This window comes from Mauremys mutica, unplaced genomic scaffold (assembly GCF_020497125.1).
Source record: "Mauremys mutica isolate MM-2020 ecotype Southern unplaced genomic scaffold, ASM2049712v1 Super-Scaffold_100093, whole genome shotgun sequence".
NCBI classification, from domain to species: domain Eukaryota; kingdom Metazoa; phylum Chordata; order Testudines; family Geoemydidae; genus Mauremys; species Mauremys mutica.
This window is the reverse complement of record NW_025423263.1, coordinates 377736-521259: the sequence shown is the minus strand read 5'-3', so window position 1 is coordinate 521259 and position 143524 is coordinate 377736. Positions and strand designations below refer to the sequence as shown.

Below are 143524 nucleotides of genomic sequence, written 5' to 3'. Positions count from 1 at the left end.
GCACCAGGCAGAGGCAGGACCTGGCTTTTCCTCTCCTGCCCCTCCCCTCTCCCAGGCAAGTCAGTCTGCCCCGGGGGGGCTGCAGGGCAAGGCTGGGTGCCCGGCACCTCCCTCCCCATTGATTGCTCCAGCTGCCCCTTCCAGGCTCTCCCCTCCCCCTCCTACATGAGGAGCCGCTCACTGTCCTGCATTCCCGCGGGCGTTTCCTCCCCAGTAGCTACAGCCCCTGCTAACGGGGGGGAGCCTGGGGGCGCTGGGGCAGCAGCTCTGCGCCGCGCAGACACTCAGGGGCAGAGCAGGAGCCATTGCTGCAGAGTCACTTTCCAGCCTGGCCCCAGCACTTTCCCCGGATCTCTCTCATCACCTGCAGCCTCTGGCTCAGGAGCTGATGCCAGCACAGCCCAGGGCTGCCCCAGGGGGATAGTTCCAGACCCAGGAGAAAGTCCCCCCTTGGCTGGGCACAGCTGCTCTGGGATCACAGTGATGGTCTGTCCCAGCGCAGACCCCACTCGGCAGCAGCACCTGCTCAGCCCAGGCCCCCAGATCCCAGCAGAGGCAGCAGCATCTGCCCCAGGAAGCCCAGCGAGCTCCAGGGCTCCAGTATCCTGAGCTCAGAGAGAGACGGACACCGGCTCCTCGGCCTGAGCAATGCCCAGAGCCTCTGCTGGGGGCAGCTAACGACCGAACCTCCCTGCGCTGCCCCCGCAGCCCCCAGGGACAGTCAGGCCGATGCTGATCTCATTTCCCCTCTGGACCCATAGCGGAACCGGAGCCCCAGTTCAACCTGGGATTTCGTACATAAACCAGAACCGAATCTCACCCCTGCATTTGTGTTACCGCGTGAACCAGAACTGAACCAAAAAAAGTGTGGGTGGGTGGGGGGTTGTTACCAGTTAAAATAAAGATTCAACATTTTTAAAGCAGACAGGGCTGGAGCCACTCCGGCGCGGCTCTGTCCGGGATCCTGCCTGCCCACCGGCGTGGGGCTGCCCCACCCCCCCCAGCCCCCTTCGGCCGGGGCTCCTCCGGCCCAGGGGGGCTGGCTGGCCGGCGGGGTTAACTGGCAAGGTCTGGTGAACCGGTTAACAAACCAGTAAACCCAGTACTTCCCCGTTCTACCCCCTCCCATATCCCCCTTCCCCCTCCTACCCCCTTCCACAACCCTGGTCACCCCCCTCCTGCCCCCTCCAGCATCCCTGTTCCCCAGTTCCTGCCCCCTCCTGCCCCTGCATCAATGTTCCCCAATTCCTGCCCCCTCCCATATCCCTGTTCCCCAATTCTTGCCCCTTCCCACATCCCTGGTCACTCCCCAGTGCCCTCTACCTCAGAGCCCCCTGCCTCTCTTCAACCCCCTTCCGACTTCCCCCCCCCCCCGGCCGACTCCCCACATGTCGCTGCCCACCCCACCCCTCCCACTCCCTGCAAACCCTGGGAGCTGCAGCAGCTTCCCTCTGCCCGGGGAGAGTTTGCAATATCTTGTCAATTAGTTTATTAAGACCAGAACAACAGTACATAAGAACCCAAAAATCAGAGGGAGAGAACATAGGCTACTGCCTATAACAGAGAGGCACAACTCACTGGGTACATTCTGATTGACTGCTGCTAAGTCCCAAGTTTGTTCTGCCTTACTGACCCCAAGTCTTTTTCAGAGTTGGTGGTTCCCAGGTTTGAATCCTCTATCTTGTACACAGAGCCTATATTTTGTCTTACTTTCTACACAGGTGATGACTTCTTTCGACAAAATCTAAACACAGAAATGAAAAAAACTCACAAAGTATCTCCTCCCCACCAATCCTCTTGGTCCTCACAGAGAGACAGCAAAGATGGAGGCTTGCTGCAGCAAGGCTACAGGGGTCTCCGAGCTTCCCCCGCCCCATCCCTGTCCTGCCTGGCTGTTGTCAAGGGAGCTCTGTGAGGTCACATCTGCCTCATCGTCTTTGCCCAATAGGCTGAATTCCTGCCAAAGGCCTTTGTGAAGTCACTGCCACACCCACCTTTCCCTTGCAGGCCTGATGTCTGCCCCTGGCCAGCCCGGATGGATGTTTCAGTTGCACCCCAAGATCTCCCCACTTGGTCATTATTGATTCTGGGGAGCAAGCAGGCTACCCAGTAAAACAACAGAGTCTGTTCCTCACCCCACAATGAGTTTTCCATAGAGGTGTCAGTTGTGAAACAATTTGATGGCCTAATCCGGCCTCTATTTCTCAGGCTATGAAATTTCACACACTTAGCACCATATTAAGCCCAATCGCTTGTAGTAATTCACTAAAAGGCACCTTCCAGAAAGACAACAAGTTGTGATGTGAGGACAGCTGGAAACAGAGAATCCACCTTTCCCCTGGTAATTTGTTCCAGTGGCTAGTGTCTCTCACTGTAAAAAATTTGTGCCTTACATTTCATTTGAATTTCTAGGGCTTCAGCTGACAGCCATTGGTTCTTGTTGTGCCTTCTTGGCTAGATCGAATTAGCCCTGCCCCATGAAATCCGATCTCCCTGTCCTGCTGGGAGCCCCCTAGCTGTTTGTCTTCTGGATTTGGGACAGGACTTCCCCTGTATGGCTGCTCTCCGTGGGGATATCAGATGCACCTCCAGAGGCAGTGCAGAAGCAAGTGCACTGCATCAGCCTGTCATTGGGCTCAGGGCTTTGGCCATGGCAGCTTCTGCTTCAGCCACATCTCTGGGTGCCCAGGCTCAGGGCTTCTGACCCCTGCGGCTACAGCTGGAGCCACCTCCACATTTGGGAATGTCTTGTAGTTTCAGAAAGGTTGGTGGCTGCTTCCCTCCAAGCCCAGGTCTGAAGGCAGGATGGCAGTGAGGGCGGCAATGCTGTGACTCTCCTACAACAACCTTTGAACTCTCCCACTCTTCCATTTTGGTCGGGAAGCCCACCAAACAACATCTCATTGAGATGGATGTCTTCCCAGGGAATGTCTCAATTACAAGGAATCAACATTTCCCAGCTGAAATAAATGTTCTGCTGGAAAACTTACTTTTTTTTTTCTTTCGAAAGGACTTAGACGAAGGTTTCTAACCATCAGAGGAGTGCAATTCTGGAACAGCCTACCGAGGGAAACAGTGGGGGCAAAGGACCTCCATGACTTTAAGATTAAGCTGGATAAGTTTATGGAGGGGATGGTATGATAAGATAACGGGTTTAGTCAATAGGTCAATAACGTGCCACACTGGTAATTAGTACAAAGGGTCAATGTTGGGATATTGTTAGCCTTTTCCAGAGGGTCTGGCTGGAGAGTCTTGCCCACATGCTCGGGGTTCAGCTGATCGCCATATTTGGGGTCGGGAAGGAATTTTCCTCCAGGGTAGATTGGCAGTGGCCCTGGAGGTTTTTCGCCTTCCTCCGAAGCATGGGGCAGGGGTCGCTTGCTGGTAAATGATCTGCTACTTGAAGTCTTTAAATCATGATTTGGAGCATTCAACAGCAGAGTCAAGGGAGAGAATTAGTTCAGGAGTGGGTGGATCGGCTTATGTGGCCTGCATCTTGCAGGAGGTCAGAGTAGATGATCATAATGGTCCCTTCTGATCTTGAATTCTATGATTCTATGATTCTATGTATCATCTGCAAACTTTGCCACCTCACTGTTCATCCCTTTCTCCAGATCATTTATGAATAAATTGAATAGGATTGGTCCTAGGACCGACCCTTGGGGAACACCACTAGTTACCCCTCTCCATTCTGAGAATTTACCATTAATTCCTACCCTTTGTTCCCTGTCCTTTAACCAGTTCTCAATCCATGAAAGGACCTTCCCTTTTATCCCATGACAGCTTAATTTACGTAAGAGCCTTTGGTGAGGGACCTTGTCAAAGGCTTTCTGGAAATCTAAGTACACTATGTCCACCGGATCCCCCTTGTCCACATGTTTGTTGACCCCTTCAAAGAACTCTAATAGATTAGTAGTTGTGACAAAGTTCCTCTTCTACCTTGGTGGGTCCTGCGCTTCTTGGCGGATTTGCTCACCTCAGTGATCTGGGTCAACTACTCCTGTGTCTGATCAGGAGTTGGGAGGTTTGGACACCAGAAGTGGACACAATTTTCCAGGAGTGGTTGCACCAGTGCTCAGTACACAAATATGGAACCTCTCTAATTCTACTTGATATTCTCCTATGTATGGCTCCAAGAGTCACATTTGCCCCTTTGGCCACTGGGAACTCATGGGGAGCTGATTATCCCCCATGACCCCAAGTCTTTTTCAGAGTTGCTGCTTCCCAGGAGAGAATCCTCTATCTTGTACACAGAGCCTATATTTTGTCTTACTTTCTACACAGATGATGACTTCTTTCGACAAAATCTAAACACAGAAATGAAAAAAACTCACAAAGTATCTCCTCCCCACCAATCCTCTTGGTCCTCACAGAGAGACAGCAAAGATGGAGGCTTGCTGCAGCAAGGCTACAGGGGTCTCCGAGCTTCCCCCTGCCCCATCCCTGTCCTGCCCGGCTGTTGTCAAGGGAGCTCTGTGAGGTCACATCCGCCTCATCGTCTTTGCCCAATAGGCTGAATTCCTGCCAAAGGCCTTTGTGAAGTCACTGCCACACCCACCTTTCCCTGGCAGGCCTGATGTCTGCCCCTGGCCAGCCCGGCTCGATGTTTGAGTTGCACCCCAAGATCTCCCTGTTGTGTATTTGGTTGTCATGGTTTTTGTTCCTATGGCAACTGAGTTAGATTATTAGGGGATAGCCCAGCCGGTTTCGGCCGGTTGGGTGAGCTCTGTGTCTGTAAATAAAATGGTAGTTTTGTTAGCTGTCTGCTGTCTGGCCTCAAGTGATTTCTTCCTAAACTGGCTGCCCCCAAGGATATAACAGGGAAGCCCACCAAACAACATCTCATTGAGATGGATGTGTTCCCAGGGAATGTCTCAATTACAAGGAATCAACTTTTCCCAGCTGAAATAAATGTTCTGCTGGAAAACTTTCTTTTTTTTTTTCTTTCAGAAGGACTTTTGGCGTCAGATTTTTTTTTTTTTTTTTTAGACTGTGGCCTTTATGTTTTGTGGCACACAAGCAGACAAGTTAGAGAAAACATAAAATACTCTTGCTGAAAGTTTGCAATATCTTGTCAATTTGTTTATTAAGACCAGAACAACAGTACATAAGAACCCAAAAATCAGAGGGAGAGAACATAGGCTACTGCCTATAACAGAGAGGCACAACTCACTGGGTACATTCTGATTGACTGCTACTAAGTACCAATTTTGTTCTGCCTTACTGAGCTGCCTAGCATGCAAGCACGTACAGAAAGTCACAGTATTCAATTTTAACACAACTGCAAATACACCAGAGCATCAACATTTTCTGTTTTACAAGGTCTCGCCTTTTTTGGAACCCTTGTTTCTAAAAAAGCCATGCGGGACTTGAATCAAATTTCAGTGACTAATTATCATGTGTGTGGAATCATCATTAATGTGTATTCTATGTAGTTAGGTTGTTGTCTTCTTTAGGAAATTTGGGGAAACAGGAGCCCTGGGAAACCCTGTTCCCCTCCTCCCCTCATACACACTGCACATTTGCTGCCATCTGGTGCTGGCTGAGCAGTAGCATTGTGACATCAGAGATGATCCACCACTCAGCACCCCGTCCCTCCAGTTCATTTGCATACTTGGGGAGAATGACTAGCAACCTGGCTACCATGGCAAGAGCTACCTTTGACAACTGATTGCCCCCTCATTACCAGAACATCATTACAGAAAGGAAGCTTGTAATGAAACAGGGCCAGATGTGGATAGCCGGGATAGCCTCCTGCTGTGCTCATTTGGGTTTCTACTGTAGTACGGTGCAGTGTTTCTTTACAAAGGGCAATTGTTTGCTACTTTCCTTAGTAAGGACTAGGTGAAAATAAGATGAAAAATTCCAGCTCTTTTTCTTGTATATTGCTTATCTGCTCCTTGCACATTCAGGGTTATAGCTTAGAACTTTCACTGAAACTGAAGTTGCATAAAATGAGTTTTGTTTTAATACAGTTTAATTTAATTACTTTCAATTCCCTGATAAACACAGCATTGAGTGGTGAAAAAGGGACCTTCACAAAGATAAGAATGGCAATAAAATATATACTGAAAACAACAGATGAGTAAGAGCTTCATTGTTTAAACAGTACATAGAAAGAAAAAACTATTATATATTAAAAAAAATTAGGAAATTAACAAACCAAAAAACCCTTCATTTAATGTTACATAAGTTTGCTTTCATCAATAAAATAAACCATAAAATAATTAGGAAATACAAAGTCAAGATTTTCAAAAACGATTAAAAGGTTATGAAATTTTACGTTCTCTTGTTAGCAAATGTCGAAAAAAGTGATGCCCTGGGCACCCTTAATTCAGTCTTCTTGTGCATTTCCATGATGATGCAGACTTTCATTACCTGATCCCAGGAAGAAGATCAGCAGGAAGAAATGGAATAAGAGAAAAGAGAAGACGAGACAAGAGGAGAGGAGGAAGAGGGAAGCCCAAAGGGACAAATTTCAAACACCCGCAGCGAGTCACAGATTCATAAATTCCAAGGCCAAAAGAAACCACTCTGGTCTGACTTCCTAACCCTAACCCTAGCTCCAAGTGCCCTACCCATAGGAACCCTAACCCTAGCTCCAAGTGCCCTACTCATAGGAATTCTAACCCTAGGGAGGGAAGCCCTACACATACGAACCCTAACCCTAGGAAGGGAAGCCCGACACATAGGAATCCAAACCCTAGCTCCAAGTGCCCTACCCATAGGAACTCTAACCCTAGCTTCAAGTCCCCTATCCACAGAAACCCTAATCCTACGGCGGGAAGACCTACACATAGGAACCTTAACCCTAGCTACAAGTGCCCTACCCATAGGAACCCGAACCCTAGGGCGGGAAACCCTACCCATAGGAACCTTAACCCTAGGGGGGCAAGCCCTACATATAGGAACCCTAACCCCAGTTGCAAGTTACCTTCCAATAGGAACCCTATTAATAGGGAGGGAAGCCCTACCCATAGGAACCCTAACCCTAGGGAGGGAAGACCTACCCATAGGAACTCTAACCCAAGCTCTGAGTGCCCTACCCATAGGATCCTTAGCCCTAGGGCGGGAAGACCTACCCATAGGAACCCTAACCCTAGCAAGGGAAGCCCTACCCATAGGAAGCCTAACCATAGATCCAAGTACCCTCACCATAGGAACCCTAACAGTAGCTCCAACTGCCCTACCCATATGAAACCTAACCCTACGGAGGGAAACCCTCACCATAGGAAGCCTAACCCTAGGGCGGGAAGCCCTACCCATAGGAACCCTAACACTCATTCTAAGTGCCCTACTCATAGTACCCCTAAACCTAGCTCCATGTGCCCTACTCACAGTAACAATAACCCGAGCACCTAGTGCCCTACACATAGGAACCCTAACCCTTATTCTAAGTGCCCTTCTCATAGGAACGCTAACTTTGGGGAGGGAAGCCTTACCCATCGGAACTCTAACCCTAGCTTCAAGAGAACTACCTTTAGGAACCCTAACTCTAGGACAAGAAGGCCTACGCATAGGAACTCAAACCCTACTTCAAGCGTCCTACCCATAGGAAACCAAACCCTAGCTCCAAGTGCCCTACCCATAGGAACCCTAACCCTAGCTGCAAGTACCCTACCCATAGGAACCCTAACCTTAGCTCCAAGTGCCCTAATCATAGGAACCCTAACTCTAGGGCGGGAAGCCCTACCCATAGGAACTATAACGCTAGGGCGGGAAGTCCTACTCATAGGAACACAAACCCTAGCTCCAAGTCCCCTACCCATAGGAACCCGAACTCTAGGATGGAAAGCCCTACCCATAGGAACTCTAACCCTAGGGCGGGTAGCCCTACCCATAGGATCCCTTATCCTAGGGCAGGAAGCCCTACCTATAGGAACCCTAACCCCAGCTCCACGTTCCCTTCCATAGGAACTCTAACCCTAGGGAGGGTAGCCCTACCCATAGGATCCCTAACCCTAGGGAGGGAAGCCCTACCCATAGGATCCCTAACCCTAGATCCAGGTGCCCTACCCATAGGAACCCTAACCCTAGGGCGGGAAGCCCTACACATAGAAACCCTAACCTAGCTCCCAGTGCCCTACCCATAGGAACCCTAATCCTAGGGCGGGAAGCCCTACCCGTAGGAACCCTAACCCTAGCTCCAAGTGCCCTACCCATAGGAATCCTACACCTAGGGCGGGAAGCCCTACCTATAGAAACCCTAACCCTAGCTGCAAGATCCCTACCCATAGGAACCATAACCCTAGGACTTGAAGCCCTACCCATAGAAACCCTAACCCTAGGGCGGGAAGCCCTACCCATAGGAACCTTAGCCCTAGGGAGGGAAGCCCTACTCATAGGAACCCTAACCCTAGCTCCAAGTGCCCTACCCATAGGAACCCTAACCCCAGCTCAAAGTGCTCTACCCATAGGAACCCTAACCCGAGGGCGGAAAACCCTACCCATAGGAACCCTAAACCTAGGGTAGGAAGCCATACTCATAGTAACCCTAACCCTACCACCAAGTGTCCCACCCATAGGAATCCTAACCCTAGGTCGGGAAGCCCGACCCATAGGAACCCTTACCCTACCTTCAAGTGCCCTACCCATAGGAACCCTAACTCTAGGGTAGGAAGCCCTACCCGGGGAACCCTAACATAGGGCGGGAAGCCCTACCCATAGGAACCCTAACCCTAGCTACAAGTGCCCTACCCATAGGTACCCTAACACTAGATCCAAGCGGCCTAAACATAGGAACCCTAACCCTAGGTCGGGAAGCCCTACCCATAGAAACACTAACCCTACTGTGTGAAGCCCTACCCATAGGAACCCTAACCCTAGCTCCCAGTGCCCTACCGATAGGAATCCTAACCCTAGGGCGGGAAGCCGTACCCATAGGAAGCCTAACCCTAGGGCGGGAAGCCCTAACTATAGTAACCCTAACCCTAGCTCCAAGTGCCCTACCCATAGGAACCCTAACACTAGATCCAAGCGGTCTACACATAGGAACCCTAACTCTAGGCCGGGAAGCCCTACCCATAGAAACACTAACCCTACTGTGTGAAGCCCTACCCATAGGAACCCTAACTCTAGCTCCCAGTGCCCTACCCATAGTAACCGTAACACTAGCTCCAAGTGCCCTACCCATAGGAACACTAACCCTTGTTCCAAGTGCCCTACCCATAGGAACCCTAACGAAGGGCGGGAAGCCCTACCCATAGGAACCCTAACCCTAGCTCCAAGTGTCCTACCCATAGTAACCGTAACCCTAGCTCCAAGTGCCCTACCCATAGGAACACTAACCCTTGTTCCAAGTGCCCTACCCATAGGAACCCTAACCATAGAGCGGGAAGCCATATCCACAGGAAACCTAATCTTAGGAAGGGAAGCCCTACCCATAGGAACCCTAACCCTATCTCCAAGTGCCCTACCCATAAGAACCCTAACTCTAGTTCAAAATGCCCTACCCATAGGAACCCTACCCCTCGGGCGGGAAGCCCTACCCAGAGGAACCCTAAACCAAGCTGCAAATGCCCTACCCATAGGAATCCTAACCCTAGGGCAGGAAGCCCTACCTATAGTAACCATAACCCTAGCTGCAAGTGCCCTACCCATAGGAACCCTAACACTAGGGCAGGAAGACCCACCCATGGGAACCCTAATCTAGCTCCAAGAGCCCTACCCATAGGAACCCTAACCCTAGGGCTGGAAGCCATACCCATAGGAATCTTAACCCTAGCTCCAAGTGCCCTACCCATAGGAATCCTGACCCTTGCTCCAAGTGCCATACCCATAGGAACCCTAACCCTACGGCGAGAAGCCCTACACCTAGGAACCCTAATCCTAGCTCCAAATCCGCTTCTCATAGAAACAAGCTCTAAGTGCTCTACTCATAGGATCAATAAGCCTAGGGCGGGAAGCCCTACCCATAGGAACTCTAACCCAAGCTTCAAGTGCCCTTCTTATAGGAACGCTAACCCTACCATAGGAACCCTTACCCTAGCTCCAGGTGCCCTATGCATAGGAACGCTAATCCAAGCTCAAAGTGTCCTACCCATAGGAAACATAACTCCAGGAGGGAAGCCCTACCCACAGGAACTCTTACCCTAGCTCCAAGTGCCCTACCCATAGGAACCCTAACCCTAGCTCCAAGTGCCCTACCCAAAGGAACCCTAACCCTAGGGAGGGAAGCCCTACACATACGAACCCTAACCCTAGGAAGGGAAGCCCGACACATAGGAACCCAAACCCTAGCTCCAAGTGCCCTACCCATAGGAACTCTAACCCTAGCTTCAAGTCCCCTATCCATACAAACCCTAATCCTACGGCGGGAAGACCTACACATAAGAACCTTAACCCTAGCTACAAGTGCCCTACCCATAGGAACCCTATCTCTAGGGCGGAAAGGCCTACCCATAGGAACCGTAACCATAGCTGCAAGTGCCCTACCCATAGGAACCCGAACCCTAGGGCGGGAAGCCCTACCCATAGGAACCCTAACCCTAGGGGGGCAAGCCCTACATATAGGAACCCTAATCCCAGTTGCAAGTTACCTTCCCATAGGAACCCTATTACTAGGGAGGGAAGCCCCACCCATAGGAACCCTAACCCTAGGGTGGGAAGCCCTAGCCATAAGAATCCTAAACCTAGGGTGGGAAGCCCTACCCATAGGAACCCTAAAGGAAGCTCCAAGTGCCCCACCCATAGGAACCCTAACCCTAGCTCCAAGTGCACTACCCATAGGAACCCTAACCCTAGGGTGGGAATCCATACCCTTAGGAACCCTAATCCTGGCACCAAGTGCCTTACCCATAGGAACCCTAACTGTAGCTCCAAGTGCCCTACCCATAGAAACCCTAAGCCTAGGGCGGGAAGCCCTACCCATAGGAAGCCTAACCATAGATCCAAGTACCCTCACCATAGGAACCCTAACAGTAGCTCCAACTGCCCTACCCATATGAAACCTAAAACTACGGAGGGAAGCCCTCACCATAGGAACCCTAACCTTAGGGCGGGAAGCCCTGCCTATAGTAACCCTAACTTTAGGGCGGGAAGCCCTACCCACAGAAACTCTAACCCTAGCTCCAAGTGCCCTACCCATAGAAACCCTAACCCTAGGGAGGGAAGCCCTATGCATAGGATCCCTAACCCTAGGGCGGGAAGCCCTACCCATAGGAACCCTAACCCTAGCTGCAAGTACCCTACCCATAGGAACCCTAAACCTAGCTTCAAGGACAGATAGAAGGTGGATAGAAAACTGGCTAGATGGTCGGGCTCAACGGGTAGTGATCAATGGTTCCATGTCTAGTTGGCAGCCGGTATCAAGTGGAGTGCCCCAAGGGTCGGTGCTGGGGCCGGTTTTATTCAATATCTTCATTAACGATCTGGAGGATGGTGTGGACTGCACCCTTAGCAAGTTTGCAGATGACACTAAACTGGGAGGAGTGGTTGATATGCTGGAGGGTAGGGATAGGATACAGAGGGACCTAGACAAATTAGAGGATTGGGCCAAAAGAAATATGATGAGGTTCAACAAGGACAAGTGCAGAGTCCTGCACTTAGGATGGAAGAATCCCATGCACTGTTACAGACTAGGGACCGAATGGCTGGGCAGCAGCTCTGCAGAAAAGGACCTAGGGGTTACGGTGGACGAAAAGCTGAATATGAGTCAACAGTGTGCCCTTGTTGCCAAGCATTTTGGGTTGTATAAGTAGGGGCATTTCCAGCAGATCGAGGGATGTGATCATTCCCCTCTACTCAGCACTGGTGAGGCCTCATTTGGAAGCCGTACCCATAGGAAGCCTAACCCTAGGGTGGGAAGCCCTACCTGTAGTAACCCTAACCCTGGCTCCCAGTGCCCTACCCATAGTAACCGTAACCCTAGCTCCAAGTGCCCTACCCATAGGAACACTAACCCTTGTTCCAAGTGCCCTACCCATGGGAACCCTAACCTTAGGTCGGGAAGCCCTACACAAAGAAACTCTAACCTTAGTTCCAAGTGCCCTACCCATAGAAACCCTAACCATAGAGCAGGAAGCCATACCCACAGGAACCCTAATATTAGGAAGGGAAGCCCTACCCATAGGAACCCTAAACCTATCTCCAAGTGCCCTAACCATAAGAACCCTAACCCTAGGGCGGGAAGCCCTACCCATGGGAACCCTAACCCTAGTTCGAAATGCCCTACCCATAGGAACCCTAACCCTCGGGCGGGAAGCCCTACCCATAGGAACCCTAAACCAAGCTGCAAATGCCCTACCCATAGGAACCCTAACCCTCGGGCGGGAAGCCCTACCCATAGGAACCCTAATCCTAGCTCCAAGTACCCTACCAATAGTAACCCTAACCCGAGGGCGGAAAGACCTACCAGTAGGAGCCCTAACTCTAGCTCCAACTGCCCAACCCAAAGGAATCCTAACCCTAGGGCGGGACGCCCTACCCATAGGAACCCTCACCTTAGCTCAGAGTGCCCTACCCATAGGAACCCTAACCATAGGTTGGGAAGCCCGACTCACAGGAACCCTAACCCTAGCTCAAAGTGCCCTATCCATAGGAACCCTAACTCTAGGGCAGGAAGCCCTACCCTTGGGAACCCTAACCCTAGCTCCAAATGCCCTACCCATAGGAACCCTCAACTTAGCTAAAAGTGCTCTACCCATAGGATCCCTAACCCTAGGTTGGGAAGCCCGACCCACAGGAACCCTAACCCTAGCTCTAAGTGCCCTACCCATAGGAACCCTAACCCTTTTTCCAAGTGTCCTACCCATAGGAACTCTAATCCTACGGCGGCAAGCCCTACTCATCAGAACCATAAACCTAGCTCCAAGTACCCTACCGATAGGAACCCTAACACTAGGGTGGGGAGAACTACCCATAGGAACCCTAACCCTAGCTCCAAGTGCCCTACCCATAAGAACGCTAACCCTAGGGCGGAAAGCCCTACCCAAGGGAATCCTAACCCTAGTTCCAAATGTCCTACCCATAGGAATGCTAACCCTAGGGAGGGAAGCCCTACCCATTGGAACCCTGAACCTAGTTGCAAGTGCCCTACCCATAGGAATCCTAACCGTCGGGCGGGAGGCCCTACCCATAGGAACCCTAACCCTAGTTCCAAATGCTCTACCCATAGAAACCCTAACCATAGGGCGGAAGCCATACCCATAGAAACCCTAATCCTAGGGAGGGAAACCCTACCCATAGGAACCCTAATCCTAGCTCAAAGTGCCATACCCATAAGAACCCTAACCCTAGGGCAGAAAGCCCTACCCAAGGGAACCCTATCCCTAGCTCCAAATGCCCTACCTATAGGAATGCTAACTCTAGGGGGGGAAGTCCTACCCATAGGAACCCTAAACCTAGTTGCAAGTGCTCTACCCATAAGAACCCTAACCCTAGCTCCAGGTGCCCTACCCATAAGAACCCTAGCCCTAGGGAAGGAAGACCCACCAATGGGAACCCTAACCCTAGCTCCAAATGCCCTACCCATAGGAACCTTAACTCTAGGGCAGGAAGCCCTACCCTTGGGAACCCTAACCCTAGCTCCAAATGCCGTACCCATAGGAACCTTAACCCTTAGGCGGGAAGCCCTACATATAGGGACCCTAACCCTAACCCCAAGTGCCATACCCATAGGCACCCTATCCCTTGCTCCCAGTATCGTACCCATAGGAACCTTAACCCTAGCTCCAAGTGCCCTAACCATACAAACCCTAACCCTAGGGAGGAAAGCCCTACCCATAGGAATCCTAACCCTAGCTCCAACTGCCCAACCCAAAGGAATCCTAACCCTAGGGCGGGATGCCCTAACCATAGGAACCCTCACCTTAGCTCAAAGTGCCCTACAAATAGGAACCCTAACCATAGGTTGGGAAGCCCGACCCACAGGAACCCTAATGCTAGCTCAAAGTGCCCTATCTATAGGAACCCTAACTCTAGGGCAGGAAGCCCTACCCTTGGGAACCCTAACCCTAGCTCCAAATGCCCTACCCATAGGAACCTTAACCCTTAGGCGGGAAGCCCTACATATAGGGACCCTAACCCTAGCTCCAAGTGCCATACCCATGGGAATATTAACCCTAGCTCCAAGTGCCCTAAACATAGGTACCCTAACCCTTGGGAGGGAAGCCCTACCCATAGGAACCCTAACCCTAGTTCCAAGTGGCCTACCCATAGGAACCCTAACCCCAGGGCGGGAAGCCCTATCCATAGGAACCCTAACCCTAGGGTGGGAAACCCTACACATAGGAACCCTAAAACTAGGGCAGGAAGCCCTACCCATAGGAACCCTAAACCTAGCTGCAAGTGCCCTACCCATAGGAACCCTGATCCTAGCTACAAGTGCCCTATCCATAGGAACCTTAACCCTTAGGCGGGAATCCCTACCCATGGGAACCCTAACCCTAGCTCCAAATGCCCGACCCATAGGAACCTTAACCCTTAGGCGGGAAGCCCTACCTATAGGGACCCTAACCCTAGTTCCAAGTGCCCTAACCATAGGTACCCTAACCCTAGGGAGGGAAGCCCTACCCATAGGAACCCTAACCCTAGCTCCAAGTGCCCTACCCATAGGAACCTTAACACTAGGGCAGGAAGCCCTACCGATAGGAACCCTAACCCTAGCTCCAAGTGCCCTACCCACAGGAATCCTAACCCTATGGCGGGAAGCCCTACCCATAGGAACCCTAAACCTAGGGAGGGAAGCCCTACCTATAGTAACCCTAACCCTAGCTCCAAGTGCCCTACCCACAGGAATCCTAACCCTATGGCGGGAAGCCCTACCCATAGGAACCCTAAACCTAGGGAGGGAAGCCCTACCTATAGTAACCCTAACCCTAGCTCCAAGTGCCCTACCCATAGGAACCCTAACCCTAGGGAGGGAGGCCCTACCCATAGAAACCCTAACCCTCACCCTACCCCTACCGCTAACCCTAACCCTCATCTCACCCCGACCCTATCCGTAACCCAGACCCTGAGTCTAACCCTACCCCTACCCGTCACCCTGACAATGACCCTACCCCTACCCGTCACCCTGACAATGGCCCTACCCCTAACCTAACCCTAACCCCCACCCTAACCCTAAAACCCTAACCCCAACCCTATCCCTAACCCAACCTAACTCTAACCTGACCCTAACCCTAACTCCCACCCTGACCCTTCCCCTACCCCTGACCCCTAGCCATAGGAATCCTAATCCTAGGGCGGGAAGCCCTACGCATAGGAACCCTAAAGGAAGCTCCAAGTGCCCTACCCATAGAAACCCTAACCCTAGCTCCAAGTGCACTACCCATAGGAACTCTAACCCTAGGGTGGGAATCCATACCCTTAGGAACCCTAACCCTGGCACCAAGTGCCTTACCCATAGGAATCATAGAATCATAGAATCTCAGGGTTGGAAGGGACCTCAGGAGGTCATCTAGTCCAACCCCCTGCTCAAAGCAGGACCAAACCCAACTAAATCATCCCAGCCAGGGCTTTGTCAAGCCTGACCTTAAAAACCTCTAAGGAAGGAGATTCCACTACCTCCCTAGGTAACCCATTCCAGTGCTTCACCACCCTATTAGTGAAAAAGTTTTTCCTAATATCCAACCTAAACCTCCCCCTCTGCAACTTGAGACCATTACTCCTTGTTCTGTCATCTTCTACCACTGAGAACAGTCTAGATCCATCCTCTTTGGAACCCCCTTTCAGGTAGTTGAAAGCAGCTATCAAATCCCCCCTCATTCTTCTCTTCTGCAGACTAAACAATCCCAGTTCCCTCAGCCTCTCCTCATAAGTCATGTGCTCCAGCCCCCTAATCATTTTTGTTGCCCTCCGCTGGACTCTCTCCAATTTATCCACATCCTTCTTGTAGTGTGGGGCCCAAAACTGGACACAGTACTCCAAATGAGGCCTCACCAGTGCTGAGTAGAGGGGAATGATCACATCCCTTGATCTGCTGGAAATGCCCCTACTTATACAACCCAAAATGCCATTAGCCTTCTTGGCAACAAGGGCACACTGTTGACTCATATTCAGCTTTTCGTCCACTGTAACCCCTAGGTCCTTTTCTGTAGAACTGCTGCCCAGCCATTCGGTCCCTAGTCTGTAGCAGTGCATGGGATTCTTCCGTCCTAAGTGCAGGACTTTGCACTTGTCCTTGTTGAACCTCATCATATTTCTTTTGGCCCAATCCTCTAATTTGTCTAGGTCCCTCTGTATCCTATCCCTACCCTCCAGCGTATCAATCACTCCTCCCAGTTTAGTGTCATCTGCAAACTTGCTAAGGGTGCAGTCCACACCATCCTCCAGATCGTTAATGAAGATATTGAACAAAACTGGCCCCAGCACCGACCCTTGGGGCACTCCACTTGATACCGGCTGCCAACTAGACATGGAAACATTGATCACTACCCGTTGAGCCCGACCATCTAGCCAGTTTTCTATCCACCTTACCGTCCATTCATCCAGCCCAGACTTCTTTAACTTGCTGACAAGAATACTGTGGGAGACTGTATCAAAAGCTTTGCTAAAATCCAGAAATAGTACATCCACTGCTTTCCCCTCATCCACAGAGCCGGTTATCTCGTCATAGAAGGCAATTAGGTTAGTCAGGCATGACTTGCCCTTGGTGAATCCATGCTGACTGTTCCTGATCACTCTCCCCTCCTTTAAGTGGTTCAAAATTGATTCCTTGAGGACCTGTTCCATGATTTTTCCAGGGACTGAGGTGAGACTGACTGGCCTGTAGTTCCCTGGATCTTCCTTCTTCCCTTTTTTAAAGATGGGCACTACATTAGCTTTTTTCCAGTCATCCGGGACCTCCCCCGATCGCCATGATTTTTCAAAGATAATGGCCAATGGCTCTGCAATCTCATCGGCCAACTCCTTTAGCACCCTCGGATGCAGCGCACCCGGCCCCATGGACTTGTGCTCGTCCAGCTTTCCTAAATAGCCCCGAACTACTTCTTTCTCCACAGAGAGCTGGTCACCTCCTCCCCATACTGTGCTGCAGAGTGCAGCTGTCTGGGAGCTGACCTTGTCTGTGAAGACAGAGGCAAAAAAAGCATTGAGTACACTAGCTTTCTCCACATCCTCCGTCACTAGGTTCCCTCCCTCATTCAGCAAGGGGCCCACACTTTCCTTGACTTTCTTCCTGTTGCTAACATACCTAAAGAAACCCTTCTTGTTACTCCTAACATCTCCGGCTAGCTGCAACTCCAAGTGTGATTTGGCCTTCCTGATTTCACACCTGCATGCCTGAGCAATACTTTTATACTCCTCCCTGGTTATTTGTCCAATCTTCCACTTCTTGTAAGCTGTTCTTTTGTGTTTAAGACGAGCAAGGATTTCACTGTTAAGCCAAGCTGGTCACCTGCCATATTTACTTTTCTTCCTACACCGTACCTAACCCTAACCGTAGCTCCAAGTGCCCTACCCATAGAAACCCTAACCCTAACCCTAACGCCAACCCTAATCCCCAACCCTAACCCAACCCTAACCCTCCCCTACCCCTACACCTCACCCTCACCGTATCCCTAAACCCTAACCCTGACCCTACTCCTCACCCTGACTCTAACCCTAACCCCGAGCCCAGACCCTGACCCTAACCCTACCCCTAACCCCATCCCCAATCCCCAACCCCTAACCCTAAACCTGACCCTAATCCTAACCCCACCCCAACCTAGCGCTGACCCTGACACCGACCCTCACCCTAACCCCAACCCCAACCCCTAACCCTGGCCCCTGACCCTAACCACAACCCCAACCCCTACCCTAACCCTCACCTTAACCCTCACCCTATCCCTAAACCCTATCCCTGACCCTACCCCTCACCCAGACCTGACCCTAACCCTACCCCTCACCCCAACCCTCACACTCACCCTCACCCTCACTAACCCTAACCCCCTAAACCCCTAACTGCAACCCGTCACCCTAAACCGACCCCAACCCCAACCCTAACCTAAACTAACCCTAACCCCAACCCCAACCCCTAGCCCTACCCCTACCGCTACCCCAATCCCTACCCCTATCCCAACCCCAACCCTAATCCAACCCTCACCCTCACCCTAACCACAAACCCTCACCCTAACCCTTACCCTAACCTAAGCCAACGCTCACCCTCACCCCGACCCCAAGCCCCACCCCGACCCCTGACCCTACCCCTAACCTAACTCTGACCCTGACCCTAAGCCTAACCCTACTTTGACCCTACCCCTACCCCAACCCTAACCTAACCCAAACCTAACACTTCCCCTCACACTCACCCTACCCCGACCCTAACCCTAACCTCACCCTCACCCTCAGCCTCACCCTAAACCCCAACTCCAACCCTCACACTCACCCTACCCCTCACCCTCACCTTAACCCAACTCTTATCCTGACCCTCACCCCAACCCCTAACCCAACCCTCACCCTGACCCTACCCCTGATCCTAACCCAACCCTAACCCCCACCCCCACCCTCACTCTGACCCCAACCCTAACCATAACCCTAACCTAACCCTACCCCCAACCCTAACCCTACCCCTAATCCCAACTCCAACTCTAACCCTAACCCTACCCCTAACACTAACCCTAACCCTTCCCCTCCCCCTCCACCTGACCCTGACCCAACCCTAACCCTGACCCAACCTGACCCTGACCCGACCCCGACCCGAACCCCAACCACTACCCTCACCCGACCCTAAACCCTAACCTAACCCTAACCCCAACCCTCACCTCCACCCCCACCCCAACCCTAATAACCCTAACCCCTAACCCCGAACACCTAACCCTCAACCTCACCCCTAACCCTCACCCCTAACCCCGACTCCTAACCCTAACCCCTAACCCTCACCCTACCCTAATCCTACCCCTAACCCACCAACCCTACCCCTACCCCTGCCCCTAACTCCTAACCCCAACCCCTAACCCTAAGCCCTACCCCTAACCCCCTGACCCTGACACTAACCCTTACCATTACCTCAACCCCTAACCCCTAACCCTACCCCAACCCTAACCCTGACCCCCTAACCCTTAACCCCGATCCAACACTAACCCCTACCCCTACCCCTGACCCTACCCCTTAACCCCTACCCCTAACCCACTAACCCTACCCCTACCCCTGCCCCAAACTCCTAAACCCAACCCTAAACCCTAACCCCTATCCCTAACCCCTAACTCCCTGACCCTAACCCTTACCATTACCCCAACCCCTACCCCTAACCCCTAACCCTGACCCCTAAACCTAAACCCTAACCCAAACCCCATAACCCTTAACCCTAACCCCTAACCCCGACCCAACCCTAAACCCTACCCCTACCCCCAACCCCTACCCCTTAACCCCTAACCCCTAAAATCCCTGACCCCTAACCCCTAACCGCATACCCCACCCCAACCCTAACCCTAACCCCCTAACAACCTAACCCTAACCCCCGAACCCTAACCCTTACCCTAAACCCTAACCCCCTAACTCCTGAACCTAACCCAAACCCCAACCCCCACCCTACCCTGACCCCGACCCCACCCCTGACCCTAACCCCTAACCCTAAACCCTAACCCCACCCCTACCCCTGACCTCTAACCCTAACCCTGACCCTAACCCCAACCCTAACCCCAACCCCGACCCCTAAAACGCTAAAACCCCTGACCCCTAACGCTAACCCCTAACCCCAATCCCCGAACCCCAACCCTTACCCTAGACCCTCACCCCCACCCCTACCCTCACCCAAACCCCTACCCCTAAACCCAACCCCCAACCCTAAACCCAACCCCTAACCCAACCCTAACCTACCCCTAACCCCTAACCCTTAACCCTGACCCAACCCCACCCCTGACCACACCCCTGACCCTGACCCCTAAACCCTAACCCCTAACCCTAAACCCTCACCCCCTAACCCCTAACCCTTAACCCCTGACCCCTAAAACGCTAAAACCCCTGACCCCTAAGGCTAACCCCTAACCCCAATACCCAAACCCCAACCCATACCCTAGACCCTCACCCCTACCCTCACCCCTAACCCCTACCCCTAAACCCAACCCCAACCCTAAACCCTACCCCTAACCCTAAACCTAACCCCTAACCCTGACCCCTAACCCGACCCCACCCTGACCCGACCCCTGACCCCTAAACCCTAACCCCCTAACCCTCACCCTCCCCCCTAACCCCTAACCCTACCCCTAAACCCTAACCCCTGACCCCTAACCCCTACCCCAACCGTTACCCTACCCCTAACCCTACCCCTGACCCTAAGCCCCTAACCCTGACCCTAACCCCTAACCCAACCTAACCCCTAACCCCCTGACCCCTGACTCCTAACCCCTGACCCTAAACCTTACCCTAACCCAAACCCTACCCCTGACCCTCACCCCATCCCCTACCCTCACCCTAACCCCGAATCCTTAGCCCTAACCCTAGACCCTCAGCCCCACCCTCACCCCATCCCCTATCCCCGACCCCCACCCTAACCCCTAACCCCTCACCCCGACCCCTAACCCCTACCCTCCCCCTAACCCCAACCCTTAACCCCTAAAACCTAACCCTAAACCCCACCCTAAACCCTAATCCTAATGCCTAAACCCTCACCCTGACTCCGACCCTAACCCCAACCCCTAACCTAACCCTAAACCTAAACCCTACCCCTACCCCTAAACCCTAACCATAACCCTAACCCAACCCCCCAACCCTAACCCCTAACCCTGACCCCAACCCCAACAACCCGACGCTAACCCCTAATGCATAACCCCAAACCCCACCCCCACCCCAATCCTAATCCCAACCCCTACCCTCACCCTAAACCCTAACCCCTGAACCCTAACCCTGACCCTAGACCCTATCCCCCACCCTCACCCCTATCCCCCACCCTAACCCCAACCCCTACCCCTTAACCCTAACCCCTAAACACCTAACCCTAAACCCCACCCTCACCCTAAACCCTACCCCCAACCCCAACCCCTGACCTAACCCTACCCCTAAGCCTAACCCTAGCCCTAAACCCTAAAGCAACCCTAATCCTACCCTAACCCTAAACCTCAACCCCAACCGTAACCCTAAACTCTAAACCCCTAACCCCCTAACCCCAACCCTAACCCATGACCCCAAACCTAACCCCTAACCCTAAACCCTTACCCCTAACACCTGAACCTAGACCCTCACCCTCACCCCTACCCCGAACCCTGACCCTAGACCCTCACCCCTATCCCCTACCCCCACCCTTCCCTTCCCCCTAACCCTAATCCCCAACCCCAACCCCACCCCAACCCTAAACCCCTAACCCTCACCCTTTACCCCTAACCCTTACCCTCACCCCGACCCTCACCCCACCCTCCCCCTTAACCCTAACCCCCACCCTAAACCTCACCCTCACCCTGACCCCAACCCTAACCCCAACCCAACCCTAACCCCTACCCCCTAACCATAACCGTAACCCTAACCCCTAACCCCCCAACCTTAACTCCTGACCCCAAACCTAAACCCTAACCCTAGACCTGACCCTAACCCTAAACCCTAACCCTAACCCAACAACCCTAACCCCGACCCAACAATCCAAACCCTAACCCTCACCCCTACCGTCACCCTAAACCCTAACCCTGACCCTAACCAACCCTAACCTCTACCCTCACCCTAACACCAAACCCTCATCCTATCCCTAACCCTACCTTAACCCTAAACCCTAAACCCTAACCCTAACCCAACAACCCTAACCCCGACCCAACAACCCTAACCCTCACCCTAACCCCTAATGTCACCCTAATCCCTAAACCCTTACCCCTAACCCCTGACCCTAGACCCTAACCCCTATCCCCTACTCTCACCCTAACCCCTACCCCAAACCCTGACCCTAGACCCTCACCCCACCCCCCTTCCCCCAACCCTAACCCCTAACCCCACCCCTAACCCCTAACCCAACCCCCACCCTCACCCTAACCCCTAACCCTCACCCCGACCCCTAACCCCTACCCTAAACCTAACCCTCACCCCTATCCCCCACCCTCACCCCAACCCCTACCCCTTAACCCTAACCCCCACCCTAAACCTCACCCTCACCCCAACCCTAACTCCTAACCCTAACCCCAACCTAACCCTAACCCTAAACCCCTAACCCTAACCGTAACCCTAACCCTTAACCCCCAACCCTAACCCCTGACCCCAAACCTAAACCCTAACCCTAGACCTGACCCTAACCCCTACCCCTGACCCAACAACCCTAACCCTGACCCAACAACCCAAACCCTCACCCTAATCCCTACCGTCACCCTAAACCCGACCCAACAACCCTAAACCTCACCCTAACCCCTACCATCACCCTAATCCCTAAACCCAACCCCGACCCTAACCCTAACACTAACCCCTACCCTCACCCTAACCTAACCCTAACACCCTGACCCCAAACTCTAATCCCAACCCCTCACCCTATCCCTAACCCTACCTTTACCCTAAACCCTACCCTAATCCTAAACCCTAACCCCTGACCCTAACCCCTAACCCTCACTCTGACCCTAACCCCTAATCCTATGTTGACATATATCCTAATGTGTACATTGCCACTCGTATTCTACTGACAATTCCTGTAACAGCAGCATGAGGAGAACGGAGTTTCTGAAAACTAAAGCTCATAAAAACCATCTCCATTCTACAATGAGTCAGGAATGCTTGACTGGTCTTGCTATTCTTGCAATTGAACAAGACATCACTTTGTCTTTGTCATACGATGACATTATCACTGATTTTGCAGCCAAAAAAGCCAGAAAGATTGCTTTTAATTAAAAACAAATCCTTATTTCAATACCTCTTCATATAAATTTCCAATAAAATGTCGACAAATTTAAAAAAATATATTTGCACCATTCTGTCAAATCAAAATTTTTTCTATAGTGCTACTTCTTTAGTGCTAGTCCATCAGCATTACAGTGTGCTTAATTAAGTTAAACTGTTTTTAATAATGTGCATGTGGCAAGTTTTCCAATATTGTAAGCATATGTTTCTGTTGCTAAGAGCAAGTCAGGCACAGGGGCATCAGTTTAATAATCCCGCCTAGGACACCATAAATCCTAAAGACCGCCCTGCTGAGGGTCAGACACAGCGCCAGGTCAATATTAGGTTGGATCTTACCCAAAATGCCATGCTGCCAGGCAATCCTTTAATGTCTAAAACTAAAGGTTTATTGTAAGGAAAAAAGAAAGAAGAGAGTTAAATGATAAAACACTCAGATACATACAGAACAGCAGAGAGGCAAACAGAAGGAGTTTGCCTGGGATCCCTCTGAGCAGAGGTACGCTAAGTGCTGCAGTAGGGGGACTGCGCTGGTGAGTATCTGAGTGTCTGTTGGAGGGGCAGTTTGGCAGTTTGACTGTGTGCTTGATTGTTTGATTGCTTGTTTGACCAGTTTGATTTGGGAGTGCTTTGTTCCAGCTGGGCCTGACTGTTATAAAAAGGCAGTCAGCTGCGAACCAGCTGAGCAGCGAACAGCAGAGAGGCAAACAGAAGGAGTTTGCCTGGAGAGAGCTCTTAGAAGGCAGAGACCATGGATGCTGAGCAATCCGCCGTTGTGACCTGCACAGGATGCGCCATGTTCGTCTTCCTTCCACAGGATAGAAGCGACTTTGTCTGTACAAAGTGCAAGCTGATCTCCATCTTGGAAGAGAAGATTCAAGGTCTGGAGAAACGGATATCAACCCTGCGTTCCATAAAAGAAAATGAGGATTTCCTGGATAGACGTCAGGATCAGCTTCAGCGGGCACAATGTTCTGAAGACTCAGAGCAGGCTACACAGCGGGGACAGAAGGCCAGTGAGCATAACTGGCAGCATGTGACTTCCAGAAGAGGCAAGAGTACCAGAAACGTCCATGTACCAGAAACACAGATACAGGTGAGCAACCGTTTTCATGTTCTCTCCACAGGTACTAGTGCAGAGAGTGGAGTGGATGATGCACCTGAGGGAACAGAGCAGAAGGAGACTCCACTGATTGGAAGGCATGAGATGCGCCGTCCTAGGGATGGGGGTTCCACGACCACCACTCCCAAGTGGAGGAGGAGGAGGGTGGTGGTGGTCGGGGACTCTCTCCTCAGGGGGACTGAGTCATCTATCTGCCGCCCTGACCGGGAAAACCGAGAGGTGTGCTGCTTGCCAGGGGCTAGGATTCACGATGTGACGGAGAGACTACCGAGACTCATCAAGCCCTCGGATCGCTACCCCTTCCTGCTTCTCCACGTGGGCACCAATGATACTGCCAAGAATGACCTTGAGCGTATCACTGCAGACTACGTGGCTCTGGGAAGAAGGATAAAGGAGTTTGAGGCGCAAGTGGTGTTCTCGTCTATCCTCCCTGTGGCAGGAAAAGGCCAGGGTAGAGACCGTCGAATCGTGGAAATCAACGAATGGCTACGCAGATGGTGTCGGAGAGAAGGGTTTGGATTCTTTGACAATGGGATGGTCTTCCAAGAAGAAGGATTGCTAGGCAGAGACAGGCTCCACCTCACGAAGAGAGGGAAGAGCATCTTTGCAAGCAGGCTGGCTAACCTAGTGAGGAGGGCTTTAAACTAGATTCACCGGGGGAAGGAGACCAAAGCCCAGAGGTAAGTGGGGAAGTGGGATATCGGGAGGAAGCACAAGCAGGAGACTGCAAGAGGGGAGGACTCCTGTCTCAGACTGAGAAAGCGGGACAATCAGCGTGTTATCTTAAGTGCCTATACACAAATGCAAGAAGCCTGGGGAACAAGCAGGGAGAACTAGAAGTCCTGGCACAGTCAGGGAATTATGATGTGATTGGAATAACAGAGACTTGGTGGGATAACTCACATGATTGGAGTACTGTCATGGATGGATATAAACTGTTCAGGAAGGACAGGCAGGGCAGAAAAGGTGGGTGAGTTGTGTTGTATGTAAGAGAGCAGTATGACTGCTCAGAGCTCCAGTATGAAACTGCAGAAAAACCTGAGAGTCTCTGCATTAAATTTAGAAGTATGAACAACAAGGGTAATGTCGTGGTGGGAGTCTGCTACAGACCACCAGACCAGGGCGATGAGGTGGACGAGGCTTTCTTCCAGCAACTAACAGAAGTTGCTAGATCACAGGCCCTGGTTCTCATGGGTGACTTTAATCACCCTGATATCTGCTGGGAGAGCAATACAGCGGTGCACAGACAATCCAGGAAGTTTCTGGAAAGTATAGGGGACAATTTCCTGGTGCAAGTGCTGGAGGAACCAACTAGGGGAAAAGCTCTTCTTGACCTGCTGCTCACGAACAGGGAAGAAATAGTAGAGGAAGCAATAGTGGATGGGAACCTGGGAGGCAGTGACCATGAGATGGTCGAGTTCAGGATCCTGACACAAGGAAAAAAGGAAAGCAGTAGAACAGAGCCCCTGGACTTCAGAAAAGCAGACTTTGACTCCCTCAGGGAACTGATGGGCAAGGTCCCCTGGGAGAATAACATGACGGGGAAAGGAGTCGAGGAAAGCTGGCTGTATTTTAAAGAAACCTTATTGAGGTTGCAGGGAACAAACCATCCCGATGTGTAGGAAGAAAAGTAAATATGGCAGGCGACCAGCTTGGCTTAACAGTGAAATCCTTGCTCGTCTTAAACACAAAAGAACAGCTTACAAGAAGTGGAAGATTGGACAAATAACCAGGGAGGAGTATAAAAGTATTGTTCAGGCATGCAGGAGTGAAATTAGGAAGGCCAAATCACACTTGGAGTTGCAGCTAGCCGGAGATGTTGGGAGTAACAAGAAGGGTTTCTTTAGGTATGTTAGCAACAAGAAGAAAGTCAAGGAAAGTGTGGGCCCCTTGCTGAATGAGGGAGGGAACCTAGTGACGGAGGATGTGGAGAAAGCTAGTGTACTCAATGCTTTTTTTGCCTCTGTCTTCACAGACAAGGTCAGCTCCCAGACAGCTGCACTCTGCAGCACTGTATGGGGAGGAGGTGACCAGCTCTCTGTGGAGAAAGAAGTAGTTCGGGACTATTTAGGAAAGCTGGACGAGCATAAGTCCATGGGGCCGGATGCGCTGCATCCGAGGGTGCTAAAGGAGTTGGCCGTGAGATTGCAGAGCCATTGGCCATTATCTTTGAAAAATCATGGCGATTGGGGGAGGTCCCGGACGACTGGAAAAAAGCTAATGCAGTGCCCATCTTTAAAAAAGGGAAGAAGGAAGATCCAGGGAACTACAGGCCAGTCAGTCTCACCTCAGTCCCTGGAAAAATCATGGAACAGGTCCTCAAGGAATCAATCCTGAACCACTTAAAGGAGGGGAAAGTGATCAGGAACAGTCAGCATGGATTCACCAAGGGCAAGTCATGCCTGACTAACCTAATTGCCTTCTATGATGAGATAACCGGCTCTGTGGATGAGGGGAAAGCAGTGGATGTGCTATTTCTGGACTTTAGCAAAGCTTTTGATACAGTCTCCCACAGTATTCTTGCCAGCAAGTTAAAGAAGTCTGGGCTGGATGAATGGACGGTAAGGTGGATAGAAAACTGGCTAGATGGTCGGGCTCAACGGGTAGTGATCAATGGTTCCATGTCTAGTTGGCAGCCGGTATCAAGTGGAGTGCCCCAAGGGTCGGTGCTGGGGCCGGTTTTATTCAATATCTTCATTAACGATCTGGAGGATGGTGTGGACTGCACCCTTAGCAAGTTTGCAGATGACACTAAACTGGGAGGAGTGGTTGATACGCTGGAGGGTAGGGATAGGATACAGAGGGACCTAGACAAATTAGAGGATTGGGCCAAAAGAAATATGATGAGGTTCAACAAGGACAAGTGCAGAGTCCTGCACTTAGGACGGAAGAATCCCATGCACTGCTACAGACTAGGGACCGAATGGCTCGGCAGCAGTTCTACAGAAAAGGACCTAGGGGTTACGGTGGACGAAAAGCTGAATATGAGTCAACAGTGTGCCCTTGTTGCCAAGAAGGCTAATGGCATTTTGGGTTGTATAAGTAGGGGCATTTCCAGCAGATCGAGGGATGTGATCATTCCCCTCTATTCAGCACTGGTGAAGCCTCATTTGGAGTACTGTGTCCAGTTTTGGGCCCCACACTACAAGAAGGATGTGGATAAATTGGAGAGAGTCCAGCGGAGGGCAACAAAAATGATTAGGGGGCTGGAGCACATGACTTATGAGGAGAGGCTGAGGGAACTGGGATTGTTTAGTCTGCAGAAGAGAAGAATGAGGGGGGATTTGATAGCTGCTTTCAACTACCTGAAAGGGGGTTCCACAGAGGATGGATCTAGACTGTTCTCAGTGGTAGAAGATGACAGAACAAGGAGTAATGGTCTCAAGTTGCAGAGGGGGAGGTTTAGGTTGGACATTAGGAAAAACTTTTTCACTAGTAGGGTGGTGAGGCACTGGAATGGGTTACCTAGGGAGGTAGTGGAATCTCCTTCCTTAGAGGTTTTTAAGGTCAGGCTTAACAAAGCCCTGGCTGGGATGATTTAGTTGGGTTTGGTCCTGCTTTGAGCAGGGGGTTGGACTAGATACCTCCTGAGGTCCCTTCCAACCCTGAGATTCTATGATTCTATGAAACTTCAAGGTCCATATATTAAGTTCTTAGCAGTAGTGGTGAGTTTGCTGGCTTGAAAGTCCCTCTGGAACATCCACAGCTTGGATGGGTCATTCAGTCCTTTGTTCAGAGCTTCAGCTTGTAGAAAAGTCACTCCAGAGACAAGGAGCAGGAATGACAGCAAAATGGAGATGATGCAGCTGCTCTTTCTATTTCTTTTCCAGGTGGCTTGTACTTCCTGTGTCCCAAACACAAACTTACAGCACATGGACATGGAAAAGCCTTAGGGCTTGTCTACACTGCCAAATGAATGACAAAACTTTTCTTGTTCACAGGTGCTTAAACCCTCCCCTCCCCGTGAAAGACTAAAGTTTTGTTGTGGCAAGCAGCAGTGTGAACGCCACATTATCAGCAGGAGCCCACTCCTGTCAAACAATGCGAACCCCGTTCGTAGGGGGTGGAAATTTTATGTCTGCAAAAATGCCAACAAAAAAAGTTCACAGTGCCAAAATTTTAGTGACAGGGCCGTGTCGCTAAAAGCTAGGGAGTGTAGACAAAGCTTTAGAGTCCCCTGTGCATAGATATGCCCATACAAGTCCTGAGTCATAAGGTGTAGCCTCTGGTCTTTCAGTGGGTTCATTGTACAGCTGATGATCCTCAATGGGCCACTGAACAGGCCAGACTGTGCTGATGCCATTCTGTGGGGGGGTGTCACCCAGAAACACAGCACAAGTTTGGAAACACAGATATACTCAACATGTCTCTAACTCACACTACAAACATATAAATAAGATCATCATACGTGGCAAATCTTAACATTTTCACAGATACCTCACATGGCATATCTAGCACAATTCATCGCAATTTTATAATACTGGTATCGACAATATAGTAAAGTGTCTCACATTCCACAGCATCTCCGTGCCCCACCCACCCACCAGGCTAGCCCGAAAAGAGGTAATCTCCTTACAGGCTTTGATGGACAGGCCTGGGTTCTTCTGGGTCCTGCCTCCAGCTCTAACTTCCTTATTTTCTTCCCATATGAATTTATTTGGCGGTGCCTCCACACCCCGTGCCCCTTCCTGGCAGGATCATCAGGGCAGCTTAGGAGGGAAATTCTAACACCAGTGTAACCCCCACTTACCTGCCAGATATTTGGAGGCTCCCAAGAAATAAGACACACACACACACACACACACTTCAACACAGTAATTATATTAAACAGGAGGTAAATATAATGTAACCGGTTAAAACACTATTCTAAGGGTCATCGGTGCCCATGCTGATAATACAGATGAATTTCCTCAGGCACCTGACCTGATAAAGCAAATATAAAATGCGGGTCCTGTTGGCACACGTACTTTGTAGGGGCCCTTGATGACCTGTGACCACGATGTCGTCTGTTCAGCTGTTAGCAAGATGGCTGACTGGGCTCAGTGCTGCCCAAGTGACTCACATGTGGGATAGGGTGGTAAGTCCCTCCGCAGATTTATAGGCAGCAGCAGGTAATAAAATCCGCAACCCCCTGACCCCCTGTCTTGAGGACACCGTTCAGGGAGCAGGGGGGTCTCCCAAACAAACACTCTCCCTGACTAGCTAACTAAAGGATAAAGGATGGTGACACAGTAGGTTTAGAGAAGGCTCTGGATGCCTCAGTCACTGCAGAGGGGCTGATGATCGCTGCTGGCTGGGATCCTCTTCACGCAGGAGTCAGGCTGCTTCTGCCCCTAGGATTTCCCCTCACCCAAAGGGGTGCAGGGCTCTGGGTGCAGGTTACAATAACTCTACTAAATGCCCAACGTTTGTCTCCCACTCCAGCATTCAGACACGCTCCCAGCCAGCAGCTACCCTGCCCCAGCAGCCAGAGCAATGGGGCCACGTGGTGACTGATCTCAGCTGGGGGGCGGGGGGCTAACTCAGCCGGGCTGGATGGGGAATTTTTGCAACAAAACTCTAAACTGGGCATCACCCTGGAGGGGGAAAGGGCCAGGCTGATGGGTGTTGCTGTTCTAAGAGGGATCCTGAATTCCGGCCTGGGCCTCACCAGCCCCCACAGCCAACCCTGCCCTTGCTGTGGTCAGCTCCAGACCCCTCCAAAATGGCTTCTCAGGCGAGAGGCACCTCACTCCCTATGGGTCAGGTTAGTTCTTCTTCCTGGGCTGTCCTTTGTCAATCATTTGATTCTGCCCCCTCCTCCAAGCAGGCATCTGCCACACTCCCCGATGCCAATGGGGCCCCTGACATGCCCTGGGGAAGGGGTCACACAGGAAGGCACTGACTGAGGGACTGGCACCGGGTCCTGGGTTTGTACCAGCTGCCCTGCCACCATGACAGGGAGAAGCACTACCCCCCAGCCGCAGGTACTGCCTCAGTGCTCCCAACTGTACCCCCTGCTCCCCCTCCAGTTCCCCAACTGTACCCTCCACCTTCACCACAGGCCCCCTTCCAGTTCCCCAACTACACCCCAACTGTACCCCCAGCTCCACTGTACCCTCCAGAACCCCCAACTGTGCCTCCCCCACTTCCCCATCTCCTCTTTTTGGGAACCTGAAATACAGTAGCCCTAAGCCCCCTTCCTCTCCTCATGTTCCCATTCTCTTTCCCCTGCCCTATCCCATCCACCTTCTTCCCCACAGCCTCCCCCCCTTCACCCTACCCCCTTCTCCCCTCCCCATTGTATAGGGAAAGGATGTGAACATGCAGGGCACCTAGCACACTAGAAGGCAATGAAAACAGGCACCAGGATCTGGGAGGTGGCATCCAGCTGCAGAGTTGTGGGAGGGGCAGTGCAGCGTGAGGACAGAGTCCCCCTCCCCAGTGCTTGCAGAAATGGGGAGTGGGGCAGTGGCATGTGGCTCCTTGTGCCCCCAACCCCTCATCTCCCTTTGGGGAGTAATGGCTCCCTGCCCCCCCAAACTGTGCCCATGGCTAGGTCAGCTCCGTGGGGGTTACAGTGTTATCACTCCCCACAAAGAGGGTGCAGCCTGGGTGGCCTAATTCATAAAGTGCTTGGAGAGCCTTCATGACACACAAATTACTGAGCTCCATACAGGCATCGCTGGAAGTTCTCAGGCCTGCGTTCAGCAGGAGCTCAGAGTAGATGAGATAATGGTGTCAGGGTGCTGGGCATGGATGGTGAGTGAACGGCTGGCCTGGCCACAGCACCACCCCTTCCAGCCAAGGCCCCGCCCCTTCCATGCCACCAGGCGCGCAGCCCTAATTGTGGCTACTGGCCTCTGTCCTGTGCCCCCAGGTCCCTGCCTGCATTATGGCCACTGGCACCTGCCCAAGGTTAGTGCCTCCCCCCGTAGTGCCAGATAGCCACGTGGCCCCAGCTCCCCACAACCCTGTCCCCGGAGTGCCAGGCAACCCCAGCTAGCTTCCCCCTGGTCCTCTCCAGCCACGCTGTAGCCCCAACTCCCCAGCCTTCCCAAAACAGAGCCTCTGCCTGGCTTCTCTGGTAGGTGACTGAGTGGGGCTGAGTGGCTGCTCTGGCTTGCTCTGGGGGCTGGAGTGGGGCTGGGGAAGGATCTGTGACTGCCCAGCTGCTCTGGGGGCTAGGGGCAGGGGGAGATGGGGCTGCCAAGCTGCTCTGGGGGCCTAGGGCAGAGATGGGGTTGCCAGGTGCTCTGGGGGCCGGGGGGGCAGGAAGATGGATATGCCCAGGTGCTCGGGGGGGGGGGAGATGGGGTTGCCCAGTGCTCTGGGGGTCAGGGGGGAGAAGATGGGGCTGCCTGGGGCTCTGGGAGGGATGCGTTACCCTCCCAGATGGAGGGGACTGGGAGTGCAGGGCAGGGGCCAGCGGCCACAATGGGGGCTGGCCTCCGGAGTCCGGTGGGCATGAAAGGGGCAGGGCCTTGGGTGAAAGGGGCGGGTCTGGGGCTTGCCTCCCCAACCCAAGCCTTCACCCACTGCCCATGGTGGGACTCCTGTCTCCACCTCTCTGCTGCAGGCCCTTTACTCCTAAAGGAATTTAAAATTGCTGATACCTCCACCTGGCTGGGCCCCTGTACACACACACTCCAGAAATAAACCTATTCTAACAATAATCTGTGGCGCTGGTCTAACTCAAAAATACCAATTATAAATCATATACATCCAATGTACTTAAATTAGATTTAACACACCTTTAATTAATTTAAAGAAATGGAATAACAGACTAAGATTAAATGTCACTACTAATTTAAATCCACAGGAGGCAATTGAATAAAATCAATTCACAAATACAGGCTACAGCAATAAATGAAATGTATAACTGGCATGTACACTGCCCCCATTTACCCCACCCCGGAGCGCACACTCCTCTGGATTTCAGAGTTCTAGGCACTTGCATGGGAGCGCTTGGAGAGCTGCAGCTGGAGCCAGCACCCTGCAGGTTCTGTGTATCTGTCCAGCCAAGGCAGCAAGCTGCACACCCCTCTGCCAACAGGAATTGGCCCCACCAAATGTCAGCAGCTCTGGGTCCCGGTTCAATGGAGGGATGCGTTTCCCTCCATTTGGCTGCTGGATCCCCCTCCCCCCCACGCCCAAGGCTAACGCATCCCTCCCAGAGCCCCTGATGCCTCTCCTCAGGCTCAGGCTCTGCTGTGCCCCTTCCCTTGCCAGCACTTTCCCAAGCCAGAAGGGGGGTTACTCACCCTTCCTCCCCTGCAGGCTCCAAGCACAGCAACCGTCTCTGCTCTGACTCCAGTGAAGCCACCAACAGCCCTTGAGGAACACCGCTCCTCCCTGCAGCTCAAAGCCCCAGCAGGCTCCAGCAGCTTCCTAGCAGCAGCTGGCCTGACCAGATGGGAAGTGTGAAAAATTGGGACATCGGGTGGGGGGTAATAGGTGCCTATATTAGACAAAGCCCCAAATATCGGGACTGTCCCTATATAATCAGGACATCTGGTCACTCTAACACAGGGGGTCTCAAAGTGGGGGTTGGGACTCCTTAGGGGGTCACGAGGTTATTACATGGGGGGTTGTGAGCTGTCAGCCTCCACCCCAAACCTCCCTTTGCCTCCAGCATTTATAATGGTGTTAAATAGACAAAAACATGTTTTTAATTTATAAAGGGAGTGCGGATGTGGCACCAGGGTGTTTGCCGCCCTAGGCGGCAGCGCTCCTCTGAGCATTCGGCGGCGAGGGGTCCTTCCGCTCCGTGTCTTTGAGACACTTCAGCGGCGGGTCCCGGAGCGAGGGAAGGACCTGCCGCCGAATTTCTGCGGAAGACCTGGAGCGGAAGGACCCCCCCGCGGCCAAATTTCCGCTAAGGGCGGCGCAACGCTGCCCCGCAAACCCCGCCGCCCTTAGTGGGTGACTGCCTCGGGTGGGCCAGGGGACGCGCAGGCCCTGAGGGGGTGGCACTCAGAGGCTGCTGGGTGGAAGGGGTCACCAGGACAAAGGCTTGAGACCCCCGCCGACCCTAGCAGCAGCTCCTGGTAGGGCCAGAGCCCCGCCCCCGCAGCCTGGCTCCTCCCCCCAAAACAGAGCCCACGGCCCCGCCTCCGCACTGCTCCCCCGGGGCGTCATGGGAGTTGTAGTCTCTGGGCTAGATCGCAGCAGCGCAGGGTCTCCCCACCTGGGACACTCTCCCAATTAAGCTCAGAGGCCCCTCTAGCAAGGGCGGGGCTACATTCGTTAATCGCTGCTCTGCTCGTCACAGCCCCGGGGCCAAGTTCTCCGCGGCGCCAAATCCCCTCAGACTTTCGCTTCCCCTTCGCCCCCTCCCGCCCGGCCGGTTCTGCCCAGCGACCGGTGACGCGGGCGGGTCCGTGCGTCGCTATTGGTGGGCTGTTCCCCGCTCAGCCAATCCCCGCAGCGCAGAGGTTCCGCGGCCGGTAGCGGGGACTCGGGCGCCGGCAGCGCAGCGAGGTTCCCGGGCCCGGGCCGGGCTGGGACCGGCCGAGAGCGGGTCCATGGGCCGAGTCCTGCCGCGCTGCGGGGCGGCGCTGGGCCTGGCGCTGCGCCTGCTGCTGCTGCTGCTGCTGGGGGCTGTAGCCCTGCGGGGGGGCCACTCCCGTGAGTACCGGGGGGAGACCCCGGGCCGGGGGGGGCAGGACGGGGGGGGAGCTGGGTGCCGGGCCGGGGGGTGCGGGGAGGGGGGAGCTGGGTGTCGGGGGGGGCAGCCGGGCCGGGGCGTGCTGGGAGGGGGGAGCTGGGTGTCGGGGGGGGCAGCCGGGCCGGGGGGTGCGGGGAGGGGGGAGCTGGGTGTCGGGGGGGGCAGCCGGGCCGGGGGGTGCGGGGAGGGGGGAGCTGGGTGTCGGGGGGGGCAGCCGGGCCGGGGGGTGCGGGGAGGGGGGAGCTGGGTGTCGGGGGGGGCAGCCGGGCCGGGGGGTGCGGGGAGGGGGGAGCTGGGTGTCGGGGGGGGCAGCCGGGCCGGGGGGTGCGGGGAGGGGGGAGCTGGGTGTCGGGGGGGGGCAGCCGGGCCGGAGGGTGCGGGGAGGGGGGAGCTGGGTGTCGGGGGGCAGCCGGGCCGGGGGGTGCGGGGAGGGGGGAGCTGGGTGTCGGGGGGAAGCTGGGCCGGGGGGTGCGGGGAGGGGGGAGCTGGGTGTCGGGGGGGGCAGCCGGGCTGGGGAGGGCGGGGAGGGGGGAGCTGGGTGCCGGGGGGGCAGCCGGGCCGGGGGGTGCGGGGAGGGGGGAGCTGGGTGCCGGGGGGGCAGCCGGGCCGGGGAGGGGGGAGCTGGGGGCAGGGGGGGCAGCAGGGCCGGGGGGGGCGGGGAGGGGGTAGGAGGGGGCCGGGGGGGCGGGCGGGGCGGGGGGGGGGGGGGGGGGGAGCTGGGTGCCGGGGGGGGAGCCGGGCCGGGGGGTGCGGGGAGGGGGGAGCAGGGTGCCGGGGGGGCAGCCGGGCCGAGGGGGTGCGGGGAGGGGGGAGCTGGGTGCCGGGGGGGCAGCCGGGCCGAGGGGTTGCGGGGAGGGGGGAGCTGGGTGCCGGGGGGGCAGCCGGGCCGGGGGGTGCGGGGAGGGGGGAGCTGGGTGCCGGGGGGGCAGCCGGGCCGAGGGGGTGCGGGGAGGGGGGAGCTGGGTGTCGGGGGGGGCAGCCGGGCCGGGGGGTGCGGGGAGGGGGGAGCTGGGTGCCGGGGGGGCAGCCGGGCCGAGGGGGTGCGGGGAGGGGGGAGCTGGGTGTCGGGGGGGGCAGCCGGGCCGGGGGGTGCGGGGAGGGGGGAGCTGGGTGTCGGGGGGGGCAGCCGGGCCGGGGGGTGCGGGGAGGGGGGAGCTGGGTGCCGGGGGGGCAGCCGGGCCGAGGGGGTGCGGGGAGGGGGGAGCTGGGTGTCGGGGGGGGGGCAGCCGGGCCGGGGGGAGAGGGGAGCTGGGTGCCGGGGGGGGGCAGCCGGGCCGGGGGGAGGGGGGAGCCGGGTGTCGGGGGGGGGCAGTTCTGATCTCTGCGTTCAGAGGTGTCGGGATAACCGCCCCGCGCTCCCCCCCTCCCAGCACTGAGCGGTCACTGACAGGGAACAGTGACGTTGCTATAGTGACTGGGGGGGTCCTGGCCCCCCTGTGCCGGGCGCTGCTGGGACAATGTGTGTAGTGGGGGGGGGGGGGCTGAGAGCCACTGACCCGAACTGTGACCCCTTCATCTAATGCCACCGCCCCCAGCCAGGGGGTGCGGCACCGTTGGGACCAGCACCTATGGGTGCTGCACACGCTGACAAGCCCCTCGCAGCCCCGTGAGGTGCTCAGGCTGCAGGGAAATCCCTGGTTCCAGGCTAGGGTGACCAGATGTCCTGATTTTATAGGGATAGTCCTGATATTTGGGGCTTTTTCTTATATAGGGTCCTGTTACCCCCCACCGCCATCCTGATTTTTCACACTTGCTATTCCAAGTGCTTCCCAGGCTGTTTCATTCCCAGCGCCTCAGGGCAGTGCGGGCCTTTCAGACAGGATTCCTGTTTTGCTGAAGGTTAGTGAGAGGGAGTAAATTACCCTCCCCCCGCCACCACCACCACCGACCAGGGTTAACTGAAGGGAAAAGGGTTCTTGGATCTCTGACCTTTAATGGTTCCCAGAAGGTTCTTCATGGAGGGTTTCACCCCAGTGCCTGGAACTCCCGAGTGTGGCTTGTCCTTGGCTACATACAGCTGGGCTCTGTCAGCACCAGTCCAGTGACCCCAGGGTCAGTGATGGGACTGTCTGTAATGGAGGCAAGTCTAATTCGAGGTGTCGGTTTAGGGAGGGGATGTGTCCAGTCTCTGGCAGTGCATCCAGGGCAAGGGGAGAGGTTAGAGCCCCAGGATCTTTGCATTAATCAGGTCTCAGTTTGGGTGCGAGCTCCCGTTGCAGAGCCTGGAACAACTGCTGTGTTTGTGCTGTTGGGATCTCCTGTGACTGCCGGATAAAGAGCTTCAGGTGCCAGTAAGGTGGGGAGGGGCAGGCACAGGCACATCCTGCATTTCCTAGCATGGACTTGAATCTTCCATGGCCCCAGTCTTGGCCCAGAGTTCACGGTGTGGCAGCAGCTCAGGCCCCAGGGAGCTCAGCAGCCCTTATTCAGCTGCATGAGGCTGTGGGTTGGCCTGGGGGGTTTGTGTGAAGTGGTCTCAGGCACATTGTTGCCCTCACATCACCTCAGTAACAGGCTTGGTTTGAGGTAATCAGGGTTAGGACCAGTGCAGCCTGGTCCTGCGGGGTTGAGTCAGGGGCCAGGAATGAAAGCAGAGAAGTGGGAGGGGGTGTGCGTCCCTGCAGCAATGAGACAGGAGGCCCCCATGTCAGGGTGTAACTCCAGTGGTGCAGAGCTTTGGCCTGGGGCCTGCAGGAGTGTGTATGCATGGGCAGAGAACAGGGGCAACTCTAGGCATTTTGCCGCCCCAAGCACGGCAGGCAGGCTGCCTCCGGCGGTTTGCCTGCAGAGGGTCTGCCGAAGCCGCGGGACCAGCGAACCCTCCTCAGTCAAACCGCTGGAGGCAGCCTGCCTGCCGCCCTCGTGGCGCCAGCAGAGCGCCCCCCGCGGCTTGCCGCCCCAAGCACGCACTTGGCGTGCTGGGGCCTGGAGCCGCCCCGGCAGAGAAGGACATTGATGATGATCAGAGAAGGTCTGGGCTAAGCTCACTGTACCTATTGGGTTCTGGGAAGTGGGCGGGCAGAAGCCTGCCCATTGCTAAAGGATCCCCCCTCAGCCTAAGGGGAGGATCTACAGGACCTGAAACCCAACTGATTTCAGGGCCAAGCTCACTGAAGCGGGGTGACCCCCCGCTCCAGCCTGGAAGGGGTTGGAAAAGCCCTGCAGAGGGCTGGGGCTGAGGAAGGGAGCAAAGCCCTGGCTGATTGGCGGAAGTAGCTGCAGCTGGGGCCATGTCCCAAACAAAGCAACTGGGCCTTAGAAGGAGGCCAGGGCAGCCAGAAGCTGAGCAGTCTCACTCTGACTGGAGGGAGAGACAGGCCTGGCTGCTGGGGAGCTCACCCGAGGGACCTAGAGAGATGCAGGGCTGAGGAAAGGCCTTAGGGGGTGGGAAGCCCTAGGCCAGCAACTCCCCAGGCTGCAGGGCCTGGTCGTAGGCCCACACAGGTATTGGAGTTGCAGGGGGGCAGCCTGAGGGTGGGTAAAGGCAGCCAGTCCAAACCCTTTGTCCCCTGTGATGATTGGCTGATCGACGGCAGCCCGCCCCAGGGTGCGGGGGCCAGACGGTGACTGGCAGTAGCCATGACTGAGGTGACATGGGGATAGTGGGTGGGGTTCCCCTGGTTCCCCTGTAATGGCGGCGCAAGCCTGGAGGGAGACGGGGGCGCTCTGGGGCTCCAGACCCCAGCAGCGGCGGGGGAGAGCGGCTCGGGGCCACGCGAGCGGGCCATGTAAAGTTTATCGGCTTGGGGGGGACCCCGGCCGGCTCCTCGCCCCTGTAGGGGGGTAGCGTCCCCGCCCCGTGCCTCCATGTCTCGCCGGCCAGGTAAAGAGCCGAGTTCCCGCCCCCCCTCATCCTGGCTCTGCAGCTGAGCCCCCCCGTCTACCTCCTGGGGGGAGCAGTCCCTTTGCCAGCCCCCCTTGCCCGCCTGGTGCCGGAGCTCGTACTCACCAACAGCTCCAAGAACTGGAAGCCGCGCCACCACCCCCTCCTTCCAGGCTTGCGCTGCCATTACAGCTGCAAGCCTGGGAGTGAGGAGGAATGCCGTTCAGCTGAGGAACCAGGACGAGGGGGGGAGTGGGGAACTCGGCTTCTTACCTGGCCTGCGGTGGCCGGCGAAACATGCTGGCATGGGGCGGGGATGCTACCCCCCTACAGGGGTGAGGAGCCGGCCGGGGTACCCCCTGTGCTGATAAACTTTACATGGCCCGCTCGCGCGGCCCCGAGCCGCTCTCCCCCACCGCTGCCGGGGTCCGGAGCCTGGCGCCTCTCCTGCTCGGCTGCGCTCCAGGCATGGCTCCTTCCCGGCGGGGTGGCGGGATGCGCCGCATGTGCCCGGGGCCGCGGGGAGGGCAGCGCACGCGGCCATAGTGCGGCCGGGGCCTGCTAATTTCCCCAGCTCCTGTGAAATGGCCTTTTTTTTGCTTCTCCTCCCCCCCCCCACTCCGGTAAAGCGCCAGTGTAGCCAGGCTCCCAGCACTTGGAGCTACTCCCCTCGTCTCCCTGGTTTACCAGGAGTGCTGGGAGAGCTCTCTCCCCCGTGCTCGCGGGTACCCACACTGTCAGGTCAAAGCACGGCCGTGGGAGCGCTCCTGCGGCAGCACTTCAAACTGTCTAGTGTAGACTTAGCCTAAATCACCACTTGGGCTACGTCTCCACTGCTCACCTGACAGCTACAAGGCACTCAGTGTAGCCGCTCTTTGTCGGCAGGAGAGAGACTCTCGCTGACAAAATAAAACCACCCTCAACGTGGGGTGATAGTTGTGTTGACAAAGCGCTGTCCGCACCGGCACTTTTCATTGGTAACACTTTTGTTGGTCAGGGTGTTTTTTTTACACCCCTGTGTGTCAAAAAATTTACCAACTAAAGTGCAGTGCAGACATAGCCTTAGTGTGGACACAGTTATACTCAAGGCTTAAATTGCCATCGAGTATTTCCTGGAATGCCTTACAGTTCCCCTCTCTGTCCCCCCATTCAACAGCATCAGGCTGGAGTCAAGGTCTGAAAATATTTACCTGTGCTCCGCTTTGGACAGCTCCTGCTGAATTTAAGCCCTGGTTATACTCATACAGATTGTTCCCCTACATTCACAGCAATAAGCTACACTGGTGTAAAGCACGGCTGTACCGAGAGAACTGCACTCGCACTAGGGGGGTTATTTAACTATTTTGGTAAAAAGAAACAAACAAGAAAACTTAAATAGTTAAAAGCAGAACAAAAACTAGGTAGAGGTGGCATCAGCGTAGGGTTGCCAACCTTCCAGGATTGTCCTGGAGTCCCCAGGAATTAAAGATTGTCATGTGACGAAACATCCAGGAATACATCCAACCAAAATTGGCAATTACAATGAGTGTAATTGGTTCGGGGCAGGGACTGTCACTTGCTCTGTTTGTACAACACCCAGTACAATGGAGCCCCAGCGTGATTAAAGCTAGAATGTGTTACTATGACATGAAATAATAATTCCTTCCCCTCTCGTTTTCTCGGGTTACACGTCCACCTCTCAAGTTCTCCAACTGGCCATAGAGTCTTTCATGAAAAACAGGGCCAACAAGACAGGGATGTCTCATGGGAAGAGCAAGCCAATTTAAAAAAGTAAACCTACCTGCCCTGCTATCGTCTTCATTGTTATTTATTATTGTTTTATGGCAGCAGCCAGGCGCCTCAGTCCTGGTCCTGGACCCCTGAGTGCCAGGTGCTGTACAGGTACAAAACAAAATATGGTCCCATCGTGGTATAAGACAGGCGACAACAGATGGATATAGATGGATGGGGATTATAAGGAGACAGCACAGGCCAGCATGGCAGGCTGTCGTCTCAGAGCACCAATGGCCTAATGGTTATCTAAGTTTTTAGGCATCCTGGCAAAGAAGGCCATTGAGGAGGGTTTTGGAGTATGAGGTAGTTTTGCAGACATTTACCAGGAGCTCCTCTCAGGCATGAGGGGCAGTATGGGACAAAAAGGGGCTTTTTTGCAAATGTATAAAGTGGGTGATGGAGGCCGGCATCATGTGCAGATCGGAGGTGGGAGTCGACATTTTAGTAGCAAATGAGAGATGATGGGTCAGGTGGGGTTAGGCTGTGAAGGGCCTCACAGCTGAAATCAGGCAGTTTATATTTGATGCAGTGGAGATGGAGGAGCCAGTGGAGGGAGGCAAAGAGAGGTGACATGGTCCGATCAACGGGCTAGGAAATGATCTTTTCAGCATCTTCTGAATGGATCTAAGCAGGATGAGCCTGCGTTTGTCAAGGCCAGAGAAAAGGATGTTGCAGCAGTCGAGACACGAGAGCCTGGAGCAGAGTTTTAGCTGTGGGGGTGGACAGGAAAGGCCACATCTTAGAGAGGTTCTGCAGAAAGAGTTGGCAAGATTTAGACATAACCTGAATGTGAGGACCTAGAGAGAGATCCGAGTCAAAGATGACACCCAGGTTATGGACCTAAGTGACAGGCAGGATGGTGGCGTTGTCCACAGTGACTGACAAAGGAGGTAGCAGGGAGGTCTTGTGGGGAAGATTGGGAACTCTGTTTTAACCACATGGAGCTTGAGCTGATGACGAGACAGCCACAAGGAGCCGTCAGAGAGACAGGCCAAGATTGTAGTTTGAGCAGAAAGAGACAAGTTTGGAGTGAATAGGTAGATCTGTGAGTCATCAGCGTGGAGATGGTAGTTGAATTTGTGTTTGCAGATGACTTTGCCCAGAGATAAGGAGTAGAGGGAGAAGAGAAGGGGGCCAAGGACAGAGTCCTGGTGGGGACAGAACCCCACAGAGGGCTGGAGGGGGGATGAGGAAGATCCTCTGATGGACATGGTGAAGGAGTGATTAGAGAGGTTAGAGGGGACAGAGTTAAGCCAAGGAGGACAAGAGTTTAAGAAGAGTGGTGAATGGTGCCAGAGGCGGCTGGCAAACCAAGGAGGGTGGAGCGCTGAGTCTGAGTGCTAGTTAGGAAAAGGCATTACAGACTTTGTCAGGAGCAATGTCTGTGGAGCGCAAGGCATGGAAGCTGGGATGGGGAGGGTCTAGGATGGAACCAGAGGACAGGAACTCCAGGCAGCAATTGCAGAGGCACTTTCAATGAACTGAGAAATGAAGGGGAGAAGGGGCGGTAGCTGGGGAGGCAAATAGAATCAAAGGTCTTTCTGATGGAAGACACTAAAATGTGTCTGTGTTGTGAGGGGAAAGAGCCGGAGCAGAGTGAGAGGTTAAAGAGAAGAGGGCGGGAGGGAGGAGAGTGGGTGTGAGGGAGATCAGGAGATGGGGTGGGGTGAGTGGAAGGTTTAGGAGAAGAGCAGATGAGAAATGTCGGCATCTGTGAAGGAGAGGGAGGTGGGAATTGAAGGAGGGGAAGGGAAAGCGGGGGTGGGGGGGAGGAGGGAGAAGGTCACGTTTCATTGTCAGGAATCCACCTGACCGACTGGTGCTCTAACCCCCTTAGGGTCACACACTCTCCCATTGGAGTGAGCCTCTTGGCTCCACCTCCTCCTGGGACAGAACTTCAGAGCCTTCAGCACCCCGCTTCCTGCCATGAGCTCCCCTCAGTAACTCCACCAGAACCAGACACCTGGGGAGACCTGCACCCCCAAAGGGGACAATGTGCTCCCGACTTCCGGACGCGGGGGTGACTCTCAGCCAGTGCTGTACAAACAGGAGGGTTTGCTGGGTGTCTGGAACACAGTGTAGAAAATCTTTAGTTAACGTAAAGAATGGAAAGTTACAGCAAAGACCTGGGTCAGTCCAGAACCCAGAGCTCTCTCTCTAGTCCCAGTCCAGATGCTTCTCCTCCTTCCAAAAGCCCACACTTAACCCCAAGGCTCCCCGCCCGCCCCGTCCTTTGTTCTTGGCAAACAGTCACCTGGCCTCCTCCTCAGCCCTTTGTTTTCCAGCTGGTCACAACCGGCTTCCTGCAGAGGATGGGTCTCACTAGTTGCTAGGTTCCAAATGTCCGGGCAGTCCCCACCGGCATGGGGCCCGGGGCCCAGACAGCCAGGCATCAGTCACACCTGGATCTCTGCAGAGTAAACAGCCTTTTCCTCACCCTCTTTAACCATGCAGCTCATAGGGGAAACTGAGGCACACACATTACAAATCATGGGGAGAGGTGATTGGTGGGTGATGCTGAGAAAAACCAGCTGATGGTCAGAGCGGGGAAATCCGCACCGGAGAGCTCAGAGGGCAGGGCTTGGTGAACCCAAGTCCAGTGCATGGCCATTTTAAGTATGGGGGAGCTGACCCAGGGCTGCTGGGTGAGTGCAGAGGGGAGGGTGAGGAGATGGGGAGCAGAGGTCGCTGCTGGGCAGTGTCAGAGGGAGCCAGAGGCAGGAGCAGGATCAGACTCTGATCCACAGTGTCCCTGTTGCTCCTGTGACTGCAGTGTCCAAGGGCTAGAACCGTAAAGGGGGGTGCCTAAATCCCAGTATCAGGCCCCCTGGGGTTCACAGAGCCCCCTTCCCCCCAGCTGCTGCTGAGCCCTGTAGGTGCCTGAACTCACTTGGCACCTTTGTGCAGTAACAGGCCCCTTGGGATCTATGTTCCTTCCTCTGGGCCTGCGGGGGAGACTGGATTTGAGCAGGGCTCTGCCACCTCCCAGGGTGTCCTAGTCCCTGAGCTGTGGAGCCCTCTGCTGTGGGGCCCCCTCCATCGCTCCTGTGGGAGCTGTTCCACTGGGGAGAACTAGAACTGGGCCAGAGAGCAGGGGCGTGAGAACGGCTCTGTAGCCGGGTGGTTGGAGCCTTCACCCGGGAGGTGGAGACCCCGGGTCCAGGTCCTCTGCTCCACTGACTCTTTAGTTGGCCAGGGAGAAGCAGCATCAGCAGCCCTGCTCGCCGGATCAGGCCGTGAGATTGTGACTGAAGGGGAGTGAAATGGACAGTGGCTGGTGCTGGCAGGAGGGACGCAGGGCGTTCAGGAGCTGGTGGAGCTGAGGGGAAGAAAAGGGGAGAGCTCTGTCCCCGTTAGCTGAAGAACAGATGGATCTCATACATAAGCCAGGGCAGGGCTGTGCCTATTGTGTGTGTCCAGCGCCCAGCACGGGGGGGCTCTGGTCAGTAACTGGCCATTAGGAACTAGGGAACAAGGCCCCAATCCTGCAAATGCTGCGTGTCACGTTACTGAGGTGAGGGAAGGCTCCAGGGGAGCTGTTTATTTGGGCATAAGCTTTCGTGGGCTGGAACCCACTTCGTCAGATGCAGACACGAAAGCTTATGCTCAAATAATTGCATTAGTCTTCAAGGTGCCACAGGACTCCTAGTTTTTTCAGTGCGCAGTGGCCATCAAACAAGCTAACAGAATGTTGGGAATCATTAGGAAAGGGATTGATAATAAGACAGAAAATATCATATTGCCTCTATATAAATCCATGGTACACCCACGTCTTGAATACTGCATGCAGATGTAGTTATCCCATCTGAAAAAAGATATATTGGAATTGGAAAAGGTACAGAAAAGGGCAACAAAAATGATTAGGGGTATGGAATGGCTGCTACATGAGAAGAGAGTAATAAGACTGGAACTTTTTAGCTTGGAAAAGAGACGACTAAGGAGGATATGATGAAAGTCTATAAAATCAAGACTAAGGCTATGTTTTTTTTCACAGAGTTCACGGAAGTCACGGGATCTGTGACTTCCAGCAAACTCCATGACTTCAGCCCGTGGCCACCGGAAGCTGTGCGGTCCCCCTGCCACCTGTAGCACCTGGGAACGGCGGGCGGGCTCCATGGGCTGTGAGGGAAGCAACCGCTCCCAGTTGCTGTGGGCGGTAGGGGGACCACGGAGCTCTGAGTGGCCTGCAGTTGCCTAGTCCCTGCAGGTGGTGTGTGTGTCACGCAGCTGAGCTCCCAATTTTGCCATGGATATTTTTAGTAAAAGTCTGGATAGGTCATCGTCTTCCGTGAGCTTTTCTTTGTTGCCTGTGACCTGTCCAGGACTTGTACTAAAAATATCCATAACAAAATCATAGTCTTCATCATGAGTGGTCTGGAGAAAGTGAATACCGAAGTGTTATTTACCCCTTCACGTAACACAAGAACTAGGGGTCACCCAAGGAAATTAATAGTCAGCAGGTCTAAAACAAACAAAAGGAAGTATTTCTTCACACAACGCAGAGTCAACCAGTGGAACACCTTGCCAGAAGATGTTGTGAAGGTCAAGACTATAACATGATTCAGAAAAGAACTAGTTAAGTTCATGGAGGCTAGGTCCATCAATGGCTATTAGCCAGGCTGGGCAGGGATGGTGTCCCCAGGCTGTTTGCCAGAAGCTGGGAATGGGCAACAGGGGCTGGATCACTTGATGATTCCCTGTTCTATTCATTCCCTCTGGGGCACCTGGCACTGGCCACTGTCGGAAGACAGGATACTGGGCTAGATGGACCTTTGGCCTGACCCAGTCTGGCTGTTCTTATGTTCTGAATAAATTATAGTAAAATGTGTGCGCAGCCGGTGTCCTGGCTCCCACCTGAAGCTTGGACACATCCCTCTGCCCACCTTGACGTCCCCAGCTTCAGCTCCTGCATCTCCTGTCCCCGGGTCCTCCTGCCCCACCCTCTCCCATAACACCCCCTTCCTTTTCGCCACAGGGCACTCCAGCCCTGGCCCTCCTCCGGGGCCCTCTTTCCTTCCTCACGCTCTCCTGTACCCCCAGTACACTCTCCCCATATGCTCCCCTACTCCTCACACATGCTCCAGCCCCTCTGTACCTCCCCACCCCTTCCCCTCCTCACTCCCCCTCCAGCCCTGCCTCCCTTTCTCCTTCTACCCCACCATCTCTTTCTCCCCGGTCAGGCCGTTCTGTGAGCCCTTTCCCAGGTCTCCCTCCCACAGGAGCGCTCCTGAGGGCCAGCACCACCTCTTGTGTATTGCCAGGGGCTCCCTGACATGGTCTGGTTGGGTCTGACTCTCCCCTCTCCCCCCCAGGCCTGCACTCCAGGCGCGTATTGGACACGGTGGTGTCAGAGCCCGGCCCGGGGCTGCCCTGGTACAGCCGTGTTGTGTACGTGGACGATCAAGTCATCTACGTCTACACCAGCGGGATGCAGAAGGCAGAGCCTCGCCCAGTGTGGATGGCGCAGAACGAGGGCCCGGAGTTCTGGGAGGAGAGGACCTGGTGGGCACAGCGCCACCAGAAATGGTTCAAAGCGAGTTTGAACACCCTGGGTCAGCTCTACAACCAGAGTGAGGGTGAGTGAAGGACACGACCTGACCTAGGGATGCAGGGACATTGAGGGGGGAGACATGTGGTTGATGTAAACAGGGTGAAGGGACACCAGGATGCGTGTTGGGGATGGGGGGAGGGGACAGCCCTCAGGCATTTTGTCGCTGGAGTCAGTGTGAACATGGGGGACAGAGGGACACGTGCGGGGGGTGGGGGGAGGGGCTGCAGGATGGAGGGTCCATGTGAAAGACATTTTTTGACACCCTCCAAAGTGGGACTCTCATACTGTCCCCTCCCCAAACACCCCAGATTTCTGTTACCAGTCCCACTTGGAGCTTCCTCTGCTGCCCTTCGGGGGACCCCCCCGCCCCTTGTGTGTCGTAATTTCCTGGACAGAGTGGCAGAGGTGCGAAAGCCAGAAGTCACTATCAGACCCGGCTAGTCCGACCTCCTGGTCACTGAGGCCAGAGGATCACACCCAGTGATTCCTGCACGGAGGGGTTTGTTCTTCCCGGCTACGACAGTGACGCTGTCAGACCCTATAGCTAGAACAGGGCTCTGAGATGTCTTGTCTCAATTCCCAGACACCGAGTGATGGGGAATCCCAATATCGACAGCCCCAAGTGTTCAGACATGAGTCGGGCCCCAAAATCCTGAGTTTGATTTAATGTTGTGAGTATTTTGGGAATAATATTGGAGTTTATTTTTATTTGCCCTCTGGTTTGAGCCTTTAGGGGACACATTTCCAGGGTTTTCCCTGCTCCTAGAAGGACTAGAAGTTACTGCTGTAAGAAAAGAGAGCGGAGACTCTCCTCTAATCCCATAAATCCAGGAACTGGGGATTTAATAAAAGCACCCCAAAAAATTTTTGAACTGGAAGGGACCCTGAAAGGTCATTGAGTCCAGCCTCCTGCCTTCACTAGCAGGATCAAGTACTGATTTTGTCCTGATCCCTAAGTGGCCCCCTGAAGGATTGAACTCACAACTCTGGGTTTAGTAGGCTAATGCACAAATGATTGAGCTATCCCTCCCCCTCCCAGAGCATAATGAGACGCACAGTAAAGTCACAAAAGTGGGCAGTGCTGCATTCACTCCAGCCTGGGGAGAAGCTGCTCACCAGTGAGCCTCCTTTATTGTTCATGTTGTCTTATTTCCCGAGTGAATTTATCTAAGGTCAGATTCCTCTTTACTCCACAGAGCAAGGGTTTGACATCAACTGGGGCTGGAGAGTTAGTGAGAGCATCAGCCCCTCTAATGTGCAGAGACTCCCGGGCTTCCTTACACCTGGCAGCACAAACCCCAGCACGTGTCCCCTGGTTGGAGCCCCCGGGGTCAGGCAGGTTCCTCTGCACACTATCAATAGATGTGTAAAGAGCCGTTCTTCCTGCTCGGTCCCCAGTGTGCGGGGCTGTAGCCACCTGGCCAGGCCCCTGGTTGTGCTCTCACTTAGCTCGGTGATGATCCGTAAGCGTTCAGTGCCTGGCACTGCTGAACTGTCCCTGGCAGGGGAGGGTCTCTCTGATGTAATTGCTCTGCCCTTCCTGACGAGACTGGCGAGTGACAATCCCTGATTTCCCCGTGTCAGTGGTACTGGCCTGTCACATTGGTCCTCACCCAGGAGTGTCCCCAGCCCCTCCTGGTACCCGTCCCCCAATCCCTCCTGGCTCCCAGCACTGTGACAGCAGCAGTGAGAACTAATTCCCATCCTGCCCTGGACACCTGGGTTCCTGGCGGCCCTGCCCCAGGACTAAGTGACAGGGCAGAGCGTTGCCAAGTGTTTGCCCCCCTAGCGCAACCTCTCTGTAGCTAGTTTAACCCTCTCCTGACTAGTCTCACCCATTGGTCCCCTGCTGCTGAGCCTGTCCAGCCTGACCTGCTCACATGGGCACCGGCCTCCCCAGTGCTGAGAGAGGGGCTCTGCTCGCCCGCCCCTAAGCCTGCGCTGGGGAGCTGCTGTTCTGTCCCTGCTGCCCCCTCCTCCCCCCATTCACCCCCTCCTCACAGTCCTGGGGCTGCCAGCTCGCCGGAGACTGTCCTGAGTCCTGCACTTTGGCCACCAACAGTGTTCCCCTCTCTAGCTGCATCTGCCCCCAACACACACATGGGGGAATTCGGGGTCTGGTCCCTCTGGGACCCCATCGGTGCCCCCACCCCGCTCATCCCTGTGGAGTGCAGCACGGAAGAGAAGAGGGGTGGGTGGGGAGGCCTGACCCACCTCACTCCTCTCGGGTGCCTGGCTTGGGATCTCTGCGTGTTCTGTGACCAGCCACCCAGCACCTCTCCAGAGTCTCAGTGGTTCTCTCGTTACTCCATCCCTTTTCCCCAAAGTTGTTTTCTCTCTCTTTGACTTTAGTTGATCGGAATAAATAGTTAGTTGGACTCTCGTAGCTGAGTTTCCTCCACTCCTGGGACTGGGCATGCCTTGGTCTCCGGGCTTCAAACCTGGTGCCTCCTGCGGCAAGCCCATGCCTTTGAGTGACCTGCACTCTAGCTGTCTAGAGTGCTTGGGTGAGACTTGTATTGCAGATCGCTGTCAGCTCTGCCACCAGTTCAGTGCAGGGGAGTGCAACCTGTGTCTGGCCACTCCTCTGCCCCTGCTCTGCAGGCAATACCATTGACTCCGCCCTGTTCACAGGCTGTGTTGAGTCCAGTACCCAACCAGCCGCCGGCACCAGAGGGGCAGCGAGGCACCAGCAGGGTTGAGGTTCCATCCTGGAGGTGTTTGTTGTGCCCAGGGACTTGCTGGCATGTTTGGTACCAGTGTTGCCAGCAGAGCAACAGTTGGTGCCAGTAGTGCAGGCAAGCAGAAGGGAGCATGATGCCCCAAGTTCCTGTTTGGTACCAGGCCCCTTGCTCCCTGGATCCTCAGCACCGTCCCTTGGAGCCGACGGGTACCACACACCCCACGTCCCCACAAGAAGACTCATCATCCAAGTTGGAGTTTGAATCTTGCACCCAGCCGAGGGACTGGTACCAATACCCTATGCAATCAGCCCTATGCAATGGTGGATCCTGGGGTTGGGGTTCCTCCGATCGCCTGGCCTAGTGGGCAATGACCCATGCAGATGTAATGGCCTTTTTGGAACCCCTGGGGTTCTCTGCTGCCTGCCCCCCCATCTAGGTGCTCCTACTCTCAGTGGTGTCTGAGAGAAGGATTCCTCTGTCACACTGAGCAGTAGCTGATCCCGACTACGATATTGAGCCAGGTACCGACTCTCAGAACCTGGAGTGACAGGATCACCAGGAGTTATGGAAGAAGGTGGTCTCGAACTTGGGGCTGGAAGTGGAGGTAGTTAAAAAGTCTTCCAACAGCCTGGTCAACATCTGGGCTGCAGTGGCCCCATCGAAGGTAGCTCTGCCTCTCAGTGAGGCCATCATGGGTCCAGTTAAAACCCTGGGCAGACCCCTTCCTCACTGCCCCCCACGTCGAGGAAGGCAGATAGGAAATACTATGTCTCCATCAAAGGGAGGAGTACGTATGTTCCCATCCGTCTCCCGGCTCCTTGGTGCCCTTGGCAGCCAATGAGAGGGAAAGGCCGGGTTTGTAAGGGGAAACCCCCAAGTCAAAAGACTCAAAAAAGCAAGACCATTTTGGTAGGAAAATGTATTCTACCAGTGGACTACAGCTCCAGCCAACAGGCCATTGGGTGCTGAGTATGGTGGAGGAGGGTTATACAATTCAGTTCGTTTCCATGCCTCCCTCCTACCCCGCCCCCATCCCTGTCCCTCTTCAGGGACCCTTCTCATGAGCAACGTTTAGCCCAGGAGGTGCAAGCCCTTCTCTGGGTAGGGGCTGTGGGGGAGGTGCCTCAGAATTTAAGAGGGAAAGGGTTTCACTCCCATTATTCCTGTGACAGGTTTGGTCACAGAGATCCCCTTGGGACTGTCACTGATATGCTGAAATCATCCCTGAGCAGGTTTTCCCTGCCAGCTTGGGAATTCCAGAACCCTGTCTGGTTGAGCCAGACATGCTAAACTGTTTACACAGACCCAGAGTCTGGGCCATGCTCCAAAAGCTGCAGGCTTTAGCTGAAAACTGCTCCGCAGGTTACCTGTCTTCAGCACCCAGACACTCAGTTCCCAGTGGGATCGAAACTCCAAATAAATCTGTTTTACTTTGTATAAAGCTTATATAGGGTAAATTCCTAAAGTGTCCACCCTCTATAGCACAGATAGAGAGATATGCACAGCTGTTTGCTCCCACAGGTATTAATCACTTACTCTGGGTTTATTAATAAACAAAAGTGATTTTATGAAGTATAAAACGTAGGATTTAAGTGATTTCAAGTAATAAGAAACAGAACAAAGTAAGTCACAGAGCAAAATGAAACAAAACATGCAAGTCTAAGCCTAATACATTAAGAAACTGATTACAGGAAATATTTCACCCTCAAAGATGTTCCAATAAGTTTACTTCACAGACTGGACTCTTTCCTAGTTCTGGCCCAATCCTTTCCCCTGCTACAGTCTTTGTTAGATCCAGCGAACATCTCAGGTGATAAGCAGGGGTTTTCTCATGACTGGCACCCCCTTTTATAACTTTGGCACAAGGCGGGAATCTTGTGTCTCTTTGGGTCCCCACCCCTTCTGCTAAATGGAAAAGGACCAGATTTAAGATGGATTTCACTACCAGGTGACATGGTCACATGTCTCTGAGACCTCTGGTCTCCATTCCTCCGGGGTTGCTGCCCCCCCCCCCGCCCCGGAAGGCTTTCAGGTAAATAAACCACTTACCATCAATTGTCCTAATCAGTGGGAGCCATCAAGTTCCTAATGCCCCATTGATGGCCCTCACCTGGTGTGACTACAACAGTGATACACGTTTATCTTATTTCCCCAACTCCAGACATAGAAATAATACATGCAAATAAATAGGATGAACACCCTCAGTAGATTACAAGCTTTCTGATGACATCATACAAGAGACCTTTCGCATGAAACATATTCCAGTTACATCATATTCATAAGCATATTTCCATAAAGCATATGGAGTGCAATGTCACAATTCCTTAATCCTGAGTGCCAAAGGGGGTCTCTGACCCATTCTAGACCTGCAGCACCTCAAAGGCTGAAGTTGTGCATTGTCTCCCTGGCCTCCATCATTCCTTCCCTGGATCCAGGGGACGGGGACGCCGCCCTCAATTTGAAAGATGCTTATTTCCACATCTCTATTTTTCAAGGCCACAGAAGCTTTCTCAGGATCATTGTGAACCTGGCTCGTTACCAGTTTACCGTCCTCCCTTTCAGCCTGTGAGCAGCCAAATGGGTCTTTATGGAATGCCTGGTAATAGTGGCAGCCTTCCTGAGAAGGTGAAGGGTGCAGGTGTATCCGTATCTCGGTGACTGGCTGGCCAAGGGCCAGTCCAAGTCCCAGGTAAAAGCCAGCGTCACCTTGTACAAGCAACCTTTCAAGCACTGGGCCTGCTGATTAATGAGCAGAAGCCGACACTTCTCCCGGTTCAGAGGATAGAGTTTATTGGAGCAGTGCTCGATTCTACCCAGGCCGGGGCCTTCCTCCCAGAAGCCCAATTCCAGTCAGTGTCATCACAGGTCAAGACCCACTCAGGCTGTTGGGTCACATGGCCTCATGAATATACATGGTGCAGTATGTGGGGTTGCACCTCAGACCCCTTCAGGCTTGGCTGGCCTCAATGTACCGGCCAAACAGCCATCATATGAATTTGGTGCTCTGACAGATCCCTGGTTGGTAGGCTTGGATGTTCCTTCGTCAGGCCGCAACCCTCGGTATCCCTAATCTTGGATGCATCCAAGCTCAGTTGGGGGCCCATCTCGGGCACCTCAGGACACAAGGTCAGTGGTCTCAGCAGGAACTCTTGCTACAGATAAACATCAGAGAGCTCAGGGCGGTCCACCTAGCACACAGGTGTTCTTACCCCACATTGCAAGCAAGATGGTGCAAGTTCTTACAGGCAACATGGCAGCCATGTTTTACATCAGCAGGCAGAGAGCGGCCCGCTCCTCTCCCCCCGTGTCAGGAGGCCATTTGCTTGTGGGAGCTCTGCATAAAGCACTCGATCCGCCTCGAAGCTTCTCGCCTTTCGGGAGCCCAGAACGAGCTGGCAGATCAGCTATTCTCACTGCGAATGGTCCCTATGCCCTGACATAGCAAGGACCATTTTCCAGTGCCGGGGTACCTTCCTCGTAGACCTGTTCACAACTAGACATGTCAGCAGTTCTGCTGTCTGTGTGACTGCAACCTGGGCTTGCTCCCGGATGCCTTCTTACTGCCTTGGAGAAAGCACCTGTTCTGCGCCTCCCACCTCCCCTGCCCCTCCCAACATTCCTTTAGTGCACAAGGTCTTCCTTGAAGGTCAAGGGTGAAGGTTATTCTCATAGCCTCAGCCTGGCCACATCACCACTAGTTTGGGTTATTTCTAGACCTGTCAGTAGCGACTCCAATGCTGCTCCCTCCCCTTCCAGACCTGATCTCACAAGATCACGGCCAAATGCTCCATCTGCCTCATGGTTAAACCTGTAGAACTGGCCTGTTCGGAGCAGGTCTGGTAGGTCTTCACGAATTTGCATGTCATCCTTGCGCAGGGGACATGCTAATCTTCTCTATTGTTCCAATTTTAGTATATGTCTTGCTAGGCAGTAGGAAACCATCTACCAGAGCTACTTACCTCGCCAAGTGGAAGCATTTCTCCATTTGGTCTCCCCAGCAGGGCCTCTCACCGGGGTGCCAGAACCTCCCTGTAAGTGGGGGGGCCACCGGTGCTGTGTCTAAGTCAGACTCAGGACTCACAGTTTGTCAGACCACTCTGTTTTATTAGCAAAGCGCTCTGCTAATACACCCAGATAATGTGAGCACCATGCAAGACACAAACTATCTTATTTATACAGATAGAAGGGCACGAACTTAACAAGATAACAAAAGGAAGCAGAATCTGATAAGTTTCCCTGGGCTAGACATGCATATCTTATTTCCTTACTAACTATTACCGATCTTCTGTTAATGTCCCGCTATTAGCTTAAGTGGACCCATTGTTTTGTACCTTAATGTTTCTCTTCCTGACAACTATATTTCAACATTTCTCATTTCTGCTTAAAGGAACATACATCATTTCTTTAATCCATTCGTATTTTTACAATATAATTCATTCTACTTTCACACCGGAAACTGAGACTCTGCCTCTTCCCCTGACACGCCCCCCCACCTCTTCTCCTGAGGCTCCTCCCCTCCCCCTGCTCTCATCTGCTGCTAAAGTGGCAGGGCCACGGCCCCTTGGTCCCCCTGTTCCAGCACCCCTGCCTCTCACCCACTGAGTCATTTCTCAGATACTCCAGAAGCAGATACTCCAGAACAGTCTGGAAACAGCCAGGTCTAGCGATTTCATCTGCTAAGGCACACACAGCCGCGATCTCCGCATTCTACCCCATGCTGGGTGGTCGATCCGTTTTTTCACATGAAATGTCCATTCACTTCCTCAAAGGCTTTGAAAGGCTCTGCCCCCAAATCTGGGAACCCATCTGTGTAAACGAGGGTGGGTAGCACCCTTGTGTAACTCCCCAACCATATTCAGTTAGCTGTAGAATCCTCCTTAGCAGCTGTACCCGAATTGCCTTACCTGTAAAGGGTTAAGAGGTAAACTTAAAAAGAGTTGGCACCTGACCAGGGGAACCAATAAGGAAGCTGTACCCTCTCAAATTGGGAAAAACTGCTGGGTGGGGGGGTTTTTTGTTCTATGTAGAAAGGACTATATAGAAAGTCGATCCGTAAATTCACACAGCTCTTTGTGGCAGTAGCTGACAGGATGAAAGCCCTACCCATTTCGGCTCAGAGAATTTCATCCTGGATCACATTGTGCATTCACACGTGGTACGAGCAGGCAGGTGTCCCATCACCTGCCTTCCTGACGGCCCATTCTGTGAGAGCACAAGCTTCCTCAGTGGTGTTCATGGCCCAGGCCTGATCCAGGACATTTGCAGAGAGGCGACCTGGGCGTCAGACATACTTTTTCTTCCAACTACGCCATCAACCAGCAAGCTAGACATGCACTGGGTTTGGTTGGGCAGTGTCGTAATCCACGTGTCCATGAACTCGGAGCCCACCTCTTACGGTACTGCTTGGGAGTCACCGAATGTGGAATGGATACGTGCAAGCATCTGAAGAAGAAAAAATGGTCACTAACCTTTCTGTAACTGTTCCTTAAGATGTGTTGCACACGTCCATTCCACAAGCCAATGTCCTACCCCTCTGTTGGAGTTGCTGGCAAGAAGTGAGAAGGTGCAGGGTCAACCAGTCCCCTTGCACCATGACATAAGAGTGCTGCACTAGAGGGCGCTAGAGCCAGCCTGAGGGAAAACTTTCTGGCGACTGTGTATGGGGTACGCACACCTAGTGTGGAATGGACATGTGTAACATGTCTCTAAGAACCACAATTCCAGGAAGGTTAGTAACTGTTTTTTGTCCAAACCTGTGGCATTGTTCAGGGACACAGCTTAGTGGGCTTGGCTCTGTCCTATGGCTGTGACACCAAATTGTATTTTAATCCCTTGGCCTACATTTTTCCAGAAGTGATTAGTGATATTTGGGTGTCTGATATGCAGAGGCCAGGTGCTCCCACTTTCTGATCAGGCCCCTTTAAAAGGTCTCAGTTGGGCACCCAAAATCCCTAGTGACTGCGAATAATCTAGGCATTTACCTCGATGTATCTAATGCAAGGTGTGGGAGGGGTGAACATATTTGGGACCTTGTGTGGATTATTTTTGTGCCCCACATTCTGCTCCGTTTGCCAAGCTAGGGGTCTGATCCGTTCCCCACGTTTGTCTTCCTCATGATCCCCACAATGTTCTCTGTTCACCACTGCCTCCCTCCCTGTCCCCTAAACTCTCCTTCCTGTCCCCATCCCCACATCCCTCTGTTCCCCCACCCCTAGTCTCCCTCCCTGCCTCCTCTCAGCCCAGGGGTGGCTGTATTAACTGAGTCTGCTCTTGGTTGTGTGCGAGATGGGGGCCGTTGCTGTAAAGATTAGCCTGGCTGTAGGAAAATGGCGTCCAGCTGAACTAAGGGCCGTCAATGGTCTGATCCTTACAGGGAATCACCTTGAGACAGTGGCCATGTGAAAAAGAGGCCAAGCATCCGAAGTTGGTTCTTTGCCATTCCTAGATTGAGTTGTGGGCACGGGGAGATGGGGCAGGGAAACAGAGTGACCCTGGGGATCCTGTGAGGTCATTAAACCAGAGCAGAGGTTAGTGTGGGGACAGACCTGTACCCCCTCCCCACAGGGACATGGGGGTGATGTGAATGGAGGAGGTGGGGGCCTGTAACCAGGCACAGACTCACCCGGCAGCGCCCCCTGCTGGTCATCTAGGAGAATTAGCTTCCAGCCTCCAGAGCACCCTCTGCCGGCTGGTGTCTCGCTTTGCTGCTGTCCCCCATGTCCCTCTCGGACCCTGGGTGACCCTGTCACTGGGTGCTGCCCCCTGGCAGTACCCCCACTGTTTCTCCAGGTCTCCCCGCTCAGGGGACCCCCCACCCACTTCCCCCACCTTGCCTCAGTTGTAGGCTACTGCCAGGCACCAGCACGCCCCGCACCCTGGGGCAGACTGCAGTGTCAGCCACTCATCACAGGCAAGGGTGGGTCTGGACCTGCTGCCTCTGCCTATTGCTGGGCTGCCCCTTTGCAACCTCAGTACTTGCCTTAGGCCCTCTGCTAGGCCTGCAGGCTGGGGGTTTTCCAGGCTGGAGCTCCCTGGCTCCTCTAGCCTTCCCCCAGCCCTGCTCCACCCCCAGTACCCTGCTTGGCTCCCTGCAGCCAGGCCCTTCTCTCTCTACAAGCAGAGAGACTGTTTGGGCTCCTGGCTCACAGCCTCTTATAGGGACCAGCTGGGCCTGATTGGGGCGTGGCCCCAGCCAGGGCCGGCACCAGGTGCTTGGGGCGCCCAAGGGGAAGGGGCGGCACGTTGGGCTCCTCGGGGGCGGGTCCCTCGGTCCCTCTCGGAGGGAAGGACCCTCCGCTGAATTGCTGCCGAAGAAGAAAGTGGCGCAGTGGAGCAGGTGCCGATCGTGATCATGGCTTTTTTTTTTTCTTTGCTCCTTGGGGCGGCAAAAACCCAGGAGCCAGCCCTGGCCCCAGCTGTGGCTGCCTTCCCCAGTCAGCCCAGGCTTTCCTTCACAGCCTCAGCCCTCTCCCAGGGCTGGCTTTAACCCTTCCAGGGCTGGAGCGGGTCACCACCCTGCTACAGGGACCAAGTGACCCTTAGGACCCTGAAAAATTAATACAATGCAGGAGAGAGTGGGGTATAGGCACCCTGAATGCTCTCTCTTCTCCGGAATGACCCTAACGACCAGAACTGGGGGGCTCCTCAGAGAGCAGAAGAGAGCTGGAGGGGACAGACCCCTGCAATATCTGGAGTACTCCCTTTGGGGTCCTGCCACCAAGCAGCAATGAGGCACTCCTTGAAGGTTGTGAGCTCTCTGCAGTGGGGGGTCTTTAGTGTACAAAGACCCAACAGTTGGAGAGGGTGCCCCCTGTGGTTTTGGTTCCCTCCTGAAAGGAGCTGGGAGGGTGCAGGACCCAACAGCATAAGTGGGAACCCCATTTCTCAGGGGAAGGAGGGTCCAGTAGTAAGGAGAACCACCACTGGGCTACCTGCAGTGGGGTCTTGGTGAGATTCCCTGGGCGTGTGCTGCTGGGTGTACTGCAATATAGTACATGGTGCACCTTGTGTGTGCTCCCCTACTTGCTATCAGTGCAGGGGGGAAAGAGCAAGCTTTTCCATGGGCAAGTGTGGAGCTTTTAAGGGAGGATAGTGCAGGCCCACCACCACTACAACCTAGATAGCATGGAGGCCCCAAGCCCTCAGCTAGGACATATAGACCTGCTGGAATGCGCACCCCTCATCCTTCCCCCCACCAACCTCAGCCACCCATCCCAGAGATCCAGCCCAGCCCCACTCCAGGCCTGGCTCTGACGCAGGGGGCCCTCTGTTCTGGGAGCGTGTAGAGCCCTGTGCACCCCTGCTCCCACTGGAGGAGTTACGTGGGTGAGCGTCTGCCTGGACAAGCTGCAGCTTGGTTTCACTCTCTCCAGCGCTGTCTCTCTCGTCTGCCTGCCTGCCTGCCTCTGTAAGCCCAGCTGGCTCTTGGTTGGCAGATCAGACCAGGTGGGAGGTATCAAACTGCGACCCCTTTAGTGTGTCACCCTGGCTCGTCGCCCGGACTGCCCAGGATACACACTGGGTCTGACCCGCAGTCTCGTTGTGATCACTTAGGACAGGGGTTAGGGTGCCCCCACTCTGAGGCACTCTCTCTGCACCAGGACTTCCCTGACCTGCAATCACTGCATGACATTCAAACCACATACAATTTCTTAAACAGCAATGGTTAGAAAAATAAGGAATACATGGAAAAATGTTCAGGGAAACAAGGAACCTGCTCTGTGGGAACCACCCAAAACACCCATCTCTGGGATGTAAGAAAAGTTCTCAGTCTGTTCCTCACATGTGCCAGGCCTCCCTCCCATCTCTGGATGCACTGTGCGGATACCACGGGTAAAACACTTGCTCTAGGTGGCAGGTCCCTTCCCCCCAGCATCACCCCCCTGCCCCCATTGAGTTCACAGCCCCCTCTCTGAGTCCAGCCTTCAAAGCCCTCTGGTGTAGCAAAGTCTCCCTGTGCTGGGCCCTCTGCCCATGGCCCCACCTTGCTCCCCCCAGCCGCTCATCACGCTCAGCTGCTCTGTTACTTGTGCCCAGGCCGGCACCCACTATCCTGGCTCTGGCTCTGCAGTTCCCTGCTATAGCTCAGCCCTGATTTCCCATATGTGCAGCTGCTCTGTGCTGCCCCAGCTCCTGGCTCCGGTCTGCCTCAGCCCCCCACCTCTGCCTCAGTGCTGCTGTTCTGCCTCTGGCACATCTCTGGGCTTGTGCTTGCCAGCTTTCTACTGCATTAATGGCCCAAAGTCACTTAAAAACTAACCCTAAAGAAGCCTGATCTATTTATTGAAACAAAGGGTTGTTTTTGTTGTTGTTGTTGTTTTTATTAGCACATTGGTCTATACATCAAGTAACAAAGAATATTTTTTCTTAGATAGATAGTACAGATCTGATTAAAGAAAAAAAAGCTACAAGCCCCAGCAGGAGTTCCCTCACATTAGCAACAAAGTGAGATGAAAATCAAATTAACATTCAAAACCCTAGTACTGGAACTTGTATCCTGACTGAGGGTTGGCAGATGTTTGAAACAAAAAATGGTGAATGACATTGTTAAAAATAAAGCAGATGTAGCCCAAAACGTATGTAGTGCAAAAACAACAACAAGAGTACTATATTATTTTTTTGAATGCATTGAAGCATGATAGCCAAAGTCCATATTTTGAGTTGAATTAATTTGTTTCTGTTAGCCTTTAAAAGGTAACATTTCATCTTTGCGATCTTTGTCAGAAGTAGAATATTTCTGATGCTGGTTATACATCAGTAGTGACAAGTGCAATCATTTCCTTCGTTGATGTAAACTCTTCACAGCAGATTTTGTATCATTGCAAATACACCCTAACATTAAGAATGGTTTTATAGTTCCTCTTGCATCTTGTTGTGCACTTTTGTTTCTATCCAGTTCATCTGAGAAAACAATCGTTCTGCTTCAGCATGGCTAAAAGGTAGTGACAGTAATGAAAGAGCAAACAAGCCAAGTTCACCAAAGTCTTTCTCCTCAGTGGCATTCGTGTGTTTGAGATCTTCAACACACAACTGCTAAACTTAGTTGTCCTGTTTCACAAACTTCAACATGAAATCTCAACACCTGTTTTGAGAAATAGCTAGTGTGTATTGTAAATATTCCATCTGAAAAGCAACTCCAAAAATATCTGTGCAAGGCGGTACATTTTGATTTAGTTGGGTATGATTTGGGAATGATTTAGTTGGGGTTGGTCTTGTTTTGAGCAGGGGATTGTAGTAGATGGACTTCTGAGATCTCTTCCAACCCTAATCTTCTATGATTCTAAGTTATTTGACTCAAAGACGATATCGTACTTTAACCCAGCAGTCCTGTTCTCAAAAACAGTTTCAAAACTCTCAACAGACTCCAGTAGAATGTCCTCAATTGCTACAGCAGATTCTAGTATTAGCACTTCCCAAACGAAACATTTGGTGTATCATCCAGGCTTCCTGAAAGATTGGATATAGAAAAAATAGATACATGTTGTGCACATATGATAAAGAAGTTCAGCCTTGTAGTTTCTTTCTTTGACTCTGGCTATCTGAAAACATAGCTTCTGCTTGTCCAAACTGATCCAGAACCCTGTTCACACAGGGACTTATATTTTAGTGTTCTTGAAAGTCATGGAAAGGCCAAGTAGCAGGGTGTGTGGGGTGGGAGCTGATGAGTGATGCTGAAATAAATCAGGTGATGGTCAGAGAGAGGGAACTCAGCAACGGACAAAACAGTGCTTGGTCATGGAGTTATAAGACCTTAGGTGTGAGGAAGTTCTCACACTGTATTCCCACAATGCTGAGCTCAGCCAAACTGGAACAGATTATCCTTGACTGATGAGCAGATATCCTTCCTCCTCTTGTCATTCAGGTTTAAAGTCAGTGGCACCCAGTGATCATGTTCTGCGGGTGTATTTGCCCACTTTGTCACGAAGCTCTTTGGTTTTGACCCCATAAATGATAGGGTTGAGCATGGGGGAGATGAAGAAATAGATGTTGGCCAAGATGATGTGAACAAGGAGGTCAATGCCCTGACCAAACCGCTGTGTCAGAATGGAGAAGAGGGAGGGAGTATAAGAAATCAGCATCACACAGATGTGGGCTGTGCAGGTGTTGAGGGTTTTCAGGTGAGCTTTCTTGGAGGAGATTCTGAGAATGGCCCTGATGATCAGACCATAGGATAAGGCAATGAGTGTCAGATCTAACCCGATGAATACAAACGCTGTCACTGAGCTGTACATCCTGTTGACTGTGCTGTCCCCACACGACATCTTTGCCACAGTCATGTGTGTGCAGTACGTGTGGGGGATAATGCGGTTGGCACAGAATGGCTCCCTGCTCAAGAACAGGGGTTCGGGCAGAACGAAGAGTACAGCTCTTGTCAAACCCACAAGCCCTAGCTTAGCTATTCGTGCATTGGTGAGGATGGTGGTGTATCTCAGAGGGTTACATATGGCAATGTAGCGATCAAAGGCCATTGTCACAAGAACAGCTGAGTGCATAACAGAAATCGCGTGAAGGAAGAACATCTGGGTGAGACAGCCATCCATAGTAATTCCTTTCAAATGGAACCAAAATATACACAGTGCCTTAGGCACTACAGAGGTAGCCATGCCAATGTCTGTGAGCACCAGCATGCAGAGCAGCCGGTACATCAGGGGGAGGGATAGCTCAGTGGTTTGAGCATTGGCCTGCTACACCCAGGGTTGTGAGTTCAATTCTTGAGGAGGCCACTTAGGGATCTGGGGCAAAAATTGGTCCTGCTAGTGAAGGCAGGGTGCTGGACTCAATGACCTTTCAAGGTCCCTTCCAGTTCTAGGAGATTGGTATATCTCCAGTTATTACCTATTTTTTTTTATTTTGTGCAGGGTCTGCTGTTTGCCTACAACAAATAGAACTGTGAAATTTCCCAGCAGGCTGATAACGTAGAATGTAAAGAAAGGGATGGACATCCAGATGTGGGCAGCTTCCAGGCCCGGGATCCCCACTAGGATGAATATTGAAGAGTCAGAGTGGGTGAGGTTGAAAGCTGCCATGAGGTGGTTGATGCATAGATCGGGTTCAGAAAAGCTCAAGGTGCCTGTGAAGGGAGAAAAGCAGAGTGAGGGGAGTTACATGCTTTATAACAAATACCGCGGTAAATATTTTATACTTATTAACAATCTAAAAGGGAATGAGTAGTGTGTTGCCAACATTTACAGATGGCACCAGAATATTTAGATCATAGTCAAGTCCAGACGGTACTAACCAAGCCACGTGAACGGGTAATATGTTGGCCGATGAACTTTGATGTCAGTAAGTGTGATGTGTATTTCCATTGGAGGGAAAAGCTTGAACTCCTCAAATGCCTGACAAGGTTCTAATTTAACTGCATGAGCTCAGGACAGGGAACTGGGCATCATGGTGCCCAGCTCTGTGAAATCCTGCTTACCCTGCAAACCCAGACAGAAACTGAGAAAAACATTGGGATCCAGGAAAAGTGGAATGGGGAATCCTAGAGAAAATACAGTGGCATGTTATTGGTCAGTCAATGTTTCACCCTCCTCTGGACTTCTCTCTGTAGTACTGGGCACTCTTCTCACACAGAACTAGAGGGGTTCAGGGAAGGGCAACGAGAATGATCAACTGCCGGGGAAACTCTCATACAGAGAGAGGTTGAAAGGACTGGGATTGTTGCCTAACAAAGGGGATAAATAAGAGGGGACATGAGAAAAATCTATAAATTACTGACTGGTAGAGAGTACATTGATAATGTATCTCCGCCATCTCATTATGCAATATCAAGAGGACATTCAATTAAACTGAAATGTGGCAAATTAAAAACACGTAAAATGTGATATTAGGCTGAGAAACTCATTTCCACACAAGGTTGCATTTATGATGAGACTATCCAGTTACAATCATTTCAGCTAAATAAATGTTCTGGAAAGCCTGTATGATCACATGTTTCAGGGCACAAGCCAATCTCTAGCTGTTAGGAATTAGGTCACCCCCTCAGGCTGGTCAGGTTATTCCCACATCCACCTACTGCTTGGTTTCTTACACCTTCTTCTGCAGCATCTAGGGCTGTCACTGTCAGAGGAAGGACACTGGATTAGATGGACTATAAGTCTGATCGATGATGCAATTCCTATGTTGGAAAAGTGCCAACTTTCCCCTGTGGAAACAGACATTATTCTGCTGGGCTTTGACTTTGTGCTCAACAAAATGGGCATGACGGCCACACAGGTCTTGGTATTTAAGGCTACAGGGCTCAGAGCCGTCCCGTCCATGGGAGAGGTGGGGGCTGTGGCCCTGCTCCTCCACCCTGCCCCCACTTCAGGGGGATGCGTCGGGGTCTGGGCAGCATGGAGCTGGGCAGCAGTGCTACCGGCCTGGCCTAGCGAACCCCGGCTTCTTCGTCTCACCCCCACTTTAAAGGGATGGGTAGAGGCCAAGGCAGTGCAGGGCCAGGGGATGGCAGGAGCACTACTGGCCCAGTCCTGCTCTGGCCCACCGGCTCCTGGAATCACTCGGGGAAGGAGAGCAGGCAGGGGTTAGGGGCACGGGTGGAACGTGGGCGGAGCAAGGAGAAGAAGAGGTGGGGGGTTGGGGGAACGGGTGGAGTGGATACGGGACCTGGGGTGGAGTGGGGGGTTATCCTGGGCTCTACAACCCTCCTAGGAACTACCCTGACAGGCCTGCACCTCCGTTACTTCCTTTTTTTCTTTTGGTGAGACACTTTCATGCAGGCACCCATCTTTCTCTGAGACATCAGTGGGACACTCTATACCTCAGGGGAGCACTCTGTAACTCCTATTTTCCTCATTTATATATAATTGTGATATTGCGTATAAAGCATGCCATGAGAGATATCAGGGGAAAGGTTCTGATCTGCTGAAAGTCATTGTTCTAGCTAAATATGTATATCGTTACTGCAACTGACGTTATGAGATCATGTCATCTAAATCATGCTGAAAGTCGGGAATCAGCAGCTCCCCAGAGACAACAGCAAGGAAACATTTTCAAAGCTTGGACAGATGTTGAACCACCATCAACAGCCATTGTCCAGCAAGGGACCTACAATGCAATGACTCACCTGAACAAGGCCATACCAGGAAATGTTCTCAACCTTGGCTTATGCAACGCTCACCAGATATGTTGGACTTGTTTCCTCCAAACACATGTATAAAACAGAACACAGGGGCCCCATGCTTGGCATTCAATCTTCTGAGCATCCTTGTTGCTTGCAGCATAGGTGGGGGAGAAGAGAAAAGACTCCAACAGAGGAGTCTGGGCGATGTTTCAAGGGTGAAAACACTCTAATATGAATTGCAATATCTAGTGAGGTGAGAAAAACTGCTTAATCTAGATGTCCAGTCTCATAGGGTTGAGAGGTTAGACTGCATCCTTATATTTTATTTTACCTTTTTTTGGTAACAGATTTTAAGTGATTATAAGCAATAGGAAAAAAGTCACTCTTTTGTAGTTAATAAACTTGTTTTACTCTTTATCTTTCTCAGGCCTGGTCTACACTAGGACTTTAATTCGAATTTAGCAGCGTTAATTCGAACTAACCGCTCAACCGTCCACACTAGGAAGCCATTTAATTCGAACTAGAGGGCTCTTTAGTTCGAATTTGGTACTCCACCCCGGCAGGTGGAGTAATGCTAAATTCGACATGGCTAGCTCGAATTAGGCTAGGTGTGGATGCAAATCGAACTTAGTAGCTCTGGGAGCTATCCCACAGTGCACCACTCTGTTGACGCTCTGGACAGCAGTCCGAGCTTGGATTCTCTGACCAGCCACACAGGAAATGACCCGGGAAAATTTGAATTCATTTTCCTGTCTGGGCACTTTGAATCTGATGTCCTGGCTGGACATCGGGGCGAGCTCCGCAGCACCTGCAACGCTGCAGAGCTCTCCAGCAGAGGAGTTCATGTTATCTGTGAATAGAAAGAAGGACCCAGCAGACTGACTGGGAACTCTTCGATCTGATCGGTGTGTGGGGCGAGGAGTCTGTGCTTTCGGAGCTGCGCTCCAAAACACGGAATGCAAAGACCTACGAGAAGGTCTCCAAAGCCATGAGAGACAGAGGATACAGGCGGGATGCAACGCAGCGCCGCGTGAAAATCAAGGACCCCAGACAAGGCTACCGAAAAATCAAAGCGGCAAACGGACGCTACGGAGCCTGCAACCACTGCCCCACCAGTGACCGTGGACTCTGACGATGGGACAGTGTCGACGGCCAGTTCCTCGGTGATGTTTGCGGACGGGGAAGATGAGGAAGGGTTTGTGGAGGACGAGGCAGGCGAGAGCGCTTACAACGCTGGTTTCCCCGACAGCCAGGATCTCTTCATCACCATCACGGAGATCCCACAACAACCCTCCCCGGCCATTAACCCGGACCCTGAATCAGGGGAAGGAGCAGTCGGTAAGTGCTGTAACCATGTTAACTTTTATTCTTAATATAACAGGAATCTTAACTGTGTGAAAAGGAGGGCTCTCTAGATATGGGGATAGAACAGAAATCATCCTTGGAGATCTCCACGAAGCTCTCCTGGAGGTAATCAAAAAGCCTCCGCAGGAGGTTCCTGGGGAGAGCTGCCTTATTGGGTGCTCCGTGGTAACACAGTTTTCCGCGCAAGGCTTTCATGAGGAACTCAGGGAGCACTGCCTCCCCGAGCACGGCTGCATCGGGCCCTGCTTCGTGCTAGCTTTCACGCAGCATGCGCTCTCTATCTCCTTCAGTGACCCTCCTCAGGGTGATCTCGCTTGGAGACTCCTGCATCTAATTAGGGTAATTACTGTAATTTTACGCCTGGTCCAAAGTATTTTTAAAAAATCTACGGACAGACGGCATAGCACAGACTCAGCACGCAGCTGCGTGACGAGCGTAACGGAAAGCCAAAGAATATAATGGACGCTCATGGAGGGAGGGGGGAATGAGGACGCAAGGTATCCCACAGTTCCTGCTGTCTCCGAAAAGTATTTGCATTCTTGGATGAGCTCCAAATGCTTCTAGGGTCAAACACAGTGTCTGCGGTGGGTCAGGGCATAGTTCGGCAATTTGCGCACACACCCCACCCACCACCAGAAGTGAAAACAATCCTCTGTTGACTCTTTTACATGTCACCCTATCTTTACTGAATGCTGCAGATAGACGCGATGGTGCAGCACTCAACACCAACATCCTTGCTCCCCCGCCCCCCCGCCATGGGTGGCTGATGGTACAATAAGATGGAAATCCATCCTCATCATCAGCCTATTGGCACATGGGGCAGTGCAAAAGGGCTGGTAACCATGCCGACTAGTATCAGTAAGGTCGATCAAGGGCGCCTGTCCCTAATTTTTGATGGCTGATGGTACAATATGGCTGGTAACCGTCCTCATCATTGCAACAGGGGGCTGAGCTCCATCAGCCCCCACCCTTCATTGTAAATAAAAGATTCAATTGCCCCTGGACTAGCAGAGGGATGAGGGGCTCCTTCATCCACACTCCTTAATGTCCTGCCTGGACTATCATTGCAGCTGGAGGCTTCCTTCCAGTCATTTCTCACAAACAAGTCACTGTGTCTTATTCCTGCATTCTTTATTACTTCATCACACAAGTGGGGGGACAATGGTATGGTAGCCCAGGAAGGCTGGGGTAAGAACGGAATGAACAGGTGTTGTTGTTGCAGGAGCACCCCCAGTGAATAGCATACAGCTCATAATTTATGCAGGATCGGACACAGAGCAGCTGTGCTCTCTGGTTCTATGATACAGTGGTTCTCTAGTACACTTGCCCATAATCTAGGCAGGACTGATTCTATTTTTAGATACCAAAAAGGAGGGATTGACTCAGGGAGTCATTCCCAGTTTTTGCTTTTGCGCCCCTGGCTGCTCGGCCAGGGGCACTTATGACAGCAGCAAATGGTGCAGTGCAAAAGGACAGGTAACCATGCCCATCTTATTACCAATTTATGGTATGGTTGATGGTACAATATGGCTGGTAACCATCTCTGCTGTCATGCAAAAGCAAAAGCATGCTGCTGTGTAGCGCTGCTGGCCCGCCTCTGTCAGCGGCATCTAGTACACATACGGTGACATACACAAAAGGCAAAACAGTGTCCATGGTTGCCACGCTATGGCGTATGCCAGGGCAATTCTGGGAAAACGGGCTTGAAATGATTGTCTGCCGTTGCTTTCCCGGAGGAAGGAATGACTGGCGACATTTACCCAGAATCCACCGCGAAAATGATTTGTGCCCCAGCAGGCACAGGGGTCTCAACCCAGAATTCACAGAGACAGCCTAGACTCAGTTAATTGTTCGCAAAAATGTATCTTTGCAAGGAATTCACTCCCTGTTTCCCATCTCACAGCTTCCACTGTCTCCAGACCTGCCACAGCATCCCCCTCGCAGAGGCTGACAAAGATTAGGCGGCGAAAGAAAAAGACAAGGGACAAGATGTTCGAGGAACGTATGGGCTGCTACCTAGCAGAGGCGGACCAGCAGAGCCAGTGGAGGGAGACCGTCTCTCTGTGCCAGCGCTCACACAGCGAACGGGAGGAGAGGTGGCGTGAGGAAGACAAGCAGGCGACTGAAACAATGCTTGGACTAGTGAGGGAGCAAACGGACACGCTCAGGCGCCTTGTGGCTGTTCTGCAGGACCGCAGGAGGACAGAGACACCCTGCAGTGTATCTGCAACCACACTCCCCTGCCACAAAGTCCCATACCCCCCTCACCGAAAATAATCAGGAGGAGGGGCGGCCGGGGACGTGAATACTGTCACTGCACCACAGCACAGTGCTCAAGTACCCAAAAGCTCTCATACCCTACATTTGCCGAAGTCCTTCACTTCCAGACTCACAGTAGTCCCAATCCCAGTCCCATCCCCTACATGTCTACTTAATTAATAAAAATGCTTTGCTGTTAATTACTGTTTCCGTTATGTTTTTTCAAAGAAGACTGTGTTTGAATGGGGGGCGTGGGGAAGGGGGTGGTTAATTGCATAGGACAGTCACCTTTCCCAGGGTACAGACACGGGGGCAGGAGCAGCAGCGGGTCACACACACGGTGCAGTCAGTAGGCACCCTGGTCAGTTTTTGGAGGTGGTTTCCAGGATCTGTGTGGGCGGGGGAGATGTGACTTTGCAGCGGGGGAGGGCGGTTACAGATCTTATACAGCGGTCCTTGTCCTGGACCGCTGAGTCACGCAGCTGAGGAATCTGTATCCGTCCTCCTCCACCACAAGGTCACATATCCGCCCGCACACAGAATCCCAAAAAGGAGGGATGGCAGGCTCCGTTGAAAGAAGCAGTCCGGCACTGCGGACCGCTCTAGGAGCAGGAGCCTGTCATTCCTTGAGTTTAGAGGCGGTCTTTACATCACCGCACACCCTACCCAGCACAGCCTGCGTCCCAGTTTCAACCCTTTCACGAAAAGTCATGAATAAAGAAACCTTTGTTAAGTAATAATGGGACATGTATTTTATTTTTACACGTGTGCTGGAAGTGGGGGTAACGGGGTGAACGGGGTATGTAACCGAAGAGGAGAGTCAACAGTAACTGGCTAAAGAAACAGGGGCAGGTTCAGCTTCTCTGTAAAGAAACTGAACAGTCACAGGTCACGCTGCTCGCTGCTCACTGGTATTTGAAGAGTTCCTTGTCGCTGTCCCAGGCGCCTGTATAGGGCTTCATGAGCAAGTGCATTAGCGGGCAGGTTGGGTCCCCGAGGATGACTATAGGCATCTGCACATCCACAACAGTTATTTCGTGGTCCGGGAAGAAACTACCTTCCTGCAGGCGTCTGAGCAGCCCACAGTTCCTGAAAACACACGCATCATGAACCTTGCCCCGCCACCCGACGTTGATGTTTGTAAAACGTCCCCTATGGTCCCCCAGTGCTTGCAGCACCATTGAAAAGTAGCCCAATTTCTCAGCAGCTGACTGTGGAAGAGGTGGATGATAAAGTGCGAGGAGGAGAAAACGGCGATGATCGCAGCGGTCTCCATGCTTGCAGTGCTGTGGCGTCCGCGCTGTCACTGACCAGAAAAGTGCACGAACAGATTGCCCGCAGGCGCTTTCAAAGAGGGAGGGAGGGAGGTTGTGATTGACGGTTCAATGACGACACTTACCCAAAACCACCCTTGACACATTTCTCCCCCCAGCAGGCATTGGGGGCTCTACCCAGCATTCCAATGGGCAGCGGGGACGGCGGGAACTGTGGGATAGCTTCCCACAGTGCACCGCTTCCAAAGTCGACGCTGGCCCCATGAATGTGGACTCAGAAATTCGAATTAGTGTATTTAGTATGGATACACAAATTCGACTTCATAAGGTCGAATCCACAAATTCGAACTAAGTTGATTCGAAATAGTCTTGTAGTGTAGACAAGGCCTCAGTGAGTTTTCCTGAAGTGTTTGGTAAATCCGTTCAAGTTTGCAAACGCTAGTGTATATCCACTTTCCATTGATGTGGTGAAACAATTAATAAATGTGCACTGCTCATCTTGACCAGAGCAAGACAGTATATTCCTGAGGTACAGTGCTGAGGGGATGTGACGGGTTGGATCACAGAAACCCCCCTTGGGGCTGCCAACTGATGCGCCAAGACTACTTCTGCCCCTGCTTTCCCTGCCCTTCCTGCTTGGGATTTTAGTGCCCTGCCTGGTTTGAGCCAGACCCACTAGCCTGCTGCAAACCCAGACCCAGGTCTGAACCACGTCCCCTAACAGCTGTAGGCTTAAAGCAGCTTAAGAAGTGTTCCTGTCTCCAGCACTCAGTTACCCAGCTTCCAATGGGGTCCAAACCCCAAATAAATCCGTTTTACCCTGTATAAAGCTTATACCGGGTAAACTCATCAATTGTTCGCCCTCTAGAACACTGACAGAGAGAGATGCACGGCTGTTTGCCCCCCCTCAGATATTAATACACACTCTGGTTTAATTAATAAGTACAAAGTGATTTTATTAAATACAGAAAGTCAGATTTAAGTGGTTCCAAGTAATAGCAGACAGAACAAAGTGAATTGCCAAGCAAAATAAAATAGAACACGCAAGTCTATGTCTAATACAGTAAGAAAACTGAATATAGATAAAACCTCACCCTCAGAAGTGTTCCAGTAAACTTCTTTTTACAGACTAGTCTCCTTGTAGTCTGGGTCCAGCAATCACTCACACCCCCTGTAGTTCCTGTCCTTTGTTCCAGTTTCTTTCAGGTATCCTTTGGGGTGGAGAGGCTCTCTCTTGAGCCAGCTGAAGACAAAATGGAGGGGGTCTCTGAGGGGTTGAAATAGACTTTCTCTTGTGGATGGATACCCCTCCTTCCCCCTGTGTATAATTCTAGCTACAAGATGGAGTTCTGGAGTCACACAGTCAAGTCACTTGTCCATGCATGACGCAGAACTTACAGGTAGCAGCCGTGGTTCACCTGCTAACTTGAACGTCCTCAGTTAGACTTCTTACATGGATCGGAGCTTTCGAAGATCCGCTGTCTGTTAAGTGCTTCTTAACTTGCAAATTCCTTTTTAAAGAAGCTGACCACATGCCTTACTAAGGGCATTTAAAATCAAACAAGCACACAGCCAATATTCATAACTTCGAATACAACAATGACACATGCATACAAATAGGATGAATATTTTCAGTAGATCCTAACCTTTACAGATATGTTACATGGCATATGTAGCATAAACATATTCCAGTTGTGTCATATATACGTTCATAAGCATATTTCCATAAAGTCTTATGGGGTGTAACGTCACAGGGAATTTGGCTGGGGCCTTTCCCTGTGTAATTCGTAAGTGGCTCTGGAAGCATTCAGGCAATCTAGCTAGATGTGGAGCTCCACATTTGGTTGTGCTGTGTGATAACAGCACCTGGAGGGGCTTCCTGCTCTTCACTAGCAAAGCATTGTGAGAGACGGCCCAGGCTGGAGACTTAAGGGGACACAGCGGTCCCAGAGTCCCAGGCTGCACCCAAGAGATCCCATCACAATAAGTTAGTTGTTAACTGACAAGTGTAAGCAGCGACACATGTCAGCAACTCAGCTGCTTACTCATCTCATGCCTGACTATTGGTCAAATTTGCAGATGACACAAAAACTGGGTGATCATAAATAATGAAGAAGACATATCACTGATTGGTTGGTCACTCTGGATTGGTTGGTAACCTGAGCCAAAGGAAACAATATGTGTTAAGCATTGCCAACTAGCACGTTGTATATAAGTGCCCCAACTTTCACAATAAGCCAAAAATCAAAGCTAATCCCATTTCAAAACAAGTCCAGAAGAAGCCAGTCCCTAAAAGGACCACAACACTCTGACTAGACCCCCAGCATGCAGTGTGCGACTGTGGTGGGCCGCTGTGCACCTCTGAACCCTCTCTCCCTCCTTACCCCTGCTTGCCTCACCTGTCTAGCACCCAGGTAACAATAAGAAAAATGAATGGCAACAAAGAATATAAAGGTTTGGAAAAAAAACCAAATTGTTTAAAAAAAATTAGTTACAAGGTAACTATTAATTGGATGACTAAATTCCCTTATAGTATCAGTCACACTTTGGGGCCAGTAACACTACATCCTAAGTAACGCACATGTTATTCAAAACAATCCTGTTCAGTGTCTGGCGATCAATATTAAATCCTGACACAACAAAGCTACGGGTGCATCACAGAGCAATACAACAAGTGGAACAGAGGAGCTAGTCATTCCTGTTTCCTGCCCAGTAAAATTTACCAAAGAGTGACAACCAGCAGTATGGGTAACCTCTACCTGAATGAACAGCCCTGTGCAGTAACTCATTACGTTTAGAAATAAAGACATTTATATATAAAGGCCTCATTTGTAATGTTATTACTCCAAATTTCTGTTTTACTTCTCATACACACACAGCACTGTGGGACACATGGTAATAACGCCAATCCCAGTATTTCAAAACACTCAATCTACTGCCAGTAACAACACAGGTGGTAAATGTAATTGCCCTAATAAGAATTTGCCACAAGGGCCAAATCGCACCACTCAGACTGGATATAAAGTGCTGTCATACATGCACATACTTTCTATGAACACATACCCATATGTAACATACCAATATATACATCATATCTATATTATCCATACATATTCATGATCTAAAATTGCCCCCAAAGCTCAATTATAAACCTACATTTTTCAGTCATGGTCCTGGGCCTAACATTCCCACATTTACTATAAGGGTCTAAAAAGTAATTGGAAAATAAAATCTGTCCATCGGTGGTATGCGGGAATGTGCAGTCTATGGGACAGATGGGGCATATATGTGCAGATGGGAAAGTAAGGTGGCCACATAACACTGTTTAGTCCAGTGGGCCATCTTCAGTCCAGACATTATGCTTTTCCGGGACGATGGGTAAACATCCTCCCCATAAAAAGACAAAAAGTGGGGGAATGACATAAGACCTTGTATCAGAGGCCTGGTATGAAGCTTGAGGCCTGAGCTAAAGTAGACAAAGCTTTACTTACATAAAGCAAAGACAAACTGTGAGGAAGAGGTAGGACCTGCTCAGAGAATCTGACAAGAACAGGGCTGATATTGCAGAAATACACATTCCTAAGGAGTGCTAGTCACAGAGCGTTCACGCAAACACATCCCAATATCAAGTGGTACCAGAACATCCGAATATCAAGGATGGTACAAAAATATTCCCCAAGGATAACAGGAACACATTGACACCTCTGAAAAGATATGGTCAGAATGACAATACGTAATACAGATGTTTTGATCGAGCCAAAACGTAGAAGGAGATGGGTGATAACTAGCCCTACCAGGGGACAGTAACTAATTATGTCAGAGGGGCAGTACGTAACCTGTTTGTGTCAGAATATAAAGACGTATCTCAGAGGGAGTGTCTTTGTCTAGCCTAGGGAAAAATGAAAAGTCCCGCTGTTCATTGAGCTGGTCCACTGTTATGGACATACATGTGTTAGTCGTCTGGTAGAGTCTGCAGGATACTTGTACCGAGCTTCATTGACAACAAACCTGTCTTGGTCATTGGGGAAATTCACTCAAGGTCTACTGTGTCAATTGTGTGTGCAGAGCTGGGCCAGCACACAGGGAGAACACACACACACCTAACCACAGTTACCAACATCTAACCACAGTTACCAGGGTGCTGCTTGAATCGCGCCAGCCTAGGATGGGGAAGGAGAGGTTAGACAGAGGGTCAGATATGAGGGGAGGTTGAACCAAATGAGGAGCAAAGATCAATGATTCTTTCCTCTGCTGAAATGCTGAAGTTACATAAATAACATTAAACAACAACAATTGGGATCCAAACTGAGTCAAGGTTATGACACCCAGGCTGAAGTTCTGTGGCTTGCACAGGCAAAGAGGTCCTGAGATGCACCCACACGTCCTTGGGACCAGGAAAGGTCCCATCACTGGACTTGGATCAACAATCAAAATGAAAATACGAATTTCAGCAGTGCCGCCCACCTGTCTGTGTACACCCTCTGCCTGCCCCACAACCCACCTATTCGTCTACATACCCCTGCCTCCCCACATGCTCCAGCATGTGCCTGCCTGTCCATGTACTCCCTGCTTGCCCCAACAACACCCATCTCTGCCTGCCTGTCCATATACACCCCATGCCTCCAGAACTGCCCACCTGTCCATGTACACCCCCTGCTTACCCCCGCAACCCCCTGCACAGTCTGTCTGCATATACCCCCTGACTGCTCCACAACCCCCAGAGCTGCTGCTTCTCTGTGTACACTGCGCGATTTGCCCCCACAACCAACACCGCTGCCTGCCTGACCATGCACCCTCCTGCCTCCCCACAAGCCCCAGCACTGCGGCTTTTCCATGTATCCCCTGCATGCCCCAACAACCCTGAGTGCTGCCCTATTCTCTGTGTATCTGCCCTGAGCATTGTCCACCTATCCACATGGGTCCTTCACACCCGCAACTTCCAGCCCTGCCGCAAAGTGACACCCTTCACCCAGGACCAAAACCAGGTGCCAGACCCCACAGTGACAGGCACAGAAAAACCTCCTCAGACAAGGTTAAACTCAGTGCCTGCCTGCACCCGTGAAACAGTGGAGATCAGCCTGAACAGCCTCTCTGGGGGCAAAGGGAACCCCTGGAGCTGCTCAGCCTGTGCAGGGTGTTTGGGTAGAAAGTGGGAAGAAGTGACTCTGGAGGCAGGAGCATTCACTCTATTATCATGGCTTATTGCATCAGACTTGCTATGGATCTTACCCCCCCCCCCAACACACACACTGTGCATTCCTGGACCTCCTCTGCTGAGATTTACAACCCTGCCTGGTTTCCTCCATGCCAGAAACACTTTTCTTTTTACTGCTTTTTGGTGCTTCTCATCCTCTCCAGAACCAGAGATTTCGGGGCACAATGAAAGTAGACCCTTTCCTGAAAAATGTACTATCCTCCTTGTTCTGAACCTTTAAGCCTGTGAGTTTGAGATTTCAGCAATTCTCCTCTCAGATCTTCTTTAGCACAAACAAGCTCATTCATTCTTAGAGGCCACAGGACGACTCCAGCTGAAGTCACTGGAGGCTCATGAATGGTGTAAATCAGGCCATTTCTATAAGTCCCTACATGTGGATTTGGAGTGAATTCCTGCCCCTGTTTGGAGTTTTGCCATTGAAATCAGTGGGACCAGATTCACCCTTACTGCTTAACTTTCAGCTCTGAGAAGTGAAAATCATGGCTTCAGGTCCTGCTCCAGAGAGTGTTATTCTCTTAGCATTAGGGTTAGGGTCAGGGTGCTCAAAGAGTCTGAAGGAAACCCCCAGTGTATGTGGCGCTCTTAGCTCAGGTATGAGAGATGGGGATTTCAAACACGTGAGCCCTGATTTTGCTCTCAGGAAGCCCAGCGTCAAACAGGAGTGACCCACTGAAGGCAGAATGTGAGAGCAGAATCTGGTCAGTGTGTGACCCATTCTTGTTGTGAACCCTCTGGTAACACAGATACCCACTGCAGAGGCTTTGGCTGCACTTCCGAACAGGGCAGTGGAGTCGCTGAATTGGAAAACTTGTGTGAACCAGAGGAAAAAACAGACACCCCCAAAAAGGTAGCTAGTGAACCTTGGAACCCTTCCTGTTTCCTTCTAACTGTCTCAAGTCAAGAACCTTTGGGACAAAAATTCACCAGCACGGCGACTTGAACTGTTTAGTATTGTCAGAAAGACCAAGGGGTTTACCTGGTAAATTGGAACTATGTACGTACTAGAAATCATTTAGACAAATTCTTGTTTTTAAGATCAGTTCCTTGTCTCTGACTGAGCCCTGAGCACTAACTTTAACGCAGAAAAAAGCAACTCACCAAAATCCTGCTCAGCAGAGGGTGGAAATCTCCTTACAGCGACAGGAAGGCAGAGCCCTGAGAATCAACATATGAATCTCGAATGTCTGAGACTCAGCATCCCGGCCAACGACCTTTATGACTCACCTGTCAGTCCCTGAGGACTCTCCGGTTGGCCAGGGCTCCCAGAGAATTCCCTGAGCTCTGTGAAGAGCAGAAAATAGACCCTTGAAAAATTCATCCCAAGAGCCTCCCCAGGGAGTGAGGAAATGATTTTCAGATAACAGGAGCTCAGATTTTCAAGGCAAACTGAATCTCACACACTGTTCAGCCTAGCAATTGACGATGGCTTTGTTTTCTGTGTGTAGCCTCTGAAAAGTCACTGCCATACTGTGACATATGTTCTTGAATTGATGCAAGCCAAGGGCCTGGAAAAGGCTTTCTTCTCCCAGGATTCTAGCATCAAAAGGTATTTGCTAGTGTCCCTTTGTGAGATCTAAAATTGAATATACATCTGTCAGCTCCCCGTGTTCATCTACTCTTTGCTACTGTGTTGATCTTTCTGAAATCCATGAAGAAATGAGTTGTGCTAACCTCTGTCAGAACTAATACAATGGGACTTCTCTGCTCACTCTGATTCCTTCACCACTCCAAAGTCCAGAATCACCTGGAATTCACTGAGATTCCCAAATCTGTTGCCCAGGGGCCATTTTTATTTTATTTTAGGTAGGTGTGCCCTGCTGGGGTGAGAACACAGTGGTAAAGGAATGAAACAACTGCTATTCTGGATCTTTTCTTTGGACTACAGTCCCTCCCCCATCCTTGCATCACAGACGCCCGTGGGGATAATTTGCACTCCAGAGAGTATGAGTGTTAGGGGATGTGACCTCTGGGGAGCAATCTGGGAGCTTTGCTAATAGCTGTGCCCCTCTAACCACCCAAGTGGGCTGGCCCTTGTGTGATGGAGCAGGAAGCAGGGCAGATTTGACCTGGGAATGTTGCAGGGAGGTTACATTGGAGATGAGAGTAAACTAAGCCTAAAATACTAGATAGATTGGATATGAAGTAGCAGTTTTTCATCAGGGATGGTGTTACAAGCAGTCTACCGAGTTTCCATACACAGGATAGAAATGCTTTTAGCCTGGAACCAGCACTTCCCCCAGTTCAGTCTTTTTTTCTCGGGTGACAAGTATCAGAGGCATTGCCATATTAGTCTTAAGGTGCCACTGGACTCCTCATTGTTTTTGTGGATACAGACTAACAGATTGATTTGGGCATAAGCTTTCGTGAGTAAAAAAACCTATGCAACTTGCATCTGAAGAAGGGAGCTTTTTCCTCACAAAAGCTTATGCCCAAATCAATCTGTTAGTCTTTAAGGTGCCACAGACTCCTCCTTGTTTTTCTCTGGTGTTTCCAGGAGTTCTCTTGTGTGGGGAGTGAGGCCACTAGATGGTGCCACACCCAATCTTATACAGCTTGAACATACGGAGGGAATCCTATGTTCCAAAAAACAGTTCCCTGTCTAGTTTGTGGAAAAATAGAGGTATCCATTGTGACGGTACCTCCCATAAGGCTTTATGGAAATATGCATATGAAAATCTCTCTCTCTCTCTCTCTCTAAAATAACATAACTAGAATGTGTTTTATACTACATATGCCATGCAACGTATCTCTGTAAAGGTCATGATCTATTGAATCCATTAATTCTATTTGTATGCATGTATCATTTTTGTATTCAAAGTTATGAATATTGACTGCATATTTGTTTGATTCTAAGTAGGCTGTAGTGAAGCAGTTGATCGGGTTCCTGAGAAAAGACTATTCTCAGTAAGTGCCCAATCAATAAACACTGAAGCCAACAATGAACTTGGAGACACCAATCCACATCTGGGCTTTCCCAGGAACGTGGTTTGGCTGGTAAGGAACTCAGTCATGCATGGATATGTGACTCGCCCAGGTGACTCCAAAACTCCATCTTGGAGCTGGACTTTGCATAGGAGAGGAGAGGGGGATCTCCACCCACAAAAAGAAAGTCTATTTAAGCCTGTGTGAGACCCCTCCATTTTGTCTTCAGCTGGCTAAAGAGGGAGCCTCTCCACCCCCCAGGATAATTGGAAGAAACTGGAACAAAGGACAGTGACTGCAAGGGGTGTGAGTAATTGCTGGACCCAGACTGGAAGGAGATTAGTCTGTAAAAGGGAGCATTCAGGAACTGGTCAGGATCTTATCTGGATTCAGTTTGATTAGACATAGATTTGCGCGTTTTATTTTATTTTGCTTGGTGACTTACCTTGTTCTGTCTGTTACTACTTGGAACCATTTAAATCCGACTTTCTGTATTTAATAAAATCACTTTTTACTTATTAATTAACCCAGAGTCTGTATTAATACCTGGGGGAGCAAACAGCTGTGCATCTCTCTCTATCAATGTTATAGAAGGTGAACAATCTATGAGTTTACCCTGCTTAAGCTTTATACAGGGTAAAATGGATTTATTTGGGTTTAGACCCCACTGAGAGTTGGGCATCTGAGTGTTAAAGACAGGAACACGTCTGTGAGCTGCTTTCAGGTAAACCTGCAGCTTTGGAGCAAGTAATTCAGCCCCTGGGTCTTTGTTGGAACAGACGGGAGTGTCTGGCTCAGCAGGACAGGGTGCTGGGGCCCCGAGCTGGTAGGGAAGACAGGGGCAGAAGTAGTCTTGGCACATTGGGTGGCAGCTCCCAAGGAGGGTTCTGTGATTGAACCCATCACAGTGGCGCAGTGAGCAGGGTCTGTGCACAGCTGATTGCTTTGAGATACCGGTAGTGATTTTAAGTGAGTTTTAAGTGTGGTGGCTGGAGAACAGACAAAGTAGTTACTGGTTTGATATTTTCTGCTTGCCTATTTCAGGCAAGGAAGTAGGAGCTGAGTGCATCCCAGTGTCAGTGAACTTCAGCACAATAAAGCAGGAAAATGACCATCAGTGAAGCAGCAACTAAACTAGAGCTGGCTAGACTGGAAGCAACAGACAAAGAAAAATGAACATAAAAGACTGATGGAGAGGAAGGAGGCTGCCCACAAGAGAGCTATGGAGGCAGAGGAAACTGCCAATAAGAGGGCTATGGAGGCCCAGAAGCATGAACTGCTGTAATGGATTCAAAGAGACAAAACCTTCCATCTGCTGGCTCCACTTCCCGAAAAATACATAAATGGGAGCAACCGTGTCCACAGCATGAGGAATCCAGTGATATCGTCGAATATTTCATCACCTTCGAGAAACTGTGCACCTTCCATGCCATCCCGGAAGATCAGAAGATGACCACACTGATAGCAAAATTGACTGGAAGAGCTCTTGGCATATTCAATAAGATGCCTATTGATAATGCTTCAAATTATGGTAAATTTAAGGATCTGGTTTTGAAACAGTTTAAGGTTACACATGAAACCTGCAGAGTTAAATTCAGGAATCTTAAGAGGGGATCTGGATTGAGTAATGTGGCTTATGCCAATTAAATGAGAGATTTGGTAGATAAGGGGTGAGGGGGAAAGGCATTACAAGCTTTGAAGGGATGTGTGATCTGGTTACTCAGGAACCCTTCCTAAATATGTGCAGCGATGATGTAAAACAGTATTTGTAGGACAAAAAGGTGAATGCAGTGGCTGAATTAGCTGGTTATGCTGACTCTTATGAACAAGCACAAGCTGCCATCAAACATAAACCACTGGCAGATGGGTACAGGGTTGGGGAAAAACAGAATCGCTGTTTTACCCCTGGGAAAAAGGAGAGAGAGTGGTCACCTCTTCATTCCCCTGTTACTCGTCCCAAATTTCCTGTGCAAGCAGAGGAGCCCAGGAGGCGCTATGTAAGTCCACTGAGCACCTGAGGAATAAGCTGAGTGGAAACAGGCAACAAGTAACATATGAAGCTGCGGCTTCTTGGCACCAGGCCCTGGCCTCTTTCCACACAGGATTTGTAAAACTTGCTTCCACACAACCAAGCAGTGAGCATATACATGCTGTTAAATGGAATGGAAAAGAGCTTCATGGCCTAAGAGATACAGGTGTTGAGATTTCTGTGGTCAGGAGGGACCTGATCCAGGAGAAGGATTTATTGCCTTGGAAACTAGCTGAACTGGAGCTGGTAGGGGGTTACAAAGTCCTTGCACCTTTAGCTAAAGTGCACATGCAAACTAAGGATTTGTGGGCTGAACTGACTGTTGCCACAGTGGCACACAATTTTGCATATTTTCTACTGGAAATGATTTCTTTAATGTGGCAGAATCTGTCTCAGGGTTGCTTAGCAATGAGAAGGAATCTTATGCTAAAAGCCCTGGGGCATGTGTGAGGTCACAGGGGCTGCTGGGGGAATAGGAAGGTGTCTCTTAGATTCCTCTGTAGCAGTAAAAAATGCAGCTTTGGAGGCAGGGATGGTTGTAGCCAGTTCCTGTGGCCCCAGGGCTCAAGGCAAGTTCCAGAGGGAGGGGCTGGATGAAGCCAGTTCCTGTCCTGTCATCTCCCCCAGGGAGGGGAATGATCCACCTTGTAGCAAGGAGGCCACCCGGGCTGCTGACTGCCAGGAAGTCGCAGATCAGCAGGGGGCAGGGCTTGTCCTGGGGTGCAGAGAGGCATGTATCCCAAAGGTGGATGTTGGGGTCCTGGTGACCCCTGTGGTGGAAACAGACCCCAGGATCTCTGTAGCCTGGAAGCAAACCCAACCTGAGTGAAAAGGTGGGGGGGATTTTGCTGGCCAGTGAAGGGTCTGCCATATCTGGTAGCTGTGAATGCACAGATGGACCAGGGTCACCTTCCCTTTCAGGGGACACAGGAGTGTCTGACCCAGAGGGGAGCCCAGAGAGGGAAGCCCAGATGGAAGGTGAGGGGGCAGGGCAGAGAGTCTGCCCACCTTTTATGGGACTTTCCCAGGAGGAGGGTGAAAAGTCTGCATTTAAAATGCCAGAACCCCCTCCTGTGGATCAGGTTTTAAGGGAAACCTGGGGGTCAGGTCTCCTGGGGGTGGGGTCCATCTGGCTGACCTTTTGGGAACAGAAAGTGTGGTGTCCAAAGGGGTCCAGAGCATCCCACTGAAAGATGTTCCTGCAACGCTTGTAAGAGATAAAACTGCCTCTTCAAGGCATGAGGAAGAAAAACTTTGCCCTATTGCACAAGTGTGTGGGATCCAGCCCAGAGAAATTCCAGAGGGAGGGGCCAAGGGCAGGCCTGGCTGCAGTGCACCCCTTCCTGGCCAAAGACCCAACCACACCGTTCAGACAATGTTTATGATTAGTAGGTGCCCCCCCCCTTGTTTATCGGTGGGAAAATGATAAAAGTTTGCCTAGAGACAGGTTTAGTTTGAAGTTTGTACGTGCGCAGGGGGTTGTTTGCCTCAGAGCGTAGAGGGCAGGACAGAGAGAAGAGTTGGTTTGACCCTCAGCTACGGAAGGACAGCAAGCAATGGACCCCAGCCTTGTGATCTGGAGGGCCCCCGGTAGCAAGAACAGAGCTAGGATTAAGGTAAACCATATAGAGCAGGTTTTTACTGTTGTATATATATGCTACAGTATTACTCAGTAAAGCCCCTGAGGGCAGAACCCCACCCTTACCAACAAGGTAACACCATGAAGTCACGAGACTTCAGACTCTCCCTGGCACTGGCCAAAAGAGCCATCAATCGATGTAGAAGGATGATACTGCACAAGGAGATTCCCTGCAACTATAGGGGGTCTATTTCTGTTCCTTAGCTGACTTACACGCCTGGGCAGCGTTCCTCTGGGCAGCCTCACTGAGTCCCTGGACTCCGTTTCTGGTGCAGCTGGCACGATCCAGGAACGGCCCCATCTTGCTCCTGAGTTTAAATCTCTCACTCACACTCCTGTTCCCATTTTCCCTGTTTTGCCCCAAATAGTAGATTCCCAATCCCAGGCCATTAGCACCCAGAGGGCTTTGCCCACCGTTCTGGGATTTGAAATGGCCCAGACAATCCCCGCACCAGAAATTTTGGGCTGCACAGATTCCCATATTGACACTGCTCAACTTGATACAAAAAGCCTCCGAAAATTTGAAGCCAAAGCAGACAGTAGCAACATTTCCAGGCCACCTGCACAACAGTCCATCAAGTGCCACACACATAATTATTACAGCCGCGCACATCCTCAGCCATGGTGACTTGTCAAAGAAACTTTTGTCAGAATGTCAGGGCTTCATTGTGTTTGTAACAGGAATAAAAAAATTAATCATTTGAATTTCACTCTGTAGTCACTGGACTGATGCTGACATCTAACTTCATGCTGGGAACAGAGAAGCACATGTGGCCGTGGGGCAGTTGCGAAGTGGCGTGCGGCTGATAAGCTCTTGATTTTCACCCAATTTTCAGTAAGATTGATAAAATTTATACTTGTAATATATGTGTGTCACGGAGTCCCCAGGCGCTGCTCTGGAACTGCTCCCCTCAAAGCCAGTCAGGACTTTGGGGAGCCTTCTCTCCCTTGGAGCAGACTATCTTTAGGGCAGGAAGCTCATATGTAGCATTCAGCATGTGCCCCTCTGTGTGCTTCCCACAGCGAATCCACCCAGGCGGGGTCCTGGGGAAGCCAGAGGGTCCCGCACCCCCACCTCGCAGTCAGACGTGACTCTCAGCCAGCCAGTAAAACAGAGGTTTATTTAGATGACAGGAACACAGTCCAAAACAGGTCTTGCCAGTACAGACAGCAAGACCCCCCTTAGTTAGGTCCATCTGGGGCCCCAGGGAGGCCACCGCCCCCGCTGGGAGGCCCGAGTCTCTTCGGGGCTCCCCTCCATCTTCCAGCCAGCTTCCAAAAGAATACCAAAACCCCCTCCAGCCCCTCCTCTCTGGCCTTTGTCTCTTTCCCGGGCCAGGAGGTCACCTGATTTCTTTGTTCTCCCACACCTTTAGCATCCCCTTGCAGGGGGAAGGGCCTGGCCATTAGTTGCCAGGCAACAGAGGGTCAGCCAGAGCTGACCCCCCCCCCCACAGTATTCAGAGGGAACATTAAAACCAGTCCCACTTCGTCACAATATGTATTTTGCTGATAAAAGTACATATATGCAATAACCTTATAGGGTTTTTGGTTCAATGTAATGATGGTGTGGCTCAATTTAACGATTAAAGTTCTGAGTTGCTTCTCTCACATCAAACGTATAAACAAACAATATTGGTAAAGTCAAGACTACAGTAATTGTGTATAATATCAGAATTGAATGTACACTTTTAAAAATTATTATTGATTTTAATTATGCTTTTGTGGAGATTCTATTTATTAACAAAAACATACGCTTTTAACAGCCATGTGTAAATGGAGGCAAACAGCACCAACCAACAAATGGGAAAATCCTAAGAAGAAATGCTTGCTGATTCCTTGTTCTGTTCATTCCCTCTGGGGCACCTGGCACTGGCCAGGGTTGGCAGACAGGACAGTATCTCAGAGAAAGTCTCTTGGAGCAACAGTGTGAAAAATCCAGAGGTGAAAGTAGGCTGGTGTGCCATGATATGCCATACCGGTAAGAAAGAGACCAGCTGGGGTTGTTGAAAGTGGAGGCATGTGTTTCCAGCTGGGCTCCTGATGACTCCCGGTGGGGTTCCCAGCCTGTCCTGCTGGCCCTTTGCTGCCCTGGCTGGAAGGAGCGCAGACATGGGCCTTCCCTACGGAGTGCGGCCCCTGGGGGGGAAGGGAGTGGCGGGAGGTCTTTGCACACCACCACCGCCTTGCCTGAAGCACCACCCCTACAGCTCCCTTTGGCTGGAAACAGGAACAGCACAGGGCAGGGATCCTAATGTGACGTTAGGAGTCAAAGCCGGTGTTGGAAAACTGTTGTACCAATAAAAACTAGCAGGATCTTATTAAAGGGGAAAAGACATTTGTCACATTTATTGTAAATACCATAATAAAATCAAAGATAACAGCAAACAACTTTGTTTGGCTACTTATTCTTATGATTACTTATATATGTATATGCATATCCATGCACACAATCATTCAGACAAGTTCTGTGTAGATATTATAGTTACCAGCCTGAAGTTGCTTGTGACAGAATACTGGCCAGGTATCCTGTACACAAGAGTGGAGCCGAGTCCAGGTCAGGTGCGCCTGATGCTCCTGGAGGCTGGCAGCAGAACCACTGACTCAAAGTTCTTGTTCTCCAGAGTCCAGTTTTATAGGGATTTTCCCCTATGTTAGTTCTTCATTCTGCTGTTGCTGGATCAATCAGCAGATAGCTGGTTCCATTCTGTCCTTTGTTTCCTTTGAGGTGCTGGGGTGGATTCCAGTTCGCCCTCCGGGGATCATCTGGTTGATTCCACTTGACACCTTCTTCGGCCGACACTGAATTTTCCAAGCTGGTAACTCCCTAACCATTCATTCAGCATTTAAACTAGACACTCATTCACATATACTTTTTATCTTAACTACATTCATTTTACTGTTTCTTTATCCTTTTGGGGTGTGAGACTCCTTGTCTTTTAACAATTAAAAAACATAAAGTGAGGTAAAAATGAATTTAACAGAGGCGGGGGTTTCTATTTGTATGTTACATAGTTTTGCCTGAGGCATAGGGTTAATTGACGGCTTGCGCGCTGAGTTAACAAAGTCAATTGGCCAATTAGCAGCTTACAGAGTCAATTGACAGCTCGCGCAATGAGTTAACAAGGCGCTGAGTCAATTAACCAATCAGCAGCTTACAGCGGCCATTTACAAAACAAAGTAGCAGTTACAAACTTTCACTTAGACAACAGGTACTTAGAGTCAATTGACGTCAATTAACCAGTTAACAGCTTACAGCCGCTGCTACAAAGCAAAGTAGTGACTTCAAAGTTTCACTTTAGAAAACAGGCACTTAGAGTTAATTGACGTTAAAAAAGTTTAGTACAAAGTATCTCCTTGAGCAGGCTTTGCACAGACATAGCTATTTCTAACAATAAATCCTTACAAACTTACTTCTAACATAAACCTTACACAGATATTTCTGACAATAAATCCTTACAAACTTACTTCTGTGACGGTGCTGCCCGTGGGAGCCAGCTGAGGTCACTCAATCAGGGTGAACTGCAAACCAAACGGGGCAGATAAACCCCAGAAGCTGGTGGTTATTCCAATACTTAGATTTACCAACCAGCACAAAACAGCTTCTACAGTACCTTACTGGTCACTTAGAAGTCCAAACCCCGCAGTTCCCTTAAAGTGCCCAGCCTCAGGCCTCCGTCCAGACACACCTGTCAGATATGATGATGATTCCTAAGAATCTTACTTCATCATATAAAAGAAAAGGTTCTTCCAATCCCAAAGGATCAGCCACATACCCAGGTCCAATTATAACTTAGATCTTACCCAAAATACACGCTATAGCCAATTCTTATTAACTAAGCTAAAATTTATTTAAAAAAGAAAAGAGAGAGAGTGTTGGTTAAAAGATTAATCTACAGACAGACTTGAATTCAATTCTTGAGGTTCGGCTGTACAGCAGAGATAAGCTTGTAGTTGCCAAAAGTCCTTTTAGAAATAGTCCATAGGTTATAGTCCAATTTCCATATTCAGGGTGGCTCCAGTCAATGACTGGGGATCTCAATTCTTATGGCTTAAGGTTTCCCCCTCTTGAAACCCAAAGCAGATCTGAGATGAAGAAGGATCGTGTCCCAGGGTTCTTATACATTTCCAGCAGCCTTTCGGCCTGAGAAAACAATAGGCTTAACTCCTTCTCCCAAACATCCTGGCAATTAGCACAGAGTAATTTACCCATTAAACAGTTCAGATACAGGTTACCACAACCTTCAAAGAGACACATAGACAATAATACTATTTTACTCAAGTATCATTATAAATGTTAATATTCCTTTTTTTGATCTTTGAATTAAAACTATAGCAATAGACAAGACTTGTTTGCTTGCATCCCAAGACCTGAGCAAACATCTACCCTTCTACCTCTAACAATGCAGACTTGCATTTCAAAGCTCTAGTCATTTACATATCTTCCTAACCCGTCCTCAAGGTTCACCCATGGGTCAGGTCAGTCTGTGAGTTAGTTAACTCTTTCTGGCCCTGTCATCTTACAATATCTCATTGAATCACAGTCATAATGTCACACCCCCAACGCAAAATTGATGCAGGAAGGGATGACACAAACATCACTGAGTGCATCCTAATGAGTCCCCATCCGGGACAATGCATCAGCTACAATATTTTCCTTCCCCTTTATGTGGATTATATCCATTTCATACTCTTGAAGGGCTAAACTCCAGCGCAGCAACCTGGAGTTGGTACCTTTGGCCTTGTGCAGCCAGACCAAAGGGGCATGATCACTCAACACAGTGAATTTTTGGTTGTACAAATAGGGCTTAAGCTGCTTGACAGCCCAGACAATGGCATAACATTCCTTCTCAATGGTAGCGTAATTTTGCTCAGTGGGGGACAACTTTTTACTTAAGTACGCTACGGTATGTCTCTTACCCCCCGCCCCCTCTTGCATTAGCACTGCCCCCAGCCCAATATTGGAAGCATCTGTACATAGCAAAAAAGGCTTTTTGAAATCTGGGCTGACTAAAACAGGCTCTTTGGCCAAAGCACTTTTTATGCTTTGAAATCCCTGCTCACAGGCCTCCGTCCACTGCACCCGGTCTGGTTTTTCCTTTTTCGTCAGGTCTGTGATGGGAGCTACAATGTCACTGAATCCCTGAATAAACCTCCTGTAATAGTTGGCCAGACCAATGAACGATTGGACCTGTTTCTTAGTTCTAGGGACAGGCCAGTTCTTAATGGCCTCCACCTTTAAAGGCTCAGGGCGTAGTCGCCCATTGCCCACCCTGTGCCCCAGGTAGGTCACCTCAGCAGCTCCCATTCTGCATTTAGACACCTTAACAGTTAGATTGGCCTCTCTGAGCCGGTGCAGCACAACCCCTATGTGGTTAAGGTGATCTTGCCACGAACTGCTGAATATGGCCAGGTCGTCTATATAGGCCCTGGCAAAAGACTCTAATCCCCGTAGGACCTCGTTTATAAGTTTCATGAAAGTAGCCCCTGAATTACGCATCCCAAAGGGCAACACTTTGAACTCATACAGGCCAGATTCCACTATGAAAGCGGATTTTTCTTGTGCATCAGCATCTAGGGGAATTTGCCAGTACCCCCTAGTCAGATCCAGGGTGCTTATAAACTTGGCCCCTCCCAGCGTATCTAACAGATCCTCTATTCTGGGTGTGGGGTAAGGGTCAGGCTGAGTGATCGCATTTAGCTTCCGGTAATCCACACAAAATCTCATGGTTTTATCCTTTTTTGGCACCATCACAATGGGAGAGGCCCAGGGGCTCATGGATTGGGTAATTACCCCCATTGTCAGCATGCTTTTCACCTCTTCCTGGATCTGCCTTTGCATCTCTCCCTTGGCCCTGTAGGCTCTGCTGGGAGCTGGGCGGGGTCCCACCCTCTGAATGGAGTGTATCATCCTATCAGTGAGCCCTGGCCTGTTGGAGAATGTTCGCTTGTGGTGTTTTAATAACATTAGCAGCTCCTTCCTTTGAGGGGGGGATAAACCCTCCCCCATCTCAATGCTCTCGAGAGGCGTCTCGTCCTGGCTTTCAGCAACCATGTCGATCAAAGGGACAGACACTGCCTCTTCCTCAGCACAACAGATCATGTTCACATTTACCTTCCTTGCATGGTAGGCCTTCATTCTGTTCACGTGCACTGTCTGCACACCTCCCCGGCCATGGGATTTCCTCACATCATAGGTAACCTCATTAATCCTCTCCACTACCTTCATGGGTTCGGTCCAAACATCCTTCATTTTGTTCCTCCGGACAGGATCTAGCACCAACACCATGTCCCCTATTTCAAACGCTCTCTCCTTAGCATCTCTGTCATACCAGGCTTTCTGAGTATCCTGGCTCTCTTTCAGATTCTGCTCAACCAACTTCATCATCTCTTGCAAACTCTCCTTGAACTGAGCCACATATTCTGCCACTGGCTGCTCTGTCTCCCCCATATTACCTTCCCATGAGTCACGGACCAAATCTAGGGGTCCCCGGACCTGCCTCCCATAGAGCAGTTCAAAGGGAGCAAACCCTGTAGACTCTTGGGGCACACTCCTGTACGCATACAATAGATACGGCAGCAGAACATCCCAGTTATTCTGGCGTCTATCCACGTACATTTTCAACATAGACTTCAGGGTTCCATTGAACCTTTCCACTAGGCCATTAGTTTGGGGGTGGTAGGGAGCAGCTTTCAGGTGCTTTACCCCACATAACTCCCACAACTGCCTGAAAACCACAGACATGAAGTTAGACCCACGGTCAGACAGTATTTCCTTGGGAAAACCCACTCTGCTAAAAATAGAGAACAAAGCCACTGCCACTGTCTCAGCCTCAATATTAGCCAAGGCTACAGCCTCAGGATATCTGGTAGCAAAATCTACCAACACCAGGATGTATTTCTTCCCATTTCTGGAAGGTTTGGGGAATGGCCCCACAATATCCACAGCCACTCTGGCAAACGCCTCCCCAATAACAGGCAGAGGCTGGAGGGGCACCTTGCTAGGCCCCCTTAACCCCTTACGCTTCTGGCACAGTTCACAGCTCCTGCAGTAATCTCTCACCGACCCAAAGAGGTGAGGCCAGTAGAAATGTTGCTCTAGCCTGTTACACGTTTTGCCTACACCCAGATGTCCTGCAAAAGGACCATCATGAGCCAACTTCAACACATCATTGCGGTAACTTTCCGGTACCACAAGCTGCTTGCGAACTGCTGCTTGGGAATTCTTCCTTCCCCTAGGAGGTTCCCTATACAACAGCCCATCCTGCATAAAAAACCTGCCTCTCTCCTTACTAACTGGGATCTGACTCTGAGCATCATTCCTGGCTTTCTCTAATGACACATCACTCTGCTGAGCCACAATGAATTTACCCTGGGTTTCGTTTAAATTCAGAACCATCTCTGATATTTCAGGCAAACCCTCGCCTGATCCATCTTGAGAGACACTCTTTGTCTGTTCGCCATCCCCCTCACTGCAGTCAGTTAGGGTATCTGCCACAGACCCACAGTTTCTCTGTGACCTGGTCACCACATTAACTTGGCCAGGCACCCCCAGTATGTTATTTCCTACCAAAACATCAGCCGGAATCAAATCCCGGACAGCAGCCTTCACCTCCCCTTTAAAGCCATCCCACTCAAGGTGGATTCTAGCCATTGGCAGGTCCACGGAGTACTCAGATAGGGCCACTACCGTCACATACTCCCCTGGCAACATGTCCTCTGGCTTTACCAGATGTCCCTTGACTATAGTTACATCCGAGCCAGTGTCTCGCCACCCCATGCATTCAACACCATTGACCTTTGCCTCCTTAATAAACCTCTCACTCCCTTGCCAAGCCTCAGTCCTGACATAACTGGTGAGCTCATCACCTCCTCCCAGACCACTGGAGACGATGGGGTTGGCATTAGCCACTGCTCTGCTTGCACCTGGACTTAAGGTGGAGCTGTTGGGACTTGGTTCAGCCTGGGAGCTCAGGGTAATGGAGTTGGCATTTACTGTGGCTTTTGGGGTTGCTGGCTTTGGGCTGCTCTTTAGGGTCGGGCAATCTGGTCTTATGTGGCCAAGCACACCACAGTGATAGCATTTAACCGGTTTATTCTTGGGGTGAGAGTTCCCACCCTCTGGGCCCCTGTGAGCAACCTTATAAGAGTCAGGGCCCGGTTTACCTTTAAATCCTTCCCTCCTCTTGAACTGCGGAGAATGGTGATTAGTTTTCCCCAGGGGTTTACACCCTTCTTGAGCCCTGTTTTGGGTGTGGGCATCCGCAATCTCTGCCGCCCGTAGGACTGACTCAGGGTCCCTATCACACACAGCTGCTCTCACCTGGTCAGGCACAATGTCTAAGAACTGTTCCAAAGTTATTAAATCCAGCAGCTTTTCAAAACTCCCATGTGCCTTTGCTCCCATAACCCATTTTTTAACAAAACCCATCAGCTTATGAGCACATTCCACAAAAGTACAATCATTAGACATCTTAAACTTTCTAAACTTAACTCTGTAAGAATCAGGAGTAACCTTGAACCGCCTTAACACAGAATCTTTAAACCGCCCATAATCCAAGGCTTCTTGTTCCCCCAATTCGTTAAATACCTCCCTGGCTTTTCCAGTCAGTCTGGTCAGCAGGACAGGCATTCGCTGATCATCGGGGATCCGGTACAGATTGCAGAGGCGTTCAAAGGTAGACAAAAACTCCTCTATATCCTCAGTATCGTTGTAGATGGGACATATCCTTTCCCAGCTTTTCTCCCGGTGGTGGGTAAGTGGAGTACCAGGGGGTGATGACTTTTTCTGCTCTTCCATTACTTGGAGCCGGAGTTTAGCTGTCTCCTGTTCCATCTTGTGAGTCTCCTGTTGCCTCTGTAGAGCTTTCTCCTCAGCAGCCAGTAATTCCAGACGCCCCTTACGAGCTTTTTCTTCTCTCTCATCAGCCTCCTTCTTTCTTTTAGCAGCTTCTTTCTCTCTTTCAGCAGCTTCTCTTTCTAATTCAGCTATTTTTTGCCTTTCCAGCAATCGAAGATCTGCTAGTTTCTGTTCATGCTCCAGTTGCAGTTTATTTGCTGCCTTATTTATTCTAATTGTTTCTGCATTTTCTGTAGCATCAGGTAAGGGCCGTGCTCCTGCCTCCTGATCACTGGCTGTTAACAGATCTCTCATTTCTTGATTTGTAGCTTTCTTTCTAAAGCTTATCCCCTTTTCTGAACACAGATCTTCCAGGGCTTTTTTGTCAAGACCCTCATATGCTGTTTGCTCATCCATTGCAACTGCTCCTTAACCAACCAAACTCTCAATACCAAAATTCCAATTTGGATAGCGCGGGGTTCTGACCCAAAGTTCAATTGACCTGGTTCTGTGGATCCTTGCACGACTACGCCACTGTGACGGTGCTGCCCGTGGGAGCCAGCTGAGGTCACTCAATCAGGGTGAACTGCAAACCAAACGGGGCAGATAAACCCCAGAAGCTGGTGGTTATTCCAATACTTAGATTTACCAACCAGCACAAAACAGCTTCTACAGTACCTTACTGGTCACTTAGAAGTCCAAACCCCGCAGTTCCCTTAAAGTGCCCAGCCTCAGGCCTCCGTCCAGACACACCTGTCAGATATGATGATGATTCCTAAGAATCTTACTTCATCATATAAAAGAAAAGGTTCTTCCAATCCCAAAGGATCAGCCACATACCCAGGTCCAATTATAACTTAGATCTTACCCAAAATACACGCTATAGCCAATTCTTATTAACTAAGCTAAAATTTATTTAAAAAAGAAAAGAGAGAGAGTGTTGGTTAAAAGATTAATCTACAGACAGACTTGAATTCAATTCTTGAGGTTCGGATGTACAGCAGAGATAAGCTTGTAGTTGCCAAAAGTCCTTTTAGAAATAGTCCATAGGTTATAGTCCAATTTCCATATTCAGGGTGGCTCCAGTCAATGACTGGGGATCTCAATCCTTATGGCTTAAGGTTTCCCCCTCTTGAAACCCAAAGCAGATCTGAGATGAAGAAGGATCGTGTCCCAGGGTTCTTATACATTTCCAGCAGCCTTTCGGCCTGAGAAAACAATAGGCTTAACTCCTTCTCCCAAACATCCTGGCAATTAGCACAGAGTAATTTACCCATTAAACAGTTCAGATACAGGTTACCACAACCTTCAAAGAGACACATAGACAATAATACTATTTTACTCAAGTATCATTATAAATGTTAATATTCCTTTTTTTGATCTTTGAATTAAAACTATAGCAATAGACAAGACTTGTTTGCTTGCATCCCAAGACCTGAGCAAACATCTACCCTTCTACCTCTAACAATGCAGACTTGCATTTCAAAGCTCTAGTCATTTACATATCTTCCTAACCCGTCCTCAAGGTTCACCCATGGGTCAGGTCAGTCTGTGAGTTAGTTAACTCTTTCTGGCCCTGTCATCTTACAATATCTCATTGAATCACAGTCATAATGTCACAACTTCTAACATAAACCTTAAGTTATAAAGTATTAGTTAATGATAGAACAATAAATCAATAAATCATTTTTAATATAAACCATGTGTAATGTAAACCTTCTTTAATATCCCTACATAATCCCCCTTTTGACACTACGATATACATGTATTCGTTAGTGTCACTTTCTTTGTAACCTGTTTAAAAGAAGGTACTGTGAGGCAACAATCTATTGTACAGTCTTTTTATCCAAAAGCACGTGCTAAACATTCCAATAATACAAATACTATTTAATACTAAGATGACTATCAAGGGATGTAGCATTACTGATAGGATGCCAGTAGTGGTCGGGGACCATCCAGAGAATATATCATACCAATGATAAGTTGTCATTTGTTTCTCTGCAGTGGCAATCCTTAACATGTCCCCATTGGCATGTATAATATGAATAGTCCTGTGTCCTACTTGGTTATTTGTCTGTTCTAAGAAATTGGTGACTTCTTTGCTTTTAATTAGGCTATCAGTAAGGTCTTGCCATTTAATTCCAAGGTCAATTGAGAAGTCGGCCGGCTCAGCTGTTAGTGTTATCTGAGGTTTTTTGGCCGAGGTAAATAGTAAGTGTGATTGTTAGTAAAAACAGTACTAACATTACATTTACATTCATCTACTGGGGGTTTGCTAACACTCCCATCCTCCCAAAATACTTCCTCCCACGAGTGGATACATACACATTGTCCATTGTACAATACCCCGGTATCATTACCCAATTCATCCCACATACATGATCCCAATGAAACATCTTTACTACAAGGCTCTGGGGCAACAGGTAATGTGAGGCATACCCACTTTTGAGGAGTCCATTGTGTACAACCTCTAGTGTCCAATAGTTTTCCTTTTTCTCCAGCCCACTGGCTCGAGGTCCGAGGCAGCCAGAATGATCCCATGTGTAATATGGGGAGTGGGCTAACCTTCCGCACCTTTGCCTCCAGAGACTGTTGATGTGCTATTTTAACAATTATTTCCCCAATTAGCAAGTGTGGTTTTACAGTGCTAGAAACATATTGCATCCAGTTATATTGGTAAGTATTGAACAGAGATCTTTTCCTTTGGTTTAACAAATGCATTAAAACCTTAATATTACCCGAAATTACCCAAAACATTTCATGTTCCAAAGTGGATAGGGCAAGTATCTGCATTTCAGTGCATCCCATAGCTATAGCTGTGTGGTTTCCAATTTGTAGATTTTTCTTATGGAGTAACCAGGTGGTAGTACTTAGCCATTGCCATAAATTCCATTTGGCTTTTAGGTTGCCCAGACCAATTTGGACTAAGTCTACATTCGCACGTACTTGTTTTTGTATGAGGCTGTCCTGTAGTTGGGCCAGGGAACTTAATTTGTTCTTAATAGTTTCCAAGTCCACTGAGTTTGCAAGTCCCGCTCCTGCTCCAAATCCACCTAGCATAGTATCCATAATATCTCTTTTAGTTCTGGGATGTGGTGTATCTGGGGGGGGGCAGTTTGTGTGTCCTTATCCAGGCTTGTAGTATAGGGAGGGAAAAAGGCTTACACTTTGGTTCCACTTTTGAGACATTTAATCTTGTCCAGTCCCATGTCAATTTTCACTTCTACCAGCAGGGGGCTCACCAAGACTTTTACAGGAGAAGTCTGGATTTTAAATAAGGCTGGTTTTTTCATTGGTAATGGGGTATTTTTTATAAACATATGTTCTTTTTCCCATTTCCAGTCACATCCATCAGGGAATGATATCGTATGTGCATGGTTTGGGCAGTAAACTATGATTACTGTTACAAGGGTCCCTGATTTCACGAACCCGTCCCATATATAAGGGAGTGAGGGGTAGTCTGAAAGCATCGTGGTATCTCCTGCATATCCTTCCGTGCGCACCCCTACCATCCAATGTTTTTCCCGTCCTATGGGGACTGAGATGTTTGCTTGCAGTCCCAGTTCTCCATCCTCAACATATACATGAGTTTCTCCTAAGGGTGTTATTGTTAAATTAGTTTTTAAATCGATCCATCTTAGGTGAATATCTGGTTGTTGTACTGGGGTCCATGGAATGTTGTATATGTGTGAGTTGCTGTGTGTCAGCAATAAGGTGAGGATTGTTTTACCTTGTTCCAGGTATGTTGAAGCATGGCTATCATTGTTAGGGATTGGTGGAGATATGTGCATTTTTCCTGTGGGAACAGGCTGTGTCTTTATCACCGAGATCAGGGCCAATGTTGTGGTCCAGACCAAGAACTGCCGTGGCTCTGTGTCCCATTTTGTGTGAGGCATCGTTCCGTCCGATCTTTTACTACCCCTTTAAGAAAAGCGGAGACAAGGTTAGAACTGGCAGTTTCAGCAGCTGCATTTCGCGTCTGATAGTCCTGCAGGAACGAAAATACACCGCGTCCACGGGGGGTGTTGTATCTGGAAATAGAGTGAACAGAATAAAATTAGTTTATGCAAACAACTTCATTTGTGAAACATGGACCCACTTTAATTTACTGTTTTTGTCTATGCGGTAGAGGAGAGGGCTGAGGCGATCCACTATGGAGTAGGGACCGGTCCATTTCGACTCTAGTGTGTGATCCCTTTTGCCCAGCTTCAAGTACATTACCTGATCCCCTGGTTCCCACAGTAGGGAATCCCCGTTTTTATTTTGATCCATTTTTGTATTCATGAGCTCAATGGCTTGGCTTATTCTATGCAGCAGGGTGGTTTTGTCTTCCTGCAACTGTTTTAACCACTGCCAGTGCTCCTGAGTTGTAGTCTCTGGTTCTGCTGCTTGTTCTGGGTTGATGACTAACCTCATTGCCTGTCCGAAGAGGATCTGGTATGGCTGGATCTTAGTTCTCAGTCTGTTACTGCTGCGAATGGCTGCTAATATTAGCGGCAGTTTTTCCGGCCAATTCTTACCGGTGTTGTCTACAACTTTCCTAAGGGGCTTCTTTAATAGTGCGGTTCATTCTCTCTACTTGTCCAGAAGACTGTGGTCTGTATGGGATATGGAGGTTGTGTGAAATTCCTAAGGCTTTAAGTAGTAGAGTAAATATGTCTCCCACAAAAGATCCCCCGTTGTCTGAGTCAATAATCTCAGGAGTCCCATATCTGCAAACTACTTCGGAGAATAGTTTCTTTGCAGCTGTGCGGGTGTGACGTTATTGATATAAATTGGGACCATATAGAACATGGGTTGCAACCAAGGTCCTGTAGTGGCACCAAATCTCAGGTAAAGGGGGTCATATAAGGTGTCTAAGACCAGGTTATGGGTGGCTGGTTATGATTATGCTGTCTGTGTGCATGTGTCATTTTTAGTTGAAGTTATGTATATTGGCTCTATACTGTCTGTATTTCAAGTTGGTGATGTGCTTCTGGGTGATATCCCAGACAAGCTGGTGTTAGCTCTGCTTAGCCTGCTTGATGGCCCATTAAGGACCATCAGCTACACAATTGACCCATGGAGAGAAGGCAGACACGCCTTGTGACTCAGCGAAGTATGCAGGGACTGGCCCATGTGACTCCAGACTCCATTTTTGCTGTAATTTTCCACCGTGAGGACAAAGAGATTCTTACACCTGGAAAAGTCTATATAAGGCTGATGCATCATCTCCATCTTGTCTTCAATCCTGCTTCTGACCTCTGGAGGGACTTTGCTACAAACTGAAGCTTTACACAGGGGACTGAACGACCCATCCCGGTGGGGGATGTATTCCAGAGACTTAATCTGAACCTGCAGTTTACTCCAGCACTGCTGCAAGCCTGAACTAAGAACTTTGCCATTACTGTATGTAATTGATTCCATTTAACCAATTCTACCTCTCATCTCTACCTTTTTCCCTTTGTAAATAAACCTTTAGATTTTAGATTCTAAAGGATTGGCAACAGCGTGATTTGTGGGTAAGATTTGATGTGTATATTGACCTGGGTCTGGGGCTTGGTCCTTTGGGATCGAGAGAACCTTTTTCTTTTATTGGGGTGTTGGTTTTCATAACCATTTATCCCCAGGACGAGTGCACTGGTGGTGATACTGGGAGACTGGAGTGTCTAAGGAAATTGCTTGTGTGACTTGTGGTTAGCCAGTGGGGTGAGACCAAAGTCCTCTTTGTCTGGCTGGTTTGGTTTGCCTTAGAGGTGGAAAAACCCCAGCCTAGGGCTGTAACTGCCCAGTTTAAGCAATTGGTCCTGATTTGGCACTCTCAGCTGGGTCCCGCCAGAATCGCTCCGTCACAGTGGCGTAGTCGTGCTTGGATCCACAGAACCAGGTCAATTAAGCTTTGGGTCAGAACCCCACGCTATCCACATTTTAACTTTGGGATGGAGAGTTTGGTTGGTTAAAGGTCAGTGACCATGAGACAGAAAGCATCAGGAAAAGCAAGGAAACTGCAAGCCTTGAGAGACAGCCTGCAGTTTGATTATGAGCAAGAACTGGCAGAAATTCGAATGGAGAAAGAGGCTGATGAGAGAAAGAAAGAAGTTGCTAAGAGAGAAGAAAAAGCTCGTAAGAGGCATCTGGAGCTGCTGGCTGCTGAGGAGAAAACTCGACAGATGCAACAGGAGACAGCTAGACTCCAACTCCAAGTCAAAAAAGCAATGGAAGAACAGCAGAGACTGTATCCTCTTGAAAGTCCAGTTTGTAACAATGTTGGTATGTTGTATAACTCTGAGCAGTTGTCTGGGGGTAACCAAATGTACCCCAACAATGCCACCTTTTATGTCAATGCTGTTACTGTGTGTTCAGTAGGGGGTGGCCCCATAAATTGTGCCAGTGCTATGGATGGGAATGCTAATGGAAAATTCATAGAGTGTGTAAAAGTCAATGGTAAAAGCTGTTTAGGGCAAATTATGGCTTCTAACATCACTCTTGTTAAAGCAGATCTGGTCAAAGAGGAAGATTATTTACCAAATCAGAGTGTGAATGTTGTGATCCTCTGTGAGTTTACTGTCCGTGTGCCTTTAGCCAGAATCCACCTTGAGTGGAATGGGGCTCAGCATGAAGTGATAGCTGGCGTCAGGAAGTTATTGCCTAAAGATCTTTTAATTGGGGAAAATGTTAAAGCTTTGTTCAGTCCAGGTAGCCAGTCACAGGAGAGGAATAATCTTAAACCTGTGTCTATTGTGAGCAATGATTTGCCTGAGGAGAGTTGCTCCAAAGGTTTGTCTGTGCAAAAAAGCAGTGTGTCTGGGAATGAAGTTTCTGAATGTCTGTCTGATGTCTCAGAAGGAAATCTGGAGTTAGATCAAGAGCAGAAAGATCTCATTGGTGAGGAAAATGTTTCTCAGGAGCAGATTAAAGTGGATGGTCAGGTTAAAGCCCTAACTGAGGAAGGAGAGGGTAAATTTGTAATGGGTAATGAATTGTTGGCTAGTGCAGCTTGTAAAAGTAAACCTGAAATGGGTAACTGTGATTTGCTGAAAGTAGCTCAGTGTAGTGAAAAAAGCAGCAGCTTATCCATTGGGAGTGGCAATGTGCCTGGTAGGGAAAGTTTGGAGGGGCCTAGGCAGTCTTGTGAGCTGATGGCTTTGTCTAATCAGCAGTTTGGGAAGGGAGGGATAGTGGAAGATGAGTGTCCCTGTCCCTTACCTGTGTCCTGTGTGGAGAAATGTGACAGTGAAGGGAATGTGCCTGTCTCTGGCAGGGGTATTGACTTGCCTATGAAGGAAGCTATCTCGGTCTCCAAGCAGTTGTCTGTGAACAGCCCTGTGTGCTGGGACGAGGGAAATGAAATCCCAAGCTGTGTGCCTGGTGAAGGAGAATGTGTCTCCGGCTCTTCTGTGTCTGTGGAGCAGACAGAAGGGGCCTTTCAGCCTGTGATGGTTGAGGGTGATTCAGTTGTCTCTGAGTTGGTTGTAAATACAGCTAAAGCCCAGGAAGGGAATGGTCCTGAGTTTGTGTCTGCTGGGGAGAATGGCCCTGTGACTAGGTTGCATCCAGTTAGTGTCTTAGCAAAATCCCAGAGAACAGACAATTCTGGTGCTTGTAGTTTGCCAGTTGCTAATGTGTGGTTGGAAAAGGGTGCAGCAACTCTGTCTGGTCAGGGTGATACCCCAGCCAGGGCACAAGGAGAGCAGGAAGGTGATTTAATTGTGTTACCTACTGACAGTTTGACAACTTGTAGCAAGAAGGAAAAGATTCCTGAACTTTTTCATGGCCAAGGGAAGGAGACTGCTTCTGACCTGTTATCTAGAAAGTCTGTAGGTGTGCCTAAAAGGGGATTGTGTAGGAATCCGCCTGTTGGGCCTGAAGTGATTCTAAATGTAAGTGAGACCCAGAAAGCGTCTGTGGTTGCTCAGGGAAGTGTTCCTGTAGAGCAAGCCCTAGGTGAAGAGGGGAAGGGCAGAATTTCTGAGAGGGGTGAATTGCTGCTTAGAGAAGCTCCTAGGGAAAGGAATCCTCATGGTAGCCTGTGCAAGCAGTTTACTGCAACTGAAGGGTGTAAAAGTGATTTAATCAAGAAAGTTTCAGTTCCTAACAGCCAGAAGTTTTCTGTTGTGAATGGATCCACTGACTTTCCTTTTGAGAGATCCAGTGTGGGCAGCTTTGAAAAGGTCTCAGGTGGAGTAGAAGCTGTTAAGGAAGTTGAGCAGCCCTATAACCACCTGGCTGTGTGTGGCCAGCTTGTTGGGGAGACAATGGTGTTGGGACAGGACTGTCTCCATGCTGAATCTGTAAGTGAGCAGTCTGTGCTTCAGGATCTGAGGACAGATTCAGTTACTGGTGTTTCAAAGCAGAACAGTTGTATGGCTGAATGCTTGAGGAGGCAGGGGAGAGCAAGCCAGCTCTCACCCTCAGACCCTTTGAATTGGTGTGGTATCTCTGTAAGACAAAGTCCAGCCTTGGAATCCATGGCAGCTAAGAAGTTAAAAGCTAGTGTCTGTGTTGATGCGAATTACTTGGCTGGCAGGGAGAAGAAAGACTTGCTAATAGCTGTTAGCACAGAGGGCCCACCCCATCAGCCAGTGAATTCTGTTAAGCAAAAGAAATCAGGGTTTAATCCTGCAGGACAAGGAGGAAAGAGAGAACTGAATTTTGCAAAGGGAAGCCACAGGTTAACCCTAAAATTCCCAAACTCCAATGGTATTGAGCCAAGGGTGGGGCATAACAAACATAATTGTAAATGGACACTTGCAATAAATTTGTTGTTATTGCTAATGCTAATTTTTGTAACTAATGTGTTGCTATTGCCAAGAACTGTAACAATGTACAATGTGCCTAATCTTTTGGAAAATCCCTTGAACATGTTGAAAGGAATACATGAAAACACACTTTATGTTAAAGGGCCTTGCTATACTGATGTTTCACAGTTAATGCCTGTAAACAGCGTTGGAACTTTTCACAGGGGAAAATACATTCCAGACCTGATGGGCTGTATGAAAGGGGAAACTGAGGCACACTACCATATTGCTTTCATGGCTAAATGCCAAGATTCCTGTACTATGAACAACATCAATATCTACATTGGTTTCATGTTAATTGGGTTCAAAACATTGGCCAAAGCTGGTATGGATAAAGTAGCTGTTTTCTTTAGCTCTTGGCAAGATCACATAAAACATACAGGAACCATGCTGCAAAAGCTAACCAAGTTATACCTTGAGTTTGTAAAGAGATTCATTCATGTTATTGAACATGACTTTGATAAACCATTTCGGTTATACACTGGTGCGGCCTCTAGCCCAACACTAGCTGCAGTGAGACAGACCCAAGGAAAGGGGGCTCTTGGGATGCAGTCAGCGATGTTTGTGACATCCCTTCCTGCATCAATTTTGCGTTGGGGGTGTGACGTTATTGATATAAATTGGGACCATATAGAACATGGGTTGCAACCAAGGTCCTGTAGTGGCACCAAATCTCAGGTAAAGGGGGTCATATAAGGTGTCTAAGACCAGGTTATGGGTGGCTGGTTATGATTATGCTGTCTGTGTGCATGTGTCATTTTTAGTTGAAGTTATGTATATTGGCTCTATACTGTCTGTATTTCAAGTTGGTGATGTGCTTCTGGGTGATATCCCAGACAAGCTGGTGTTAGCTCTGCTTAGCCTGCTTGATGGCCCATTAAGGACCATCAGCTACACAATTGACCCATGAAGAGAAGGCAGACACGCCTTGTGACTCAGCGAAGTATGCAGGGACTGGCCCATGTGACTCCAGACTCCATTTTTGCTGTAATTTTCCACCGTGAGGACAAAGAGATTCTTACACCTGGAAAAGTCTATATAAGGCTGATGCATCATCTCCATCTTGTCTTCAATCCTGCTTCTGACCTCTGGAGGGACTTTGCTACAAACTGAAGCTTTACACAGGGGACTGAACGACCCATCCCGGTGGGGGATGTATTCCAGAGACTTAATCTGAACCTGCAGTTTACTCCAGCACTGCTGCAAGCCTGAACTAAGAACTTTGCCATTACTGTATGTAATTGATTCCATTTAACCAATTCTACCTCTCTTCTCTACCTTTTTCCCTTTGTAAATAAACCTTTAGATTTTAGATTCTAAAGGATTGGCAACAGCGTGATTTGTGGGTAAGATTTGATGTGTATATTGACCTGGGTCTGGGGCTTGGTCCTTTGGGATCGAGAGAACCTTTTTCTTTTATTGGGGTGTTGGTTTTCATAACCATTTATCCCCAGGACGAGTGCACTGGTGGTGATACTGGGAGACTGGAGTGTCTAAGGGAATTGCTTGTGTGACTTGTGGTTAGCCAGTGGGGTGAGACCAAAGTCCTCTTTGTCTGGCTGGTTTGGTTTGCCTTAGAGGTGGAAAAACCCCAGCCTAGGGCTGTGACTGCCCTGTTTGAGCAATTGGTCCTGATTTGGCACTCTCAGTTGGGTCCCGCCAGAATCGCTCCGTCACAGCGGGCGCTATTGTTCCTAGTAGGGAAAGCTTCCACCCAACCTGAAAAGGAATCTATGATTACAAGTAGATATCGAAATCCTTCTTGACTCCTTGGCAATTTATCAATGAAGTCAATTTGGATTCTATGCCAGGGTCCCAGCCTTCTTTGATGCAGCATCTGAGGCTGGTGTGGAGGACGCGCTTTATCTTTGGCACACTGTATACAATTTCTGACCCATGTATCCACATCATCTCTCATCCCCTTCCATTCTGCCACTTGCTTTAATCTTCCCAGCGTCCCTTCCACTCCTTCATGCATGAACTGATGAGCTATGTTCACCAGTTCCTGCCTTTCAATTCTTCCTGGGATGCGGACTGCTTCTAATACCTTCTTTTCCTGCCTCCGGGTCACCGCTGCTATCCCTTCATAATCTCTGGCTATGGCATCAGCATGGTTGTTCCATACTGTTTCAGCTGCAGAGCCTTTTCCATGTGCCTTGACATGTTTGATCTTAAGCTGGTTAGGATGAGAGGTAACCCAGGCATAAATCCATCTCCATTCATCTACATATGCTATCTCTTTCCCGTCTGCGGCTTTCCAATTGTTCCTCTGCCAATCAAACATCCGATATTGCACCCCGTTTACACAAGAATTGCTGTCAGCATAGATGTATACAGTCTGGGGGCAGTTCTCTGTTTCATATTGTTTTAGGACTTGGTCTATGGCATGGAGTTCAGCATGTTGTGCTGAGCCATGATCCAAGTACCCTTTCAGTACTTCCTCTTCTAAACTGATGGCTGCATGTCTGATTCTCTTTTTACCGTGCACCACCATGGAGCTGCCATCCGTGAACCAGATATTTTTCTCCTGACCCACAGTATCCAAGTCTTCCGGGGGGAGTGCTTGGGCTTGTGCTAGTCTCTGTTCTAGTGTGACTGCTGGACATACATGCTTAGTCCCTTTTTCAATAAGAGCATGTGTCAGCGTGTCAGGTGTAGATCCTGTGTCAGCCCGGACTCCTCTGTTTACCAATGTTAGAGTCCATTGTGCCATTCGGGGGTTAGACACCCGGCCTCCTGTCAGGGTTCCAGATAGGATGTATTTTAGAGGCGTATGTGTGCTTTGTATAGTAATTGGGGCACTGCCGGTAAGCGGCTCAAAAGACTGAACAGCCCATACCGCTGTCAGGCATTCACGTTCACAGGTGTCAAAATTTAGTTCAGCTCCCTGTAGTTTTTTAGACTCATAAGCCACAGGTACCTATGTTTGGTTTTCATTTTGTTGCAAGAGAGTAGCCGCCATGGCCACCTCATTAGCTGCTGACCGGATGACAAATGGTTTAGATTCATCCGGGAAGCGTAAAGCAGGGGCTGTTGGGGCTTTTTGCTTCAGGATATTTAAGGTGTTCTCCTGATCTGGACCCCATTCCCAATGCGTCTTCTTCTTTAGCAGTTTCCACAGAGGAAGTGTAATTTCTGCATATTTGTAGATATGGGGTCGGAGAAAGTTAAATCCGCCCAGCAAAACCCTTAAAGAGGGCACATCGGTAGGGGCTGGCATTTCAATTAAAGCCCGTACCTTTCTTTGATCTACCTGCCTTCCCTCCTGGCCAATGATAATACCTAGGTAGATGACCTGGGTTTGCACCAATTGTGCTTTTTCCAGGCTTACCTTGAAGCCGGTGTCCTGGATCAGTGCAAGGACGTCCTCTGTAAGTCTCTGCACCTGTGTCTCGAGCTGGCCAAAAACCAAAATATCATCCACATAGGAATAGACAAGTGGTCGATCAGAGGGACTTAACTGGTCCAGCATGTCTACCACATGTTTGTGGGCGATAGCTGGAGAGTCTTGGAATCCTTGGGGTAGGCGCTGAAATGTGTACTGCTGGTCTCTGATGGTGAAGGCAAATTGGTCCTGTGAATCAGGATGTAATGGGATGGCAAAGAAACAGTTAGCCAGATCTATAACTGAAAAATACCTGGAGGTGGCTTGCACCTTTTGGATGACCTGTGTCATATCTGCCATGATGGGGGCCATGAGTATACTTCCTTTGTTGATTCTCCTGTAATCAATGGTTAGTCTCCAGGATTGCCCATTTGCCTTCATGACTGGCCAGACAGGGGAGTTAAAAGGGGAGTTAGTTTTTCGAATTACTCCCTGCTCTTCCAGGTCCTGAATGATTTGGACAAGCTGTGTCTCTGCTTCCCTGGGATACCGATATTGCTTCTGTGGGGACACCAGTTCACCTACAATCTTAACACAAGCGTTAATTTTACCACAATCTGTTTTCTTCTGGGTCCAGACCGTGTGGAATTTAAAATGCCACTTCTCCTGCTGTTCTGCCGTGAGCGCAGCAACTAGTTTATCACTTCTGTTACTGACAAACTTATCACGGCTTGCTGTAGGGAGATAAGGGGGGAGGGTTTCCAGTCTCCATAGAGCGCTCCTGGGGAGATCAATAATAATGTTATTTTTGAACAACCAGTCCATGCCCAGGATCATGGCATCTGTCGTATGTTTTGTTTGAATCAGATTCCCAGTGGTGTGGAATCCTTGTACAGAGAATGGCACCTGCACCCATTCTTGTCCGGTGCTGGGTTTTCCCTGAAATGAGTGTAATATCATATTTTGCCCCTTTGATCCTGCTAGAGGAGCGGTTTTAATTAGAGAGACGGAAGCTCCAGTATCAATTAGAGCCAGCATAGGAGCTTGATTTCCCTGCTGGACGTAGATATAGGGTCTTCCTCCTGGATCCCAGGTCAATTCTCCTATAAACCTCCACTGTTGGGCTCCTATGCCAAGTGGGGGTTCCACGTCCAGTGGGCTTCCCTAGGAGTATTCCTGATAATCTAGAGGAGCGCTTGGGGTGGTTACCTCAGATATGACTCCTCGCTGGTCCTGTAATCTAAGAATCTCAGTCATAATATCAGCCAAGGGGGCTTTATCCCACTTTTGTCTATCTCCTCCCATCTGTAATAATAGCCTCCATGCCATGCGGCGCACATTAGCACCGGGTCTCTCCAGCTGATGCCTGTTTTCAGCTGACTGAGATCTTTGGAGGTCGGGGTACAGCCGACCCCTGGACTGGTTATTCCCCCTTCCCCTGAATTTGACTTTTGAGTGCCCTCCATGGGATCCTGCAAATCCCTATGTTCCACTTTCATTTGAATAGGTGACTGTTGGCTCCATTGCCGCCACATACGCCACCCTTTCCTTTTTAATATTGGGCTTGGGTCCAGCGTGGGTAGTTATCTGTTGTACCATCCCTTTTAATTCTCTTAAGGTGGCAGGGTGCCCATCCTGCCAAACGGCAAGCTTGCCTGAATAATAGGGAAGTAGTGAGGCAGCGCAGTCCCTGAAGGTATGTCTATACTACCAGAATAGTTCGATTCTAATTAAATCGAATTTGTGGAACCGATATTACAAAGTCGAACATGTGTATCCACCCTAAGGACAGTAATTCGACTTTGTGAGTCCACACTAAAGGGGCAAGCGTCGACATTGGAAGCGGTGCACTGTGGGCAGCTATCCCACAGTTCCCGCAGTCCCCGCTGACCATTGGAATTCTGGGTCGAGCCCCCAATGCCTGCTGGGGGAAAAAATGTGTCGAGGGTGGTTTTGGGTAACTGTCGTCATTGAACCGTCACTCCCGCCCTCCCTCCCTGAAAGCACCGGCGGGCAATCAGTTCGCGCACTTTTCTGGTGCGTCACAGCGCGGACGCCACTGCACTGCAAGCATGGAGCCCGCTGTGATCATCACTGCAGTTATGGCCGTTGTCAGCTCCTTGCACCTTATCGTCCACCTTTTTCACAGTCAGATGCTGAGAAATCGGGCGAGGAGGCAACAGCAGCGCGGTGAGGACATGAAGTCTGAGAGTGGCACAGACCTGTCACAAAGCACGGGATCCCGCGCCGCGGAGATCATGGTGGCAATGAGTCATGTTCATGCTGTGGAACGGCGATTCTGGGCCCGGGAACCAAGCATAGACTGGTGGGACCGCATAGTGCTGCAGGTCTGGGATGAATCACAGTGGCTGCGAAACTTCAGGATGCGTAAGGGCACTTTCCTTGAACTGTGTGACTTGCTGTCCCCTGCCCTGAAGCGCCAGGACACCCGGATGCGAGCAGCCCTGAGTGTGCAGAAGCGAGTGGCCATAGCCCTCTGGAAACTTGCAACGCCAGACAGCTACCGGTCAGTAGCGAACCACTTTGGCGTGGGCAAATCTACCGTAGGGGTTGCTGTGATGCAAGTTGCCAACGCAGTCGTTGAGCTACTGCTCTCAAAGGTAGTGACCCTGGGAAACGTTCAGGTCATCCTAGATGGCTTCGCTGCGATGGGATTCCCAAACTGCGGTGGGGCTATAGATGGAACTCACATCCCTATCCTGGGACCGGACCACCAGGCCAGCCAGTATATTAACCGAAAGGCCTACTTTTCAATGGTGCTGCAAGCACTGGTGGACCATAGGGGACGTTTTACCAACATCAACGTCGGATGGCCGGGCAAGGTTCATGACGCGCGTGTTTACAGGAACTCTGGTCTGTTTAGACGCCTGCAGGAAGATATTTTCTTCCCGGACCACAAAATAACTGTTGGGGATGTGCAGATGCCTATAGTGATCGTCGGGGACCCAGCCTACCCGCTAATGCCCTGGCTCATGAAGCCCTATACAGGCGCCATGGACAGTGACAAAGAACTCTTCAACTACCGGCTGAGCAAGTGCAGAATGGGGGTGGAGTGTGCTTTTGGACGACTCAAGGGGAGATGGAGAAGCTTACTGACTCGCTCTGATCTCAGCGAAACCAATATCCCCATTGTTATTGCAGCTTGCTGTGTGCTCCACAATCTCTGTGAGAGCAGGGGGGTGACCTTTATGGTGGGATGGGAGGTTGAGGCAAATAGCCTGGCTGCTGATTACGCCCAGCCAGACAGCCGTGCGATTAGAAGAGCCCAGCGGGAAGCGCTGTGCATCCGGGAGGCTTTGAAAGCTAGGTTCCTCAGTCAGCAGGGTAACCTGTGACTATTACGTTTGTTTACAGAGAAGTTGAACCTGCCCCCGTTTCTTTACCCAGCTAATGTTGACTATACTCTGCAGTTACATACCCCATTCACCCTGTTCCCCCACTTCCAACGCATGCTTAAAAATAAAATACATGGAACTTTGTTAATTAACACTGTTTTCTTTATTACTGATTTCGTGGTAAAGGGTTGAAACTGGGACGCAGACTGTGGTGGGTAGGGTGTATAGTGCTGTAAAGACCGCTTCTAAACTCGAGGAATGACAGGCTCCTGCTCCTAGAGCGGTCCGCAGTGGCAGACTGTTTGTTTCAACGGAGCCTGCCACCCCTCCTTTTCGGGACTCTGTGTGTGGTGGCTATGTGACTTTGTGGCGAGGGAGGACGGTTACAGATCCCCTGCTGCGTGGCTCTGTGATCCAGGATAAGGACCACTGCATAAGATCTCTAACTGCCCTCCCCCGCCACAAAGTCACATAGCCCCCCGCCCCCAGAACATGAAAACCACCTCCCAGACTGACCAGGGTGCCTAGAAACTGCAGGGTGCCTGCTGCTGAACCTGCCCCCGTGTCTGTACCCTGGTAAAGGTGACTGTCCTGTCCAATTACCAACCCCCTTCCCCCCATTCAAACACAGTCTCCTCTAAAAGAACATGACGGAAACAATAATTAACAGAAAAGTATTTTTTATTATCAACTAGACAGTTAGGGGATGAAACTGGGATGGGGGCTTGGGTGAGGCGGGAAGGAAAGGACTTATCAAAATTTTGGGAATGAGAGCCTTCTTGTACTTGAGCACTCTGCAGGGGTGGAGTGACAGTTTTCACGGCCCCTGCCGCCCCTCCTTCTTGGTACTTTGGGTGAGGGGGGTATGGGACTTGGTGGCGGGGGAGGGCGGTTAGAGACAGACTGCAGTGGGGCTCTGTCCTCCTGCCTCCGGTCCTGCAGAACATCCACAAGGTGCCGGAGCGTGTCCGTTTGCTCCCTCATTAGTCCAAGCAGCGTTTGAGTCGCCTGCTGGTCTTCCTGCTGCCACCTGTCCTCCCGTTCGCTGTGTGAGCGCTGCTGCTGAGAGAGGGTCTCCCTCCACTGGGTCTGCTGGGCCGCCTCGGCTCGGGAGCAGCCCATAAGTTCTGAGAACATCTCGTCCCGTGTCCTTTTCTTTCGCCGCCTAATCTGCGCCAGCCTCTGTGAGGGGGATGCCGGGGTAGATCGGGAGACAGTCGCAGCTGTGTGCTGAGAAAAAGGGAGTGAATTCCTTACAAAGATACATTTTTGCGAACAATGAACATAGTCTAGTCTGTCTCTGTGAACAAGACCATGCACAGCAGCTATCTCATGCGCACTCAGGACAAGTTCGAATTTTCAGCCTTCGCATTCAGTGCCTGGGGTCTTGCAGTGGAGATCAGACAAGCGGGGCAGGACAGCAGAATTCGAGTAGCAGGCAGACATGGTAAGCCATAGACTTTTGGCTGCTTAAAACTTAATTTATAGCAGTGCCCTCCTTTCACGGTCAAAGCAATGCTCCTAGCGTTGGCCAGTTCCTGCTGCCGGCAATCCGGAAAGCATGAATTCTGACCCTGTCCCACCCCCTCGCGGCTGTCCCCGGGAAAGATCCCTGTATGCTGCCCCTGTCCCGCCTCCACCGCGTGGCTGTAAACCGCCGGTTATAGTTATGTAAAGGAACAGGCAAGCAGTCCCAATACTAACATTCCCCTAATTCAAAGCAGGCCACCATGAGCGACATCACCCTGATGAGGATCAGTGACACAGATAAAGACCGCATGCTGCGTGAAAGCCAGCAAAAACCAGGGCCCTATGCCACCATGCTCTGCAAGGCAATGATACCCGAGTACCTGATGATAGCCTGGCGCAGAAAAGTGTGCTACCACGGAGGACCCAATAAGGCCGCTCTCCCCAGAAACCTCATGCAGAGGCTTTTCAATTACCTCCAGGAGAGCTTCGTGGAGATCTCCCAAGAGGATTTCTGTTCTATCCCCGTACATATTGACCTTCTTTTCACATAGTTAATATTCCTGTTCTGTTAAAAATAAATGTTTACATGTTTAAAGCAGTTATTGACTGATCCTTCCCCTGATTCAGGGTCTGGGTTAATGGCTGGGGAGGGCTGGTAGGGGATCTCCGTGAGGGTGATGAAGAGATCCTGGCTGTCGGGGAAATCAGCGTTGTAAGCACTGTCGACTGCCTCGTCCTCCTCATCTTCCCCATCTGCGAACATCTCCGAGGAACAGTCCGTCGTCACTATCCCATCCTCAGGGTAGGTCCATACTTACCCGCCGGGTCGACGTGGAGAGTTCGACTTCTCGGAGTTCGAACTATCGCGTCTAATCTAGACGCGATAGTTCGAACTCTGAACGAGCTCCCGTCGACTCCGGAACTCCACCACCGCGAACGGCAGTGGCGGAGTCGACGGGGGAGCCGCGGAGTTCGATCCCACGGCGTCTGGACGGGTAAGTCAGTCGAACTAAGGTAGTTCGACTTCAGCTACGCTATTCGCGTAGCTGAAGTTGCGTACCTTAGTTCGACCCCCCCCCCCCCTTAGTGTAGACCATGCCTCAGAGTCCACGGTCAGTGGTGGGGTAGTGGTGGCGGCCGCACCTAGAATGGCATGCAGTGCCTCGTAGAAATGGCATGTCTGGGGCTGGGATCCTGAGCGTCTGTTTGCCACTTTGGTCTTCTGGTAGCCTTGTCTCAGGTCCTTGATATTCACGCGGCACTGCGTTGCATCCCGGCTGTATCCTCTCTCTGTCATGGCTTTGGCGATCTTCTCGTAGATCTTTGCATTCCATTTTTTGGAGCGCAGCTCTGAAAGCACAGACTTGTCGCCCCACACAGCGATCAGATCCAAGACTTCCCGGTCAGGCCATGCTGGGGCCCTCTTTCTATTCTGAGATTGCATGGACACCTCTGCTGGAGAGCTCTGCATCGCTGCCAGTGCTGCTGAGCTTGCCACGATGTCCAAACAGGAAATGGGATTCAAACTGGCCAGACAGGAAAAGGAATTCAAATTTTCACGGGGCTTTTCCTGTGTGGCTGGTCAGAGCATCCGAGCTCAGACTGCTGTCCAGAGCGTCAACAGAGTGGTGCATTGTGGGATAGCTCCCGGAGCTATTAGCATCGAATTCCATGCACACCTACCCTAATTCGACATGTCCATGTCGAATTTAGCGCTACTCCCCTCGTTGGGGAAGAGTACAGAAATTGAACTAAAGAGACCTGTATGTCGAACTAAATAGCTTCGTTGTGTGGACGGGTGCAGGGTTAATTCGATTTAACGCTGCTAAATTCGACATAACCTCCTAGTGTAGACCAGGCCTGAGAGATGGTACAGAGAAGGGGATTAAATCTAAATCCATATTAGCAGGTACAGTTACTATACCGGACATAATCTGCATTAGGGCCCACCGGGTGAGATAATTTTCAGGATCTTCATTAGTATCTTGAGTAGAAGCCATGGCTTGGGCAATAAAATTGTGCCTGCCTATCTGTTCTCCAAAGGTGGCCATTAGGGCTAGCCCACTATCATCAGCGCCAATTATTATGCAGTCCAGGGATGCTCGTATTTCTGGTGCCGCACATATGCCCATGAGGCGATAAATTTCCTGAGTGGTGAGTGCTTCTCTCCCTGCCAACAGGATGGCATTGGTACCCCATTGGGAGAAGGTTTCTCGATTTAGTGTTCCCAAATGATCAGCCATTGCTTTTAAGTCTGAGGCTGATGCTGGAATGATAGTGACCTGTTGATTCCCCCCACCGTCTACCGGGGTGGTCACAGTGCGCCGTTCTATGGCTGCCACCGGAGCTACAAGACCCTCTTGTGGGTCATGCCAGATATCTCTCTGTCCAATTTCCCAGGGGTCCCAAATATCTGTGTCCCAATCCGATTGTATTTTACATTCGGTTGGGTTCCATTCTCCTGATGTGACAGCCGCTACTTGGCGGGTCGCAAAACCTAATCTGTGTTTTAACTGCTTAATAATAGAATCGTAGTGGGTATGGTTTCCCGAGGCTTTGCCCTGTTCTAATGTTAATTTCTTAACCATGCCCTGTAGGATTTGGTTTTCTTTGATCAAAGCCTGATTTTCTTTTTCTAATCCTGTGAAGGCTGTAATTTGGTCTGTCAGGAATCGTTCTTTACTTTTACTTTCCTGTAACGCTTGTTTTATTATTTCCATTTGGCTGTGAGAATTTGTTGCCATCACTTTCCAATTTTCCACCCCTTTTTCTAATTGGGATATTTTTTCTGTTAAAAATATTTTTTCCTCTTTACAGGCTGTTAGTCGGAGGTAGCTGTTATTACAAACCTCCCATAGCAACCAGATTCCTGCGGCGTCTCTTTTTGCCACAGTTAGGGGTTTGCATATGAGGATATATTGGGCCAATCGATCCTCTAGGTCCGAAATGGTGCAGATATCTGCGAGGGCTTGTTCAGTCCAAGGACTGTGCCCATATCTTTGAAGGATTTGTTGAAAAGGCGTCATCTCTTTAATAAAAGGTGAGGTAGAAGCTTCTTTTGACTTCATTTCTTCCTCTGGGACTGTTTTCCCTTGCCTTTTCTTAAACATTTTTAATTTTGTTCAGCGAGCAGCGCTGTCTGGTCCCTGGGACCCTCTTGTTGCCCCGATTTGATTTTTTCCCCCTCTTTTTCTACTACCTCTTCAGAGGCCAGCAGGTTTTGTTAACAATTTTATGAGCTCTTTATTTTCCTGCTACCCACACGGGGGCCAGCAGGTTTTGGTTAACCAGCAATAGAACCGTGCTCTGTAGAGCCAGTTGTGTGCACACAGATTGGTTTACAATAAGTGAGGCAAAAATACCAATAATCCCCCTTTCGCTATTCTCCACCAAAATGTTATACCAATAAAAACTAGCAGGATCTTATTAAAGGGGAAAAGACATTTGTCACATTTATTGTAAATACCATAATAAAATAAAAGATGATAGCAAACAACGTTGTTTGGCTACTTATTCCTATGATCACATATATATAGATATATAGATATATATAGATATCCATTCACACAACCATTCAGACAAGTTCTGTGTAGATATTATAGTTACCAGCTTGAAGTTGCTTGTGACAGAATACTGGCCAGGTATCCTGTACACAAGAGTGGAGCCGAGTCCGGGTCAGGTGCACCTGATGCTCCTGGAGGCTGGCAGCAGAACCATAGACTCAAAATCCTTATTCTCCAGAGTCCAGTTTTATAGGGATTTTTCCCTATGTTAGTTCTTCATTTAGTGCTGTTGCTAAATCAATCAGCAGGTGGCTGGTTCCATTCTGTCAGATGTTTCCTTTGCGGTGCTGGGGTGGATTCCAGTTCGCCCTCTGGGGGGCATCTGGTTGATTCCACTTGACACTTTCTTCGGCCGACACTGAATTTTTCAGGCTGGTAACTCCCTAACCATTCATTCATCATTTAAACTAGGCACTCATTCACATACACTCTTTATTTTAATTACATTTATTTTACTGTTTCTTTATTTTTTGGGGTGTGAGACTCCCTGCCTTTTAACAATTAAAAAACATAAAGTGAGATAAAAATGATTTAACAGAGGTGGGGGTCTCTATTTGTATACTAAAATAGCCACTGTTTTGGCTTACCGCGGTAGTTACAAGGTTTTTGCCTGAGGCATAGGGTCAATTGACGGCTTGCAAGCTGAGTCAATTAACCAATTATCAGCTTACAGAGTCAATTGACAGCTCACGCACTGAGTTAACAACACGCTGAGTCAATTAACCAATTTAGCAGCTTACAGCGACCATTACGAAGTAAAGTAGCTCCAAAGTTTCACTTAGAGAACAGGCACTTAGAGTCAATTGACGTCAATTAATAAGTTTTGTACAAAGTATCTCTTTGAGCCGGCTTCACACAGACACAGCTATTTCTAACAATAAATCCTCACAAACTTACTTCTAACATAAACCTTAAGTTATCAATAAATCATCACAAATGTACTTCTAACATAAACCTTAAGTTATAAAGTATTAATTAACAATAAATCATTTCTCATATAAACCATGTTTAATATAAACCTTCTTTAATATCTCTACACTGCCGAAGAGCATAGAGAGTTTGTTTCATTTTGTTCTGTGACTATTAGCAGAAGAGAGACACCTAAGGGCTGTCGCTACCACCTACCATGGGGCTTGGATTTATGATGGTGGGATTAAGAGCATCACGCTCTACCAACTGAGCTAGCTAGATTTAAAGTCAGTCAACTGCCCAGTCGCAGTGTAGAAGGAGCCTGACGGTGTTTATTTGTGAGCTGAGGTTCCCCGTCTGACATTTGCCTTCTTGCCTGGTTCGTTATGTCTCCAGCGAGCAAACCGGAGCTGTCACAAGGCTGGTTAGATGTTGCTTTCTAGCCCAGAGAGCTGGGGTTGATTTAGCGTGCTGCCGCCATCAGTTGGTCAGAGTAACCAGGGGGGAGGGTGGAATTTAGGATTCTCTCACCAGGGGGAGGTGCTGTTGGACTCATCTAGTGGGGGAGAGTCTGAGTCTGAGTTCCCCACACGCCACATACACATTTTCACAGGGAATCAGGTCCCCTGGGGAAAAACTCAAAAGAAGCCCAGGCCCAGGAGTGTCAGAGAAGGGAATCACTGTTTGCCTTAAGAGGTGGGTGAGGGAAACCGGCAGGTCCTTAGATCCCTCCAGTGTCTGACAGAAGCATTTGTGGGGAAGATCTGGGGAAGCCGAGGAGGACAAGGAGATGGGAAAAGGGCTTGCAGCTGTCGTGCAACCACCATGCTCCCAGCAGAAGAGTCCGGGGGGCTCAGCACTCACAGGATGGCAAAGCTCAGAGCCCCGTTACACGGAGTCAGAATGTGATCAGCTCACAGCCAGGGGTAGCAGCACCCCTCCCTTGGTCTCTATGCCAGAGCTCCTATGAGCTCAGTGTGCTTCCTGCAAGAGTGGGCTGCTGAGATGGTTGCAATGGGGTAAATGAAGGCAAAGGAGGATTGTTCCTGATGGGTTTTCTTTGTGTTGCTCTGTGATCCTGCTGGAGGAAGCATCATTTGAGTTTGTTTCAGTGGCTTGGATTGGGCTCAGGTTGTGAGCTGAGCACAAGGGTTCCTGCACTCTGCTCTTAACCCCTCAGGGAGTGGACAATGGAGCTGCTTCAGAAATTGGATAGAAAGTAGCCTAAAAAAGTGTAGCATAAGAGAGAAGAAAAACAGACCCCCCCCCCACCTCCCTGGTGGCCTAGTGGTTATGATTTGGCACTTTCACTGCTATGGCCTAGGTTCAGTTCCCAGTCTAGAAAAAGTGATTTTAAACCAAAAAAGCTTCAGTTATTCTTCACTTGCAATGGAAACAAATCCATGTGTTTTTCCTGACTCCTCCATCTTCCCAGTGTCTCCAGGGCAGGGCCGGCTCCAGGCACCAGAGCAGCAAGCAGGTGCCTGGGGCGGCCAATGGAAAGACGAGGCTTCAGTGGCAATTTGGCCCTCTCAGTCCCTCTCAGCAGGAAGGACTTGCTGCCAAAAGTGGCAGAGGTAGAGCTGCTGCTGATTGCAGCTTTTTTTGTTTTTCCTGCTTGGGGCGGAAAAAATGCTGGATCTGGCCCTGCTCCATTGAAGACAATTTGTTAAATCCCAGATGAGTGGAGTTAAATCAGTTCTCAGCCTGAGTCCTTAGGTCTTAATCCTGGGGATATTGTCCCACCATGGGGCCATTTCCCGCCTCTCTTTCCTAGGGAAGAACAATTTTCTTTGCACAGACACAGGAACAGCAAGATCCTTCTCTGTCCCTTGTGCAAAGCAGGGGGCCAAATGCCATGGAAACAATGGACAAGCAGGGGGCCCTGGGCACATCCAGCCCTGGCCGTGAGATGTTCCCTCCCCTCTTTCTTTATGCCCCTGTTGTTATTTCATGGATTGTCTGGGATGGGGGAAAAGCTGAGTTCACTCCAGGTGGAGGGTAAAAAGGACCCTCAAAGTCTCAGGACCAAACCCTGCTACCAGGATCACCGAGATGCTGAGGATTTGAGTAGGAAAGGGACTGTGTGAATTGTCAAGGTGGGGAATGAATAACAATCTACCACAAGATCCACCTCATTAACCACCAACACAGGCTAACCCTGCTGCAGATAGACGGGAAACTGGGAGTGATTCTTTGCTGTGCAGCCATGGAAACAGTGACCCAATTGCACCACAGTGAACGTGCTGGGGAAAGCTGGACTTCACAGGCAGGTGGAAACACCTGGAGCTCCCCACCCCACTTCTGCCACCAGGGTGAGGTGTTGAGCTGCTCACAGCATCCCCCACCATGACCTTCCAGCAGGGGGTGGCAGCACCCCCCACCCAATGCAGGGGAGAGGGCTGAGTGTATCTCTGCACCCTGAGTCCAGGGCACAAACTCTCTCTGCCCCACACATCGACTCTGGCCCTGCTGAAAAGTGGCCCCTATGAACAAGTAACCTGCAGGAGAGCAGGACTGGCCCTCAGAGAGGGGAATGGGCTTCTTGTGAAGCTTATAGGTCACTGGATGCAGTGAGAACAGGAGGGCTCTGAGTGTCACCCATAATACACAGCCCATCTGGGGATGTAGCTCAGTAGTAGAGCACATGCTTTGCATGTATGAGGCCCCTGGGTTCGAGCTCCAGAATCATTTTTTTCACCCTGCTCTTTGCTCATGCCCAGCTGGGATGTGGCCCAGCAGTCTCCCTGCAGGAGTTTCAGTCCTGCTCAGTGAGGGGCAAGTGCCAATTGCATGGAAGGTCTGGGGGGGTTTCTGCTCCTAAGTCACCTCAGTACATGTAAGATTCCCACCTGCTGTGCTGCTTGGGACAACGGTAGACGAGAAGGGCGAATCCTCCAGCACTGGAGGGAAAGGTCCCATGTGCACAGACTGAGAGGCAAGGAAACAGAGGGGCAGTCAGTGCTCAGAGAGGAGAGAGGTCAGTGATGTACACCCGACAGGGGACACTGTCTTTTTGAGGATCACAGGGGTAGCTGTGTTAGTCTGGATCTGTAAAAAGCGACAGAGTCCTGTGGCGCCTTATAGACTAACAGACGTACAGGAGCATAAGCTCTCGTGGGTGAATCCCCACTTCGTCAGATGAATGCAGTGGGAATTCTGTGCCTGGCTAGCCAACTACAAAAGCAGTTTCTCCTCCCTTGGTGTTCACACCTCAGCTGCTCCCTGAGGGCCTCATGCTCCCTGACTGAACTAACCTCCTTATCTCTAGACTGATTCTTGCCTGCATATTTATACCTGCCCCTGCAAATTTCCACTACATTCATCTGACGAAGTGGGGATTCACCCACGAAAGCTCATGCTCCAATACGTCTGTTAGTCTATAAGGTGCCACAGGACTCTCTGTTTTTTTGAGGCGAGTGCAGTTTGCTTGGGATCGTGCTGACAATGGATAGAAAAAAGGCTGGAGTCAATGACAGACGAGACCACAGAAGGGGAAGGGGAATGGCAGCCCCACAGAAAGTCCTGGCTGCTCCGATGCCCCAGTTATTGCACCCTGGCCTGTCGTAGAGAGAGAAAAGACACCGAGGGACCCAGCCCCCTACAGTGATCCCATGGACAGGAACCTGGCTGGGAGTTGGGTGAAGGTTCCCTCTGGGCAAAGGGAGCTGAAATCCCTCAGTGTCCTGGAATTTAAGCAATGGAAGCTTCAAACCCTGCACGGGTGTGGGCTGAGGTGCATCAGCAGAAGGTAGGGGCGGCAGGTTTGTATAATTTTTGGTGGTACCCAGAATGGGACCAAGTCCTGCCCCACCCCACAGCTGTGTAAGGCTCTGGAGGGTGGGAGTTTGGGTGAGGGAGGGAGAGGGGCTGGGCTCTGGGAGAGAGTTTGGGTGCAGGGTCTGAGCTCAGTCAGGGGGTTGTGCTGCAGGAGGGTGTGTGGGGGGCAGGGTCTTGGAGAGAGTTTGGGTGCAGGTGTGGGGTCAGGGTTGGGGGTGCAGGGGGGGGTGCAGCATTTACCTTGGGCATCTCCCGACAGCAACCTGCACCCCCCTCTGGCAGCAGCCCCTAAGCGGGAGGGCCGGGGGCATCTCTGAGCACGGCTGCCCGCAGACTCCACCCCTGCAGCTCCCATTGCCACAGTTCTCAGAGTTGGCTCTCGGGGCGGGGGCAGCAAGTGGAGACCCCATCCCCCACCCCAGGGGCCGCAGGGACGTGCCAGCCGCTCCCGGGAGTGGCATGCCACATGGAGCGAGGGTGGGTAGGACACCGCCTTAGTCCCCTTGTGCTGGTGGTGCTGGTGGCAGGGGTCCTCGGGCTCTTTTAACTTGACCGGGGCAGCAGGCGGGACCAGGGGGACACTCCCAAGGGCCTAACGTTGCTTTGCACAACAATAAATCTTGGAACAGGACAGAAATGAAATGGCGGCAGAACCTAAGGAATTAAAAGCCTCCAGATTCTTGTGTGTGCACTGACTCCAAACGGAAACTGTAATTTGACTCGCTTTGTGTCTGCGGCTGGTTTAAAATATCAAGGCAAAATCATTCCAGTGATTGTGACCGTGGGTTTGAGGAGGCTTTGGTCTTATTAAAATGTAACGAGCATGTTACACTTGTGTTTTTAAAGGTGGCTTCCCCATGCAATACCACAGCTGGCTGATGGGGGGCAGCAGGGGATCTCCCCAATCTGGGGGAATCTCTCTGGGTCCCACTGTTAGTTCTCTATCCATTCTCCCCCTAACCACACACACCCCTCCCCGCCCCATTATCAGTGTTTTGGAGCGACCCCTCCCTCCCTTTATGGGATACAGACTCTCTGTGACAGAGACTGACTGGGGCTCCTCTCTGCATGGCCCCAGTGGGGAAGGAAAGAGATGGGGTGGGGTGGGGCGGGGAGGCGGGGGGACAAGATGGGCAGGAGTCAAATGGGACTAAACCAGAATCGAGGAGATTTTCTTCCTGTTAAAATGTCCTGGAGTCTCATCACTGAAAAGCTGCATCTTGAGTTAGGTTTGATGCATCAGCCTTTCAATTACCAGGCACAGGTGTGAACCCCAGAGACTGATATCTGCCGCTTCCCAGTTTTCCTGAAAAGCACCTGCAGTGGTGCAACTGGTTGGTATAAAGGGGGCTACTGCTGGGGTTATGAGTTTAAGCCTGGTCTGAAGCCCTGGTTTTTGTTACCCATGTAGCTTCCCCAACTTGCTTTGCCTAATGCACAAGGAAAGTGCCCTGCTAGGGAAAGGAGATTGAGTTCTAACATGTGGCAGTGGGTGCACAGCTTGGAAACATCCACCCTGTGCTGCCATTAGCTCCAGTACATTATTCACTAGCAGGGCGAATTGATTTATTTGCTCCTGTGAAAGCCACCAGGACAGGACTGTGGGCACCAGATCTCCCTGCTTTTTCCAGCACGCCCCTGGCTCCTTCCCTGCCCCAGTCACTGCTGTGGGAGGATCCTATATGTACTGAGCCTAAACATTTCACTGGGCCTTCTTAGCACAGCCGGCAGCATGTCAGTCTCATAATTTGAAGGTCTCGGAGCTCAAGCCTCAGGGAGGACAATGGTTCTGTTTCAGGCTTTGGATTTTCTAAAGGAATTCAGAGAAAAGAAAGTAGAGGAATTGGTGGTTTTTAGACACCCTCCCACCCATCTAACACACAGAAACTTTTCAAAAGCATTAACTTTTCCTTCTCTGTGCAGTTTGTATTCTCCATTGAGCAAAATAAACCAAAAACATGCAAGCCTAAGCCTAATACAGTACAAAACTCAATACAGATCAAATCTCACCCTCAGAGCTCTTCCAAAAAGCTTCTTTTGCAGACTAGACTTATTTCTTGTCTGGGCCCACTCTTTTCACCTGGTACAGTCCTTGTTCCAGCTCACGTGGTAGCTAGGGGATTTCTCATGACTGCAGCCACCTTTCTTCTGTTCCACCCTGTCATAGGTTTATTCCCCACTGTGAACTTTAGCGTTCACAAGATGGGGACCTGCATGGACTCCTCTAAACTAAAATCCTAGTTTAGATCTGGTTCTTGCTGCCACCAGTCAAGTTTTAAGTGTCTGACACACTCCCTGTTCCCCCAAAAACTTCCCCTGGGGAACACAGATCCAACACCTTGAATCTCAACACAAAGGGAAATAATCCATTTCCCTCCTCCCCTCTCCTAGTACTTAGGAGAGATACCTGGATTCAAATTCCTTGAATCAAACAAAGAGGGATTCACTTTTCCCCCCTCCTTTTCTTCCCCTCCCCCTTGTCCTTGGGAGAGATACCTTGATTCAAACTCCTCGAACCAAACAAAGAGGGATTCCCTATCCCCCTCTCCCTTTCCCCTAGTCCTTGGGAAAAATACCTTGATTCAAACTCCTTGAATCAAACAAAGAGGGATTCACTTTTTCCCCCTCCCCTTCCCCTGAAAGTCCAAACAAGGGAAGAAATCAATCAAGTTCTAAAAAAGAAAAGATTTTATTAAAGAAAGAAAAAAAGTACACTATCTCTGTATTACCAGGATGCAAAAATACAGGGTCTAACTTATAAACCTGGAGAGGCTCTCCCCCCCACCCTTTCTCAGAATAATCAAAGTAACAGCAAACAGAAATAAAGATATTTCTCCAGCAAACACACAATTGCAAATGTAGAAATCAAATTATAAGACTAATTCGCCTTTCTAATACTCACTATACTGGATAGTAGGAAGACCTCTCTGGCTTTAAGTTTAAGCTTGATAAGTTTATGGAGGGAATGGTTTGATAGGATAACACTATTTAGTCAATAGGTCAATAACGTGCCGCCACTGGTAATTAGTACCGAGGGTCAATGTTGGGATATTGAAAGTCTTTTTCCCGAGTGTCTGGCTGGAGAGTCTTGCCCGCATGCTCGGGGTTCAGCTGATCGCCATATTTGGGGTCAGGAAGGAATTTTCCTCCAGGGTAGATTGGCAGTGGCCCTGGAGGTTTTTCGCCTTCCTCCGCAGCATGGGGCAGGGGTCGCTTGCTGGACGATTACCTGCTACTTGAAGTCTTTAAACCAGGATTTGGGGACTGCAACAGCTGAGTCAAGGGAGAGAATTATTTCAAGAGTGGGTGGGTCAGCTTTTGTGGCCTGCATTTTGCGGGAGGTCAGACCAGATGATCATAATGGTCCCTTCTGATCTTAAGTGCTGTGATTCTATGATTCTATGACTCCAGGAGAACTTGGAGACATGTCTGGCCTCTCTTAGATCCAAAAAGAGCACACAGCTCAAACAAAGAACACAGACAAAGCCTTCCCTCCACAGAGATTTGAAATTATCTTGTCCCTTGATTGGTCCTCTGGTCAGGTGTTCATCAGGTTAACCCTTTCCAGGTAAAAGAGACCTTAACCCTGATCTGTTTATTTATGACACACCCCCTTATACAGCTTTGGTACAAGGCAGGAATCTTTTGTCTCTCTCCTGGGGAAAAGCCCCAGGTTTAAGATGGATTCCTGTACCAGGTGACATGGTCACATGTCCTGTGAGACCCCCCCAAGCCTTCATTCTTCCTGGCCTGACTGATAGATGGTGCAGGACAGAGCCATCTCCAGTCAATTGTCCTGGTTAATGGGAGCCATCAAGAGTCCAAACCACTATTAATGGCTGTAGCAGGGTGGACCCTGCTCCTGCTGTGAAGAGGTTTAAAAAGTGGCCTGGCAGGGCTTGAGAGCAGTGGCTCTCAAGGCTGAGCTGATTGGGGAAATGGCTGCAGCTGGGGGCCACGCCCCAAACAGAGCAACAGGGCCTTATAAGAAGGCAGGGAAGCCAGAAGCCACACAGTCTCTCTCTGCCTATATAGAGAGATGGGCCTGGCTGCATAGAGCTGACAAGGTACCTAGGGTGAAGCAGGGCTAGGAAAAGGCTGAGGAGCTGGGGAAGCTCCAGCCTAGGAAAGCCCCAGGCTGCAGCCTAGCTATAGGCTAAGAGGTACTGGGGGTTGCAGGGGGCAACCTAGGGGTAGGCCAAGGCAGCAGGTCCAAACCCCCTTTGCTGATGATGAGTACTGGATACTGCAGTCTGCCCCAGCGAACGGGGGCTAGATAGAGACTGGGCAGTAGCCACTACTGAGGCGAAGTGGGGATAGTAGGGTGGGGGTTCCCCAAGGAGGGGAGACCCTAAGAGAAAGGGGTTATTGCTGAGGGAGCCCCCCATGTAAGAGGGCACCGGGGTCCAGGGAGGGACTCGGGGCCAAAAGACAGGCGGATCACCGGCCTGCAGAGGGTGCTCCAGCGCTGGACAGAGATAATTCCCGGAGTCACCAGCAGGAGGCGCCGCGGGGGTGAGTCCGACCCGTTTACATGGCCCACACTTTGCATCATTACAACAGGACCTCAGAGTTGTCGGAGAAAAACTCAGTTCTCGCTTTTTCTTTGGGTGCAGCAAAATCAAATACTTTATTCTTTCTCTAGTAATTACAATAGAGGGAGGGAGTGCCCTAGGACACAGAGTCGCCCCAGTCCCGGACAGGGCTCTCAACTGGTAAACAATTACAGCAAGCCTTTATACTTTTGTTACAGACAATAACTAGCAATAATACAGACAATAATGAGCAACAACTGCATTTTGTTTATACATAAGCCATTCTGCTATCTTATTTTTCTCGCTCCTAGAAGACACCAGCCTGCATATTTGGTTATCAGTACAAGGTCGTAATAACTTTTTACACAGTTCTTTTCCTCTCGCCTCACACTATCCTTGCTTCTACAAGTCTCACGTCATTAGGGTTACAGCTGGCCTAACTCTTGCTAACTGACTGACATGCATTAAAATCCCCTTCAAATCCTCTTTAATTCTTTCCCTGCTTCCACAGAGTTATAGTTCATATTTCTAGTTTCAGATCCAAGAATGATCGAGCCATACAAATAGGATGAACACACACAATAGATAATAAGCTTTGTAATGATACTGTACAAGAGACCTTTTGCATGAAGCATGTTCCAGTTACATTATATTCACAGGTTTCAGAGTAGCAGCTGTGTTGGTCTGTATCCGCAAAAAGAACAGGAGTACTTGTGGCACCTTAGAGAATAACAAATTTATTTCAGCATAAGCTGTCATGGGCTACAGCTCACTTCTTCGGATGCATCCCTAGCCTCTGTTTGTCAGAGGGTGGAGATGGATGGCAGGAGAGAGATCACTTGATCATTGCCTGTTAGGTTCAGTCCCTCTGGGGCACCTGGCATTGGCCACTGTTGGCAGATAGGATATGGGGTTGGATGGACCTTTGGTCTGACCCAGTATGGCCATTCTTCTGTTCTTATGAAGGGAGGGGCACAGGACTGTGGCAGAGTTTCTGTAGTGTAGTGGTTATCATGTTTGCCTAACATGTAAAAGGTCCCTAGTTCAAAACCAGGCAGAAACATGCTGGCTTAATTTTCCCAGCTCCTACTGGCCTGTCCCTGCTGTTGTAGGAGCAGCAGTGATTTCTATGCTCAAAAGGTCTCTTATACTTCCCCTGCGCCCACTTTTGTCTCCTCTCCCTCTCTGAATGCCTGTGAAGTGGCTTTCTCCCTCCCGCTCCCTCCTGGAATGCTGGTGGGATGAATGGGCTGGTTGAAGAGCAGAAGAACTTCCAGGTAGACAAGGTGTCTGGGACGCTAATTAGGCAGCGATCACACACCCAGAGCATGGACACTGCCCAAGGTGGAGTGTGACCAACCAGATGCAGCCAAGTCATCTCTAGTCGCAGGCCATTAGGTGCAGGCCCTTAAAAGGGGAAGGGGCCCTGTGCTCAGGAGAGCAGTCACAAGCTTGTACCTCCAGTGAAGGCCCTTTGCCCGGAGCGCCTGGCCAGTGGTTCTCTGCGTTGTATTTCATTGTGCCTCAGGGAGACTTACCTTCATCGCACCGTCCATAGCTGCGCTGTGGGACACTTACCTTGCAGAATCCTGACATCTCCAGTGCTGTGCCTGTCCTGGGAGCGTGAGTATGTGAGTGCGAGTGTGACTCCCGGCCCGCCCTGCTTATCTTGAGCTTAGCTGTCAGTATAATAAACGTGCTACTTTCTGCCAGACTCTGGTGGGTCATTAGTCCTCCCTATGCTTACTAGCTGGCCCAATTTTGGGTAACACCTGCGATAAACTCAACCCCTGCAGGACAGAGGGTGGTGAAATGAGCTGAGAAGAATCCTTGGCATCAGCAGGGGAAAGCTAGAGGATCTGGGCCGGTCACCTTTTGAAGCCTTGTGGCTTGGTCTCCTCTGCCCTTGGAGATTGGCCTATGGCAGCCGGCTGTTCCTGCTGCCTCCTTTGTGTGACTTGCCAAAGGAGGGAGTGAGGCAGGAATGGGGCAAAAGAGGAAAGTCGAGCTGAGGAAAGCAGGGCAGAAGCTAAGCGCCTCAGTGCGGCTAAGTGGGGTTAGTAGAGCACCACCTTATGCTTGCCCAATGAGGCTAGACCAGCATTGAGGAGCTTTTCTGCCTGTTAAAATGTACTGGATTCTCATCACTAAACAAAAAACACCTCCATCTTCACTTGGGTTTGAACCATCAGCCTTTCAGTTAGCCACCAAAGTTGTTAATCATAGGGTATGACTACACTACGGGATTATTCTGATTTTACAGAAACCGGTTGTGGCCTCTCTTCCCCACAACTCAGCAGACTGGAAACACACCTGGAGGACAAAGACTGAACTGAACTGATTAGGAAACCAGAAGAGAATAATAACAATAATACTTTCAAACCAAAGTCCCCAAACAGACTAGTATTGGTTTGTCAGCAGAAAATTTTCAGTTTGGGGAATTTTGTTTTCTCAGTCAGACCTTGCCAAGGGAAGCAGGGAGAAAATGTTTGAGTTGCCTCCTTCAGAACAGCTTGGCCTAGACACTAGCTCTGGTTCACTGTTGTGGCCTTGCTCAGGATGGGAGTACTTTAATTATTTGGGAAAGTCCCATAGTGTTTAGGGGAGATTATGAGGATATTACCTTTTGAGATAAAAACTAAGAAATACAGGACTAGAGAAATTTTTTTTTTAGAAATCTGGGATTTAGACATTTAATTTAAAACAAGGGAGGGGGTCTGTGTTTGCCCCAAAAGTAGCTCTTGTGTCATACAGGAGGCCTGTGATATGCAGGGGGTCAGATTAGATGCTCTAATGGTCTCTTCTGGCCATAAAGTCGACTAATTTCTGAAAAAGTGAGTGTAGCATCGAGAGCAGAGTCTGATGTTTTCCTGTCTAGCCAGTTTGTTTCCTAGAACGAACGCTCCTTGAGTGGGGTGATCCACAGGGAGCAGCTCAAACCTCCAAAGTGCCTGGCCAGGGGCAGGACATTAGCCCAGCAAGGGAGGGGTGTGGCAGTGACATCACAAAGGCCTTTTGCAGGACCTCAGACTATTGGTCCAAGGTGGTGGGGAGGTGGTGACCTCACAGAGAGATGCTGACATCAGCCAGGCAGGACAGGGGCGAGGGGCCAGGGAAACCTCAGAGACCCTGTGGCTTTGCTCCAGCAAGTCTCCTTCTCCGGGTCTCTCTTTGAGGACTGAGGGAGTATTCGGGTTCACGTACCTGAGCGCCAGGAGGAACCTCTTTCGAGTTTTCTCCTTCCCTTTTAGTGATTTTACTAGGAAACAGCCGACCCTGTTTAGAAGGTAAGAGTCTCCTCGAGGTTTGAAACCTGTTCAGTCTGATCCATCAGGTGACTGTTGAATTCTAGGCATGGAAAACACGAGCTTAGGGAGGCAGAATTTTATTCCGAACCTGGGATTTTGTCCCTTAGAATCACTGGGGACATTAGGGTTTGTCCTTTTTGTTTCACCTTTTCCTCCATCCCTCCCTCCCTCCTTTCTCTTCTTCTCTTGCTTCTTTTGTCCTTTCTCCTGTTCCCCTCCCAACACCAGGAGTGTGTGTGTGTGTTGTGGGAGAGTGCTCGGAAGCTCCCACTGTGGGAGGTCCACCCAAAAATGTGGGGCTGAAATAGAGCTCGGGCAGTGATCCCCACCAGTGACCTGGGCCATCCTTTGGGCTCTCTGGTGAGAACCCTCAGCCTCCCTTCCTCAGTCTCTACCCTGATTGGCTGAGCAGGGGGTTATTGACAGGGAGGAGACTCAGGTCCTTGTTCTTCACTTTTAAGACCAAGGAAATAAGTCAGAACCAGTTCTGTGTTTGATGAATTTTGCTGCTTCTCTGCATTAATGGTCTCTGAGCAGTTCATGATTCTCTCTAACATTGCAGTTCTCCTCAAATACTTGCTGAATAATTCCTGTGCACTGTTGTTGGTCTGGAGCTCATGTTAGAGCACTTTATTCAGGTCATTCAATGTAAGAAATTCAAGATCCGATGGTTAGTTTGAAAATCAGGGCTCTTGGGTCCTATTCCCAACTCTGCCACTGACTGGCTGTGTGACCTCAGACAAGTCAATTCTCCTTTCTCAGCCTTAGCTTCTCCGTCTTTCAAGGAGGGATAATAATTATCCGCTCCTACCTACCTCATGGTGGGTGGAGGATGGGATCCATTGGAGAGTGTCACTAGGATTAGTGCATAATATTAGGTGTCCTATCACGTTTACTCAGAGCAGATTATGACATAATAGAATAGCTGAAATAGTCTATTTTATTTGTATTTTTTATTTTGCAATTGTGAAGAGCAGCAACTACTTATCTCAGACTGGAGCATCTCATCTAATGTTTGTGATCTAAGTGTCTCCCCTTTGTGTGCGAAGAGACAATTTAACACACTGTGACAAACAGGAGATGCTTTTGTTTTGCAACAAAATATTTTTGCAAAGAACTTTCATCCCACTTGTTTTGATTTCGAGAAACAAACTGGTTTAGTCTGAAGGGGATTTTCTGACAGAAATGGTTTCAATGAAATTTCCCCACCATCTCGATTCCTGGGCTCTATCCCTGCCTCTGGGGGTTTGTTGTCAGAACAGGAGTCAGGACTGGTGGCTTCTCTTTCTGGCTCTGCCACCGCCTTGCTGTGTAGGCTCTTGGGTAGGTCACTTCCCTTCTCTGGACCTCAGGCTCCTCCTCATCTGCCCAATGGGAACAGGGACAAGTCTCGAACTCTGGGCAGTCACGAGCCTGAGTGAGATAAGGGGAGTTAAAGCCCTCTGTGAAGGAGAAAGGGGAGTTTCACGGTGTTCAGCACCAAGGAATTCTCAAGTTTGTTAAAATGTCTAGTTTGTGGAAACAAGAAATGGTCAGGACCAAACTTTTTAACCACTGCCTTTTTAAAGCCCATTCAGGGATGTAAGTCCCTGTCTCTTAGGTACCTGGGGTTCTTTGCCAGCAGGAGAGAAGAGGTTCCTGCCTCTGTTTTTGTGGCCTTAACAAACCAGGTGTTGTGCCCCAGTTCTCGTCTGAGATCCCTGAAAAAGAACATCTTCCCATCCATGAACAAGACAGGAGCTATCTTTAAAATGGGAACAAAGAGACCCCTGGGATTTACAGACTAGCTAGCCTCACTTCCACAGCTGGAGAGATCCTGGAATATATTCTTAAACAATCAGTCAGCAGCACCTACAGGATAATTTGGCTCTTAGCACGAGGGATCATGGATTTGTCAAGAACAAATCATTCCAAACCAATCCTCTTTCCTTCTTCGGCAGGGTTCCGGGCCTAGTGGAGGTGGGTAAACAGTAGATGGGATCTATCTTGGTGTTACTAAGGCTTTTGACACAGTCCCGTGGGACATTCTCACAAGCAAACGAGGGAAATGCGGTCTAGATGCAATCAGTGTCATGTGGGTGCAGAGCTGGTTGAAAGCCCAGACTCCAAGAGCCCTTCTCCAGGTTTGGCTGTCCAACGGAGAGGGTGTACCTAGTGGGTCTGGCAGGGATCAGGCCGGGGTCTGGTACTATTCAATATTTTCATTACTGATTTGGAAAATGGAGTGGAGAGCATGCTTCTAAAATTTGCAAATGACACCAAGCACTTTGGAGCACAGGATTGGAATTCAAAACGCCCTTAATGAATTGGAGAATTGGTCTTCTTGAGCCAAACCCCATGGCTGGGCCCCTCTCTGTAGACTGGGCTGAAGTGAAACCCCAGAGCCAGACACTCCTCCTCCTGGGCAGTGCGCTCCAACCTTGAATGGTCAGATGCTGCTTAGCGCTGTCAGAGCAGCTTTGGCTGGGGGATTCTCCCAGCACTTTCCAACAGCGGGAAAGTATGAAATCCCCAGCAATGGAACTCAGGAGTCCTGACTCCCAATCCTCTGGTCCAGTCACTCCAGCGGAGCACACTCCCTCTCAAAGGCAGGGGGAGCGGCCATGAGGGCTGCTTGTCATTGCCAGCTGTGGGAGGGAGTGTGCAGCAGTGGTTAGCGAAGGGGCCTGGAGAGAAGGACTGCTGGGTCCCATCCCTACTTCTGACACTTGGTGTGACCCTGAGCCAGTAGCTTCCCCTCCCCAAGCCTGTTTCTCGTCAGTAGGGTTGGGGTCGCAGTCCCGACAGCCCAGGGGGGTTGGGAGGCTCTAGGAAGGTGTGTAAAGTGCTGGGATGTCAGGATCCCGGAGGCACTGTCACCCCCACACTAGGGTGATGTTCTGCACCCCCTGCTGCTGGCCGAGTTTCTCCGTCCTTGGCAATAAGACAGAGACTTGTTTTCCCAGCCAGCCGATCGCCCAGTGTCATCACTCTGCCTGCTGGCTGGGCAGGTAACTCCTCAGGTCACCCCCCCCCCGTCTCCAGCCTGCCTTGGGCTTGGGGAGTGAGGAGAAGGGCGAGGGACAACCCTGAACATCCTCCATCCATCGCTCCGTCACCAGAGCGAGTGAGTGGCATTAGGGTTCCCCGGTGGCGTCCCCTGTCTGTCTGGGGGGAGGCAGAAAGAGGGGGAGAGAATCTCTCCCAAAGGAGATTGGATTTGCAAACAGCCCCAGGAGCCCCTCACTCACAGACTGGGGAGGGGCTTCTCTAAGTATCTCTCAGTAGGGGTCTCTTCTAACAAAAGCCTTGCTAGAAAACCCTTATTCCCTTCAGCCAGCCTAGCTGAAAACTCCTCCTAACAATCCTTTGTTAGAAAAACCTTGTCTGTTTGCCTTTGGGGTATTTCTCCCTTCTAACCTGCATTCCTGCTTTAGGAGAAGAGAATAGCTCTCAATGGCTCTCTGGTTCAGAAAAATCCGTCACCGCTGCTCACCATGTCATAGGTTTATTCCCCACTTTGAACGTTAGCGTTCACAGATGGGGACCTGCATGGACTCCTCTAAACTAAAATCCTAGTTTAGATCTGGTTCTCGCTGCCACCAGTTACGTTTTAAGTGAGTAACACAGTGCCTGTTCCCCCAAACTTTCCCTGGGAAACCCAGATTCAATCTCCCTGAATCTCAACACAAAGGGAAGCAGCCCACTTCCCCGCTCCCTCTCTCCTAGCCTAATCCGAAGAGATACACACCGAGTCAAATCCTTGACTCAACACAAAGAGGGACTCACCTCCCCCTCCCCTTCCCTTGCTAATGAAACAAGAGAAGAATCAATCAAGTCCAAAAAAAAGAAAAGAGTTTATTAAAAGAACAAGAAGAAAGTACACTATCTCTGTAATACCAGGATGGAACAATGCACAGGGTCTAACTTATAACCTGGAGAGATTTCCCCCTCCCCCTTTCTTTCTCAGTAAAAGCAAAGTAACAGCAATAGAAATAAAGAGATTCCTTCAGCAAAACACACAATTGCAAATGTAGAAATAAACTCATAATACTAGTACGCCTTTCTAATATTCACTAGATTGAATAGATGAAAAGTACTGCAGAAACCTGGGAGGACTTGATTAAGATGTCTGGACTCCCTTAACTCCCAAGAGAGACTCTCTCAAAACAAAGAACACAGAAAAAAAAACTTCCCTCCACAGAGATTTGAAATGATCTTGTCCCTGATTGGTCCTCTGGTCAGGTGTTCCTCAGGTACTGCTTGTTAACCCTTTACAGGTAAAAGAGAACTTAACCCTTAACTAACTGTTTATGACACTTGGCAACAAGGTTCACACTGTTGACTCATATCCAGCTTCTTGTCCACTGTAACCCCTAGGTGCTTTTCTGCAGAACTGCTGTCTAGCCATTCGGTCCCTAGTCTCTATCAATGCATGACATTATTCTGTCCTAAGTGCAGGACTCTGCACTTGTCCTTGTTGAAGCTCATCAGATTTCTTTTGGTCCAATCCTCCAATTTGTCTAGGTCACTCTGTATCCTACCTCTACCCTCCAGTGTATATACCACTCCTCCTAGTGTAGTGTCATCTTCAAACTTGCTGAGGGTGCAATCCACGCCATCCTCCAGATCATTAATGAAGAGATTGAACAAAACCGGCCCCAGGACCGACCCCTGGGACACTCCGCTTGATACCAGCTGCCAACTAGACATGGAGCCATTGATCACTACGTGTTGAGCCCGACAATCTAGCCAGCTTTCTAGCCACCTTATAGTCCATTCATCCAGCCCATACTTCTTTAACTTGCTGGCAAGAATACTGTGGGAGACTGTATCAAAAGCTTTGCTAAAGTCAAGGAATAACATGGCCACTGCTTTCCCCTCATCCACAGATCTTGTCCTCCACCTGGTTCTCATAGTCACATGCTTCCACGGGCCTCTTTCCTCACCCAGCAGCCTCCCCTCAGAGTTCTCCAGTCCGGCTTGTATCTGCGAGTCTTCACTTTTCCCTTCAGCCTCCTCTCTCCTTCCCCCCAGCCATCTGCTCAAATCCCCTTCAAACCTCAACCAGAGTTTCCACCTGCATCTCCAAACCTTGGATCTTCCATCAGCCTCATCAGGTGGCACTTCATACAAATGAAGCTCTTTTCAGGTACCTGTTCCAGGATAAGGTACATTCCACAGCTTCCACATCCAATCAGCTTCATTGTCGCTTCCCTTCCTGGGGTCTCTACCACTGCTGCCTCTAGCTGTCACAGCCTCCCACCTAAATGCCTGTCAAGGAGAAAAAGGGAAAACACACACACAAAACAAAACCTGAACACCACATACTCCCTTCCCCACACTCCCCTGACAAACTCCCACTCAAACTCCCCTGTGCCCACCTATGTTTGTGACTCCTGGACTCCTGTCCTGCTGGCTGACTCCTCGTCTGCCTTTATAGGCCCCATAATCAGGGCTCTGCTGTGATCAAAGGCTCGGCTATTCTCAGAGCACACTGCCCACTACCAGTCCCTGCAAACTAACACACACACACACACACACACACACACACCACTCTCCTGGTGTTGGGAGGGGAACAGGAGAAAGGACTAACGAAGCAAGAGACGACGAGAAAGGAGGCAGGAGGGAGGAAGGGAGGGATGGACGAAGGAAAAGGTGAAACAAAAAGGACAAACCCTAATGTCCCCAGTGATTCTAAGGGACAAAATCTCAGGTGCGGAATAAAATTCTGCCTCCTTAAGCTCGTGTTTTCCTTGCCTAGAATTCAACTGTCACCAGGTGGATCAGACTGAACAGGTTTCAAACCTCCAGGAGGCTCTTACCTTCTAAACAGGGACATCTGTTTTCTAGTAAAATCACTAAAAGGAAGGAGAAAACTCGAAAGAGGTTCCTCCTGGGGCTCCCGTACGTGAACCTGAATACTCTCTTAGTCCTCAAAGCAACACCTCGAGAAGGAGACTTGCTGAAGCAAAGCCACAGGGGTCTCTGAGGTTTCCCTGGCCCCTCGCCCCTGTCCTGCCTGGCTGATGTCAGCATCTCTCTGTGAGGTCACCACCTCCCCACCACCTTTGGCCAATAGCCTGAGGTCCTGCAAAAGGCCTTTGTGATGTCACTGCCACACCCCTCCCTTGCTGTGCTAATGTCCTGCCCCCGGCCTGGCACTTTGGAGGTTTGTGCTACTTCCTGTGGATCACCCCACTCAAGAGGTGTTCATTCTAGGAAGCAAGCTGGCTAGACAGTAAAACATCAGACGCTGCTCCCAATGCGCCACTCAGTTTTTCAGAAATTAGTCAACTTGATGGCCAGAAGAGACCATTAGAGCATCTAATCTGACCCCCTGCATATCACAGGCCTCCTGTATGACACGATAGTTTTTTGGGGGGCAAACACATTCCAGAATTCTCCGGTTCTCCATATGAACCCAACAACCAGCGCACACAGGTCCAGAAGTGGGCAATCTCTCCTATGGTCACTTGATGGCGATGCAGCCTGGCACTTTCCCATTCATGCGATGATCCGACCTTTTGGTTAACCAATCTGGCCCTGGTCCCAATTCGATGGGATAAAGGGGGTTCCGCTCTCCTTGTGAGCGATCGTTTGATGCAGGGGATCTTCTGCTGGTGTTATTCCTTGTGGAAAAGTACAAATTGCAAAACTGATGGTAGGGGTCTTCAGAGGTGGTAGGGAGGGGTCACGCTGTTACCTGCAATGTACACAGGCCCCGCAGCAGGGACGCACCTCGGAATGTGCATAGAAACAGGTTAAAAGTGCATCACAACAGTGAAGCCGTTGTCAAGATGCTATTCTGTGCAGAGGACTGTAAGACAGCCCCTGTTCCTGATCTGAGGCCTGAATTGATTTCAATGGGAAATTGGGTTGTTGGGTTCATATAGAGAACCAGAGAATTCTGGAATGTGTTTGCCCCAAAAGAAGCTATTGTGTCATACAGGAGGCCTGTGATATGCAGGGGGTCAGATTAGATGCTCTAATGATCTCTTCTGGCCATCAAGTTGACTAATTTCTGAAAAAACTGAGTGCCGCATTGGGAGCAGCGTCTGATGTTTTACTGTCTAGCCGGCTTGCTGCCTAGAACGAACGCTCCTTGAGTGGGGTGATCCACAGGAAGTAGCTCAAACTTCCAAAGTGCCTGGCCAGGGGCAGGACATTAGCACAGCAAGGGAGGGGTGTGGCAGTGACATCACAAAGGCCTTTTGCAGGACCTCAGACTATTGGTCAAAGGTGGTGGGGAGGTGGTGACCTCACAGAGAGATGCTGACATCAGCCAGGCAGGACAGGGGCGAGGGGCCAGGGAAACCTCAGAGACCCCTGTGGCTTTGCGTCAGCAAGTCTCCTTCTCGAGGTCTCTCTTTGAGGACTGGGGGAGTATTCGGGTTCACGTACGGGAGCGCCAGGAGGAACCTCTTTTGAGTTTTCTCCTTCCCTTTTAGTGATTTTACTAGAAAACAGATGTCCCTGTTTAGAAGGTAAGAGCCTCCTCGAGGTTTGAAACCTGTTCAGTCTGATCCATCTGGTGACAGTTGAATTCTAGGCAAGGAAAACACGAGCTTAAGGAGGCAGAATTTTATTCCGCACCTGAGATTTTGTCCCTTAGAATCACTGGGGACATTAGGGTTTGTCCTTTTTGTTTCACCTTTTCCTTCGTCCATCCCTCCCTCCCTCCTTTCTCATCGTCTCTTGCTTCATTTGTTCTTTCTCCTGTTCCCCTCCCAACACCAGGAGAGTGGTGTGTGTGTGTGTGTGTTAGTTTGCAGGGACTGGTAGTGGACAGTGTGCTCTGAGAATAGCCGAGCCTTTGATCACAGCAGAGCCCTGATTATGGGGCCTATAAAGGCAGACGAGGAGTCAGCCAGCAGGACAGTGAAGCCGTTGTCAAGATGCTATTCTGTGCGGAGGACTGTAAGACAGCCCCTGTTCCTGATCTGAGGCCTGAATTGATTTCAATGGGAATTAGGAACTGAAATCCCTTTAAAAAATTTGGCCCTAAGGGATTTGCTCAAGGTCGCAAAGGAAGTCTGCAGTGAAGGCAGAACTTAAACTCAGACCCCTCAAGTCTTAGTCGAGTGCGATAACCTCTGGACCATCCTTCCTTTCTCCTGTGTCTGTCTAATGACGTGCTTCTGTCTATCTAACCCCAGACATAACCATGTCTCTCTCTATCTAGCCCCATAGAAAAATAATCCGTCTGTCTAGTGTCTACCTGTCTACCTACTTTTCCATAACTAAGCCAGGAGCTAGGCTATTTATAAGAAGTCAATTAAAACCACAAACTAGGAATAAACTCTGATTATGTTCAAGAACCAGCATTCTTGTTGAAATCAGTAAGATTATGTTCACACTGGTTCACTGTATATTAACTGAGGAGATATGAATGAAGAGCAAATTTAAGCAGCGGGAGCTCTATTAAAACTATGGGTGAAACCCTCATGCCTGCTCTGGCTTCTTGCACAGCCTAAAACTGGAGTTCTGCAGTGGGGAAGCATAATAATAATAATGCTCTGCTACATTAAAGAGCCCTTTAATACCCAATATGTTCTCTCCATTAAGGCACTTCAACACTTCAATGAAGTTATCTTTCAATCTTCTTTTGATAAGTTAAACAGGTTGAGCTCTTTCAATAGCTCACTAGAAGGCATTTTTCTCCAGCCCTCAGAACATTTGGTGGCTCTTTGCTGCCCCAGCTCCAATTTCACAACTTCTTTTTCAAACGAGGACACCAAAACTGGAGGCTGTATTCCAATATCAGGCTCACTGATGCCGTGTTACCTCCTGTGATGTTATTGACATAAACTGTAACTGTATAGATCACCGTTGTGACCACTATTCTAGATTTGCAGCCAATATTGCATAAAGGTTGTCGTGTAAGGGGTCTATGGAGAGGTTATGATTGGCTGATTAGAATTATGCTATCTGTTTATGTGTATCATTTTTGTCATTGATGTTATGAATATTGGCTTTATACTGTCTGTATTTCAAACTTGTGTTATGCTACCTGGGAACACCCCAGACAAGTTGGTGTCAGTTCTGCCTAGCCTGCTTGATGGCCCACTAAGGAGTCTGCTCAGTGTCCCGTTTGCAGTTTCGCCCACTTCAGCCACCTGTAGGGTTTGAAGCAGCAGAACAATGTCTGCTACCAAGCACTGAGCAACGCAGTGAGTGGTGGCGCTACGAATCGTGGGGTACATGTCCAGTGAGCTGTACTGCTTGCCACGGCCAGATACAGCACCAGTGGAGCTGCAGGGAGTGATGCTACAGGCAGGGCCGGCTTTAGGAAGTGCGGGGCCCAATTCGAACAGTTTCGACGGGGCCCTGGCAGGGATGACTAAAAAAAAAAAAAACCGTAAACAAACCACATGGGGCTTGCACTCACCGGGCGGCGCTCTGAGTCTTCGGCAGCACTTCGGCGGTGGGTCCTTCACTTGCTCCGGGTCTTTGCTGGCACTGAAGGACCTGTTGCCGAAGTCCCGCCAAAGACCCGGAGAGAGTGAAGGACCCGCCACCGAAGTGCTGCCGAAGACCCTGTAGGGAACCGGTTGTGAAGATTTTGGAAGCTCATCACTGAATTTAACGAATAATTTCCCATGTGGAACTGTATAAAATGCTTTACTGAAATCCAGGTAAATTAGATCTGCTGCATTTCCTATGTCTAAAAAATCAATTATCTTCTCAAAGAAAGAGATCAGGTTGGTCTGGCACAATCTACCTTTTGTAAAACCATATTGTATTTTATCCCAATAACCATTAACCTCTGTGTCCTTAACTACTTTCTCTTTCCAAATTTGTTCCAAGGCCTTGCATAGACTGAGATCAAACTAATGGGCCTGTAGTTTCCTACATCACCTTTCCCCCCATTTCTTAAAAATAGGAACTATATTAGCAATTCTCCAGCCATAGGGTACTACCCCTGAGTTTACGGTTTCATTAAAAATTCCGTGCTATTGGGCTTGCAATTTCATATGCAAGTTCCTTTAATATTCTTGGATGAAGATTATCTGGGACCCCTGATTTAGTCCCATTAAGCTGCTTGAGTTTGACTTCTACATTGGATGTGGTAATTTCTACTTAGAATCATAGAAGATTAGGGTTGGAAGAGTCCTCAGGAGGTATCTAGTCCAACCCCCTGCTCAGGTAGGACCAACCCCAACTAAATCATCCCAGCCAGGGCTTTGTCAAGCTGGGCCTTAAAAACCTCTAAGGGTGGAGATTCCACCACCTCCCTAGGTAACCCATTCCAGTGCTTCACCATCCTCCTAGTGACATAGTTTTTCCTAATATCCAACCTAAACCTCCCCCACTGCAACTTGAGACCATTGCTCCTTGTTCTGTCATCTGCTACCACTGAGGACAGTCTAGATCCATCCTCTTTGGAACCCCCTTTCAGGTAGTTGAAAGCAGCTATCAAATCCCCCCTCATTCTTCTCTTCTGCAGACTAAACAATCCCAGTTCCCTCAGCCTCTCCTCTTAAGTCATGTGCTCCAGCCCCCTAATCATTTTTGTTGCCCCTCCGCTGGACTCTTTCCAATGTTTTCATGTCCCTCGATCTGCTGGCAATGCCCCTGCTTATACAGCCCAAAATGCCATTAGCCTTGGCAACAAGGTTCACACTGTTGACTCTGTCAGAGGTCTCACCCCCACTCGGAGCTGTTGGGTTCCAATGTGGGGACCTGCACTGGTTTCCCTCTAAACTAAAATCCTAGTTTAGATCTGGTAAAACTGCCACCACCCAATCAGTTACGTGGATTGGGACACAATCCTACCCCAAAATCCTAGGGGATCCCAAGAGCCCCAAATCCATGGAGTTCTTATACCCAGGAGAAATAAACCATCCCCCCTGCTTTCTCCCCCCTCCCTTTTCCTAGGAGAGACACCGGGATCTAACTACAGAGGGATACCTCCCCCTCCTCTTTCCCTGAGAATCCACCCAAAGAAAGATCAACCAAGTCCTTAATAGAAAAGAATTTATTAAAGAATAAAAAGAAAAGTCACTGTCTCTGTAACCAAATTGGAACAATATACAGGGTCTAAACTTATCAATCTCTGGAGAGAATTCCCCCTCCTTTCTTTCTCAGTAAAAGCAATATCAGCAAACAGGAATAAAGAATTTCCTTTAGCAAACGCACAGTTGCAAATATAGAAAGCAACTCAATAGACTAATCCGCCTTTCTAATTAATACTCACTATTAAATAGTAGTAACTACTCCAGGAGAACTTGGAGACATGACTGACCTCTCTTAGATCCAAAGAGAGCTCTAACAAAGAACACAGACAAAGGCTTCCCTCCACAGAGATTTGAAATTATGTTGTCTCTGATTGGTTCTCTGGTCAGGTGGTCATCACGTTCTGCATGTTAACCCTTTACAGGTAAAAGAGACCTTAACCCTTAACTATCTGTTTATGACCCGCCCCCCAAATCGCCAACAGTGGGAACTACTGGTGGTGATTTCCTCCTAGAACTGTAAAATAAACAGATTAACAAAACACATGCACTATTACATATACTACTAAGTATGTAAACAACTAGATATTTGACATTTAAGAACACTTTTTAACCATTTGACCGGACATACTTGGCAACGTCCTTGCCCATCCCCTCCCAGTGGAAGGACTTCCCCAACCTGTCCTTGGTTATGTTCACCCCAGAATGACCACTGGGATGTCATGGCCCAAGCTTAAGAGCTTGTCCCATTACTTATGAAATATAAGTATAGAACAAATATAGAACAGTGGTCGCAACGGTGATCTATACAGTTACAGATTATGTCACTAACACGGCATCTGTGAGACTGATACTGGAATAGCCTCCAGGTTTGGTGTCCTCATTTGAAAAATTAGCCACTTGGCTAATGAAAACCAGTGCTCCACGTGAAGCTTGAACTCACAACCTCAGCATAGCTCCTTTTAGCACTGCTCTATAAGTACTATGCCCCTAAGCTATTGCGCCACTGGAGCACTTATCAATTGCAGTTCTCCCAGTTCCCTAGGTTGATACAGGCACAGAATGACCCCAAAACATTCTCAGTGGGGTTGAGAGCAGGTAGCGACAAGTGTTGGTACTTGGTGGGGTGGATTCTTCTTGGACACCTCACCTGTCTATTGGTGCTCATTCCAAACTTCATTCTGCAGATGGATGGTGTGTGGCAGGGTGAGGCTGAAGTGTTAGGAGTGTGGAGGGGTCTGAGGTAGGGCAGAGGGTGGGGTGAAAGGGCTCTGTCTGGGGGTGCAGTGTGTGGGGTGGGGTTGGGGATGAGAGGCTGAGAGCTGGAGTAAAGGGTTGCGATGCAGGGGTGTGAGGGCTCCGGCTAGGGATGCGGGCTCTGGGTTGGGGCTGGGAATGAGGGGTTTGGGATGTTATGCTTCAGTTTTTCCCTTATAAACTTAAGTCCTGTCTAACCTACAGGACGCTCTGGGAATAAGACACCATGTTTTGTGGTGACATGACAAGAGGAGAGGGTGTGAGAACTACAGCAACAGAGATGGCAGTGGGGTTAGAGTCAGATTGTTTCAAATGCTGCATTCGTCTACTGACATTTAAGAGCAACGCTTAGCTAACACAAAGGAGAAAGGAATTCTTTGCTAAAGATTCAACCTTCCCCTTTGGCCAACTCCACCCCTTCCCTGACTGGAGTGTGCTCACAACACCCCCCCATCCTACACACACACACACACACACAAGCCCACAGCTGGGCACCCAGCACAAAGCAAGGGAGGGGGTTGCTTGGCTTACACTGGGCTACAATTTTTCAGAAGTCGTCTGCTTCAGAGATCAAATGTGCTATTTAGACTGTATTTTGATTTGCTCAATTCAAAGATGACAATTAAAACAACTGATTGGCTTCTGTTTCTAAGATATTTAAGTTTTTTACATTTTATGTCTATGTATATTGTGTAGAGAGCAGAGTTTTAATCATCAATTTTAAACCTAGGTCTTTTTGTGTGTTTATGGTTGCTTTACATGATATTTCACCTCTCCTGTTTATGTAACAATTTAAAAATCAGCAAAAGGGTTATCTAGTTTAAATGTATTATGAATCAAAAGGCAAAAAACTATTCTGTACATAGTTTAGTCCTATTCAGTGTCTACTCGGCGCTTCTTGGCTTGATCTTGTATTCATTAAATGGAGCATCTCTTGTCACTGTCCAGCAATAGTCTGCCAGCATTGATGGGCTCCATTTGCCCTGATAGCAGTTCTCCATGGTTGCAATGTCCTGGTGAAATCGCTCACCGTGCTCGTCGCTCACTGCTCCGCAGTTGGGTGGAAAAAAAATCTAGATGAGAGTGCAAAAAATGTCTCTTTAGTGACATGTTGCAACCAAGGCTTTTGTAAGCCTTGTGGAGGTTTTCCACCAACAACCTGTAGTTGTCTGCCTTGTTGTTTCCGAGAAAATGTATTGCCACTAAGTGGAAGGCTTTCCATGCCGTCTTTTCCTTGCCACGCAGTGCATGGTCAAATGCATCATCTCGAAGAAGTTCATGAATCTGAGGACCACTAAAGACACCTTCCTTTATCTTAGCTTCACTTAACCTTGGGAATTTTCCACGGAGCTGCTTGTGTTTTGTCAATGGCCTTGACAAAGTTCTTCATCAGCCCCAGCTTGATGTGTAAGGGTGGTAACAAAATCTTCTTTGATTCAACAAGTGGTGGATGCTGAACACTTTCCCTCCCAGGCTCCAATGACTGTCGGAGTGGCCAACCTTTCTTGATGTAGTGGGAATCTGTTGCACGACTATCCCATTCGCAGAGAAAACAGCAGTACTTTGTGTATCCAGTCTGCAGACCAAGCAAGAGAGCAACAACCTTCAAATCGCCACAAAGCTGCCACTGATTTTGGTCATAGTTTATGCACCTCAAAAGTTGTTTCATGTTGTCATAGGTTTCCTTCATATGGACTGCATGACCAAGTGGAATTGATGGCAAAACATTGCCATTATGCAGTAAAACAGCTTTAAGGCTCGTCTTCGATGAATCAATGAACAGTCTCCACTCATGTGGATTGTGAACGATGTTGAGGGATGCCATCACACCATCGATGTTGTTGCACGCTACAAGATGGCCTTCCATGAAGAAGATGGGACAAGATCCTTTTGACGGTCACGGAGCATGGAAACCCTAAGTCACCTGCCAGGAGATTCCACTGCTGTAGTGCGGAGCCCAACAGCTCTGCCTTACTCTTGGGTAGTTCCGAATTCCTGACAAGGTCATTCCGTTCACCTTGTGTTTTGAGGTGTGGTTCAGAGGAGGAGGATGGGAGAAAATGTGGGTCCTGTGACATTGATGGTTCAGGACCAGAAGTTTCGTCCTCTTCCTCTTCCTCGTCTGACTCAAGTGAGAATGATTGTGGTGCATCAGGAAGCGTCAGTCCTTCTCCATGGGGTACTGGACGTATAGCTGATGGAATGTTTGGATAATGCAGCGTCCACTTTTTCTTCTTTGTCACACCTTTCCCAACTGGAGGCACCATGTAGAAGTAACATTTGCTGGTATGATCTGTTGGCTCTCTCCACATCATTGGCACTGCAAAAGGCATAGATTTCCTTTGCTGTTCAACCACTGGCGAAGATTTGTTGCACAAGTGTTGCAGCATATGTGTGGGGCCCACCTCTTGTCCTGATCTCCAATTTTGCAGCCAAAAGAAAAGTGATAGGCTTTCTTAACCATAGTGGTTCTACTGCACTTTTGTGATGCAAAAGTCACTTCACCACAAACATAGCAGAAGTTATCTGCACTGTTCACACAAGTATGAGGCATCTCTGCTCACTTTGGCTAAAGAGAAATGGGTCCCTTTGCAAAATCAAACACTGACAAATAAGAGAGCACGACACTGTATGATTTCTAGAGCTGATCTAGGGCAATTGGTTCAGCTTCATTATGATTGCATCATCCATGACTTCTAGGAATAACATGATGCAATTCATATCATGTATGAGGCAATACCAGCTTCAGATTGCATCCTTCATTGTTTTGCCTAAAAAGCAAGTACTGTCCAAACCCATTCATAGATTTATTCATAGATCCAGTCAAAGATGGATTTTAGTCATTACTGGTTAAATTGAGATCCCGTCCCTTTATAACTCACTTCTCCGCCATTCCCAAGTCAAGGGTCATAAATACTGACCCAATAGCATATCTTGAAAACTAGACCCAATCAAGAATTTTAAGCATCATTTTCATTCTGAGTGACCCAGAATTAGTAAAGTTGGACTCCATTTATTTCAGAAGCATTTTGGCTGTAGAGCAATGTAACAAGCCTCTCCTAGCTGCCTCCTGGTGGGGGGAGGCTGGGGAGCTGTGGGGACCTGTTTGAGAGGGTCACTAGTAGCAGCGTAGCACAGGAGGTGTCAATCGGGTTGAGTCATTGCAGATGATGATGTCGTGCAGCAGACCCCCGTTTTGCCAACCTTGCATTAGGCAGCTTTCCATGTTAAGCGAACTCCCAGTGCCCACAGGGGCAGCAGCCGGCGATTTGTCCTGTGGCCGCTAGGTGGCGCTGCAGCCTGGCACTTTCCTGTTCCCCTGGGTATGGGAAGGTTTGAGAAGGTGACCTGGCCCCACCCGGCCCCGGTTAGTTGCTGTCAGTGGGGTCTGCTGTGTAAGGGCTGAAAGAGTCAATTTGACTGGCATTTTATGATCTTTCAGTCATGAAGGGGAGCAACTGCTTAACCTGACTGAAGCATCTTATCTCGTTTCTAAATTAAAGTGTCTCCTCTTTGTGTGCGAAGAGACAGTTTAAGGGGACGCCACAAACGGGAGATGCTTTTGGTTTGGAAAACGAACTATTTTTGCAAAGATTTTTCATCCAAATTGATTTAGGATTAATGGGGTCAAATGACATGCTGTGCCCTGTGGCTTTAAGGCATTGGAGAACTGCTGAAGAGGTTAAAGGCCGCAGAGCTGGGCGTGGGGCCTCCAAAGTTCTTGTGCTCTGGTGAGACTGAGCAGTTGTGGGGATTGTGCAAGCTGTGGTGTTTACAGGCACATAGAAAATGTAATGAAACTCCATTTTAAAACCACCCATGTCTGGGAATGGAAGAGAAGCTCTTTGAAATAAGTGTCCCCTTCATACTCTTCAAGATCCCTGGCTCCAACACTCAGCTGCCTCAGGGAACTCCGTGGTGGTGCATTTGACGGAGGATCAAGAGGTTTCTGGTTCAAGTCCAGCTGCTCTCTTACATGTCCTCTTTTTTAATTGATCTATATTTTCATATCCATCTCCTGTATGTTCAGGAGTTCCGCTGAACAGGGACATGAAATGAATTTCATCATTCAACATTTGCCTGTTAAAATGTACAAACACTGAGCAAAGCTGTCCATCAGCTGAAATCCGTTCCGGTCCTCTGAGGCGCTAGTTTGTTTTCATTCTTGAAACAAAGATAGACTACGACTGTAGATTTGCAGGTCCTTGTTCTCCACGAGCGATGCTGTGCAGAAGAAGAAGAACCAGTGGCTATCAAGTGGACACTAGGGAGTTTAGACTTGCCTTCCAAGGGGAGTAGTGGGGACAAAAGACATATCTGGCTTCAAGACTAAGCCTAATACGTTTATGGAGGGGATAGGCTAATTTTGGCAATTAATCTGGCAATTGATCTTTGATTCTCAGCAGGTAAGTATGCCCAGTGGTCTGGCTGGGATGTTAGATGGGTGGGGATGTGAGTTCCTGCAGAGAATTCTCTCGTGGGTGCTGGCTGGTGAGTCTTGCCCACATGCTCAGGGTTTAAGTGATCAGCATCTTTGGGGTCGGGAAGGAATTTTCCTCCAGGGCAGATTGGCAGAGGCCCTGGAGGTTTCTCGCCTTCCTCTGCAGCATGGGGCACTGGTCACTTGCTGGAGGATTCTCTGCAGCTTGAGGTCTTCAAAGCACAATTTGAGGAGTTCAGTAAGTCAGACATAGGTTAGGGGTTTGATCTAGAAGTGGATGGGTGAGATTGTGTGGCCTGCGTTGTGAAGGAGGTGGGACTAGATGATCATTATGGTCCCTTCTGACTTTCGAGTCTATGAGTCTATGAGCCCATGAGACCATGGGAGGGTGGGGAGGAGCTGTGAGGCCGGCAGGTGTGTGCGGTGCAGGGCATTTGGAGTGTGGGGGCTGCTGGGGGGCCGGTGGGTGCCTGGGCTGCTGCTGCTGCTGCCCCAGCCGGGTCTGTATGGGGGAGAGATCTGCATTAGCCCCCCTTGTGCCCAGCTCTTGGGGGCAGGGAGGGTTGGGACTCTTTGCGGTGTCTGGAGCCAGCCGCTGAGCCGGAGCCTGCCGGCGAGGGGAGAGACCTGGGGGAAAGAGCTGGGGCTGAGCAGGAAAGTGAGTCTGGAGCTTCAGCTCTCACCGCCCCAGATCTGCCGCTGAGGCCAAAGCAGAGGGTTCTTTTGGTTCAGTTCTTGGGTAACCTGCATTGAGCTGTGCGCTCATTGCTTACAATCCCTTCAAGCCTATCTTTGCGTAGTTAATCAATGTGTGTTCTATTTCCCCCTAAAGCCCTGTGTTTTGCTAGATGTGCTGGGGCACCTGCTCAGTCCCAGAGACTGGTGCATGATCCTCTCCACTTGGAGGGAGGAGCAGACTGAGGAATAAACTGATCCTCTCAGGCTTTTGGCCAGGGCAAGACGCTGCAGCACCGGGGACCTAGGCTGGGGAGCTGGGGAGAAGCTTCCTAGTCCCTGCAGCTGGCTGTGTCCCTGCCTGTGCAAAGGTTTGTGTGAGTGCAGGGCCGGGAGCGAGCTGCATCTTCTCCCAGCAGCTGTGTGAGAGGGAGCCCAGGCTGGGGAGATAGAGGGCTCAGTGGTACCCCAGCTCCAAGTTGCACCCCTGGGGGCCTTTAAACATTAGGAACCATCAGAGTTAAGGTGACGTGTACAAACTTTGTGCAGTACTGTTGGGCATGCGTGTTATGATACAGACTCCCAAGCGTGGCCTTGGGGTGAATTCCCTGCCCCTGACAGCATCAATTTCCTCCAGACCACCAAGGGAAGTGGTGCTTTCTCCATCCATCCCTTGATGAGGTGCCTTTGTGGAGTCTGCTTTGGTCCAAAACTTGCGAGAGTGCCATACAGGAGGCCTGGGCTGTGCAGAGGGGTCAGATGAGATGATCTAAGTGTCTTTTGTGGCCTTAGTCTCCAAATCTCTGCAAAACTAAGTGTGGCACATTGAGAGCCTCTGAGGTTTCCATGTGCTGCCTGCTTGATCCCCAGCACTAACCCTGAGTGCGTGGGGGTGTCACAGGAAGAGCAGCTGAAACATGAAAGGGGCTGGCCAGGGACAGGACATTAGCCCTGCAGGGCAGGGGTGGGTGAGGCGGTGACATCACAAGGGCCTTGTGCAGCACCTCAGCTGATTGGTGAAAGGAGGTTGGGAGGCGGTGACCTCACAGAGCGTCCATGACAACAGCCAGGTAGGACAGGCTGCAGGGCTGGGGCCATCTCAGAGACCCCCGGGACTTTGCTGCGGAGAGTCTCCTTCTGTAGGTCTCCCCAGCCTAGGTCCGTGCTGATTAGGCCTCCACTGGATTCTTGTGTACAGTTCTGGGCATTGCATTTTTGGAAAGATGCAGAGAAATTGGAGAAAGTCCAGAGAAGAGCAACAAGAATGATGAAAGTCTAGAAAACATGACCTATGAGGGAAGATTGAAAGAATTGGATTTGTTAAGTCTGGAGAAGAGAAGACTGAGAGGGGACATTACAGTTTTCAAGTACCTAAAAGGTTGTTACAAGGAGGCAGGAGAAAAATTATTCTCCTTAACCTCTCATGATAGGACAAGAATCAAGAGGCTTAAATTACAGCAAGGGAGGTTTAGGTTAGACATTAGGAAAAACTTGCTAAGAGTCAGGGTGGTTAAGCAGTGGAATAAATTGCCTAGGGAGGTTGTTGAATCTCCATCCTTGGAGATTTTTAAGAGCAGGTTAGACAAAGCCCTGTCAGAGATGATCTATATAATACTTAGTCTTGCCTTGAGTGCAGGCGACTGGACTCGATGACCTCTTGGGGTCCTTCCAGTCCTATGATTCTATGATCCAAAGGTCTCTTCTTGCCTTAACGTCTACAAATCTCTGCAAAACTAAGTATGGCCCATTGAGCAGCCTCTGATGTTTTCATGTGTCGCCTGCTTGGTGTCCAGAAGTAACACTGAGTGAGTGGGGGTGTGGGGGGTGACACAGCAGGAGCAGCTCAAAGATGCAAAGGGGCTGTCCAGGGCGGTGACATCACACTAGCCTTTTACAGGAGCTGGGCTGATTGGTCAAAGGAGGTTGGGAAGCGGTGACCTCACAGAGAGTCTATGAGCAGGGGCAGGTAAAGAGGCTGCAGGGTGGGGGAACTGGCTTTGCTGCAGGGAGTCTCCTTCTCAAGGTCTCCCCTTGAGGAGTGAGAGATAATACAGGGTCACGCCTGTGAGCGCGAGGAGGATCCTCCTTGGGGTTTTCCCCTTTCCCACTGCTAATTGAGTGAGAAGACAGACGTCCCTGTGGAGCAGAGAAGAGCCTCAGAGAGGTTTCATGTTGTTGTTTCATGTTGTCATAGGTTTCCTTCATATGGACTGCATGACCAAGTGGAATTGATGGCAAAACATTGCCGTTATGCAGTAAAACATCTTTAAGACTCGTCTTCGATGAATCAACGAACAGTCTCCACTCATGTGGACTGTGAACGATGTTGAGGGCTGCCATCACACCATGGATGTTGTTGCAGGCTACAAGATGGCCTTCCATGAAGAAGAATGGGACAAGATCCTTTTGACGGTCCCGGAGCAGGCTACATGAGGAAATCAGTCCTTTCGTTGGACTTGCTGGTAGAAGAGCCCAGTGATGTTGGAGCTCCCCGAGCGTCAGTGACAAACGCAGCGCTCCAGCAACTGAGCTCTAGGGCTCGCTGCTGAAAGAAAAGCTTCACGAGTGACAAAGGGAAAAGGGAGGTGCTGGTCTTTAGCCCAGGGCAGGGAGCCCCACCCTCCAACACAGACCATTTCCCTCGTTGTCTGTCTGTGCTGGGGCAGGAGCAATAACATGGCCTCCTGCTTTTGCTATTGCAGAGAGTCGGTTCTGATGGTCTCCTCAAACCCAGGGTGCGAAACAGGCCTCAGAGCTGACTGGGTGTAAACAAGAACTACGCAGCTAGACTGACCCAGCTGCGAATTAAGATGTGCCCCTTTCCTGGAGAGATGGACTGAGCTGTGAGGGGACTGGAAGCGGAGCTCCCAATGTTTAACTTGCACTCGTTCAGCATCTTTCCTGCGAGTGCCGTCACTGTAGGTTAAATCCTCCAGCCCAGGACTCCCCACCAGCTGTGGGCCCGACAAGCTTTCCCTGGGATTGGATTCTGTAGAACAGGGGTGCAGGGAACCAGCAGGTGCATCTGACTCCTTGGTGAGGTTTTGCATGCAAGATGTGTGTGTGTGAGTCTTTGTGTGTCGGAAGCAGTGAGTGTGGCACTCTCAGTGAACCGACAGAGGGCGACGGTGGTCAGAGAGAGACAAAGGAAGAATCAAGAGGCACCGATGGGCATAAGGATGATGATTGTGTTGTGTTTCATTCCTTAGCTGTGGTGCCACCGCCCATCCCTTTAGCCTTGTAGTTTACCAAGAGTAAAACTAAATATCTGTTGAGATACAAGGGAGTGTGTGTGTCCATTCCTGCTAGCTGCACAGGGGTTTGATGTTGCTGCTTTCAATCCTCCGGCTCTGCCGGGATAAGGAACAATTGAAGCCATCACTGAAGTGAAGGAGGGAGATGATTTTCTGACAGGGAGGGACGGCTCCTCTTAAAGGTGTTTGGCAGGCAGCCTCCTTCCCAGGTCTGTCCCGTCAACACCCAGTTGAAAAGGGACCCTCCCCAGCCCTCCTCAGCCCAATGAAAAGGAGCGAGTGAGTGAGTGTGGGGGAGAGCGAGCGACAGAGGGAGATGAATTGAGCGGGCCGGGACCTCTGCGAAGGGGCGGGATGAGGGTGTTCAGTTTTGTTGGGTCAGAAAGTTGGCAACCCCAGATCCAGGGGAAACAACTCAAAGACCCAACGAGTCTGGCCAGGGGCAGGACATCAGCTTTGAGGGGAGGGGTGGGTGTGGCAGTGACATCACAAAGGCCTTTTGCAGGACCGCGGCCTATTGGGCAAAGGTGGTGGGGAGGGGGTTACCTCAGAGAAAGAGAGACCCCGACATCAGCCGGGCAGGACAGAGGTGCAGGGCCAGGTCTGTCTCTGAGAGCCCGCGGCTTTGCTGCCGCAAATCTCCTTCGGGAGGTCTCTCCTCGAGGGCTGAGAGAGAATTCAGATTCATGGATGTGAGCATGAGGAGGAAACACTGGAGTTTTCTCATTTCCTACCATGGATTGTGCTGAAAAGAAACTTCCCTTTGAGAAGGTAAGAGGCTCAGAGAGGTTTGGAACCTGTTCAGTCTGATCCACCTGGCGCAGGCAGCATTCTAGGCCCAGGAAACACTGGCTTCAGGTGGCAGAATTTGATTTCCTCCCTAGTTTTTGATGGTTGGAATCCCTGGGGACATTGGGGTTTGTCCTTTTTCGTTTCTCTTTTCCTCTTTCCTCCCTCCTTTCCCCTCTTCTCCTGCTTCTTTTTTCCCTTTTCCCAGCTTCCCTCAATCTACCTAGGAGGGATGTGTGTGGAGTGCGGCAGGGGAGGGGTATTGCTCTCATTGCAGAGGTCCTCACCAAGAGGTGGGGCTGGATCTGAGAGTGATCCCCTGTGATGGTGACCTGGGCCGTCCTTTGGGACATCTGGTGAGACCCCTCAGCCTCCCTCCCCTCAGAGTCTCAGTGGTGATTGGCCGAGCAGGGGGCTATCGTGAGCGAGGAGACTCAGGTCCTTTTGGTCTTTTTTCAAATCAGGCAAAGAAGTCACAACCAATCCAATGTACGGGATTAATCTTGCTGCTTCTCTCCATTAATTGTCTCTTAGCAGGTGATGATTTCCTCTAATGTTCTAGGTCTTCTAAAATACTTGCTGAATAATTACTATGAACCACTGTTGGTCTGTAGCTCACTTGAGAGCACTTTCTTCTGATGAGTCAATGTATGAAATTCAAGATCTGAGAGAGAGGTTGAAAGTCAGGAGTAGTGTTTCCTCTAATTTGCTATGTCCGTGTGCGGAATGAATTTTGCTGAGTGCACCAATACGGAGTTGAGGTGTGACACCTCACCTGTCTATTGGTGCTCATTCCAAACTTCATTCTGCAGATGGATGGTGTGTGGCAGGGTGAGGCTGAAGTGTTAGGAGTGTGGAGGGGTCTGAGGTAGGGCAGAGGGTGGGGTGAAAGGGCTCTGTCTGGGGGTGCAGTGTGTGCGGTGGGGTTGGGGATGAGAGGCTGAGAGCTGGAGTAAAGGGTTGGGGTGCAGGGGTGTGAGGGCTCCGGCTAGGGATGCGGGCTCTGGGTTGGGGCTGGGAATGAGGGGTTTGGGATGTTATGCTTCAGTTTTTCCCTGTCTAAGCTACAGGACGCTCTGGGAATAAGACACCATGTTTTGTGGTGACATGACAAGAGGAGAGGGTGTGAGAACTACAGCAACAGAGATGGCAGTGGGGTTAGAGTCAGATTGTTTCAAATGCTGCATTCGTCTACTGACATTTAACAGCAACGCTTAGCTAACACAAAGGAGAAAGGAATTCTTTGCTAAAGATTCAACCTTCCCCTTTGGCCAACTCCACCCCTTCCCTGACTGGAGTGTGCTCACAACACCCCCCCATCCTACACACACACACACACACACACACACAAGCCCACAGCTGGGCACCCAGCACAAAGCAAGGGAGGGGGTTGCTTGGCTTACACTGGGCTACTATTTTTCAGAAGTCGTCTGCTTCAGAGATCAAATGTGCTATTTAGAATGTATTTTGATTTGCTCAATTCAAAGATGACAATTAAAACAACTGATTGGCTTCTGTTTCTATGATATTTAAGTTTTTTACATTTTATGTCTATGTATATTGTGTAGATAGCAGAGTTTTAATCATCAATTTTAAACCTAGGTCTTTTTGTGTGTTTATGGTTGCTTTACATGATATTTCACCTCTCCTGTTTATGTAACAATTTAAAAATCAGCAAAAGGGTTATCTAGCTTAAATGTATTATGAAACAAAAGGTAAAAAACTATTCTGTACATAGTTTAGTCCTATTCAGTGTCTACTCGGCGCTTCTTGGCTTGATCTTGTATTCATTAAATGGAGCATCTCTTGTCACTGTCCAGCAATAGTCTGCCAGCATTGATGGGCTCCATTTGCCCTGATAGCGGTTCTCCATGGTTGCAATGTCCTGGTGAAATCGCTCGCCGTGCTCGTCGCTCACTGCTCCGCAGTTGGGTGGAAAAAAAATCTAGATGAGAGTGCAAAAAATGTCTCTTTAGTGACATGTTGCAACCAAGGCTTTTGTAAGCCTTGTGGAGGTTTTCCACCAACAACTTGTAGTTGTTTGCCTTGTTGTTTCCGAGAAAATGTATTGCCACTAAGTGGAAGGCTTTCCATGCCGTCTTTTCCTTGCCACGCAGTGCATGGTCAAACTTCTTGACATCTACTTGACATCTACTGGCACTTTAAGAGAAACCACCAACAGGTAGCAAAGAACTGCATAAAATACAAGAGAGCCTCTCCTTGCA

The 143524-nt window shown here is 50.1% G+C and overlaps 1 protein-coding gene and 1 non-coding gene across 6 annotated transcripts; one reads left to right on the top strand and one right to left on the bottom strand.

Annotated features, from left to right (window-relative positions):
• Positions 1-33242: 33242 nt before the first annotated feature.
• LOC123358667 (H-2 class I histocompatibility antigen, Q9 alpha chain-like) lies at positions 33243-80478 on the top strand. Of its 5 annotated transcripts, XR_006575756.1 has the most exons (5): positions 33248-33445; positions 44394-44657; positions 75461-75947; positions 78803-78919; positions 79851-79866. XR_006575756.1 is itself a non-coding variant. In XM_045000972.1 (4 exons), exons 1-3 carry the CDS (start codon positions 33343-33345, stop codon positions 78889-78891), a joined length of 456 nt encoding a protein of 151 aa, XP_044856907.1. In that variant the 5' UTR covers positions 33247-33342; the 3' UTR covers positions 78892-78919; positions 79851-80478. The 5 variants fall into 5 exon arrangements, 3 of the variants coding, with proteins under 3 accessions (XP_044856906.1, XP_044856907.1, XP_044856908.1); XM_045000972.1 differs by lacking the exon at positions 75461-75947 and having other exon boundaries at positions 33247-33445; positions 79851-80478; XR_006575757.1 differs by lacking the exons at positions 75461-75947; positions 79851-79866 and adding an exon at positions 59175-59443 and having other exon boundaries at positions 78803-78908.
• LOC123358673 lies at positions 51148-51255 on the bottom strand. The gene has a single exon (XR_006575759.1). It is a non-coding gene; the product is annotated as a U6 spliceosomal RNA (small nuclear RNA).
• Positions 80479-143524: the final 63046 nt, after the last annotated feature.

Bases quoted from the DNA above. Each gene is read 5' to 3' on its own strand.
- LOC123358667 (XM_045000971.1), top strand. From the start codon at position 33,343: ATGGGCCGAGTCCTGCCGCGCTGCGGGGCGGCGCTGGGCCTGGCGCTG. The intron at 33,446-44,393 runs GTGAGTACCGGG...TCTCCCCCCCAG, and splicing joins CCTGCGGGGGGGCCACTCCC to GCCTGCACTCCAGGCGCGTA. The intron at 44,658-45,828 runs GTGAGTGAAGGA...TTTACTCCACAG, and splicing joins GCTCTACAACCAGAGTGAGG to AGCAAGGGTTTGACATCAAC.